This window comes from Ochotona curzoniae, unplaced genomic scaffold (genome assembly GCF_017591425.1).
Source record: "Ochotona curzoniae isolate NIBS_2020 unplaced genomic scaffold, NIBS_Ocur_1.0 scaffold_4937, whole genome shotgun sequence".
NCBI classification, from domain to species: domain Eukaryota; kingdom Metazoa; phylum Chordata; class Mammalia; order Lagomorpha; family Ochotonidae; genus Ochotona; species Ochotona curzoniae.
Window position 1 is genome coordinate 5,608,382 of NW_024467126.1, and position 135,274 is coordinate 5,743,655.

A 135,274-nucleotide genomic window follows, 5' to 3' on the forward strand; every position below is an offset into this window, starting at 1 on the left:
ATAAATTTGGGCCCAGCAAGGTGGCCTAGAGGCTGAAATTCTCACCTTGAATGCGCCACGATCCCATATTGGTACCAGTTCTAATCCCGACAGCTCCACTTCCCATCCAGCTCCCTGCCTGTGGCCTGGGAAAGCAGTCGAGGACGGCCCAAAGCCTTGGGATCTTGCACCCATGTGGGAGACCCGGAAGAAACTCCTGTCTCCTGGCTTCGGATTGGCTTAGCACCAGCTGTTGTGGTCACTTGGGGAGTGAATCATCAGATGGAAAATCTTCCTCTTTGTCTTTCCTCCTTTCTGTATATCTGACTTTGTAATAAAAATAAATAAATCTTTTTAAAAAGTCTATTTAAAAAGCATAATTTTATCTGGGAACCATGCTTACTTTTTCATAATATTCATTTTCTGTGTATTACAAAAATTTGTATCAAAAAAATTTAGCACCAAAATAAATTCACCTGGGATTGTGTGAACTGGGGTCAACACTGTGCCTTAGCGGGTACAGCTGCCACGCGGCACCAATAGCCCACAGGACACTGTTCCGAGTCCTGGCGGCTGCACTTCACCAGCTCTGCTGGTGCCAGGGGCATGCCATCTGCTTCTGCTTGAACTTTGCCAACACAGGGCTTGCAGGTCCCAAGGAGCCCCCATCAGGCCTGCTGGGCAGCAAGGGGCACCAGGGTGTGTAGATGCCAGCGGGAAGCAGGGTTCCCTCCCCTGTCCGGGCCCCAGGTGGTCTCCCTTGCGCCCGCAGGACACAGCCCTGGACAGCCTTGCAGCGTCCTTGCCTACTCCTGCAGCACCTGGAGCCCTGGCCTGGGACTCAGCGGCCATGCCATCGGTGCTGGTAGGCCTGGGAGCATGCAGCCAGGAACAGACGGGACAGTAGCCTGGATCAGAAGTGTGTGGGGTGCAGAAGTCCCCATAGGCAACAGGACAGTGGGTTCAGGGGTCACCTTGTTGACAGCAACCCAATGCCTGTGGCCTGCTGGGACCGAGCAGAGCACAGGACGGAAAACTCTCTCTGTAAGTCCGACTTTCATTAAGTCAATCATTAAAATTAATTAATTACAGTGAGAGCATTCATATATCACGGCTGGACAGAGAGTCCAGGGGCCCTAGCCCCTTCGCGGGCAGTAGACCCTTAGCAACCTGCAGCCACAATGGGAGGAAGGTCCAGCAGTGACAGCCTGGCAGAGCCAGTCCCTGCGGTCACCCCATGGTCAGGCTCACTGCTGATGGAGACGCAGCCCCTGCCAGCTCGGCTTGGGACAGCCGGAACCCCGGAGGCCACTGCGGCAGGCCCAGTGCTGGGCGCAGCCCCACGGCCTCCCCTCCAAGGACAGCCTGAGAGCTCGCTGTCCCCGGCCGAGGATGTGCAGTGAACTCCGGCTCTGGCAGGGTCTGCACCTGCCAGCTGTGTGTCACCTGCCAGGCAGGGATGTGTACACGCAGTGGAGCCACGGAGCCACGGGTGGACCCCCCACTTGTTCACATGCTGCGGCTCATTAATGTTGAGAGGTTTTGAAAGACAAATGTATGTGTTTGAAAGGCAGAGAAAGAGAGAGATCTTCCATCAGCTGGTTCACTCCCAGTGGCCACAATGGCTGCATAGGGCTACAGCCAGGAGCCAGGGGCACCGTTCAGGTCTCCCGTGTGGGTGCAGGGCCCAAAGAACTCGGGCCACTGCTTTCCCAGGCGCAGCAGGGAGATGGGTGGGAAGTGGAGCAGCCAGGACTTGGACCAGCGCCCATGTGGGATGCTGGCGCCACAGGCGGTTGCGTGCTCACTTGTATCTTAACCTTGTCTTCGTGGTTGCTGTTGGTGGCCCCCGCGAGCCCTGCAGGCAGTATTGCCTGTCAGCATCCATGGCTGGAAGGAATCAGGACACAAGGATGGCACCCACCCCTTACTGACAGTGACAGAGCTGTGGAGACCAGGAGACCAGGAAGGGGGCACAGGTCGGCCTGGGTGATGCCACGGTAACGGAGTGCACACTGCCACACAGGTGCCGAACCACACGGAGGTTCACGGACACAGAGCTCCCTGGTGCAGGCTGTGGGCTCGCGGGCAGGTGCTGGCCTGGCACGGCCACCTCCCACACCCCAGCACCTGCTTAGGGGTCCCGCTCCCCCACTTCCTGCCTGCTGGGGTGTGTCAAGAACTTGGGTTCCTGTGCCTCGCGTGGGAGACCCTGCTGCAGCTGCCAGCTTCACGCTAACCCTAACCCTAACCAGCAGCAGGAAGCTCTCTCTTAGTCTGCTATTCAAATACAATAAAAATAACTGAACCTTTAAAATATGCTAAGCTCGTGCTTTGGTTAATAAGAATGTATCAGGCATGGGTGTGGGCTCTGAAGTTGAGACATAGCGATAAAATGGCACCCACAATGCCAGCATCCCATTTGGGCACTGGTTCGAGTCTTGGCTGCCCAACCTCCCCACTCCCCGCTGATCTTCCTGGGACAGCAGCAAGGGGTGACAAGTACTGGGGCCCCTGCACCGTTGGGGGAGACCCTGATGGAGGTCCTGGCTCTGGACCAATCCAGTTCCAACCCTTATAGCCAATGAGTGAGTCAACTGGAGGGTAGAAGACCTTTTCTCTAATAATCTCTCTCTCTAACTCTTTCAAATAAATAAATGAGGCCCAGCGAGATAGCATAATGGTTAAGGTCCTTGCCTTGGACGAGTCCAGGCCCCGTATGGGCGCCACTTCTAATCCCGGCTGCTCCACTTCCCACCCAGCTCCCTGCTTGTGGCCTAGAAAAGCAGTCGAGGACGGCCCAAAGCCTTGGGACCCTGCGCCCGCATGGGAGACCTGGAACAAGTTCCTGGTTCCTGGCTTCAGATTGCTGCAGCACCGGCTGTTGCCCCTTGGGGAGTGAATCATCAGACGGAAGATCTTCCTCTCTGTCTCTTCTCCTCTCTGTACATCTGCCTTTCCAATAAAATAAATAAATCTTTAAAAAAAAAAAGGGGGGGGGCTCTAGCATGGTGGCACAGCAAGTTGAGCCTGCTCCCTGCCAATGGCCTGGGACAGTGGTGCGGTCTGCCAAGTGCTGAGGCCCCTGCAGCCACGGGGGCCGACCCCAACGTAGTGCCTGGTTTCAGCCCAGCCCAACCTTACCTCCACCCCTGGCCAGCTGTTGCAGCCATTTGGGGAGTGAACCAGCAGATGGAAGATCTCTCTTTCTCTCTCTCTCCTCTGTAAATCTGACTTTCAAATAAAACAACTCTTTTAAAAGGGGATTTATTTATTTGAAAGGCAGAATGACAGAGAAGGAGAGAGATAGTCCATGTGCTGGTTCACTCCCCAGATGGTTGCAGCAGCCGGAGCGGAGCCAGGCTGGAGCCAGCAGCTTCCTCGGGCTCTCTCATGTGGGTACGGGGGCCCAAGCACCCGGGCCGTCTGTGATGCTCTGCCAGAGGCCGGACCAGAGGTGGAGCAGGAGGCACTGGCTCGGGCACTGCATGGATGCTTGCATGGCAGGCAGAGGCTTAGCTCCCGAGCCAAAGCCAATGTCAGGGACGAGCCAGGGCTGTGGCATGGCAGCGCTGGGCTGCCCCTGGCCAGGACTTCTCCAGCAAGTGGCCGAGACCCACCCCCCACCCCGAGCCCATGTGTAATGTAGGTACCTGGGCTTCTCAGAGCACGGGGTTCAATGATGCCTCCCACCCCCCACCCAAGGTCCTGCTGCCTGGGACATGGCCTGGTCCACTCAGGCTCCTGGAATGCTGGCCGACGGCTGCCTCCACCTGGAAGGCCTCTGCCCCGCCAGCCCCTCCCCCCACCCTGCTCCTCTGGTCCCACGCGGCTGCCCCCTGCCCACCAGGCTCAGGCAGACACCAGAAATGACTAAGAAAGAGAGCAAGGAAGGCGGGCACAGCAGGCTCGCCCCCAAAGGCTCTCTGACATGCAATAACGTGGCTCCCACCCGCCACCCTGAGACTGTCCCGTGGTGACGTCCAGCTCCAGGCCTGACCCACTGAGATCCAGCAGGGGACAGAGCGACATGTGTGCCTAAACCCCCCACTCCAGGTGTCTCCAGCAAGAAACAAGCTGGCATCACCTGTACCCCATGTTGCCTTCAACCAAGCCAGCTGGCCCCAGGCCCCCGGAACGGGGGTGGGCAGCAGAGCTGGCCGTGGTGGCCTTGCCGCAGGGGTGTGTGGATCTGGAGGTCCCGCCCTCCTGGATTCTGTCACCTTCCACCCGCCCCCACCCAGCATCAGACAGGCACCCCAGGCTTGTGGCACCCGTGGCAGGAGGAGGACTCTGCTGGGCACGTGGGTGGACATGGGGCACTATTGGCCTCACTGCCCATTTGCTTTCAAGCCCAAGGCAGCTGGGTTGCCACTGTCGGTGAGGGGGTCAGAGAGCCTCTCGGAGCCTGGGCACATGTGTGGGGTGGGGGGCGGTGAGCTCCTGGCATCCTGGCAGGTCTACCCACCTTGCCAGTGACTGGCGTGGGCCGCAGAGGGCCGGTGAGCAACCCTGCCCTGGGCCAAGGTTCCAGGACCCCCCCAACTTCTGATCTTCGCTGCCCCCCGCCACCCTTTCTGTTGTAAACCACAATGCCCTGGGGTCTCTGGGCTTTTTTCTTTTTTCCTGAAACTCTGCTTTTTTGAATCGAAGGGAAAGTTTGAAGCCAGCAGGCTGTTGGGCCCAACCTATGGAGCCCGGGACACGTGGTGGAGGGCTCTGGGGACTTAGCCCCCAGTCTCCAACTGCTTTCCTGAGCTGGAGCCCCCTGCCCACCCAGGCCACCCCGCCCCTTTACGCCCACCCCGGGAGACTGGGACCCTTGCAGCAGTGGGGGAGGGTGCGGTGAACGTGGCAGCCTCCGTGAGGAGGGTGGGTGCAGGGTGCGAAGTGAGGGAATTAACACGCGGGACGCGGAGTTGCAGCATTTTCGGCCTCTTTTATTTAGAACCCGGCGGAGGAGCAGCCGGGGCAGTGGTACAGACGGCTCAGGAACCATTTTTTTTTTTTTTTTAACAAAACAGATTTGTCTTCAAGTTCAAAATCAAAATAATGCACAGACAGCGACAGCGCGGAGACTGCAAGCTTTAACTAGGACGGCGGTACGGCAGCTACCCTCAGCAACGACGCTCCCCAGAGCCCACTACAAAAATAGATGTGCTTTTCTCAATAACCGGATGCAGGTGGGATTCAGGCTTTGGCATAACCAATCACAGGGTGGCGTGGTGCAGCGTTTCCACGCCCGGACATAAATACAACATATAAGTTAGTATAGCTTTGTTTTTTTTTTTAATTTTTTGTACAAATATACATGGGTTAATTTTGATTTTTCTCTTTCGATGCACTGAGTCTCAGCAGAGGTTACACATTCCACATAAGTGACTCTTTAAAGCTTCACACCTTGGGAACCCGCGCACTTCTCGCACAGGACACGTGCAGGTAGGTTACGCGCGCCCGATCATTGCACAGTCTCCGGGGTGGACCGCGACACGCCCTGCGGCGGTCGCTGTCTGTCGCTGCTACATGTGCGGTCCCAGCCGAGGCCCCGTGCTCCTCCCGTCTGCTGCCCCCACCAATGCCCCTGGGCTCTTTGGGCTCCAAACTGCGGGGAAGAGGAGGGGGCAGTGAGCGCGGGGCGCCGCGGGGAGGGAACCCCGCAGGGGCGCGGGGCGCGGCGGGCGGGGACTCACCTAGCTCATCTCAGGCGCTTGCGCGGGGTCTGCTCGGGCGCGCCCAGGCCGGGCGCGGCGCTGGGAGCGGGGCAGCCGGCGGGGCCGTCGCCGGGCGCCTTGCTGTCGGGCGCGGAGCGTTTGCGCTTGGCGAAGAAGTCTGCGGGCGACAAGCGCGCGCGGCGAGTCAGGGCGTGGCGGCGGCGGCGCGGCCCGGGGGCCGCGGGAGGGGATCGGGGCGCCGTCCCCGCCCGCGCGAGGTCCGCGGCGGGTCAGCTTTGTTTACGTCGCCGCGCGAAGTGCTGTGTAAGCACTCGGCCCTGTCCCGCGGCCAAGCCCCCCGGGGACGCCGCCGCCGCCGCCGCCACCGCCACCGCCACCGCCACCGCCACCGCCGCCACCGCCGCTGCCGCCGCTGCCACCGCCGCGCTTAACCCCCTGCGCGCCGCACCCGGAGAGGGGGCTCCCGCGGCCCCGCGCGCCCCCCGCGCGCTCCCAGGAGGAGGAGAGCGCGAGGGGGACGCGCGGGGCCGCGGCGCGCGCCCCTCCCACCCCATCCCCGGCCCCCCCGCCCTCCCGAGCCCCTGGGGGAGCCACGTTGCGGGCGGACAGGGGCGGCGGGCGCAGCGGGCCCTTTAACGCCACGGGAGGAGGCGGGGACCGCGCGAGGCCCCCCGAGGGCTGGGGAGGCCGGCCGGCCGGACAAAGCGGGGCCGGGCCGGGCCGGGCCGGGGCGGGGCCGTGCGGGGCTCACCGGAGATGAGAGGCCCGGACAGCTTCTTGGTGGCCGCACCGTTGGCGCCCGCAGTAGCGGAGCCGGCCGCGGGGCGTCCAGACATCCCGGAGTTGAGCTGCTCCGCGAGGGCCTCCTGCGCCTCGATCGCGCCCTGCTCGGCGCCGTCTTGCGGTGCCTCGTCGGCATCCGGATCGGAGACCGGGTCCGGGTCCGGGACCGGGTCGGCTGCTGCGGCCGGGGCCGGCGGGGCCGGCGGAGCTGGGGCCGGCGGGGCCGGCGGCGGAGTGGCCGCCCGGGCCGGGGCCGGGTCGTTGGGCGGCTGCTCCGGCGGCTCCTCGAGGTCGTCGAGGAACTGGGCGTCCCGCGGTTCGGGAGGCGGGATGACAGCCACGGCGACCGGGGGGGCGGGTCGGGTCGCCACGAGCAGGCGACAGCGCCCCACCTGCACGGTCTCGCGGTAGAAGGCGGGCACCGACTCGCTGTCCACCTCCATCCACTGCAGACGTCCGGGACCACGCAGAGGCACATCCTGCTGGAAGTTGAAGTCCCAGCGGTTCTGGTCCTCGGCGCTCAGCTCGGCGAGGCGCATCCGCAGCTCGCGGCCCAGCTCCTCGTGGTCCACCGGCCCGAAGAGGCTGCGGCAGGCGCTGGTGCGCACCAGCATCGGGAAGGTTCCACGGGCCACCATGCGTTCCATGGCTAAAATGCTGCGGAGAGACACACGTCGGGCGTGACCCGGGGTGCGGACTTTGGTGTGTGTGTGTGTGTGTGTGTGTGTGTGTGTGTGTTGGGGGGGGACCCCGCAGCAGAAGGGCAGGCGCTGGGCGCCAGGGAGACCCCGGGCTAGGCAGGACCACGCGGGGACGTGGGCTACCTGTGGGTCGCGTCGCGCGCCGTTCCTGCGTCCAACTGGCTGGCTTCGTCCGAGTGGCAACCGCGCCCCCTCGGTGCTGGCTCGCTGGTTCGCTCGCTCGCTCGCCCAAGCCTGGCCTGCACCCTCAAGCACAGAGCTCTCGGCCTGTGGCTCGCGGGGGCCGCCCGCGCCCCCTTTATACGCGCCGGCCCCACCCCCGCGCGCGCGGGCCCCGCCGCGATTAGCATAATGTAGTATTTTCAGTGCCGACAACACCGTGCCCATTGGCCCTCGCCGCGGCCCGGCCCCCGCGCACCGCCCACTGGCCGCGCGCACACACCCACGGGGGGGCGGGAGTTAAAGGGCGCCGCGGGCGGTAACGCGACACCGCGGCGCCCCGCCCCCTCGCCCCATCCCCCCGCGCCCGCCCCCCGCCGGCTCCTTTGTCTGCAGGCGGGGGCTGCGCCGAGGCGGCGGGTGCCCCCCGCGGCCGGCCGGACCCGCGCGCCCGGCCCTGCCGCCCGGCCCTGCCAGCTGCCCGCGGCCGAGCGGCACGGGGGGCTCGTCGAAGTCCACGCGCACCTGCGGGGCCTCGGGCCCGCGGAGCGCCGGAGGGACGAGGGACCGCGCGCCATGTGGCCAGCTCCTCCGGGGCCAGCCCCGGACCCGCGATCTGGGGGCACCCACCCCGCGCGGTGCCCGCGATCCGCGCTGACCCGCTCGCGTCCCGGGCCAGGTGTCCAGCACCGCCTCGGACTGCCCACCCCTCCCGCTCCTGCTCCCGCCAACACGGGGTGACCCCGGCCGGACCCAAGCAGAGGACACTTCCTGGTGCTCTCTTTGGGCCCCAGTGCGCCCCCCCCCATCTCTCCCCACCCCCGCAAGAGCCGGGAGCCTCCGGGCACCTGTTGGAAGGTCCCCGAGCTCCCAGCCCCAAGGCGAGGCAGTCCGGTCCTGCCGCCCCCTCCCCTGCCCACACCGGGGTCAGGTGGTCTCTCGGTGTACATCAGCGAGGGTCTGCAGCCACTTGGTACCTTTGCCTACCTGCGCACAGATTCCCCAAGTCCCTGTGGTCAGGAGCCGCCCACAGCCTCCCAGGTCCCCCTCCCCCCAGCGCCCCTCTGAGCAGGGCTGGGGTCAGCCCCCTCCCCCCGCCAAGGCCACGGCAGCCTCCCCAGGGGCCGTGACCACTGGGCCGTGCCTCGGACCGACCCTGGGCTCAGCCGCGTGCACCCCTCCCCAGCCCCCAGGCCAGGCCAGGCCCCACCGTGCAGGGGAGACGGGCGGCAGGTGTGCATGGGGGAGGGGGGTCGCTGCCTGGCCCCCTCCCTGCCACGTGTCCACCTGGCCCAGCCTCACGGCAGGCAGTCCAGGTACCCCGCTGAGGTCCCCTGTCCCGGCTTGGTGGGGAGAAGGCGAGGAGCGGCGTTCTCTGGGTCCCCTCGGGCATGACAGCGGCTGGCCAAGGGCGCCCGTCGGGAAGGACACCCCTGGAGCGTGGGGGGCGCCCACCCTGCACCCCAGGGAGCCAGGGAACTCGCGGGGAACGTCTGTGTGCGTACAACAAGCAGACCTACTTTGTCACTAAAAGTGTGTTGGAGAGAGAAAAGCCTGCGAGGCAACAGTGTTTGCACGCGCGTCGTCCCCAGCTGCAGAGGGGCGCAGCCCTCCCCCAGCCCCGGGCCAGGGCCGCGGCGGATGTGCCCCCTGCCTGCCCGGGACGGGGCCCCGGGGTCCTCCGCGTGGACTGCAGGGGCTGAGCCTGGCCAGCGGGGCCAGGGCGAGCCTCCCCCCACTCCCCACGCACACAGGAAGGCTGCAGCCCCGGTCCACCCCGGCGAGGCCACGCGGCCGCTGCTCGGATGCCAGCGCGGCCGTCCGGCTGCTGGCCGGTCCTTCCGCGCCCTCTGCTGGCCACGGGCACCGGCCGCGGCCCCGGCGACGTGGGCGCGGGGGGCGAGAGCGGGGGGCGAGAGCGCGGGGCCGCGCGGAGGGCTGCCCCCCGCGCCCAGCCCGCCGGGGAGCCGCGCCCCTGCGCCCGGCCGCCGTGCGGGGCCCGCGCGCTCCTGCGGTGGGCGCCGGGCGCGGAGCCGACAGCCGGGGGTGGGGGGCCGGCGCCGCCCCCTCCCGCGCCCGAGGCCCCCCGGAGGCGGAGGAACCGGGGGCTCTGGCCTGGGGTGGGGGGGACGAGGCTGAGAACCGGCCCCTCCTCACTCCGTCCAGGGGTCCGAGCGAGTGTCCTCCAAGAAATCCAGGCCTTCCGGACTTATCCATGCAGCCACAGCCACGTGTCAGCGCTCCGTCAGGCCCCAGATTAAGGCGAGGCGCCCTTCCCGGAGCCCCCCGGGGCGGCCCAGGGCCGGCCGAGACCCCCGGCACCCCGGCGCCAGCTGCCTCCCGGCTGGCCCCTGCGCCCCCGCCCCGGGCAGCCCTCCCCACAGCCAGGGCCTTTCCGGGCTCCCTTCGCGTGGACGGGGCGCGGGCTGGGCCCACCCCCTGCTCCGCCAGCCTGCACCCAGCCCCCCGCTTCCAGGATCCCAGGCCGACCTCGCGACCGCCAAGGGGCCCCGCTCCCCCGGCACATCCCGCCCGCTGCCCGGCGCGATGCGGGGCGTGGGGGAGCCGCCCGCGGCCTGGGGAGCGCGGCGCCTCGCCCTTGGCGCGCGCCCAGCCCCGGCGCCGCGCGGAGACCCTCCCGCACCCGTTCCCGCGCTCGGCGCGCCCCGCCCCGGGCCCGGCTGCTCGCGGGGCGCCTGCCAGGTGCCGGCCTCCCTCCGGTGACGCGGCCGCGAGCCGCCCGGGCTCCGATTACAGGGGCTGCCTTGTGCTCGGCGGGCCGGGGGTCCTCGCTCCGCGCCCGGGGGCGGGCGGGGAGGGCGCGGGGGGCGGCGTGCCCCGCCTGCACCCAGGAATCCGGGACACTTCGGGGGGAGCCCCCTCCGGGCTGCGGAGGGGTCGCCCGGTCCCGGGCCGCCAGCAGCCCCCTCTCTGGCCAGCCGCAGTGGGGACCCCCGCCCAGGGCTCACCTTGCCCGGGAGTGGCAAGGGGAGGCGTCTGGGTGGGCAGGTGCCCCTCCCCCGTCCCCGAGGCCGCCGCGTCCCCACCCTGCTGGCCGTGGCGCCTGGCCAGAGCCTCGGGGAAGGCCACGGTCGGCCCCAAGGTCGGCGGGGCAGGGGCTGCAAGCCCCCCGCCCCAGCCCGCCAGGAACCCCTGGCCCGAAGCCCCCAGCCCTCCCGGGCAGGGGGCCCCCCGAGCCCGCCCTGGGGACTGCTGGCGCCTGCCACGTGGTGTGACGTGTCCTGTGCGTGTCCGTGCGGCGCACGAGGCGCAGGGAGGCCGGCAGGCTGCTCGCGGGGCCCCACACACGGGGAGGGGGCTGGGGCAGCGCAGCGGCTGCCAGGCCTGGACTGGAAGGGGGCCAGGGAGCTGGTCACGCTGGGGTCACCGGCCCCCTCCCCAGGAGGCGGCAGCGGCGGCAGGGCCCCAGCGCGGGCGGCGCCCCCCGTTCGCCCTCCCTAAGACCCCTTTCTGGGCCCCACGCTGCCCCAGTACGTGTCCGGCAGCTGGGGCTCCCCTCCCCCTTGCGCTGGGGCCCCGCTGGGGCCTGGGGGCTCCATCTAGCTGGGAGGGCTTCCAGCACCAAAGCTGGACGCTTGCTGCCCCCTGGTGTCCGCAGGCGGCGCGCACGGCTGCCCGCCACGTCCACCAGCTGCGGGCCGGGGGCCGGGGGGCTGGGGCCGGGGGGCCAGGCCTCACCCTCCTCAACACCCCTGGCTGCGCCCACTCGAGCGAGACGAGCGGCGCCCCTCTCTCCCCAGGGCAGGGGGAATGGGGACAGCGGGCCCCTTCCCGCACACCCCGCCCTCTCCCCTTCTGGGGTCCCTCGCCCTCCTCCCCTCCCTTCCCTCCAGCTCCCCAGTCTGGGCTGCTGTCCACAGCCCCAAGGCCGCAGCCGGCCCCGCCACGCTGCCTCTCCCGGGCCTCAAAGGCAGCCATGGTGCCGGCCGTGTCCGGGCCTGACCGCAGCCGACAGACGTGGCAGCCGGGCCGCTGGGGAGGGGGCTGGCTCTCCCCGACCCTGCTGCACGGCCTGCCTGCTGCCAGCAGCGAGGACCGAGGGCAGGGCACGGCCTGCACGCTCCAGCGGGGAGCTGGTGAGGCCTGGGCCCGTCCCCTCCCAGGCCTCGCCAGCCGGCTGGCAAGAACAGCCCTGGAGGCCGTGCCCACCTCTCTACACCGTGCCCAGCTCGCTCCTGATCGGGCTCGGGGGCCGCAGGTCACGGCCAGAAGCCCCTCCCCCCATATCACCAGGAAAGCCGGGCATCGGCCAGCTGGGCAGCTGAGAGTCCAGCAAGGCTGCCCTGCCCAGCTCTGCCGAGGGGGCGCCACCCATGTCCCGTCCCCACCTGTGCTATTATTAACAGGCAGGAGTCAGTGCCCTGCCCATTCCACAGATGGAAAAGCTGAGATCTGGGAGGGCAAGATCCTGCCAAGAGCAAGTGGTGTGGAGACGGCAGCTGGGGAGTGGCTCCCAGACCAGGGCCCCCGCCCAGCTCCAGCCACACTGCCCGCACGTGTGGCTCCTGGCCCGCCTCGAGGCAGCCGCAGGATCCACGCCTCAGTCCAGATCCCTCTGCTCCATAGCCAGGGTCCAGAGGCCGGGCTCCCACACAGCTGCCCCACCGGGTGAGGCTCCAGGGGAGCCCCGCTGGTCAGGGGCCCCCAAGAGCAGGGCCCCAGCTCCCCCTGGGGGCGCCCCTCGGCTGGGACTGTCGGAACCGCGTGCTGGGCTGCGCCCGGGGGTCCCTGGACTGCTCTGGGCCAGCAGAGCCTCCTCCAGACAGGACCACACTGTGACCCCCAGCTCTACCTGCACTCCAGGCAGCTGGCGCTGACCAGGGCCACCCCTGCCCGTCCGCCTCCAGACTCCCAGCCTGACTCCGACCCCAGGAACCCGAGCAATGTCCCAGAAGGTTCCTGAGCACCGGCCGGCTGGCCCGGACACGCGGGCAGCTCCTGTAGAGGTCCAGTGGACTGTGGGGGTGTCCAGCGGGAGGGAACAGAGCAGGCACACACACGCTGTGGCCGAGGGTGGGGCCATCAGTTCTGGGGTGGTTCCTGGCCCGACTGCCACAGAGGAACCCTTGAAGCTGAGTCCACATGGTGCCACCCGCCCATGCCGTGCCCCTGGCCCACACCGTGCCACCAGCCCACACCATGCCACCCACCCATGCTGTGCCCCTGGCCCATGCAGGGCCACCCACCCACGCCGTGCCCCTGGCCCACACCTTGCCCCCGGCCCATGCCATGCCACTCGCCCACACCATGCCCTTAGGCCACGCTGTGCCCCTGGACCACACTGTGCCCCCGGCCCATGCCGTGCTCCTGTCCACACCACCCGCCCCCGCCATGCCCCCAGCCCACGCCGTGGCCCCAGCCCACGCCGTGCCCCCAGTCCACGCCATGCCCCCAGTCCACGCCGTGCCCCCAGCTCTGCCAGCCCTGGGTCTGAGCGTTCTGTGAGCTCGGGGCGCCATCTGCTGACCAAGGCCTGAAACTGCAGCCACCTTGGCCAGGCCTGGTGGGCAAGGCCAGGGCGGTGGGCAAGGCCAGGGCAGTGGCCAGCAGAGGTCATGGTCATCGCTGGCCAGCGGAGGCAGGGTCGTGGAAAGGGGCTGGCAGGAAGGGGGCCCCCAGTGGGCCTGCAGCTGACTCCTGGGCGTCCGCAGTGAGGCTCCAGCGACTTGGGGAACTCTGGGGTGGTCACGGGGACCTGCGCCTCCAGTGTGACCCTCCGCAACCCAGGGGCCCCCACGGCCGGAGGCCTGGCCAGCTGTCCTCTCCCCTGTCGGAGCTCTCCACATCTCGAAATTGCCCACAGGTCCATCAGACACCTCCCAGCCAGAAGAGCCCGGTCACCCCAGCTTCCCTCAGCTGTCTCCCCCCTCCTCGCGTGACCTCACCCAGGACCAGCCCTGCAAGGACTGTCAGCAGGTCACGCACCCCGTGGGACCCCAGCCCCACAGCCCGCGGCCGGCTCAGTCAGGGCTGGAGAGAGTGTGCCCCAGGTGCCCGGTGCCAGCAGCCGCACCTGCACTATAACCCAAGCTTCCAAAGGGCATGGGCACCTGGCACGTCGCCCGCAGCACCGGGTGCCTCTCTGCTGACCTGTGTCCAGGTCCACCCGGTGGCCCTAGCGAGGAAGGGGGTGTCTCCTGTGTCTTCCTCCCCCCACCAGGCCTGGCCAGTGACCGTGGCCCACAGTCCCTGCAGTCCCAGGCCTCTCCTCCTGCCCCCACCTGCCCTCGAGGCCAGTTTCCCACACTGCCTCGGGACCAGGAAGCGTCCCTGGCAGCTGGGCGCCCAGGCTGGGCGTGACTGTCCCGCAGCCACAGGACGGGTGAGTACCGGCCCTCCCCACCAGGCCCCCCACCTGCTCCCCCATCCTGGCGTTCCAGGGCTCTCAGCCGTCTCCATTGAGAGGGGAGGAGGCTGCTGGGAGCCCCAGTTCCTGGCCAGACCTCCGCACTCCACCAGCCTGTCGCCTGGACACCCCGAGGGTGAGCTGCCCCATGGGGCATGCCGCCCAGGCGTGCTGGCTCCTGCCCGGGTCCCACATCTCCCCGAGGCCGGCCCTGTCGGGCGCGCCCTGGCTGGACCCGCCCCTGCTGGGCGGAGATGGGAGGGTTGCGCCCTCCAGGGCCGAGCTCTGGCCCTGCCCCTCGGGGTGATGGGGCGGGCCTGGGTCCCTCCGCTGCCCTGGACGGACAGTCGCGCGGCTCGGGGTCCGCGCTCCGGCCCCAGAGTCCCAGGCTGCACGCAGAGGAGGCTAGCGGGGCCAGGCCCGGCCCAGGAGCAGGCGGACGGCGGGGTGCGGGCGTCCCCGGACCGGGCGGGGCTGCGCCTGGGGCGGGGCGCGCCCGGGCCGTCCCTCACCCGGAGGTTGGTTCCCCGAGCCGCCTGCTGCCCTCGGGCCGCGCGGGCCACGCAAGGGCGCATTCGGCCCCAGCGCCTTCGCAGATCCGGGCCCTGCGCCTGCCCGGGCAGCGCAGCCCCCAGTGTCCCCAGGTGAGGCAGGAGCTGCTGCCACCCATGGCCCCTCCCACCTAGCCACCCAGGGCACCTGCCTCCCCTGGCACCTGCCCCAGGCCACGCGGTGGCCGGGGGAGCTGAGGGTGGGCTCCCCCGGCCCCTGCCGCGTGCACCTCCCCAGCCGGGCTCCAGCGGGCCACGCAGGGCAGGACCAAGCACCTGCGGGGGGTGACTCAGCCTGGCACCCAAACCGACAGGACTTTGCCCCCTGCTTGCTGCCGAATCCTGCGGCCTCCACGGCGCCCTCCCGGGACTCCCGGCCCCCAGCCCGCCGGTCCAGCATGTCGAGAGGCGCTCGGAGTGCGGGCCAGCCCCCGGGCAGGCCGGGCGTCATGCTGCTGACCTACCTGCTCACCACCCTGGACTTCACCTGCCTCTTCATGCAGTTCTCCATCTTGCCTGTGAGTACCCCTCCTTCGCCGCCATGGGGTCCCCCCGCCAGGGGTCCCTGCTTGCGCCTGAGCTGAAGGAGGCAGGGACCCCCGACGGCCCCGCCCCCTCCAGCTGTCCTGCACTCCTCGGGCCTGCGTGGAGGCCTTTGCCCTGCTTCTGGTCCGGGCGGGGTCCAGGTCAGCCCTGCAGAGGCCTGCCCCTTACCCGCCCGTCACATGCTCACTCCTGCCCCTCCGTGCCCACTGACCGCCCACACTGGGCATCTCGGGCCCCCACAGAACTGTGCGAGGTTGGGCATGCCACCCAACCTGGCCCTGGCCACGCAGGCTGCCCAGCACACAGCCATGCTTGCTGTGTGGTCTGGGCCAACCCGGGCTCCCAGAGGGTCCTGGGGTGGCCGACGGGAGCGGTTGGCCATGCGAGCCACTGTGCAGACGGGCTTCTTGTCTGGGGCGCTCGGCAGCACCAACACGGTGGCCCTTGGAGGCCAGGTGCTGCTGCCACACCGCAGGTCATCGGCTGGCCCGCATGTGCCCACCCCCAGGCTCAGCTGGCACCCGCTCTTGCCCTGCTCTGCCCTGCCTCCCAGCCTGGGCCTGGGGGTCGCAATGGCCATGGGTGGCACCTGGTGAGCCCTCCTCCCCGCCCACCAGGCACCCTATGCCCAGCTCTCAGCAGCCACTCCTCGTGGGCGGGGGCGTGGCCTGGCAGGTGCCTGGGCTGGCTGGTGGTAGAATGAACACACAGGCCCAGCAGCTGCAGCCGGGCACCAGCAAGGGTGCAGAGGCCGCTGGGTGCTCTCAGGGTGGCGCCAGGACACGCCAGTGACAGCCATGCCTGCCTTGTCCAGGAGCCTGCTCCATGCAGTGGAGCAAAATGGCTCCAGGCAGACCACTCTCTTGGGGGCACCGAGATCCGGCTGGAAGGCTGGCATAGGGTGGCTGTAGGCTGGACAGCGGCAGGAAGGGCCTAGCGGCAGGAGAGGGCACAGCCCCCAGTGCCCAGGGAGGTGGTGTCTGCGGGAGACGGGGGCTGTCCCCTGGGGCATGAAGGTGCAGGGTGAGGACAGACACAGCGCCCGCAGACACAGGAGTGGTGAGGGGGTTCAGGCAGCCCTGGGGGCCGGGGTGACCAGGGAGAAGCAGCGGAGGGGGCTGGGGCCGAGGCGGGGACTGCGAAGAGTTCGCAGCATGGGGCCACAGGGAGGCGAGGGACAGCCGAGGCTGGTGCTGGTGGCAGGTGGCAGCCGAGGGTCAGCAGTGGCCTGGGCAGGAGCCGGAGGGTGGTGGGAGTCCCGAGAAGTCAGGGGAGCATGGTTACAAAGGGGGTTGAGGGTTCTGGCCTCTGAGCCCCGGGGTATGGCTGAAGTGAGAGCAGCAGAATGGCGTCGAGCAAGAGAACCGTTGACCTTCTGTCCACCGGTCCACTGCAGGGACAGCCCAGCCCTCCCCCGTGGCTGCACAGGCCTGTGTTAGCCACAGCCCGCTGTGCTCCTAGGCGTGTCAGCCGGGAGCTGGACTGGCTGGGGGCAGCGGGGCAGGCCGGCACCCTGCTGTGGGATGCCCCAGCTGCTCTGTGAGGGGAAGGGGCCAGGTGAGTGCGAAGCAGGGGAAGGAGGCCCCAGACAGGGGTCTGAGAGAGGCTCAAGGCTGGCACGGCGGCACAGCGGGCCACCGGGGCCCCCAGCGTCCTGTTGAACTGGTTCAAGTCCCAGCTGCTCCACTTCTGATCCAGCTCCCTGCTCACCCACCTGGGAAGGTGGCGGAGGGGTGGGCCCAAGCAGCCTGGCCCAAGTCCCCAGGGTAGCAGGGGCCTGCCTGGTGCGTGTGACAACAGTTGGAACCCCCACACCCGTCTCTCCTGGGTCCGCTGGCAGGAGGGGGGGCTTTATGATGTTGAGTTGGTAAGGAGGGTCCTGTGGCCTTGCCAGCCCCGGGGTACCCACCTTGGCCCATGGCCACAAGGCTCCAGCCCCTGCCTCGGCTGTGTGCACGTGTGTGCTGTCACACATTGTGGTACCCCAGGGATTTGGGTCCAGCCTTCTCCCCTAAGCAAGACACAGCTGCTATTCGACCTGGGGCTCCCGGGCTGTCTGGAAGGCCCCATGCGCAGGCAGGCCACGTTCTGTGGTCACAGAAGGGAGTTGGGGTCCCCATCAGGACCTGCCTGGAGCAGACGGTCATTGGAGAAGGGCGGGGAGCTCTGGTGGGTGATGTTACAGGGGCCTGGAGCCCCCGGAACTCTGCCATTTTCCTGTGCCCTCCTGAGAGGCCCCCAGTGCCCTGTGCCACCACACTCAAGTGTGCAGATGCATGGGTGGGGCTGAGTTGCACCTTCCAGGTCCTGGGGGCCTCCCACACCCCAAGCTCACCCTCCTGCCTTGCAGTACGTCTCCCGGGGTCTGGGCCTTGACACCGTGGCCTTTGGGTACCTGCAGACCATCTTTGGGGTGATGCAGTTGCTGGGCGGACCCGTGTTCGGCAGGTACGTGAACCCACGTGTGGGTGAGGGAGGGACCTGGGCCAGCGCCGCTGACCACCCCCTGCTCCGCAGGTTCGCCGACCAGCGCGGGGCGCGCGCCGCCTTGTCGCTCTCCTTCCTGGCGGCCGCGGGGCTCTTCGCGCTGCTGGCCGCCGCCTGCAGCCCCGCGCTGCCCGGCGTCCTGCTGCTGTTCGCCTCGCGCCTGCCCGCGGCGCTCATGCACACCATGCCAGGTGGGCCGCGGCCATGTGGCGAGGTCGGGGTGCAGCGGCGTGGGCTGGGTGGGTCTGGCGGAGGGGCTGGGGGCGTGGGGAGCGGTCAGCCCGGCTCTCCGTGTCCGGCCCACAGCCGCCCAGATGGTCATCGCCGACCTGTCCCCACCCGAGAAGCGGCCCGAGGCCCTGGGCCGGCTGGGCCTCTGCTTGGGCGTGGGCATGATCCTGGGCTCCCTGCTCGGCGGGACCCTGAGCACCGCGTGCGGGTGAGTGGCCAGCAGAGGGCGCGATGCCCGCGCTCACTGCGCCTGGGCGTGGGCAGGGCTGGGGCACCTCAGTCCTCCGGGTCCCTCAGGCTGTTGGGAGACTTCAGCACAGGCCCTAGACTGTGGGCCGAGGGCAGGGAGTAGAGGATGGCCAGGCCAATGCTGGGCCGGGGCTGGACCCTACCAGCGGGGTGGCCTTGGCATGCACCGTCCCTTCCCAGAGCCACCAGAGGGGTCGGCTAGGACAGTGGCACGGGGTCCAGGGGAGGGGGGTGCAGGAGGCCCCGCCCAAGGCCAAGACCAGCTCAGGCTCCTGTGAGCAGGTGCGCCCCATTAAACGTCGGGTGCCCGTCCTCGGCCACCCCCCGACCAACGGGGTCCAGAACTCCACGCCATGGGGAGCAGGCCACCCTGTTGCAGCTAGGGGCTGCCCCAGGGTCCCCCTTCTGGCTCAGTCCTTTTCCACCCTCAGAGCCTCCCAGGCCCCACCATCTGTCATGTTAACAGGGAGCATACAGACCCTGAGAGCCTGGTCTGACACCGGCTGTGACCGGGGGGCAGCGGGGACATGGTGGGAGGCGACGGCGCAGCCAGCATGCCCCTACCCCCCTCTGCAGGCTGCAGTGTCCAGCCATTGCATGCCTCGCAGCCAGCCTGCTGGGGGTGGTCCTCAGCCTCACCTATATCCCGACCAGCACCAAAGGGGCCAGCTCCAACGTTCAGGCCACCCCACCAGGTACGGCCCCAGCAGGTACCCCCCGGGGTCCCTCTCCCAGCCTCCCCGCCAGGTACGGCCCAGGAGGTACCCCCCGGGGATCCTCTCCCAGCCTCCCCGCCAGGTACACCCCAGCAGGTACCCCCCGGGGTCCCTCTCCCAGCCTCCTTGCCAGGTACGCCCCAGCAGGTACCCCCCGGGGTCCCTCTCCCAGCCTCCCTGCCAGGTACACCCCAGCAGGTACCCCCCGGGGATCCTCTCCCAGCCTCCCCGCCAGGTACACCCCAGCAGGTACCCCCCGGGGATCCTCTCCCAGCCTCCCCGCCAGGTACACCCCAGCAGGTACCCCCCGGGGTCCCTCTCCCAGCCTCCTTGCCAGGTACGCCCCAGCAGGTACCCCCCCCCGGGGACCCTCTCCCAGCCTCCCCGCCAGGTACGTCCCAGCAGGTACCCCCCGGGGACCCTCTCCCAGCCTCCTTGCCAGGTACACCCCAACGGCCACTGTCCCAGGCCCAAGGTCATGGGGATGAGGGACTGGTGGTGGGTGGCTCCAGCCACGGGTCCCACGGCTCCCACACGCCCCACGGCTCCCACACGCCCCGTGGCTCCCACACGCCCCGTGGCTCCCATGGCGGCAGGGGCACCAGGGAGGGGCTTGGAGTCAAGGGCATCTCCAGCCTGAGTGTGTCCTGGTACCCCAGACGGCGCCCAGGCCAGTGTGTTTGACCTCAAGGCCATCGGCCGGCTGTTGCTGCTGCCCGGGGTCCTCCGAGTGTTCCTGGTCAGGGTGGTCTCCGGCTTCCCCTCAGGTGAGCTTGGGCCTGGGGTCACGGGGTGGCAGGTAGGTGTCAAGCACCCCCAACCCCGTGTTCTGGCTGACAGTGCCTGCAGAAACAGCCCAGACCCCGTGGCACCCAGGGCAGGTGCTCAACCCGGCTGCCCCTTCCGGCACCTCAGCGCTCACAGCCTCGAGCCCCGAGCCCCCAGCAGGGGGGGCTGGGAGCTCACAGTGCCCTTGCCCGCAGGGGTCTTCATGGTCATGTTCCCCATCATCTCCATGGACTTCTTCCAGCTGGATGCTGCGCAGGCCGGCTATCTCATGTCCTTCTCTGGGGTCCTGCAGATGGTGAGCAAGGGAGGGGTCCGGGGCCCGGCTGAGCTGAGGGTCCTGGGGTGGGTGGGGCTGCCTGCACAGGAGGGGCTGGGGGAACCCAGGGACTTGCTCTGGGGGGAAGTGGTCGGATGGCACCCAGTCGGCAGAACCGGTTTCCCCAGGCCAGACAGGAAGTGGGGAGAGGGGCTGGCCGAGTGCCAGGGGGCCCCAGCTGCCTCTGGGCTGCACTGACCCCCGGAGGGGCCTCAGCCAAGTCCAGCACTTCCTGCCTGGCAGTGCCTGGCATAGCAGCGAGATGGCCAGATAGGGAGGGCACCAGCCTGGGAGCTGCCCGAGGGCTGGACCTGACTGCCCAGGCTGTCCACTGTCATGGTGTCCCCAGAGCCCAGGGCATGGGCCCAGCGGGGTCCCTCTCCCCACCCCGGGAATTCTGCCCTGGCCGCCGCCCCGGGGCTGTGCATGGCAAAGGCCTGCTGGCAGAGGGGCCACACTTCACACCCTCCCATCTCGAGCAGCTGGTCCAGGGCGTGCTCATCGGGAGGCTGAGTCGGCACTTCTCGGAGGAAGCGCTGCTGCGGACCAGTGTGCTGGTCTTCATGCTGGTGGGCCTGGCCATGGTGAGCGTCCTCCCTGCCCGGCCCTGGGCCCTGCACCTGCCCACAGCGCCCCTCGGCGTCACGGGGGCGGGCAGCCCCCTCAGCCGCCGCCGTGTGCCCCTGCAGGCGTTCATGTCCACTGCGGTCCACTTCTGCCTGCTGATGCCCGGCTTCACCTTCAGTTTCTGCTTGCTCAGTGTGGTCACGGACAGCATGCTGACCAAGGCCGTGTCGCCCTCCGACACAGGTGGGCACCCTGCCTCCCAGCCCCGGGCCAGCCTCTGCTGAGCACTGCTGAGCCATGGCCATTGGCAGGGTTTCACTGCTGTACAAGGCAGCCGAGCAGCCACGAGGGAGGCAGTCTAGGGCTCCCTGGGCACTTTGGAGAGCGCTGTGTGACGTGGGCAGCATGGGCCTGGGTCACTTCTGGCAGGCACCGCCCCAGCGCGCAGGGCGCAGCCTGGGAACCGGACACAGAAGGCAGTAATTGTTCCTACTCTGGGGCGTGTGGGCAGTGGGAGAGGCCGCGGGCCAACTTGCCCACGCTGGGCCCGCCCCTGGGTGGGGCCCGGCTGGCCAGACTGCCCCAGACTGACCTGGGAGCTCAGCCCTCGGGGTGCCTGGGGCAGAGGGCGCCCCAGCTGTGGCCAGTGGCAGCTGGGGGAGCGTGGCCTTCCAGGCTGTGTGCTGGTTGACAACAGCCACCCATGGCGGGGGGAGTATATTTGGAGGGTGGCCGGGTCCCTGGGGAGAGCAGGGCTGGGGGACCCCTTGCGTGTTCCCTGAAGCCCTCGCCCTGGGAGTGCATCAGGGTGCCTTGGGGGCCGTCCCCACAGGCCCCTGGGATGTTGCTGTAGATGTGGGCGTGGGGAGCGGGAGGCTCCCCAGTGGCAGGCTCCCACATCCGGGCCCACCTGTGTGGCTTGCCGGCGGAAACTAGCAGCAGGTGGAACGGGTGGGCCCTTGGCAGAGGCCTGGTGTGCACTCCCACCCACCTGCCAACCCACAGGGACCATGCTGGGCCTGTGCGCGGCCGTGCACCCCCTGACCCGCACCCTGGGGCCCATGCTGGGCGGCCTGCTCTACCGCAGCTTGGGTGTCTCCGTCTTCGGCTACCTGCAGTTCACCGTCAACCTGCTGGTCCTCCTGCTGCTCTCACGGGCGCACGGGAAGGGGGACAAAGTCCACTGACTGCTGGCCCTGGGCGCGGCCAGGCAATAAAACTCCTGCCCACCCCCGCCTCGTTTCCGGCCTGATCTCTGGGCTCCACGTGTCTGCGCGCAAGCCGGGAGGGACGGGATGGAGAAGGGGGCTCCCAATGAGAGGGCGACAACTTTGGCCTGCTGCCAGGACTCCAGCGGCACCACCCACACAGGCCAGGCTCACTGGGGTCCTGCCAGAGGCTCCCGTGCCATGTCCCTCCCTGGCCTCCCCTCTTCAGAGGTGCCTGTGTGGGGTGGGAACTCTGAAGCCCTGCGGAGCAGCCCTCTGCCCGCCCGTGGCCTGCCCACTCACAGGTGGCCTCTGGCAAGTCTTTCCTCGCGCAAGCAGCGCCCACACCGAGGGCAGTGGCCTCGAGGGCTGCCGTGGCCAAGAACCAGCGACGGGGCAGGCAGCCAGCGGCCACAGCTTCCTTCGGGTCAGCTGCGGGACAGGTGGTGCGTGGGCGGAGGGGGCCGCTGGGCGGGACTCGCTTGGACCCCTGCTGAAGACGCACTCCTTCCCCACCCTGCCTTCCCGTGCCAACGTCAGGGCCAAGCGCTGGTAGAAAAGCCAAGTCCTTTATTCAGAGTGAGCACCCACCGATGCTACAAAACGACATCGGAACGCTCCGACTACAAACAACCGTGGAAATAAATACGCGGGTAATCCAATAAGTTAGTGCCCCGCACAGCGGGGCCTCGGGGTCCTGGGCCGCCGGGCCGGGAAGCGGCGGCCTCCTGGTCCTCGCGGCGGCCCTCGGGCGCCGGCCGGCAGGAGATGCTCGGGCTCCTGCCCGACGTGACCACTGCCGCCCGTCGGGCCTGACTCGTCCAGTGCGTGGCTCTGTGGGGGAGAGGGGTCGGTCAGGGAGCGCCGTGCGCGCGCGGCCCCGCACCCGCTCCCCGCCAGGGCTCGGGACTCACCGGCGCGGGCTCAGGGCGCGCGGGCCGTCCGGGCGTCGGGCTGCGCGGCGGGCGCGGCGCGCTCCTGCCGGCCGCGGAAGTCCTCGAGCGCGCGGCGGTTCTGGAAGTCGATGAGGGCCAGCGTGATGGCCGCGTTCCAGCAGCTCTCGCCGGCGCAGCGGAAGTCGATCTCCTTGCGGTCGGTGGTGACGATGGTGAAGTACACGTACTTGCCCGTGCGCTCCACGCAGTCCACCTTGAGGATGGAGTGAAAGCGCAGCTCCTTGGGGCGCGCGCCGGGGCCGGCGGGGAAGAGGCGGAGGCGGTCGGGGGTCAGCACGCCGCGCTTCTTCTTCCACAGCTGGAACAGGCTGTCGCTGCGCTTCTCCAGCTCGCCCTCGCGCAGCACCTCGCCGGGGGTCTTCATGGCGGCGGCGGCGGCGGCTCTGCGCCCCGCGGCCCCGGCGCGCCCTTTAGAGCGGTTCCGCCTGCGGCCCCGCCCCGCGAGGCCGCGCCCCTGGGCTCCCGGGGTCCCCCGGGCCGGCGCCCCGCCTGGCCACCCCGCCCGGCCACCCCGCCCGGCCCGCCGAGGAATGCGCTGCGGCCGGCGCCGCCCGCCGTGACTCATCCTCCGGGAAGCCCCGGGCGGCGAGACCCCGGAAGCCAGAACCCCCACCCGGCCCCGGGCGCGCGCGCCCCCAAATGCAGCCCAGGCCGCCCCGTCCCCGAGGGAGCTCGTCCTGAGAACCCACTCGGAGGCCGGCCTGGCCCCGGCGGATCCCCGGAGGCCCCCTCCCACAGCCCCGGCCTCGGTTTTCCCGTCTGTGCGAAGGATCCAGGAACTTGTGCTAGCGAGAGCGGGGTCCCCTTGGTGTCCCGAGCGGGGGTCGGAGCGGAGGGCGCGGCGCCCCCACGCCGGTCCAGGGGCTGCCCAAGGGCGGAGGGCAGCGGGCAGGTGACTCATCGCGGCCCTGGCAGGGCGGACGGGCGGCTTTCTTTGCTCCTCCTTGACGCAGCAGGCGGAGGCCAGGAGGCCGGGGCCAGCTCCTCCGGCTGCCAGGGCTGGGGGGTGAGGCTGAGGAGAGCGTGGGCCCGGGGACCCGGTGTTGCAGCAGCTCCTGGAGGTGACAGCCCAGCCAGACAGCAAGTCTCCCGGCCAGTCCACGGCAGCCGCAGGGCCAGACCCCGGGACCCGCTTCTAGAAAAAGCCGTCCAGATGGCAGCCACCAGTGGCCTGTGCCCGCAGGGTCCGAATTGGATGCCCGGAGGAGAAGACGGGACCCCATCTCAGCCTCGGCCAGGCAGGCTGCTGACCCGGGTCCTGGGGAGAGGCGGTGGGATGGGGGTGGGGGTGGGAGGGCAGGAAGCCTGGGGTGAGACAAGCCCCCCGCTCCAGTGTGCCTGTGAGTCCCCCAGGGACACAGTGGGTGCCCAAGGAGCAGGGGGGAGGCTGGTGAGGGTCAGGATGCGGCCCTGCCCCTGCATAGCCACTTGGGCGTCCCCACCCCCAGGGCATCCTGGGCTCCGGTGCCCTGGCAGCTTGGGAACAGGCGGGGGAGGGGCTGTGTCCAGGAGCCCCACGCCTGCATGGGCAGACGGGACGCCCCAGTGGACACTGCCTGGCCCCCATAGCCCACCACTGGGCCCAGCACTCCCGGTGTCCAGCCTCAGCCCTTCCCCAGTGGGAGCCGAATGCAGGGCATCCCGCCAGGACAGACCACCCCCCGGCAGCCATGGCCCTGCCAATGTGTCCACAGGGCCTGGGGGCTGCTGGTGAACTGGAGAGGGAAGTGCCCGGGCCAAAGTCGGGATGCCCTCAGCCCCGACTCCCAGGTCCTCCCCTCCCCCCACCAGCACAGGGAGGGCCTGGCTGTCAGCAGTGTGGGATTCCGGTGCCAGAGCCTAGCTGAGTGGAGGCAGAAGGCAGGCACCTGGCGATCCCAAATCCCCCAGGTGAGGTCACTTCCCCCTCAGGGCTCTGGCCCAGCCAGTCCAGCCAGCCAGGTAGGAAGTCAGTGTCACACCCTCTTCCTGTGGGTGGCACTGCCCAGGGACAGGCCCTAGGGTGCCCCACTCCCCTCCCTTCTTCCAGGCAGCCCTCCGATGGCTGGCCGAGTCTGGAGGAGCTAAGGGTCCCAGCCCCGAGGCCACCTGGCTGCAGCCTGGGTGAATGAATGAATGGACAGGTGCAGGGTGAGGCGCCAGGCCCTGCCCCGTGCACTTGGTCCCGCAGCCCCGCCTGCCCTGTACATGCCTCATTACACTCTGTCCCAGCTCAGCTTCTGCCCTGCCATCCAGGGGACCCCTGGACTGAGGGCCAGCCCCGTTCATGTGGCTGTGACGGTCTGGGAAGTGTGCCTGGGACGGCATGATACAGTCCCTCAGGCTCACGGTCCGCATCCCTCCGCATCCCTCCGAGTCAGCTCACTTCCCCTGCACTGTTAGAGCGGATACTGTAGCCACAGTCTCTCATTCTGTCATTCAACTGTAGCACTGACACTGTAAGTACAGCGGGACAAGGTCCAGCGTCCTGGGGTGTCTGAGCCTCACTGGGCGCACCTTCGACTTGAATGCTCCATTACAGATCCTCGACCTAAAACCGAAGAGAACATAGATTTGTCCTTTGGGGATTGGCTTATTTCACTGAGCAAAACTCTCTGGTTGGGACCGTTCTGTTGCAAAGCATGAATTTAATTCATTTGGATGCTAGGTCGCATTCCAGAGTAGACACGCGTCCGAGCTGTCCGAGCTGTCTCGTCTCTGCTGTAAACGCAGGACCGCAGGTCACTTTCTCACATGCAGACCAGTTCCTCTGGAAGTCTTCCAGATGGGAGAGCTGCGTCCTCGGAAGATCAACGTTCAATTTTGAGATTTCTTTTTCGGCCTCCGCTTCTTGAACTGAATCTAAACCATTTAATGATAAAAAAAATAATAGCCAATTATCCACTGAAAGGTGGGGGAAAACAGGAATGATTCGAAGCCGAGGGGACCTCCTCTGGGCGGGCGTGGCCCGTGACAGCGTGGCTCTGCGGGGCTCAGTGCTGGCGTCACGTGGGCACACTCCCCCCACCTCTCTCCCTCTGTGAAGGTGAGGGTTCCGTCGGCTGCTTCACTCCCGAAATGGCTGCAACGGCCAAGGCACAAGAGCCAGGAGCCTCCTCCAGGTCTCCCACGCAGGTGCAGGGTCCCAAGGCTTTGGGCCGTCCTCGACTGCCTTCCCAGGCCACAGGCAGGGAGCTGGATGGGAAGTGGGGCTGCCGGGATTAGAACCGGCGCCCATACAGGATCCCACCATTTGGAGGTGGAATAACCTGTTGAACCATGGTGCCAGCTCCATCTGTTGCTTCAAGTCAGTCACTATTCTTTTAAGAAACAAGCTGGGAGCCCATCGGGGTGGGGATGAGGCCCAGCCCTGCCCTGAGCGGGGCGTGATCCCACGGACTTCCTCTGCACCACTCTGCTCTCGCACATACACTGAAAACGGGGCCAGGCCTGCTCCTGCACGACACCCTGTGCCCACCCTGCAGCCCACTGCCCTGGGATGGACTTCCAGCTGCCCACACACCTGCCAAGCTGGCCGCAGGACTGGCCACATGGGCTGCGGCTGCTGGGTCCCTGCAGCGGCAGTGGGGAGAGGCTTCCAGGAACCCCTCCCCAGAGGCAGGCCAATCACACTTCTGTGTAGGCCAGCTTGGTGGAGCCTGTGGCCCTGGGAGGGGAGACCCTGGCTTGAGGCAGAAGGTGTGGCTTCCTGAAGGACACTCCCACACAAAAAGGGGACTGGCAGCCAGGTGAAGCGGGGTCACCTAGCCGCTACCTGTACAGGCAGGCCCTGCAGCTCCACTTCCCACCCCGCTGTCTGCCGACAGTGCTGGGAAGGCAGGGGAGGGGACCCCAGTGCCGAGCCCCTGCACCCACGCTCCTGGCTCCCGAGCCACCTGGTGAACCAGATGACACGTGCTCTGCAATTCTTTTAAATACAATCTTTTTTTAAAAAAAATAAATTTTATGTTTTTAAAGACTTATTTTTATTGGGAAGTCAGATATACAGAGGAGGAGGAGACAGAAAGATCTTCCATCCGATTGTTCACTTCCCAAGTGAGCGCATCGGCCGGTGCTGTGCCGATCCGAAGCCAGGAGCCAGGAACCTCTTCCAGCTCTCCCACACAGGTGCAGGGTCCCAAGGCTTTGGGCCGTCCTCGACTGCCTTTCCAGGCCACGAGCAGGGAGCTGGATGGGAAGTGGAGCTGCCAGGATTAGAACCAGCACCCATGTGGGATCCTGGTGCGATCAAGACGAGGACCTTAGCCACTAGGCCACGCCACCAGGTTCCAAAAAAATAAATTTTATTTTTAAATGATTACATGGTTGATTTGGGTGGGAAGGATTAGGATTGAGGATTAAGGAAAATTGGGTGAATTCATTGCTTCCAAATTTGCTGTTTCTTCTTGTTGTTCCTGGGGCAAAAAGGGAACCCTTTCCACACGTGGCAGCCCCCAGGGATGAGGAACCACCACCTCGAACCGACCCAGGGTCTCAGTGCACATACTGAGGGTTCTGTCCAAGCTGATGTCGCCGAACCCAGGGTGAGGTCACCCTGCCAATACTGTCTCACAAAAGAACAGCAAAACAGAAGTGCAGACAGACAGAGGCAGGGGCTGCCTGGGCAGGGCCCTCCCTCCCCCAGGGCCAGCTCATCTGGGAGCTGCCCACAGCAGCCATCTTCCTGAGGGCAGGAAGGGTTGTCCCGGTCCTGGGCCAGCACCCCTGTGACCCAGGGCACACATCCCCCATGTCCCAACTGGCTGCCCTACACACAGCCCATCTCCAGCCTGCTCACGACAGGACCCCCTCCTGCCTCCAGCCCCCCACCAGGTCACACTTGCACGGACCCTTCTGTCGGCTCCAGGACGTTGTTCGGCAGCCCTGCTCCCTAGCCATGCCCAGGGCCTGCCAGCAGGCAACCCTGGCATGGCCTGAGGCCAAGGGTCACTGTCCCTACCCTACCAAACCAGAAATGGCTGCAGGGGGGCCCGTGCCTGGGCTCCGGGGTGGGGGGAGGTGCCTGCATCCCACTGCAGTGTTGGCTTCTTTGGCAGGGCAGGCAGGGTGGGTGGGCCTGTTGCGTTGCCATGGGAAGGAACATCCGGCCACCACCCTTGGGAGTGGTGAGTCAGTGGGGGCTGGGCTGGCTGGTGGCTGGCAGAGGTGACAGCCTGGCAGGCAGGGCACTACTGGAACTCCACAGTGCCTTGGCCTCACCCTCCTGTCACCTCTGGCCTGCGCCCAGCAGCTCTGCTCCCGGATGTGTGGGTGGGAGGTGGTGGGGCCACCAGCGGAAGCAGCCCGAACTCACCTGCTCCCAGGGAGAGGCCAGAGGCCGAAGTCCACACGCGCAGGTGGCTGGCAGGCGCCCAGCTGTGCACTGCAGGGACTTGGCCCCCAGGCCTGCACTGACCCTAGAGGCACAGATGGGCACAGCCCACCCCCAGGGCCCTGAGTGGGGCGGGTCCAGGTCCTTAGGCCTAGCTGACTTAGGGGTCTTCCAGTGAGGCAATGCTTGGCTCTTCCTTGAACAGGGTTGGGGAGAGGGCCACTTTGGAGCCAGCCCCAAGCCAGGGGTGGGTCAGGGCACAGCTCTAAGGGTCTCTCCCATGCCCAGTGTGGGCTCATGCTCAAGGGGTCCCAGGTGGCCACCAGTGCAGTGGTCCAGGCTCCATGCAGACAGACTCCCGAGGGTCCCTGCATCCCTCTCAGGGCCACGGAACCCCACTCCACCCAGGAGCTATTCAGGGCCCACAGGGAGAGGTGGGGCCAAGGACACCTGGCCCGGGTTCCGGGTTGAGGTCTCAGGGCTGCTCCCGTGATGGGGAGAGGGCCAGAGAGGAAGCCAGCTGGGCACCCCGGAGTATAAATGCCTGTGACCCTGTGACTGTAGGCCCAGCTGCACCCCGGACAGGCTTGGGGCAGCCAGGGGTGGGCATGGAGCACCCCTCTCCACAGCCCTGGGGCCCTGAGCACAGGGTGTTCGGGCCACCATGCAGTGCCCTTGGCCTGTGGGACCTGGGGTCTGCAGGGGAGCTGGCACAAGGCCACACAGGAACTCCTATCTGAGGAGCCTTGTTTCCGGAGGCCACCAGGGCGGCTCTCTGCACCCTGCCCCCAGGGCCAAGGCCGAGGTTCCCACGGCCAGGAAGCGGATGAAACCGGATGAAGCCAGTCCAGTGCCTGCGGGCGTGGAGCGCCCTGATCAGCCAGGGCAGGCAGCTGGCCAGCAGGGTGCGAGGCTCAGCAGCGCCCCCCAAGGAAGTGAACAGAGCAGCACCAGCTTCAGGCTCCACAACTTTAATAGACTATTCTAACTGTTCTGTACAAACCGCACACACCATGGGCAGTTACAAACGTGGTTCAGGTAAGGCTGAGCTCCCCACAGAGCACAGAGCACCCACACAGACCTGCGCCCCGCAGCCACAGCCGTCCAGAGCAGGGCATTCTCCTGGAGACCCGAGCGCCCAGCCACCCAGGCCCACCAGTCCTGGAGAAGGCAAGGGCCCCAGCAGGGACGCAGAATAAATACGAGGCCAGCGCCAGGCTTCAGTGCAGAGCGCAAGGACTGCGGCCCCCGAGGGCGTCCAGGCCTCTCCCTCCCCAGCCCAGGGCTGCAACTAAACCTCCTACTTCTGAAATGCATTTCAGGTGCCACTGTACACGGGAAGCGAAATAATAAAGAGGAGTGGAAACCATGCACTTGAGAATGCGTTCGCCTTGCGGGGGCGGGGCGAGGCCCGCCCGCACCCATGGGCACCGGAGCTGTGGTCCTCACTGCTGCTTGCACTCTGCCGGCTGGCTGGGCTCCTTCTGTGAAAGAGAGAGGGGGTGCCTGGAGTGCAGTCGGAATCTCACACCGTGCCCACCAGCACTGACCACAGCACGTGGCATGCTGCACACCACAGGCCCTGAAGGGCATGGAGGCACACGGGGAACGGGGGAACAGGGGGACGGGGGACGGGGCCTGGCGCTGCAGACTCACAGCCAGCCCAGGTCTTGGCAGTATGTCTGTACCCAGGGGCTGAAGCGTGCAGGGGCTGTGCAGGGATGACGGGGCACACCACATGGCAGTGGGGGTGGTCCACCTGGCTGCCACCGAAGGTGCAGGGCTGGTGCAGAGAGCCCTCTGCGCGCGCGCATAAACACATACACACACACACACACACACACACTCCATCACAACTGTGGGCTCTGGTCTGGGCTCCTGCCGCCTAGGGCTAGCGTACAGTGCTGGGAAGAGGCCAGCCAAGGCTGCCCATAAAGGATCTGGCAGTGCCCGGCACAGGAGCCAGGGGTTGGGCGAGTACGGGGTGAGGCAGGTCAGGGAGCACAGGAAGCCAGGTGCTCCCCACACGGTGTACCCCATGGTACTGCCATCATCTGGTCAGCACCAGCAGGGCACCCAAGCAGGGCCGTGGGACATGCACCCCACCAGGCTGGGGGGCTTCTTGGCCTGGGGCCAGAGCTCTGGGAATCCAAAGGGAAAATCCACTCAGGCTAAACACAGTGCCCAGTGGACCCAGGTGGCCATGAGCACAGGCACCAGGACGCTGTCGGGGCAAGGTCCAGAGCCACCATGGGGGCCAGGCTGCCCCGTTAGAGGGCACAGCAACTAGGTCACCGGGCACTGGTTTGGGTCCCAGCTGCACCAGTTCTGACCAAGCTCCTGGCCCCTGGCCTGGGAAGTCGGCAGCAGATGGCCAAAGGCCGTGGACCCCTGCACCTGCGTGGGAAGCCTTGGCTGTCACGGCCCTTTGGCAAGTGAGCCAGTAGGAGACGCGCCCTTCTAACTGCCCTCCAGACACGCATGCAGGCATGAATGAATAAGCACATCATTTCTTTTCTAACCACATGGCCCCTCACCGGGACCAGCTCTGGAAACGCACTCAGCAATGTGTGTGAGCGGCTGCGTGAGCCCAGCTCTGCCGTCGCTCAGCCCGAGGAGGACCCAGGGGAGTCGGCAAGCCTTCAGGGCCCTGAGGACACAGCTGCCCGTGACTGGAGGGCACCCCGCTCTGTTCTCATGCCAGCTGCTGTCTGCGGCCCCTGGTCTGGGGGAGGCGTCAGAGGTTTTCCCTCCTGTGGTGGCACAGTGGACACAGCCAGGAGCCAGGCGTAGCTCCCACACATGCTGGGACAGGCCCACGCTGCATACAGCGGTGTGGACAGGCCGTGCGTCAACCCCACGAAGGCCCTGTGTCCTTGGACATGCCATGTCACACACAGACATCAGTGTGCAGTTACGCATGAAGGGAATGCCACCTTACCTAGAAATGCATGAATGATTAACAGACAAAAATTACACCTAAACGGGGAGAAAAATTGAAAGCAACTGTCAGCATGGAAGGAAACGAGGTGCATGACATCGCAGAAGTGGAACGGCCACCACGTGTCCGGGCAGCGAGCTGGGCAGCACTATTGCCCACCAGCAGGCCCGCAGCAGCCTGGCTCCCAGCCCAGCTGACAGGACCAGCCCATGCCAGGGCAACTCCTGCCCGGGCATTCTGGGAGACCAGGACGGGAGGACAGAAGGTCCCACCGGTCACAAGAGGAAGTGGGAGCAGAGTCCCTAACAACGGGATACGGAGAGGGGCCTGGCCCTCCAGCGCGGCCTGGGGGAGCTGCCCCCCACTCCCGGCCCCCTCGCAGCTCCGCATGCTTGTCACCGGGTGGAAGACCCCAGGTGGGTGTCCAGCACAGAGCCACCCACAATGGACAGCTTCAGGACAGGAGCCCGAGGCCCATCTCCCAAAGAACCGCCAGCACGTGCATCTGAGAGATGGCTGGGCGGTGGACACCAACAGCCTGGGCATACCCCACGCAGGTGCAATGCTGAGGCACGTGGAGACTGTGACAGGCTGGGGTGGCCAGTGAATCCAGCGAGAAAGGAACTGCTCGCTGGGCCCCCACTTCCTATCAGGAAGCCCCATGTCGGGCGTCTCTGGAGCCCACACATCTTCCCTGGGCGCCCAGTACTGGGCTCACTCAGCCCATCTCTGCAGCCAAGACAGCGGGGAGAGCAGCTGCCCGGATCCTGGAGGCCAGGGGAGCCGGCGAGGGCTGGGCGGCCCACGGAAGGGGTTCAGTTGGTCCTCAGAGAGCCCGGGCGGGGGATGGCAGACACTCAGGTTCGGGGGATGCCAAGAGAAACACACACTGCTCAAGTGACCTCGACAGGACCAACCTTCGGGGCGACGTCGGCATCGTCATCCTCTGCTCCCTCCTCGTCGCCTTCCAGCTCCTGCACGGGGACGAGGCACAATCAGCCCGCAAGCCACGAGCCACTCCGAGCTTACAGGAGCCGCTCAGGGGAGAACCCAGGTCACCAAGAACCCAGGGCAACCCAAGTAGGAAGCAAGCAGACGTTTCTAGAACAGACGTCCACAGGCCAATGGCAGGCCGGAGGCTGCAGCTGCACCGGGCACTCACGAGAAAGCCCCAGGGAGGCAGGGGCCATCTGAGCAGACAAGGCCACCACAGGGCAGCACCAGGCACGGGGCCACCTACCTCCTCTTCTGCTTCCTCATCTTCTTCAAACTGGAAGAGAGAGACAGAGGGTCAGTACCTATGGGGTCACAGGAGGTCAGGGTGGACGGCACGGGGCACAGTGGGACGAGCTGTCTCAAGAGTGAGTCAGCAAAGAAAGACCTCTTCCTGGCGGGCCCTGTCAGAGGGCGAGAACCGTGAAAGCCGCCCCCTGCACCCCACCTGCACCCTGCCCAGGAGCAGCTTGCTCAGGGGGCTTGCCTCTCAGCACGTGCTGGGGAGTGACACTTAAAAGCCACGGGGGGGGGAGGGGTGCAAAGCTACAGGACCCCTGGTGATCCACCTGCACCCAGCTTCCTGCTGCTTAGGGACTCGGATCCCAGCAGCATGACAGTGACGGCCAGCGGCCAGGCTGCTGCAGCCACATGGCAGTGGACTTCCGGACACCAGCCTCCCTAGCCCGGGGCACTCTGCCTGCCTGATTTGAACTCCTACATGCAGGCAGCATGGGCAGAACTGGGATGTGCACTGAGGCCCAAACACACAGCACAGCAGGCACTCACTGCCAGCTCCCACAGTGCCAACATGCATGCACTACCACACACACGGCGTGGAGTATCAAGCCCGTTGGCCAGAATGAGCAACGACCCACAGACCCCAGCCCCTGCTGAAAGGCTAGCCCACCACCCACAGACCCCAACCCCTGCTGTGGAGGGGTGGGTGCGGGCTGGGAGACGCCCCAGGGTTGGCTACTCCGCACTGGCACCTGCAGCACCAAGGGTGAGGTGAGCCTCAGTGCCGCCAGCCGCTCAGCTCAGCGACAGCCCAGTGGCAACCCGGCTGCCGAGCGGGCCTAGCCCAACGGGCTCGGGCGGCCACCCCTCGCCGACCAGCCCCAGGCACCTACGTTCTCATCGTCCTCTATGGCCTCCCCGGTGAAGTAGAGTACCGCTCGCGGCACGATGCGCTCCCGGAAGAAGTGTCCGATCTCAAAGTCAGAGGCCAGCGTGAACTCAGAGTCTTCATCCTGGGAGAGTCGAGAGGCCTGGGAGCGATGGTACAGACCCTCTGCCCAAGGGCCCCCTGCTCCTCAACTCTGACCCTCAACTCGGGCACTCCGGGCTCAGAGCCCCAGCCCCCGCACAGGGCTTCGCACTGGAGTCACTCGGCCTCGTGGGATGCAGGAAGCAAAGGCTCGCCCCGGAGCCCTTGTCACACATCAGGGCTGCTGGAAGCTCTGGAAGCTGCTGGAAAAACGAAGCTACAGCTTCCAAATTTCACAAACACCCCATTTGCCAAACGCTTCCGCCAACTGCCCTGGACATGCTCGTGCAGTGTTTTTAGGGTCGCCTGGCACTCCCTCAGGAAATGGAACAAGACAACTCACCAGGGACTCTCCGTCGCCGGATGCTGCAGGAAGAAAAGGTCCTTCGTCAGCCCAGGGCGCCCGGGGGCGCTGCGTGGGAGAGACCTGCACCTCCACCACCCAGCCTGCACGCTGCTGCCTGCCCGAGGGAGCCAAGGCCCGCACGGGATCTGTCTGCACGTGCAAGCACTCACCCCCCAAGTCACCCATGGGTGTCTGGCGACGTGTGCGGCCTGTGTCCCCTGGCAGTGGGATGGGGGCCGGCTGTTGGACCCCGGATGCCCTGCACTTGTCACGTGCCTGTCCTGTCAGCACAGCACTGACTTTCACAAACAGCTTTACACTAAAGTGCAAACGTCCTGACACACTTCTCAGTCGGGGCGCCTTCCGCACAGATCGAGCTGGGCCCGGCATGGTAGCCTAGCGGCTAAAGTCCCCACCTTACATGCCTGGGAGCCCACAGGGGCGCCAGTTCTAATCCCGGTGCCTCACTTCCCGTCCAGCTCCCAGCATATCCATGCCTGGGAAAGCAGCTGAGGACAGCCCAGAGCCTTGGGATCTTGCACCCAGAGGAAGGCTCCTGGCTTCAGATCAGCTCAGCTCTGGCCATGGCAGCCACTTGGGCAGTGAATCAGCGGACGGAAGATCTCCTCCTCTCTGTGTAAATCTGACTTTTAACAAAAATAAGCAAATCCTGACGATACGAGCCCCAGCAAGGTCTTAGCACACCAAATGCTGCCCCAACACGCTCACTTCCACATCCTGAAAACTGCACTGAGACCCAAAGCTCCCGGGGCTGCTGCCCGTCTCGGGGTGCTCCGCCTCAAACCAGCACCCCCCTGACCAGCCCAAGGCCGGGGCCCGTCCCCTGGGGGAGGCTCAGGGCGTCAGCTGGCCCTGCCCTGACTGTTGGTGTCACTTTGTCTTTGTCCCCCACGCTGGGATCTGGCAGTGTCTTCCAGTCCAACCAGAGCACACGGCCCGCGCCAGCGCCCCCTGCTGGCTGTGCACAGCTGCTGAAATGGCGTCTTGCACGGTGCTGGACACCTGTGGTCACGGCCACCTCAGCAGAGGACCAGCACACACAACAGCTCTCATCTTGCTCCCTGACTCTTTCAAATAAAGAAATCTGTAAAAAACCACCTCGGGGCTGGCGCGATAGCATAGTGATTAAAGTCCTCGCCTTGCATGCACCAGCATCCCATATGGGCGCCAGTTCTAATCCCGGCAGCCCAGCTTCCCACCCAGCTCCCTGCCTGTGGCCCGGGAAAGCAGTCGAGGACGGCCCAAAGCCTTGGGACCCTGCACCCGCGTGGGAGACCCGGAAGAGCTCCTGGCTTCGGAATGGCTCAGCACCAGCCATTGCGCTCACTTGGGGAGTGAACCATCAGAGAGATCTTCCTCTCTGTCTCTTTTCCTCTGTATACCAGCCTTTCCAATAATAAAAACAAATAAACCTTTTTAAAAAAAGTCTCTCTATATATATATGCATATGTAAAACCCCTGCTCAATCTTTACTAGCTTAAAAGCCCAATTTTATTTTTTCAAGATTTATTCTATTTTTATCAGAAAGCCAGACACACAGAGAGGAAGATCTTCCTCCCACTGATTTACTCCCCAAGAGGCCCCAACAACTGGAACTGCGCCGATGTGAAGAAAGAAGCCCAGAGCCTCTTCAGGGTGCCTCTTCAGGGCCGTCCTCGACGGGGATGGGAAGCAGTGCCGCTGGGATCAGGCAGCAGCCATATGGGATCCTGGCCATGCAAGGCGAGGACTTTAGTCGCTAGGCTTCCGCACAGGGTCCTAAAAGCCCAATCTTTAAGACTTTTAGTCTGTATGAATCTGATCTGCTTTCCCAATTAAAATATTATAATTATTTTAAATAAAACAGGCTCTAAACTGGTGGTTCTGCTCCAAGCCTTTCTAAACTGGAAAGGCAATTTCTCGCCTGTGCACAGCCCAGCCCCAACCTCCGGGCCCTGTCGATTGACACACGGGCACCAGGGCCGTGCACGCGTGCCCTCCTCCCTCCTGCCAGGCCGGCGAGCGGGGCACAGGCTGTGCGGCGGGCCTGCAGCGGCCGCACTCACCCTTCAGCGGGTTGAAGAAGTTGAAGAAGGACTCGTTGGGCACCTGCTTGGTGATGGTCCTCACGGTGCCGCGGCCCTTGTGTTTCTGCTTCTTCTTGATGGTCTTCACCGTGACGTTTTTGCCCTTCTTCCAGTCGATGGTGCACCTGCGGGGCAGGCGGTGTCAGCGGGCCAGTCGCGTGCTGGGCACCAAGCGGGCCATCCGCCCGCACAGTTCCTGCAGGAGGGAGCCCTCACCCGGCACATCTCCTGGGTGCCAGCCAGGCAAACAGCGCTGTCCACGCCGGTGCCCGCTGCCCAGCATCCAGGCTGGCACACGCAGCTGAAGGACAACCGCAGAACTCCAGCCCGCCGCCAGGGCCTGCGGCTGCGTCAACACCTGGCTGCCAACCTCCATCTCACCCACAGAGTCCAAGCCGCCCCCCGCTCCTGCCCAGGCCCTCACCCGTCACAGTCAACGATCTCAGGGCCCTCGAAGGAGAAGGGGTCAGCCTTGTCGGGCTCCGACTTCATCTTGTACGTCTTGGTCAGCACAGAGTTGGTGAAGTAGTCGTTGGGCTCGAAGTGGAACTCTAACACGAAAGACTGACAGCAGACGCCGAGTAAGTCCAGAGAGCGCTGCCCAGAGCCCGCAGCGCCCCGGCCCGAGCCCTGCTCCACACAGCACACCTGCGCACAGACCACGCTCTGGCCTCCGAGGAGATAAAAATCGCCAAAAGCCCAGCATGTCTATGTCCACAAGTAGCAAATACAGAGGACAAGGAGCTGCAGCCTCAGCAGGCAGGCGTCACTCCCAGCTCACCCCTCTCGCCAAGCACAGCCCTCTGCCCACATGGAGCAAGCTGCATTCAGGCAAAAGCTGGACTAGCAGTGGGCCTGGCAGGCTGGCCAGCCCCCATGGCGCTGCTGGGAGGCCAAGCTGCTTCACGTCCCAGCCAGCTCCCTGCCAGTGGGCCTGGCAAGGCAGTGGGAGACGGCCCAAGGCTTGCCCACACTCACACAGAGAGAACACTACCGCTTGCTGGGCGTCTCTGGCCGCAGGCAGCGGGGCGGCCATGTCGCATCTCGGCCCTACCACGAAGCTCTAGCCTGCTCCCCGCCCAGTGTCTGTCTCCAGGACCCCGGGCTGGAAACCACTGGGCAGCCAGCTGCGTGGCGTCAATGGTGATGCTATGGCACCAGAATGGAGCCCAACAGCCACAGCCAGGCTGCCAAGTCACGAGTAGTGCTGCCTCAGCCACCTTCAGCCGCCATAGCTGCCAGAGGGCCGCTTCCACGAGGCTCCTGTCACCCCCACAATTGCTCAAGTGGCCCGCCGTCCTGTGCGGAAGGCCTGTTGCGTCCCTGAGCCCACCGGCCGGGGATCCCAGCAGCCCCACGGCCCACAGCCTGCTTGGGGTAGCCAGGTAGTGGCACGGGGGACTTGGCCAGCACTTACCATAGGCTGTCCAGGGTCTGAAAACTTCACTTTAATGTCTTGCAGGTGTTTTAAGATTGGTTCATCATATTCCTAATTAAAAGAAAAAAAAAGTATAAAAAACTTTTAAAAAATGGCACATAGGGGCGGTGTCATTAGGGGCTAAAGACACTCCCCGTGGTGCCAGCATCCCATGTAGGCACCAGTTTGAGTCCTGGCTACTCCACCTCGATCCAGCCTCCTGCTAATGACCTGGTTGAGCAGTGGAGGACAGCCCGAGGGCCTGGGGCCAGCCCGCTGGGGCACTATCCAGCTCAGCCATGGTGGCTACCCGGGGTGCAAACCAAGGGCTTCCAAGAAATCAGTCTCACCACAGCAACACCTAGCTCCTCACTGCCACACTGGCTGGGGGCTGTCAGAAGCACCCCCAGTGAGGGAGCTGCCTTGGGCTGAGGGGCTGGCCTCCCTGGCCGGCTGGGGTGCAGCCAGCAGGTCCTGGGGAGGCCACAGCTCTCCCACACAAGTTCTTAAAGCCCAGCCCGGGAGAAACACGCAGTGAGAAACCACTGGAGTATCCTCGCCACGCAGGCCTTTCCTCGCGCCTGCCATCAGGGAGCTGGACCAAAGACCTCCTGGATCCCCAGGAAACAACACACTGGGTCCGACACCTGCTCCCTTGCTAACTGCCTCCTCCGGCCTCACACAACAAAGCCAAAGCAGGAACACCGAGGAGACACCGAGCTTGTCTACAGCTGCTGTGGCCCACTAGGCTAAGACACACAGCCCCGGAGTGCCAGCTTGGGAGTCCTGGCTGCCTACTTCCAGTCCAGCAGAGGGCAGCTGCAGGACTCGGAGCAGGCTGCTGGGGGACCGGCTCTCCCGGCCATCACAGTCATCTTGGCAGTGAGACTGTTACCTGGTCTTAAACAAGCACATAATTTGTAAAAAAAAAAAAAAAAAAAAAATGTTCCTGGGGCCAACGTGGTGGCACAGCATATAAAGCTACCAGCCTGCAGCAGCCACACACATGTGGGCATTGCTTCACGTTCAATCTAGCCCCAGCTCTGTGCTAATGGCCTGGGGAAGCAACGCCAGCAGCCCAGGGCGAGAGACCTGGACAGCTCCTGGCTGCAGTCTGGTAGATGGACACTGCAGCCATCTGGGGAGTGGCTCGCACAGGAAGACCTTTCTCTGTAACTGTCCGTCTTTTCCTTTTTCTTTCTAAGATTTATTTTACTTTTTATTGGAAAGGTGAATATAGACAGATCTTTTGTCCACTGGTTCCCTCCAAGTGGCTGCAAAGGCTGGAGCTGAGCCAATCTGAAGCCAGGAACCAGGAGCTCTTCCGGGTCTCCCACGCAGGTGCAGGGTCCCAAGGCTTTGGGCCGTCCTCGACTGCTTTCCCAGGCCACAGGCAGGGAGCTGGATGGGATGTGGGGCAGCCGGGACACAAACCAGTGCCCATATGGGATCCTGGTGTGTACAAAGCAAGGACTTTAGCCATAAGGTTATTGTGCTGGGCCCTAATCCTGTCTTTCACATGGGAAAATACATAGTTATTTTAATAAGCACAGGGAGGGCCCGGCACAGTGGCCTAACAGCAAAATCCTCGCCTTGAACGCACCAGGATCCAATATGGACACTGGTTCTAATCCCGGCATCCCCACTTTCTATCCAGCTACCTGTTTGTGGCCTGGGAAAGTGTTGCCAGCCGCATCTGTATGTACTGGCCACATGCCGTACCCAAAATGGCGCTGGCCGGAAAAGCCACACCTTGGTTCCTGGTGATGTAGCTTTCGTGGTACTGCACAGGCGCCTAGCGCATGCACAGTGAGCTGAGGCGTGGCTGGCGCATGAACACTGGGACTGACGAATCCAGTCGCCCAGGACCCTGCGTAATCATGACGCCGACCTATCATCGGCGGAGGCGGGGCCAGTCAGCACATAAGAGCAGACAGCCTGCCGGGGTCTGAGTCTTTTTCCCTCCTCATCTTGGTGCGCGCAATAAAGATTACCGCAGAAGACTTCACTCGCATCTGCCTCTTATCGCCGGACGATAAGAAACGTGGGCACGACAGGAAAGCAGTCGAGGACAGCCCAAACCCTTGGGACCCTGCACCCATGAGGGAGACCCTGAAGAGCTCCTGGCTCCTGGCTTTAGATTGGTGCAGCACCAACCGCTGTGGTCACTTGGGGAGTGAATCATCGGACAGAGGACCTTCCTCTCTGTATATCTGACTTAGCAATGGAAATAAAGAAATCTAAAAAAAAAAAAAGGCATGTGGAAACTGAGTGCAAAGATAAAAATAATAATAATGTTGCCTTTAAAATAAATAAATAAATAAATAGGACCCGGTGGTGTGGCCTAGCGGCTAAAGTCCTCACCTTGAATGCACCAGCATCCCATATGGGCGCCAGTTCTAATCCTGGCAGCCCAGCTTCCCATCCAGCTCCCTGCCTGTGGCCTGGGAAAGCAGTCGAGGACGGCCCAAGGACTTGGGACCCTGCACCCATGTGGGAGACCCGGAAGAAGCTCCCGTCTCCTGGCTTCGGATTGGCTCAGCACCAGCCATTGCGCTCACTTGGGGAGTGAACCATCAGAGAGATCTTCCTCTCTGTCTCTCCTCCTCTCTGTATATCTGACTTTCCAATAAATAAATAAATCTTTAAATAAATAAATAATTACAACCCCAACCGTCACTCTTCCACTTGTATGCTCACTTCCAAAAACACATGGACAGGCCCTGGCCCACACGCTCCCCGAGGACAGCACGGAGGCCCAGCGGGCCTTCTATGGCCCCTGGGTGCCCTCCCCCGAGTCCTGAGGGTCCACTGAGGCGGGGACGTCCCACCCACGCACAGACCGAGCGAGCCTTGCACTCACTTGTCTGTGTTGCCAGGCCACTGACGGGGGACTCGCAGGGCAGTAACCCGGAGCAGGCTACCCAGTCTTTGTGCACGTGGCCACAGGACTGTGGGCAGGAAAGGCAGGTCGCCCTGACGCCCCACCTGCACGGCTGCTCACCCGCACGAGCTCGCTTAGCATGTCCACGTTTCGGAAGATGGTGAACCAGAACTCGGGGATGCCTCTGGGGTTCGGCTCCTCGGCGGCAGCCTCCTCCTCCACAGCGAGCTTGTTCTTCATGTCCCCCTGAAACAGAGAGCCGGCATGAACAAAAGGCCCAGGAGAGAGGCCCTACGCAGGGAACCGCAAACGCTCTTGGGGACAGCACGGGAAGTACCGAGTTCCCTAAATTCACAGCCATCTCACACCAAGGGGGCGCAGGACCCCCAAGCTAGAGGGCTTGCCTCAACTCCTACAGAGACCAGGCCAATGCCCAAGACCCGCCGCTGCAGCATAGTGGGGGCAGCCCATGTCCAGTGCCACCTGGCATCCCAGCCTCTTGCTGATGTGCATACAAAGCACTGGAGGAGGTTCTGGCACCAACGCCCAAGAGATCAGATGGAGCCCTGGGCTCCTGCACAGACTGCTGTAGCCCTGGCTCCAGGGACAGTGAGCCGGCACTCGGCTCTCTCGCAGCCTCTCCTCACATGTAAGGGGAAATCACTTCCCTTCAACTAAGACCCTGAGCCTGGTTAAAATTCGGGAGATCAGAAGCCAGCAGACAGTTCAGGTTAACACAGTTCCTGAGAACAACCTATATACTGGCCACCAGACAGTGCGGTGTCCCCCGGCTGAGGGACACCTGCCCCTGCGGTGCTGGGAGAGCAAAGCCAGCAGCCCACAGGCCGAGTGGGCCTAAACTCCACATGTGCCCACTCGGGGCTGCGGGCAAGGTCTTCCTGTAGGGGTCAGGCTAACTAAGGCCTCTGGCCTGAGTGCTGAGGAATAGTCAACCTCAGGGCCCCCACAGCCCCAGGCCCCCACAGCCCCAGGACCCCCACAGCCCCAGGACCCCACAGCCTCCCAGACCTCCACAGCCTCAGGGCCCCCACAGCCCCAGGACCCCCACAGCCTCCCAGACCTCCACAGCCCCAGGACCCCCACAGCCCCAGGACCCCCACAGCCTCCCAGGCCCCACAATCTCCCAGGCCCCACAGCCTCAAGGTCCACATTCTAACAGATCTACCAACTCAGTTAAGCTGGGCACCCAGCACAGCACCCCTGTCTGCTAGTCCACCTCTGACACAGTCTCCTGAGAATGCACCGAGCTCCAGGGCCGCAGCCCTCGCCCCAGCCGATATGGGGCTGCAGGCCTCCTGTGTGAGCCTGGCCCAGCTCTGGCTGCTGCGGGCATGGGGCACCACCAGAGGACATGCACCATGCCCAGCCCAGCGGCTCCGCTTTCACACACATGAAATAACAATTGGTACGATCACGGCTGTCATCCCTACAGACATTTCAATTCTCCCCCCGCAGCCAAAGCTACAGGACACTGGCCACCTCCAGTCCCTTCTCCACCCCCCAGGCTGGCCGGGTAACCCACGGGTGCTGGGACTGCCCACAGCCCTGCACAGGACTACCCCCGGTGAGGCCCTATGTCCGCCATGAGGACTCAGCCCCACGCCCCCTTCCCTGTGAACCCCCGCCAGCGTCTGTGCCCACAAGCCTCCCTAACAGACTCACGGCCAGCTTGTCCTCCTCCTCACTGTCGCTGTGCCACTCCGACTCAGCGTCTGTTGGCTCAACATCACCAGTGATGAATTCTCTTCTCTACAAAGAACAAAACAAAACACACACACACAGTTAAGTTTATGTTATCCAGAAACGGAAGCATTTGCTAAATGGTATTTCTTGGAACTAAGCATTCTGAGAACCGTCGTGATGCAGCCACGCGCTGGGCAGCCACGCACGTCCTGCCTGCCACTCCCAAGGCCCCAGCCTCCGGCACGGGCCTACCTTGTCAAACAGGGGCTGGTACAAGGCCGCGTACTTTCTCTCCAGGTCGTGAACTTCTTCGTAGAACTTGGCCTCTATGTGAGCACACCTCACCTGCAGCTGCTTCAGCGCGTTGATCCTTCTCTTCACTGCCTTGGGTAACCTGGCCCGGGGCAGAGAAGGTGCCGTTACAGCACAAGGCAACGCAGCCTGCGCTCCCAGGAGCCACACGGCGGCCATGGGCATGGGGGCCTGGCTCCCACAACCAGGAAGCAGCCGCTGGTCTCAGCCAGGAACAGCCCTGACCGTCACAGCCACGTGGGACATGAGTCTGTGGATGGAAGATCTGTCTCTCCCTAACTCTGCCTTTCGTTTTGACCTTAAGATTTATTTCTTGGGCCCGGTGCGGTGGCACAGTGGTTAAGGTCCTCACCTTGCACGCCAGGGATCCCATATGGGCGCCGGTTCTAATCCCAGCAGCCCTGCTTCCCTTCCAGCTCCCTGCCTGTGGCCTGGGAAAGCAGTCCAGGACGGCCCAAAGCCTTGGGACCCTGCACCCGTGTGGGAGACCCGGAAGAGGCTCCTGGCTTTGGATTGGCTCAGCTCCAGCCGTTGAGGCCGCCTGGGAAGTGAATCATCGGAAGGAAGATATTCCTCTGTGTCTCCTCTCTTTATTGGAAAGGCAGATATACAAATAAAATAAATCTTTTAAAAAAATTTATTTCTTCATTTGAAAATCAGAATTACCGAGGGGGACAGAGTGTGAGATCAGAGAAACGCCACACCTAAGCACGGTCTCTCCCAGTCACCTTTCCCTCAGCGCAGTGCTGGATACGGTGGGACCAGAGGGCAAGGAGCTGCCGACTCACCTCTGAACGCCGGCCCCCTTCTGCCATCTGCGGCCCCGGCAGCAGCAGGCCAGGCCAGGCAGGCCTCTGATGGGAGCTGCAGCACTCCAGTGGCTTGAGCCACCACCTGCTGCCCCCTCCCCGGGCCCACAGTGTCAGGAGGCTGGGTCCGAAGGAGCCGGAATGCGACCCAGGTACTCGGCAGTGAGACGCACAAGTCCCAAGGAGTAGCCTACCTCAGGCCCCCACACTCACTCCCAACTCATTTGAACCTTGAAAAATCCTACTTTATTTACGTATCTATTGATATCGCAAAGGCAGATTCACAGAAACATCACCCATCCGCTGGTTCACTCCAAGTGGCTCAAACGGCCAGAGCTGAGCTGACAGGAACCAGGAGCTTCTTCCAGGTCTCCCACGCAGGTGCAGGGTCCCAAGGCTTTGGGCCGTCCTCCACTGCTTGCCCTGGCCACAAGCAGGGAGCTGGATGGGAAGTGGAGCAGTCGAAACACGAACTGGCCCCCATTCGGGGTCCCAGCACATGCAAGGTGAGGATTTAACTACTAGGCTATCATGCCAGGCCCAGTAATCCTACTTTTAAGAACTCATTCCGAGGCCAGTGCTGTGGCCCCACAAGTTAAGCCCCACATGTAATGTTATAACATGCCATATGGAGTCCAGGCTGCTCCACTTGCTAATGCATCCGGGAAAACAGCAGAGGAAGGATGCTCTGAGTCTCTCTCAATTTCTCTCTGCAGCTCTGCCTTTCAAATACATGAAAATGATAATAATAACCCTGACCGCACTGCTCTGCAAAAGCCAGATTCTAAAGGAGCAATGCAGCAGCGGCGCTGGCCAGTGGCCCAGACAAGGCGGCGGGCACGCCGGAGCCGCACAGCAGCCGAGAGCTCTGCTTCTCGAGCCGACACGCAGCTGCCCGCGCGTGCAGCCCCCACAGGAGCTGCGGCTGAGAGCCAGCTGCCCCGCTGCCCCTGGGAAGGCAGCCCGGAAGGCCCAGGGCCCGGACCCCCAGCACTGTGTAGAATGGCGCTCTGGCACCCCGGCTTCGCCCAGTCACAGGCATTTGGACAGCAAACCAGCGCAGGCAGATCGTCACTCTCTTTCAAATAGAAATTGAAAAGCGTCTTAGGTCACCAGGATGTGGGAGGAGGGCCCGGGTGAGGCCCGCCCCAGGCAGGGACGCAGCCCCGGCCTGAGCACCATCGGCCTCCACCAGCACTGAGCCCCAAGGAAGCGCAGGCCGCGGCCTGCAGAGCGTGAACTCAGCACAGAGCCCCGTGGAGGCTCAGCAGTGGCCACTCTCCCTTGGGAAGCTGCAGTCTTTGGCCCAAAGGCCCAATAGTGCCAAACATTTGGGGAGCGAACCCAAAGGAGCAGGTGCAAGGCAACTTGTGGGACAGATAGTCCCGTGTCTTCTTGTATCATATAAAGTGCTCATTTAGTGACTTCTAAAATGTATTTACTTCAGCATCTGGTGCAACAGCCTAGCAGCTAAAGTCCTTGCCTCACATGCACCGAGACCCCATAAGTGTGTCGGTTCGTGTCCTGGTTGTTCCACTTCCCATCCAGCTCCCTGCTTGTGACCTGGAAACAACTGAGGACAGCCCAAAGCCTTGGGACCCTGCACCCGCGTGGGAGACCTGGAGGAAGGTCCTGGGTTCAGATCGGCTCAGCTCTGATCATAACGGCCACTCGGACAGTGAATGTGCAGAGGGAAGATCTTTCTCTTTGTCTCTCCTCTCTGTAAACCTGACTTTCCAAAAAAAAGAAACAAATTTTTAAAATAAATTTACTTGAGAGGCTGAGAGGAAGACCAGGAGTCAGACAGACCTGCAAGCCTGGGCTGGGCACTGGCTGGGGCTCCCAGCGAGGGGTGCCAGGGTCTGCCCAGGCAGCAGCTGGCCTAGGGACTCAGGGTCATAGGACAAGTTCAGACATTTGCGCTGCTGTCTTACTGCTAAACCACGCAATTTTAAACTGGTGGTAACTTTCCGAGCTGGAGTTGAGAACAGGAGCTCTGGTGGCCCCCGATAAAGCACCGCCCCCGCAGGTGGGTAAGCAATACGCAGTGTTGGTCCAATTCTGCCCCAGGTGGCTCTGCTCGCCTCGGGGACCACCACCCTGCCTACCTACACACTTCACAAATGTACACAACACGCACAGAAGGGAGAGTAAGATGCCCCCCATGGGTGCACTCTCCCAAGAGCCCAGGCCTCCGAGGCCCATCAGCAGGAAGCTGGGCTGGAGACAGAAACGGGCCGAGACCCAGGCCGCGTGCAGACAGCAGCCGGGTCCACCCCAACTGCCTACCCCCACACCTAGAACCCAGCACGACCCCCTTCTCCCAGTCACCCCAGGCTGGGCAGGGTAGCTCAGCAGGTGAAGGCACCGCAGTGAGGACCACCTGCCTCTGGTGCTGGCTGCCCCCTTGCCACGGAGCTGTGGTCACCCACCTGCGAGGCAGAGGAGGCAGGCCCGAGCACTTGGGCGCCTGACCCACACGGACCACCAGACGGAGCTCCAGACCGCACTCTGGCCTTGTCCCCCTCCTCCACTGGTCATTCTGCCTTTTCAAAAACCAAGAACTTTACGCACTAAGTAATCCCCGGACACTCTAGCTGGGCAAGGCACAGCCCGAGGCCCCTTCTCGGAGACAACAGAAGTGGGCGGGGGGAGCTGTGAGCTTGGCCCGGGCAGGACGGCCAGGACAAGGGGGCTGGGGGTGTGTGCAGCAGGACCCCCCTGAGCCCGGGAGCCTCTGGGACACATTCGTCGAGCTAGCTCTCCTGCCTCGCCGGCCTCCACTGGTTGGGAAGTCCCCAAGCCACCCCACAGCAGGACAGTTCGCTTCGCCACAGCAGGCCATGCCCACTGTCAGGAGCACCACCCCCGTGGGCCCAGGACTTACGTCTCGATGTAGCTGGAAGGCGTGTGCGAGGCGCTGTCCAGGCGTTCCTGGAGAGCGGCCAGGACCTGTGGGTTCTGCATCACCTGGTCGCTGAGCTTCTCTGCAGGGGAGGAACAAGAGCAGATCTCAGATGCACTGTCGGAGCAGCCAGGAGCTGGAGCCACAGCACGCACTCCGGGCCTCTGCGCGCACGCCTGGCCTCTGCATGCAGCCGGCGCGTCTGAAAAACCCTGAACTCTGTGAGGCACTCGGATGCGGGGACCCCACTACCCAACAGGGGACATGCGCTGTGCCAGATGGGTCTCTCAACATACAGGGACACATGTCAAAGGGCTACATGTCAGCCTGAGGTCACGGACCAGAAGGGCGTGCACGCATACACGCAATGATGACCACAAACAGCCACTGAATAAATGACCCGACTTGGCCGAGGGGGACCTGCTCATGGTGTGAAGGGGGCAGGACGGTGCTGGACAGACACGGTGTGGCGGGGGACCTGCTCAGTTCTGACTGGCAGAGGTCACCCGGTGCCCTAGGGCAGCACCACTGTCATTACTGAGCAGGGAAGATCGGCAGCGGGCTGACCCACTGTGCGACACCTGCGGGCCTCCTTGGGGCTCCTGGGGAACTGGCTGGAGTTCCTGCCAGCGTCTCAGCTCTCTGCCAGGTGCCTGGCACTGCTATGTCCCTGCATCTCACCGAGGAAACTGCAGACCTGGGTGCCCTCTGCAAGCTGTCCCCAGAGCTCACCACCGTGAACCAGGACCAAATCCAGAACGTGGCCTTGACCGTCTGACCCAGGGGAGCCAGCTGCGCCCAGGGCCTCAACTAGGACCTGCAGCACTGTGCGCTGCCCGCAGGGGGTGCCTGGCACTGCTAAGTCCAGCTTGGCTTTTGGGAAATTCCACTAGAACGATGTTACCACCAGCTTCCCAACCACATGAAGGAGGGGTGTGGCCGAAAGACGCAGCAAGCCAGAGCAGGTGCAGGGAGGTGTGCATACAAGAGTCGGAACATCTTAAACCAGTGCCCCCCAAATCCCAGGTGACCGCTTTCTGGAACCACCACCATCTTAACAAACCGTGGCTTCCAGGAGCCTCCCCAACCCGGGCCCAGGGCCATTGGGGCCAGCTGTACTAACCTGGGCTGCCTGTGCTTTTAGCAGCATCCGCAGTTTCGGTGGAAACCCCATCTGAAAAACTAAAGTACCACATTCACACAGTTACTGCAGCACTGACAGGCAAAGCCTCCACCACAGCCAGGAGCTGTGCCCCTGTGCCCCTGCCCTCTCCCCTCCGCACCCCCTGCAGCCAGGAGCTGTGCCCCTGCCCTCTCCCCTCCGCACCCCCTGCAGCCAGGAGCTGTGCCCCTATGCCCCAGCCCTCTCCCCTCCGCACCCCCTGCAGCCAGGAGCTGTGCCCCTATGCCCCTGCCCTCTCCCCTCCCCACGCAGAAATGTTCCTCCCAACGGCACAGAACTGCTCCCAGACTGCAGGTGCCGCATGGCCGCCTCTCCAGGAGCGCAGCAGGTTGGGACAGAACCCCAGTAGCTTCAGAAGCAAAGCTGTACAGTCCAGAAACAGCTGGAAGCTTTGGAGAGACAGCCCCCAGCCCGTTCTCCCACAGCACAAGCACACACAGCCAGAGACCCAGTGAGGAGGCAGCCCGCCCCGGCCCTGGGTTCTGAAGGCGGGAGCGTTTGCCCAGGTTCCAGCGCTGACCGACGCAGTCTGCTCACCAACTGGACTTTCAACTCCAAAGAGTCCATCCCGGCTTACCTGTTCTCTGCCATCTGAATGCTTGTGTTCCCTACAAACAAGAAAGGCCGACAATTACACACACAGATAAAGCACTCGTGGGCAGGGGCCCCGGGCTGAGCACAGGACCCAGTCCTCAGCTGGGACTGGTGCACCCACTGCATGCAAGCCTTCCTCGCCACCAAGGCGTGTCCCGCTCAGCCCAGTCCACTGAGTGTGCCTGGCGAGGGCCAGTCTCAGGGCGGAGGGGGACCAGCTGGCTTCCACCACGAGCACAGGGACACAGCTGCGTGACCAAGGCAGTGGATCCGACTGCACTGGGTTTTCACTATTTCAAAACCCTGCAACCTGGGCATTCTGGGAATGCTGGTTCAAGTCCAGACTGCTCCCGTTCTGACGCAGCTTCCAGCTAATGTCCCTGGGAGAGCAGAGGGGATGGCTGAGTGCTTGCACCCCTGCACTCAGAGTTCTAGGCTCCCAGCCCTGGAGCTGTGCTCATGCAAACCAGAAACATAACGCACCATCTTTGCAGCTCTTCTAAGAAATGTAACAACAAGGTGGGGAAAAGACTTCATGGCTGGGCTGCCCTGGGACCTGGGGGAGGGGGATGGCTGCCCTGGGACCTAGGGGGAGGGGTACGGCTGCCCTGGGACCTGGGGGAGGGGGACGGCTGCCCTGGGACCTAGGGGGAGGGGTACGGCTGCCCTGGGACCTGGGGGAGGGGGATGGCTGCCCTGGGACCTGGGGGAGGGGGACGGCTGCCCTGGGACCTAGGGGGAGGGGGACGGCTGCCCTGGGACCTGGGGGTGGGGGACGGCTGCCCTGGGACCTGGGGGAGGGGTACGGCTGCCCTGGGACCTGGGGGAGGGGGATGGCTGCCCTGGGACCTGGGGGAGGGGTACGGCTGCCCTGGGACCTGAGGGTGGGGTACGGCTGCCCTGGTGCCTGGTTGGGGGGATGGGGGAGGACTGCCCTGGGGCATTATCATTGCCATTCGAGCTTAGTCTACCTCCTAAATAATTGTTTTTGAAAATTTATTTTTATTTGGAAAGCCAAAACTGCAGAGAGGTCTTCCAGCCACTGGCTTACTCCCTAAAGGACTGCAATGGCCAGGCCAAAGCTCTCTGAGCCGAGCTGTGCCGGGGTACATGGGCGTGAGCACGTGCCCATCCTCTGTGTCTTTGCCAGGCCTCCTGGGAGGTGGGCAGCCGCGTCTCCCCAGAGCCCACACGGGTGCCTGGGTGGCGGCTTCTGCTGCCCCTCCGGTGCCCACAGGCTGTCTCTGTTCTATCTCATCCTCTCACTCCTTGGTTGTGTTGAAGCAAACAGAAATGACCCCCCAAGTTTAAGGTCAGTTCTTCTCATGCTATACCTGCAGGCTGGCCTAGCAGCGAAACCACCTCCCCATAGATGGTGCCAGAGTGCCAATGCTGGCCTGGCTGGGCCCCAGCATCAGGCTCACACCCCGTGGGTGAGACAGGACGTGACGACTCCCCAGCAGCAGACACACCCCAATTCACTAACTACATGGGACAGGGCATGGGCTGTTTCTCTACACACTGCAGAGACCGTCGGAATCCACCTGCACGGCCAGGGACCCCGAGCTGGGCCAGGGACCCCAGCAGCCTGTGCACTGCCCACACCTGCACGGTGGCAGGACCTGGGGTCAGTCACAAACACCTGTAACTTGGCCCCTCGGCCCGGCTGTTCACGCCTCATGCTCACTCCCACAGGACACGCCATCAGGCTGGGGCTCAGGGAGGCGGCAGGGCTAACCTCGGCTTTCCCCACTTGAATGAACTGAACTATGCTGCCAGACACCCCACCCCCTGCCTGTGTGGAAACCCACACATGGAGGGTGGGAGTGACAAATCCTAAGCTTGCTCTGTTTATCAAGCCCGTCCCTGCTAAAACGCTCCACGTGGGCCACATGGCAGTGTGACGGACAGGGCTGCCACCTCGACACGGGCACCCACGCAGGGGCAGGTTTCTGTCCCAGCCGCTCCACTTCCCATCCAGCTCCCCACCTGTGGCCTGGATGCCTGCAGTCGTGGGCTTGGGCCAGGCCACAGCCAGGAGCTCTACCTGTGTGTCACATGTTCCCCGGGGCCCCCGGACCTGAGCCTGCACTGGCTGTCCCAGACGCCCACGATGAAGCTGGCCGGGGAGCAGCAGAGCCGGGCCCTCGCGCTCAGGGCAGTAGGCCGGCAGGTAAGCAGCCGGGCCATGGTTCCTGACCCCCCGGGCCACCCCTGTCAGGCCGCGCTGGCCAGCAGGCCCACTTGGGATCCAACTCCCTGCTAACACCAGTGGTTCCAGAGTAATCACTCAATCCTGAGAATGCAGGGGTTCAGGCTTCTCCCCTCAGTTCAGTGTTTAACGCACACCCCTTGGCCCCCCAAGACCCGGGGCAGCTGGAGAGGATGGTCAAGGCAGCCCAAGTGTCCAGGTGAGTAGTGTGTCGGCCCAGGCCAGAGGCCTCAAGCCCAAACACAGAACTCAGCAGACCAAGGCAAGCTCCCACCTACGGTGCCGGTTCGTCCGGCTGCTCCAGTGACCCAGCTCCCTACTCCCAGCCTGGGAAGGCAGTGCAGGACCCAAGGGCTCAGGTCACTGCTCCCATGTGAGAGACCTGAAGAGACTCTTGGCTCCCGATCAGATGAGCTCAGCTCCAGCTGTTATGGCCACTTGGGGAGTGAACCGGTGGGTCATCTTTTGTCACTCTCCTCCTCTCTGAAAGTCTGCCCTTTAAATAAAAATTTTAAAAATGAACAAACACGGGCCCAGTGGCATAGCCTAGCGGCTAAAGTCCTCGCCTTGAACGTGCCGGGATCCCATATAGGCGCCAGTTCTAATCCCAGCAGCTCCACTTCCCATCCAGCTCGCTGCTTGTGGCCTGGGAAAGCAGTTGAGGACAGCCCAAACCCTTGGGACCCTGCACCTGTGTGGGAGACCTGGAAGAAGTTCCTGGCTCCTGGCTTCGGATAGGCACAGCACCGGCCGTTGTGCTCACCTGGGGAGTGACTCATCGGACGGAAGATCTTCCTCTCTGTATATCTGACTTTCCAAAAAAAATAAATCTTGAAAAAAAAAATGAACAAACACACCAGGTAACTTATGTACATTTCCTAACTCAAGAAAATACTGCCAACCAACACACCCTTCATTTGTTCCTGTGATTTCAAACCAGCTAGAAACAGAGGGCCCTGAGCGGTAGCCCAGTGGCTTGGTCACTGCCTTGCACACACCAGGATGCCATAGGGATGCCCGTTCATATCCTGGACGCTCCACTTCCCATTGAGCTGTTTGAAGAAGCTCCTGACTCCTGGCCCCAGCCAAGGTAGCTGTGTGGGGAATGAACCAGTGGATGGAAGATCTTCCTCTCTCTCCTTCTCTCTGTAAATCTGGCTTTCCAGTAAAAATAAAAAATATATCAAGACAGGGACGGTGCAGTGGCCTCGCGGCTAAAGTCCTCGCCTTGAATCTATCAGGACCCCATATGGGCGCCGGTTCTAATCCCAACAGCCCCATTTCCCATCCAGCTCCCTGCTTGTGGCCTGGGAAAGCAGCAGGGTACGGTCCAAGGTCTTGGGACCCTGCACCCGTGTGGGAGACCCCGAAGAGGCTCCTGGCTTCGGATCGGCTCAGATCCAGCCATTGCTGCTGCTAGGGGAGTGAATCATCGGACAGAAGATCTTCCTGTCTCTTCTATGTCTGACTGCAACAAAAATAAATAAATCTTTAAAAAATATACATTATCAACTCCTATTTACATTTAATCTCATTTAAAAAGATCTAATTATTTTTATTTAAAAGGCACAGTTACAGCGAGAAAGGAGAAAAACAAATTTCAACCACTGGTTCACTCCCCATGGCTGCAACAGCCAGAGCTGGGCCAGGTTGGAGCCGGAAGTTCTCTCTGGGTCTCCCCCATGGTTGCGGGACACCTGGTCCATCCAGGGCCTTCCCTGGTGCATCAGCAGGTGCCCCTCTGTGGGGTGCCTGCCTCAGCTCCTGGCCCAGGCCTGGTGCCCCCACCCCGTCAGAGCCTGCAGTCCGGAGCTCCTGAACCTGGCTGCCCAGGCTCCCCGGGAGTGGACTGCACGGAAGGCTTCAGTCGTTTTCAAGGTAAAGGTTTGGAAGCCACATGATATAAACACTCGCGAACTGTCAGCTGCTTCAAGCTTCACACATGTTTACGATCCAGGAATGGCACGGACCCGTGCAGCGGGGGGACACACAGGCATCACCACTGCGGTCTGCAAAGTGTGCCATCTACCTCATTAGCCCAACACCACAACCACACCGCGCGGAGGAAGGGCGGGCCTCTGTCCCCGGAGCCCACTGTGGGGAGCTGGCAAGCAGGCACCACACACGCAGGGCCCTGCTCCCCACAGACTCGCGGGAAGCCAAGGCACCAACTTCTGAGAGCTTCCGGCCCTTAACCGAGCCCTGCAGGCTGGGCACTTCCGGTGCCCCATGCACACCTTCCTGGGAAATTGACCAGACACTTCATTCAAAGACGTGGCTACCAACACGGCCCCCCGGGCGCCAGCCTTGCAGGACAACGACAAAACACACCCATTCATGGACCCGCTGCCACAGTACCCACTGCCCTTTCCAGCTGCCAACTGGGGTCAGCAGCGGTCGTCCCAGGCACCCACAGCCCAGCCCGTGCCAGCACTCGCTCGCAGCCTGGCCAGGGAAGGCAGCGTGCACAGGCTGCCTGGGGCCGGATGAGGACGGCTTCCTGTGAGCCCCACACTAGGCCGCTGGACCTGGAGGCCAGCCCCACACTTCCTCTCGGGCCAGCACGCCCCCAGAACCCCCAGAGTGGGCCAGCATCCCAGGTGGACCCCCGGGCCTGCCTGTGGCCTGGGAGCCCCTGCACCTGCAGCAGGGTCCCGGCCCAGGCGTGTGAGGCAGCACAGGGAAGCGCCGACTCGCTAGGCCCTCCGACGACGACCCTGGACGCCGGGCCTGACCGGGGTCACGGGCTGCCCACCTTCCACGAGGAGGCCCACCCGCCACCCTCGCCCCAAGTTGGCTCCATCTCTGGAAACTTTTGTCTGCGCAGACGGCCGCCTCACCCCCAGGAAACCGGGAGATGCGTGTGCGAGCTGCCCCAGCCTGGAACCCGCTCCCTGCAGCGCACGGGGTGGGGTGGGGGCACGGACCACCAGGTACAGGCCAGGGGGCCGGGGCGCAGCCGGGGAGCCAGGCTGGGGCCAGGGCACGAGGGGGGCCAGGGCCGGGGGGCCAGGGCAGGGGGACGGGGAGACAGGGGAACGGGGACGGGGGTCGGGGGACCGGGGGTCGGGGGTCGGGGAGACAGGGGATGGGGGTCAGGGGACGAGGGGACAGGGCAGGGGGACGGGGAGACAGGGGAAGGGGGACAGGGGTCGGGGGCCAGGGCCGGGGGACAGGGGACGGGGGTCGGGGGGACAGGGTAGGGGGACGGGGAGACAGGGCCGGGGGCACAGAGCCGAGGACGCACCCCGGGACGCGGCGGGGCCCCCGGTCGCACCCCGGCCCGAGACGCTCCGCACCCACGCGGGGCCGTCCTCCCTCCCGCCGCCCGCCGTCCTCCCGCCGCCCGCCGTCCTCCCGCCATCCGCCCGTCCGCACCTCACGCCTCCTGCGGCAGTGGCGGCAGCGCGGCGGGCCTCGCTCGCTCCGGGGGCTGCGCCGCCGTGGCCCGCAACAACGCCGCCTCCCATTGGCCGAGCGCTTCGACCCTGCCCCCGCCTCCAGCAACGCGCACGGCGATTGGACGCCAGCTGCATACGTCAACGGGGCCTCCGCGCGGCGGGCGGCGGCCCGGCGGAGGGAGGTGTATGCAAATCAGGGTGTGTGACGTCAGAGGCGCCGCGAAGCGTATGCAAACGAGGGTGTGTGACGTCGCCGCGCAGGTCAGCCTCCTGAGCCGGCCTTGTTGCTGCATTCTTACTGTTCAGTGCAGTTTGGGAGCAGGGCCATCTGCAGGGGGCGCGGCTGTCCCCCACGGCTGGACGGAGGGCCCGGTGGAGGGCCTGGCCCCACGGGGCGCCCTTCCTGGGGGGCTGTCACCCCAGGGCTGGACGGAGGGCCTGGCCGGGTGCCCTTCCTGGGGGGCTGTCACCCCAGAGCCCGGACGGAGGGCCTGGCCCCACGGGGCAGCACCCACTGGCCTTTCCCAGGGTGCCCTTCCCCCTTCCTCTCCTGGGCCAGAAGAATCCTGGGATGCCCCCTCCCTGATCCCAGAGTGGAAGGCCAACGCAGACCCTGTGCCCTGAGAACACTAAGCTTCTAGCCCGCAGGCCTCCAACACCCAGAGTGGTGTCTACCTGCTTCCCATCCAGGGCCTGGTGCCGGGGTGGACAGTGTCCCCTGCCCTCGCTTTCCCACTGCGGCTCAGGAACAGGTGTCCTTGGCCAGGATGTGCCTTGCTGGCCCCCTCCCCGGGTGGCCGCCATGGCCAGGCTGGGCCACGCTGCAGCCAGTTTCATCCAGGCCCCCACGTGGCTGTAGGGTCCCAAGCACGGCTGCGGGTGCAGCTGCAGGGAGCTAGGTCAGAGATGGAGCAGCCGGGACTTGAACTAGCACCCCAGGGATGCCAACGTGACAGGCAGGTTAGCCTGCCGGCCCCTTTCCTTGCTCCAGCCAACACCAGTGACCTCATCCCGCCATGGCCACATCTGCCCAGTTCCCCAGTGTGGCACAGGTGGATACAAAAAAGCTAGTTGGAATACAGTTTTGGGGGGCCCTTTGCTCATCAGCAGGCTGTGTGCAGGTAGTGGGCCTTGCAGGGCAGGGAGTGCTGGGGTCCCCTATCTTTGCTCTACCCACCCAGCACCTCCTTGTGCCCCATCTGGACATTTGGGGTGCCCGCGACTCCTGCTGCCCTGGACAGGCAGCTGGCCCGACCAGTGTGTGCCCCTGCTGTCCAAGGGCTGCCCCAGACTGTGTGCCCCCCGGCCCCCAGCTACTGTCACACCTGCAACAGAGCACTGAGCCCCCTGCGTGCTGGCCTGGCCTGCTGGGTGCCGCCCAGAGGAAGCCCACCTTTCCACCCCACAGATGTCGTGGCTGAGCCCCCAGTCACTTCACCTTCCCTGTGGGCTTGTAGCAGGTTCCCCTGCTCTACAGCTCCACCCTCCCAGCCTCTCTCTGGGACCCCTCCAGTCCCTGCCCTATGCCCCCGGCACTGGGTGGCAGGCCACACCCAGTAAAGGTTATGACTCAGTGTCCATTTGGTCAGTAGGAGGTTTGGGCAAGTGCCCAGCTCAACCCAAGGACCCCCCCCCCCCCAGGGACCTGGCAGCCACTCCAGGCCTGGGCCTCTCCCAGGGAGCGAGAGCTGCTGAGCTGCTGGCATGCTCAGGCCTGGTGACAGTGAATGGGGGACTGGGCAGTTCCTTGCCCACCTTCGCGATACTGTCTTCATGCCCAGGGCGGCCCGGAGTGCTGAAGACCAAAGCCCCAGGCCCAGCACCCAAGCCAGCATCCTCCTGCCTTCCTGCTCCTGGGGATGAACGGCTGCTCTCGCATCCCTCCTGGAGCCCCTGCCCATGAGCTCGTCACCCACCACACCTGCCCAGATGCTCACAGCTGGGAAGGTGGGGGTCTGTCCTCTGGGAAGTGGCTCCCACCAGTCCTGGTCCGTGACCCCTGTCCCGCCCTCAAGCCCACAGTGCTCCTGGCCTGTGTGTGTGATGGGGCTGCCCCAACCAGGGACCCTGATCGTCCAGAAGGGTTCCTATGGGGACAAGGCGACTTAAGTCTGAGCCAGCACCCACACTTGAGTGCTGCCAACACGGGTCCCTATGGGCCCAGACCCTGCTGGTCTACCCAGCTGCCAGAGGCCTCGGCCCCCAGCATGATGCCAGCAGGGACAGAACCGGGATGTGGCCGAGAACCCCAGGGCGCTGCCACCCCACAGCTGGGTTCCATCTGTACCACCTGGCCCTGCCTTGGCACATCATGCCAGCATGGGTTAGGGCCTTGTGCCTTGCTCAGCAGCCCTTCACCGGCACACTCCCGCTCAGGGGTACCCTGGTTCCAGCCCCTCCATGAATGACTCCCAGGGGTGCATGTCCCTGGTCCCCAGCAGGCAGTGGGAACCAGGAACCCCTGGAGGGAAGGAGCGGGGGGGGGGGGCGGGACCCACATGGAGGTCCTCCCCCTTCTACCTCATGTTGGTGAGTCCCATCTCCCTGCATTTGTATACACTGGCTTTTTGTAACGGAAGTCATCTTTGGGAAAAACAGGAAGTGTTTTGGTTCTGCCTGTGATCTGCCAGCTCTCCCCCAGGACTCGGGACGGCCTCCCGAGTCACCCAGGGTGCTGCCTGTGGAGCTGTCCCAGCCGTTCCCGGGGGAGGAGCCCGCTGAGGGACAGGTGCCACGGGCAGCCCCGGCACTGCTGGAGTGTGTTCTAACTACTCCTGCATGTTCAAACTGCCCCACACTCGGCCAGGAGCCCTGTGGACCTTGCAATCTGCCATCTCTCCTGGGGGAGACCGGCCGCCCCAGCTTCAGGCCGGGCAATGCGCACCCATGTGCTGGGAGACCCCTCTGCAGCCACTCACCCCCATGATGGCCTCCGAGCAGGACTTGCCCAGTGCGCACCATGTCCGTGGCCCCAGCCCAAGGCCATGTCCTGGCCTATCAAGTCCCTGGACACGACTCAACAACTCTGCTGGAGTGGCCTACTTTGGCCCCGCTCCCTGAAACAGCGGCTTCCCTGCAGATCGATGGCATGGACAGCCTTGGCCTTGGGCATTCGTGGTCACCTTTTCTCTCCCAGCCCTGCCACAGGATACCCAGGACCAGGGTGGCACTGAGGGCTCAGGCCTTAGTCCCAGCAGCACATAGGGCACCTGGCCAGCCCCTGGCGCTGGCCCGGGCTGGGGGGAGCCTGGCCGGCCCCTGGCGTTGGCCCGGGCTGGGGGGAGCCTGGCTGGCCCCTGGGGCTGGCCCGGGCTGGTCCCAGCTATTGTAGGTGTTTGGGGAAGAGGAAGTACTCTGCTTCTCAAAAAACAAACAAAATATAAAACTAAATGACAATTTTTTAGAAATTTTTTTTTAATTGCAAAATCAGATATACAAGAGAAGAGAAGAAAGATCTTCCATCCACTGGCTCACTCCCCAAGTGACCACAGCCAGCCAGAGCTGTGCTGACCTGAAGCCAGGAGCCAGGAGCTCTTTCCAGGTCTCCCCCAAGGGTACAGGGCCCCAAGGCATTGGGCCATCCTCCACTGCTTTCCCAGTCCAGAGGCAGGGAGCTGGATGGGAAGCAGGGCAGCCGGGACACAAGCTAGCGCCCTATGGGATCCTGGTGCATACAAGGCGAGGATTTTTAGCTGCTAGGCTACCATGCCAGGCTCAATATTTTTTTTAATCAATATTTCCTTATCTGATAGAGGGACAAGAGGAAAGAGACCATCACCTGCTGGTTCATTCACCAAACATCAGGACAGTCGGCTGGGCCGGGGACATGGACCCCCGTGGGCCCATGGGTGCAGGGGCCCAGGCACTTGGCTCCCACGGGCTGCCCTCCCAGGCACCGGAAGTGGGGCAGCTGGGACTTGAACTTGTTCTGGAGAGGCTCTGCCAGCCCCCACCTGAGCGGTGGCACGCACCTAGCTTTGAGTGTCCATCTGGCCTCTAAGGCCGAGTCACTGACGTCGGCTTTCCTAGCGGCTCCACCTCGGGCAGAGCTGGGCAGCGGCTCTGCCCAGGGTTAGGGGCGGTCTCCTGGACCGGTTCTGGCCTCGGGATACACCCTGCCTTGGGGGTGGTGAGGCCAGCCAGCTGTCACCTTGGCCGAGGCTTGCAACTTCCAGTACCCTCAGGGCACCTGGGCAGCACTCTCCTGGCCTTCCTGTGGGAGCGGGTGTGAGCTGGGCCCGTCTGCTGCTCCCTCTCAGAGCACAGCCACATGCAGGGGTCCCAGGGCTCGGCCACCAGAGTGTGCCACCCAGGAGCTGCCTGCTGGCTGTACCATGCAGCTTGGCACTGGGCATGCTGGAACTCGGAGCAAAATGACAGGCATGAGCTGCTATCACCCGCATGGCCTTCGGTGTGTAAACACAGCAAAGTCAGAGGTTCTGCTCATATCTGGCCAGCCCTGGCCCCTGGCCTGCACGCAGTGACCACGCTGGCTCCCTGGTGGGACCCTGTGTCCACGACCAACTAAACACGTCGGCATGCATGGGTGCCAGGGCAACACAGGCCCTGGCCACTGCATACCCCGCTGGGCTCAGGCCCCAGGTCTCACCGCCAGCCACCGCCAGCGGCCATCCTGGGCAGCTGACCAGGGCCCAGTGGGCAGAGCTGCCCTGGGGTAAGCTGCCAGATGTGCTCAGATCCAGCAAGCCCGCTGGCGGGGCCTTTGTCTGGGGCTCAGTGGGAGGTGCTAGTCTGAGCTGGCCTCGGTCCCACTCCAATGCCCGGGAATGGGGCGGCACCCAGCGGTCAGCAACAGCCACCAGCAGGGAGACGTGCTTCAGCTGGCCGCAGCCACAGTGGAGCAAAGCCCCAAGTTGGGGCCTGCTGAGCCAGAGCCTGGCTGGCTGTGTGAGCCTGCAGGGGGCGCGGCAAGGGCCTCACTGGTCACCAGAATTTATTAACGCCTGGGGTTGGCGGGGACAGCATTCACACGATTTTCAACTTAGGACCGAGATGCCGGGTCCGGCCCCAGGGAGCCTCAGTCCGCAGTGGTCAGCCGCTCACCGTGCGCTGCGGGGACTGCGGGAACTTGCGCTGCGCTGCCCGCTCACTGTGCACCTCCGCTCTGCAGCATCTGCAGGTACTCACGGTGCAGCTTCTCCTGGGCCTCGAAGAGCTTCCGCAGCTTCTTGGCTTGGCCCCGGCTCAGCTCCTTGCCTTCCGCGTCGTGCGTGGGCAGACCCTGGGGGTGGAGTGGGGTGTCTGTGCCAGCCTGTTGCCTAGGGTCCCCGCACAGCCATCACCCCCTCGCCTGCCCGAGGTCTGGCACTCACGTTTTCATCAAACTTGGAGTACTTGTCGCTCTCAGAGAGGAACATCTCCCTGGGCGGGGTCTTCATCTTGGCCAGCTTAGCTGCCTGGAAGTGGGGTACACATACACGCTGCACACCTCCCGAGCAGGGAGCCCCAAAACAGCGGGCTGGGAGTGGGTGAGGTGCTGCCAGCGCCGGGGCCCTGGGGAAGCCCATCCTGTACGGTACCTCTTGTTCCTGCTTCTTCCTGGCGGCCTCCTCCTTCCTCCTTCTCTTCTCCTCTTCCAGCTGGGGGAGACAAGGAACAGGCACTCTACCCGAAGCCTGGGCTGCTCCCCGGTCACTGCCCCCAGCCCCGCCCTGCACACGGGGTCAGCAGAGGGCAACCCCTTGAGACCAAGGATGAAAGGAGCAGGATGAGGGCTCTGGGGCAGGGACATGGCACGGTGGCCAACAGCACTGGGAGTCAGGGACCCAGCGTTGGACATGGCACGGTGGCCAACAGCACTGGGAAGGTCAGGAACGCAGTGTTGGACATGGCACGGTGGCCAACAGCACTGGGAAGGTCAGGGACGCAGTGTTGGACATGGCACGGTGGCCAACAGCACTGGGAAGGTCAGGGACGCAGTGTTGGACATGGCACAGTGGCCAACAGCACTGGGAAGGTCAGGGACTCAATGTAGAGGACATGGCACGGTGGCCAACAGCACTGGGAAGGTCAGGAACGCAGTGTTGGACATGGCACGGTGGCCAACAGCACTGGGAAGGTCAGGAACGCAGTGTTGGACATGGCACGGTGGCCAACAGCACTGGGAAGGTCAGGGACGCAGTGTTGGACATGGCACGGTGGCCAACAGCACTGGGAAGGTCAGGGACGCAGTGTTGGACATGGCACGGTGGCCAACAGCACTGCGAAGGTCAGGGACCCAGCGTTGGACATGGCACGGTGGCCAACAGCACTGCGAAGGTCAGGGACCCAGCGTTGGACATGGCACGGTGGACAACAGCACTGGGAAGGTCAGAGACCCAGTGTTGGACATGGCACGGTGGCCAACAGCACTGGGAAGGTCAGGGACGCAGTGTTGGACATGGCACGGTGGCCAACAGCACTGCGAAGGTCAGGGACCCAGCGTTGGACATGGCACGGTGGACAACAGCACTGTGAGGGTCAGGGACCCAGTATAGGGGCAGGTGGAGATGCTGACCCGTGCACCCTGGCAGGCAGGTGCGGCCCTGGGCTTGGGCTCTGAGCGGAACAAGGAGGCCTGGTGTTGGAGCTAGGGACTGCCTGAGGGAGCCACTGCATGCACTGAGGAGTGGTTCAAAGGTTCGGACCATCCTGGCTTTCAGAGATTTCTCCGGGACCCCACGACAGACAGCGGACAGCTGCAGGACTAGGCGAGGCAAGCACACAGGTGCTGAGGGCAGCTCTGTAGGCCGCGCCTGCGTCCGAGGGGCTCCGGGTCCAGTGGCTTCACTGTCCTGGTGGGCACCAAGGGCTTAAAAGGCAGGGACTGTTGCCGATGCGGGGCCCCGGGCCAAGGCCTGCACAGGGTGTCAAGGGAGGGCCGTGGGAGCCGAGCCCAGCCGCAGGCTTGAAGGGCGTCCTCCCTGGAGGACCATCTCCCTCGCAGTCACACGTCCACGCGGCCACCACGCCCTGGAGCACAAACCCGCTGGAAAGGACCTGGAGCGATGCCAGGGCTGGGACCGAGGACTCACCCTTTTCTTCTCTTCTTTCTCCTTGAGCAATGTGGCCCTGTCCAGCAGCTTCACCACTGTCGGCAGCCCTGGAAGCACACACAGTGCGCGTGAGCGTCTCGCGGTCCACAGCGGCAGGCCCTACAGCTGGCCCCATGCGTCACCAGGCCCCAGCAAATCCTCGGCCGGGCGGCCAAGGGCTCATGGGAAAGCTAGGGTTGAGGCAGGACGGGGGCTGGGGAGGAAGAGGCACGGCGGGCTGAGGACGCAAACGCCGACCACACAGAATGCCAGTGCCCACGTCCTGCCCAGAGCACCCATGTCCCACCCGCAGTGCCCACATCCCGCCTGGAGTGCGGTCTGAGTGGCAGCTCCCATCCAGCTCCTGCCGATGGCCGGGGAAGGCAGTAGGCCCGTGCTTGGTTTGCAGGCTCCTGGCTTGGGCATTGCGGAGTGCGCCAGCAACGGGACGACTTCCTGGCACTCTGCTTTCCCAAGGAGGCCCAGGTGCACTGGGGAGCAGGCTCTCACTGGGATGCTTCAACAACACGCAGGGAACGTCCCGAGCCTGAGGCCGGCCCCCTCAAGTGCCGGCGACGCACCCACCTTCGTGGTCTTCCAGACGCACCCCAAGCTCAGGTAGGACCTCGTCCCGAAGGGCATCACAGAGCTGCAGAATCTCGGGCACTGGGGGCACAGGGCAGTGTGTCAGACAGACGAGGGAGGGTCCCCACAGGGCAGTGTGTCAGACAGACAGGGGAGGGTCCCCACAGGGCAGTGTGTCAGACGGGGGAGGGTCCCCACAGGGCAGTGTGTCAGACAGACGGGGGAGGGTCCCCACGGGGCAGTGTGTCAGACAGACGGGGGAGGGTCCCCACAGGGCAGTGTGTCAGACAGACAGGGGAGGGTCCCCACAGGGCAGTGTGTCAGACAGACGGGGGAGGGTCCCCACAGGGCAGTGTGTCAGACAGACAGGGGAGGGTCCCCACAGGGCAGTGTGTCAGACAGACGGGGGAGGGTCCCCACAGGGCAGTGTGTCAGACGGGGGAGGGTCCCCACAGGGCAGTGTGTCAGACAGACGGGGGAGGGTCCCCACGGGGCAGTGTGTCAGACAGACGGGGGAGGGTCCCCACAGGGCAGTGTGTCAGACGGGGGAGGGTCCCCACGGGGCAGTGTGTCAGACGGGGGAGGGTCCCCACAGGGCAGTGTGTCAGACAGACGGGGGAGGGTCCCTACGGGGCAGTGTGTCAGACAGACAGGGGGAGGGTCCCCACAGGGCAGTGTGTCAGACGGGGGAGGGTCCCCACGGGGCAGTGTGTCAGACAGACGGGGGAGGGTCCCCACAGGGCAGTGTGTCAGACAGACGGGGGAGGGTCCCTACGGGGCAGTGTGTCAGACAGACAGGGGGAGGGTCCCCACAGGGCAGTGTGTCAGACGGGGGAGGGTCCCCACAGGGCAGTGTGTCAGACAGGGGGAGGTCCCCACAGGGCAGTGTGTCAGACAGGGGGAGGGCCCCACAGGGCAGTGTGTCAGACAGACGGGGGAGGGTCCCCACGGGGCAGTGTGTCAGACAGACGGGGGAGGGTCCCCACAGGGCAGTGTGTCAGACAGACGGGGGAGGGTCCCCACAGGGCAGTGTGTCAGACGGGGGAGGGTCCCCACAGGGCAGTGTGTCAGACAGGGGGAGGTCCCCACAGGGCAGTGTGTCAGACAGGGGGAGGTCCCCACAGGGCAGTGTGTCAGACAGGGGGAGGGCCCCATAGGGCAGTGCGTCAGACAGACGGGGGAGGGTCCCCACAGGGCAGTGTGTCAGACGGGGGAGGGTCCCCACAGGGCAGTGTGTCAGACAGACGGGGGAGGGTCCCCACAGGGCAGTGTGTCAGACGGGGGAGGGTCCCCACAGGGCAGTGTGTCAGCGTAGCACGGCGGCCTCACCTTTCTGCTCCCGGGCAATCCTCCGCACACCCTCTCTGAACTCCGACAGCACCTGCAGGTAGGGCAGCACCGTGGCCTCCAGCTGCAGGAAGAGGGTTCCAGTACAGGGACCTGCGTGGCCTTGCCCTGATGTTCAGTACCCCACATGCACCAGGGCCACGGGACACTGCAGTACCCGGCTCATGGCTCAGACTGCAGCGGCTCCCTTCTGTGTCCAGTAGGGTGCATAGCCACTCGGTGCCACAGCACACCTGCCAAGTGACACATGTCTCTGCTTAATACTGCCCCCGCGTGGTCACTCATGGGCCGTCTTGAGGAGTGCATGCTAAACAGGGTACATCGGTGGTTGCACACATGCCCGCCTGAGTGGACACTGTGGCACAGTGGGTTAGACCACTGCCCCTCAAATATCTGGATCCCTGCCTTCCGGGTGTGAGACCCCAACGCAGCCCAGGGCTCGTCAGCTTAGCCGTCGCGTGGGGAGTGAATTGGTGGAGAGGGTCTCCCTCCCGGGCTGCGTCACTGTGCTTCTGGATTAATCAGCAAAGCCCATGACAGAGACAAGGCTGTGCGTGAACAACCCATTCCGCACACACAGCAACACTGACCCCCAGGCCGGAGCCCTCAGCGCCCCGGGCACGAGCAGCAGCCCAGCCTGAGCCCTCAGCGCCCCGGGCACGAGCAGCAGCCAGGCCAGAGCCCTCAGCGCCTGGGCACGAGCAGCAGCCCAGCCCGGAGCCTACCCGGGCACGTGGCCCTGTGGGGAAGTGGGTGACGGCTCTGCCTGCACCACAGCGGCACTGAACGTCCACACGAACCTGTTCTAGTTTTACAGTCCAAAGCAGACTGGCTTTAACTGAGCAGGCACATGTGTTTGCTTTTAAACAAAATAAACACCTCAGCATCCCTTAGACAAGAGAAAAAAGCTGAGTGAGCTGCCTGCTCAAAAGCGCCCAGGAGGGCTCCCCAGTGGTCGCCCCACGAGTTGCACCAACGGTTGGTCCTGGGCTGGCAGGGTTTGCTGTGTGGGGGTGCGTGAGGCTCCAGGCACCCGCTCTTGGGCAGTGGGTGCTGTGGACACACATGCCGGAGCAGAGGCCTGCCCACCCCGGCAGGACACAGTAGGGCTCCCGCTGGGCAGAGCTCTCAGTTTAACCCACCCACTCCCTGACCAGGTAGTGCCAGGGAGGCAGCAGCCCAGGCTGGCTGCCCACACCTGTCCACAGGCCCAGGAACAGCCAGCCGAGGAGGCCACACCACAGGCTCCCTCACCACACTGCCCCATGCCAGTCTGGGCAGCGACTGCCAGGGTTGGGGCACAGGGCAGGTACAGGTGCCCTGGTACCACACAACTGCGGTGTGCACCTGTGGGCTTAATCCACCACGCCACAGCGCCACCCCAGTAACGACACCTAAGAACAATCTACACCAGGCAGACTCCAGGCTCCAAAAATGTCGGTTTCTACAGCGACCTGAAGCTATTATGGTGGACCCAGGGGTCAAGAGCCCACATGACAGGGCTGCAGCACGCGCCCACAGCCCTCCCAGGAGGAGGACCTCCCACCCAGAGGCCTGGCCGCGGCAGGGCTCAGTGCCACCCGTGCACACAAGATGGCGAGGACAGAACCTTGCAGCAGCCGAGACAAGCACACAGCCAGGGGCTGGGCAGACCTGGGCCCCGCGAGCGCCTTCCACTTACGTCCAGGCTGCTCCCGGGCCCTCCAACCGGGAACCCCAGGGGACTGTCCTCCTCTATGGCTCCGAAGACCTAGGAGAGGAGATGGGCTTCACTGAGGCACACGCGGGGGTACGACCCCTCCTGTGGTGCCCACCACGGGAAATGGGACCCAGCGCAGCTCCGAAGAGCGGCCCCCTGCCCTGGATGTCCTGGAGGCTGTGGCCAGCAGCCATGTGTGTGGGGCCAGGCAGTGGCTGAGATCCCACAGGTCCGGGAGCCTGCCCTGACCTGGCAAACATCGGGCCACAACAAACCCACCCTGCACAGGATGCTGGCTGAGTGGCGGGGTAGAGCACCCTAGGTTCCATTCAAGCTGTGCCAAGCACTGCAAGAAGCCACGGGGTGGGGTGGGGTGGGGTGGGGTGGGGTGGGGTGGGGTGGGGTGGGGTGGGGTGGGGGGGGGGGGGGGGTGTGTGTGTGTGTGTGTGTGTGTGTGTGTGTGTGTGTGTGTGTGTGTGTTTTTCTGTGCCTGTGACCATGTGTGTGAATGCGTGTCAGGTTCCGCGTGTGTGTGTGTGGTTCCGTGCCTGTGACCGTGTGTGTGTGTGTGTGTGGTTCTGTGCCTGTGACCGTGTGTGTGTGTGTGTGTGTGTGTGTGTGTGTGGTTCCGTGCCTGTGACCGTGTGTGTGAATGCGTGTCAGGTTCCGTGTGTGGGTGTCTCCGGCTGCACGTGTGGGCGTGGGCACTCACCTTCAGCATGTGTGTCAGGTACTGCGCGATGCTCTGCAGCAGGCCCCGGTTGGGCCTCCTCCGGGCCGCCTTCCGGGTGCCCATGTACAGATTGCTCTGGCTGACCAGGGCCCGCATCTCCTCCATGGCGGTGCGCGTGTCCACATTATCACAGAGCGCCGCGTGCACGGCCGCCTTCCTGTCGCAGAAGCTGGCCAGACAGGAGCAGGGTGAGGGGCGGCCGGCCGTGCCCCCCAGGCACCTCGCGCGCCAGCTCACCTGCGGCTCAGGGCGGCCTCCTCCTCCTCCCACTTCTCAAACTGCCCGGTGACATCGACGGGGGCACGCAGCAGGTCCTTCACATTGAGGAAGAACTCCTGCAGAGAGAGAGGTGACAGCTGCAATCGCGCCCCAGGGAGCCTGCGGAGGCCCACCTGCCCCTGGGCGCCTGCGGAGGCCCACCTGCCCCAGGGAGCCTGCGGAGGCCCACCTGCCCCTGGGCGCCTGCGGAGGCCCACCTACCTACCTGCCCCTGGGCGCCTGCGGAGGCCCACCTGCCCACCTGCCCCTGGGTGCCTGCGGAGGCCCACCTGCCCACCTGCCCCCGGGAGCCTGCAGAGGCCCACCTGCCTGCGTGCCAGGGCAGCAGGCCGACTCCTGCCATCACCGGTGCACACGCCCACAGCGGCCTGAGAGTCCCGGCCAACTGGCAGAGCACAAGTCCAAGGGACACACTGCACACGCGAGCAGGCCACTGTGGCCTCCCCTAACAGCCACGCAGGCCGACAGCTCGACCAGCAGCCCCGGAGACTTGCCACCTGGCACGACAAAGCCGGGCTCCTGCCTCCTGCAGCGCTGGGGACTCACATTCAAGAACTTCTCGTACTGCAGCGCCGACTCCATTGTATTGCTGGAATAGTCCAGGGTGTCCTTCCAGGAGTGCAGGAGGAAGGCCAGCCGCAGCTGCCGGGCTGCAAGAGACCACCAGGGCTGCCTTTGCTGGCTGAGCCATCACCCCTGGGGGGCCCAGGCAGCACCCCCTCCCCGGGGCGGCGCGGGAGGCCCAGGCAGCACCCCCTCCCCGAGGGGCGGCGCGGGAGGCCCAGGCAGCACCCCCTCCCCGGGGCGGCGCGGGAGGCCCAGGCAGCACCCCTTCCCCGGGGCGGCGCGGGAGGCCCAGGCAGCCCGACCTGAGTGTTTTTTCAAGGCGTCTTTGATGGTGATGAAGTTTTTGAGGGACTTTGACATCTTACAGCCGGCAATCGTCAGGTGGCCCGTGTGCAGGAAGTACCTGACCCAGCAGTCACTATCAAAGTGCGCCTGCGGGAAGAGAGGAGAGGCGGAGGGGAGACAGGGGTACGGGACAGGGGCCTGCGGGCAGAGGGGGCATGGAGGCAGCCAAGACAGAGGGGAGACGGGTACGGGACAGGGGCCTGCGGGCAGAGGGGGCATGGAGGCAGCCGAGACGGAGGGGAGACACAGTGACAGGGTCTGTGGGGCAGGCTGAGGACACGGTGGTAGCCAACACTGCCTTGCTTATCTGTATGCCCTGGGGCAGGCCCCCATGCCAGCTCACGCCAGTCTGTCAGATACCAAGGCCAGGGTCACAAACAGGGTAACAGGACCAAATGGTCAGGGCTGATCCCGTCCGCCCGCCTACGGGCAGGTGTCGGCTCTTGCCTGGCACGATGGTTCGGATGCCCCGCTCTCGTCTCCTACCTCCGACTGTGCCAGCTCGTTGTCGTGGTGGGGAAACCGCAGGTCGAACCCTCCTCCGTGAATGTCCATCGACGCTCCCAGCACAGCGCTCGCCATGGCGGAGCACTCAATGTGCCACCCTGGGCGACCCTGCAGGGACCCGAGAGATCCTGCGGTGACTGCTGCTCCAGTGGACAACCCCGAACCCACAGAACGAGGGCGGGCATCCGGGCCCCCAAGCAGCAGCCAGGGCCTGTGCCTGGCTGGGGTCTTGCCACCAGGCTGTGCTCAGTGCACTGCTGTGGGCAGCTGGACTGTTGGCAGTGGGCAGAACTCTGCCTGGCAACTGCAGGAAGTGAAATCCCTGTGGGCTCCGTCGGAGCAGGCGTGACTTCACACACAGGAAGCCGTGGGGAGGACCAGTCGCTGCTGATGGCCTGGGAGGGCAGCAGAAGTCGGCCCAAGTGCCTGGACCCCTGCACTCCCATGGGAGACCAGGACAGGATTCCTGGTTCTGACCTAGTCCAGTCCCGGTCATCGTGACCATCTGGACAGCGATACAGTGGCTAGAAGGTCTCTATCTTGTGCCTTTTGGATAAACAAAACAAAATCCCAAGGGAGTGCCCTCTTAGGTTAAAACCCCCAGTGTGCGAGGCCCGGGCTGCCGGAGCCGTAAAGTGTGCGAGGCCTGGGCTGCCGGAGCCATAAAGTGTGCGAGGCCTGGGCTGCCGGAGCCATAAAGTGTGCGAGGCCCGGGCTGCCGGAGCTGGAGCTGTCCAGTGTGCGAGGCCCGGGCTGCCAGAGCCGGGGGCCAGAGTTCCAGCCCAGGCAACCCATTCTGAGGGCATGTCGGGAACCCCAGCTGCGGCCACATGCTCTGGGGTCACATCTGGAACCCCATTGCAGCCATGTGCTCCGGGGCACCTCCATCCAAGCCACTGGAGCTGAGGCCCAGCAGCCCCCACTCACCTTCCCCCATGGGCACGGCCAGGACGGCTCCCCTGGCTTGGAGGCCTTCCACAGGGCGAAGTCGTTGGCTGAGCGCTTCTCGCTCAAGCGGTCGGCCGAGACGCTCAGGTCACCTGTGATAGGGCAGCAAGCACTGACTTGGCCACCACTCCTGCCCCACCCATGTCCTGAGACCCATGCCAGATGTGGGTAGGTAGGTGTGGAGATGCAGGGGCCAGCCCTTCACAGTGATATCACCGCCTGGCATGCCAGCACCACACAGGCCACTCTGGGACTCCCAGCCGTGGCAGCTTGGGCCTCCTGGGGCAGGCCACAGCATGCTGGGCTATTGCTGGGACACCCGGCAGGAACTCTAGCTCAGGGAGAGGGTCCCTGTGTCCACAGCTTGTGCTGCAGGGGAACGGCCCCCCAGTGCCTTCCAGGAGCCCAGGAAGCAGGCAGAGAAGGTTGAAGGTGGCCTGGGAGCCCAGGACTGCCACCTGGACACGTCCCAGCTGCACAAAGCTGCCAGGCCCGTGTCTCCCAGGAGACCCCAGACAGAGCCAGCAGGCCCTGGCCCCATGTCTCCCTGGAGCGAGAAAGCCCCTCTGGACGTGACGGATGGGTAAGGAGGCGGTGCCTGCCCAGGCAGTGTCCTTGCACTGGTCTAACCTTCTACCCGCGTGCTGTCGCCCCCTGGTGGGCAGCCGGGAACAGCGGTGATCCGGGTTCACACCCCTTTAGGTGCCAACCAGAAAATAAGCAAGGGACCCAGGGAACCAGCCCAGAGGGGAGGACATCTCTTCCAGCCCCGAGCATCCCTGGCCACAGTGACTCCATCTCCCTGGGGGCGCTGTATCAGCACCCCACTTCCAGCTGCTTGCTTACTCCCCAGATGTCTCTAGGAGCCAGAGCCGGGCCAGGCCACACCGGGAGCTGCAGGCCAAGCCAGGACTCCGCCAACAGCCAAGGGGCACCTGTCCCCAACCTGCCAGCAGACCTGCTCGGGTCCTGCTTTCCAGGGGCTCCAGTCGGCTGCAATGTCTGCTTAACATGAGCTCTGATCTCTCTCCTGGGATACCTGCTGCTCCTTCCCTAGCTCCCTCGACCGGCCGGCCCCTGAGCACTGCCATGGCCGGGAGGGACAAGGCGCCGTGCAGCCTGCAGGCAGCCCTCAGAGTGGAGCCGTGGGGCTGTGGAGATGCAATGTGTCAGACGCCCCCTCAGAACGCGTCTCGCAGCCCAGAACGCTGGGAACCCGTGCCTGGGCCAGCGGCCTGCCCGCACGCCCTCCCCGGTGCAGCATCCAGCAAGCCTTCCTGGGTCGTGGGATGCCCAAGCATAGCTGTGAGGACTCGACCTGGGCTGCTGGGGCACGGCCTTGCTCCTGGGCCCAGCAGCGATGGTCTGGCCCGTGGCTCAGGCCTGGCCCAATCCTGGCTTTGGCAGGCACCTGGGCAGCGCAGCAGCAAACTGGAGCGTGCACTCTCTCTCTCCAGCCTTGCCTTTATCATAGAAATCTGATTCAGTGCCCAACAATGGCTCCCGAGGACGGCCCAGGACCCGCGGCTGGAAGCTCCCTGTCCTACCACTGCGCCTCAGCCTTTCCAGTGGGCAAGAACATGAAAACCAAATGAGTGAACGTGCGCCCCATGGTCCCTGTGTCAGAGACCTCTGATGCCGTCCACAGGGGCATACGCGGCCAGCCTCAGCCCCTCTCTCACCTTCTCCCTCCTGCAGAGCCTTCTGGTCCCCGACAGCCTCAGGCACCAGCTTTCCATAGGAGTGCTTCTCACTGGAGGCAAACTTGACCGTGTCGAAGTACACAGAGCCATTGGAGACGTACCTGGAGAACCAGGCTGCAGTCAGACGCCTCCCGGGGCCGCGGCATCCGGACAAGAGGTCTCTCAGGCCTGACCTAGGCAGGCGTGAGGCCGAGCAGGGCCCGTGCTGGGTCCCATGCCCACACGGCCTGCCCGGCCCTGGGCAAGGTGCACCCACCTCCCTCAGAGCCTGTCCCGAGCCAACTGGCCCGGCAGGCCACTTCTGCCCCAGCTGACCAGGCCTCAGCGGCTGCGGGGAAGAGGCAGCGACACGGCCAGTGCTGCCCTGGGCACGGGGCACGGGGGCGGGCTGCGGATACTGGGCCGCGGCGGGGGCTCACCCGTAGCCGTTGTCCACAATCCTCTGTACGAAGCCGATGATCTCGGGCACATACTCGCTCACCCGCGTCAAGACGTCGGGGGGCAGCACCTGCGCGCGACGAGAACCACGCCCCATGGATGTGTCAACGGCGTGGGAACCGGGGGCTGGCGAGGCGGTGCCCCGGCTAGGGCAGCAGGTGAGGCTGCCCCAGGGAGCAGCTCGGCCTCCATGAGCCCACAAGGCTGGCAGTCTTGGCCCAGCCTGCCCGCCAGGCCCAACCCTACCCCAGGCCACAGGAAGTCAGCCCTGCAGCCAGGACTGGCCGTCGTGCCGAGCGCGGTAACAAGACTGGACCATTTTAGTCAAAGCCCCCCTCGGACCGGGGCTGCTGACAAGCCACACAGTGGAGTCTGTGGCGGGAAGGGGCTGGTGGCCCCCCCACGCACACACGCAGGACAGCTGGCACCTACGTTCAAGGCCTCCATGTCCTTGTGGAACTCTTCTTCCCAAAACTTGGGCAGCTTGGAGAAGATGGAGTTGTCAGTGACCTCACTGCCAAACATGGAGTCCAGCCACTCGGAGAGCAGGTCCTTGGCCTCCTCCAGCAGAGCCTGAGCAGACAGGGCAGGACGCGCGCGTGTGTGTGTGAGACACGGCAGGACACGCGCGCGTGTGTGTGTGAGACAGGGCAGGACGTGTGTGTGTGAGAGACAGGGCAGGACACGTGCGTGTGTGTGTGAGACAGGGCACGTGTGTGTGTGAGACAGGGCAGGACACGTGCGTGTGTGTGTGAGACAGGGCACGTGTGTGTGTGAGACAGGGCAGGACACGCGCGTGTGTGTGTGAGACAGGGCAGGACACGTGTGTGTGTGTGACAGGGCAGGACACGCGCATGTGTGTGATACAGGGCAGGACACACGTGTGTGTGAGACAGGGCAGGACATGCACGTGTGTGTGAGACACGGCAGGACACGCGCGTGTGTGTGAGACAGGGCAGGACACATGTGTGTGTGTGAGACAGGGCACGTGTGTGTGAGAGACAGAGCAGGACACACGTGTGTGTGAGAGACAGGGCAGGACACGCGCGTGTGTGTGTGAGACAGGGCAGGACACGTGCGTGTGTGTGTGAGACAGGGCAGGACATGTGTGTGTGTGTGAGAGACAGGGCAGGACATGCACGTGTGTGTGAAAGACAGGGCAGGACACGCGCGTGTGTGTGAGAGACAGGGCAGGACACACGTGTGTGTGAGACAGGGCAGGACACGTGTGTGTGTGTGAGAGACAGGGCAGGACATGCACGTGTGTGTGAAAGACAGGGCAGGACACGCGCGTGTGTGTGAGAGACAGGGCAGGACACACGTGTGTGTGTGAGACAGGGCAGGACGTGTGTGTGTGTGTGTGTGAGACAGGGCAGGACACGCACATGTGTGTGTGAGACAGGGCAGGACACGTGTGTGTGTGTGAGACAGGGCAGGACGTGTGTGTGTGTGAGACAGGGCAGGACGTGTGTGTGTGTGTGTGAGACAGGGCAGGACACATTGTGTGTGTGTGAGACAGGGCAGGACACGCGCATGTGTGTGAGACAGGGCAGGACACGCGCATGTGTGTGAGACAGGGCAGGACATGCACGTGTGTGTGAGACACGGCAGGACATGCACGTGTGTGTGAGACACGGCAGGACACACGCGCATGTGTGTGTGAGACAGGGCAGGACACGCGCGTATGTGTGTGTGACAGGGCACGTGTGTGTGTGAGACAGGGCAGGACACGCGTGTGTGTGTGTGTGAGACAGGGCAGGACATGCACGTGTGTGTGAGACAGGGCAGGACACGCGCGTGTGTGTGAGACAGGGCAGGACACGTGTGTGTGTGAGACAGGGCAGGACACGCGTGTGTGTGTGAGACAGGGCACGTGTGTGTGTGAGACAGGGCAGGACACGCGTGTGTGTGTGACAGGGCAAGACACGTGTGTGTGAGACAGGGCAGGACACACGTGTGTGTGTGAGACAGGGCACGTGTGTGAGACAGGGCAGGACACATTGTGTGTGTGTGACAGGGCAGGACACGTGTGTGTGAGAGAGACAGGGCAGGACACGTGTGTGTGAGAGACAGGGCAGGACACGCGTGTGTGTGAGAGACAGGGCAGGACACGCATGTGTGAGAGACAGGGCAGGACACGCGTGTGTGAGACAGGGCAGGACACGTGTGTGTGAGACACGGCAGGACACGTGTGTGAGAGACAGGGCAGGACACGCGTGTGTGTGTGTGAGGAGACAGCAGGAGGACCAACGGTCAATGCCAGTACACCCAGGGGCTGAGCTCAGGACAGCCTGCAGCCCATGTGGCAGTGGGCGGAGCGCACCTGCACGCAGCCCTGGACCTTCTCTTCGGGGAGCTGGGCCTTCAGGGCGCTCTCGAGCGGCTCCGTGGCGAGTGTCACGGCGTGCTGCGTGCGCTCCAGCAGCTGCCTCTTGTCGGGGTCCACGGTCTCCTTCAGCTTCGCTGAGAACAGCTGCAACAGTAAGAAGGGGTCGGATCCAACACGGCCTGCACGCCACACAACATCCTGAGCCCGTGGATGGCGGCTCTCCCACTGCCCGTGGCCAGCCTGTGAGCCAGCCTGTGAGCCAGCCGGCCAAGCTCAGCTCACTGCTCGCCTCCCCTCAGGGCCCCGTATGTAACACGAGCGGCTGCAGCCCCAAGAAACGAGCAGCAGCTAACGACGATGGTGACTGACCCCACCAGGGGACTGTCCCACACACGTGTCCAGCCCGACACTTGTTCAGGACAAAGCAGAATCCTGAAGAGACCCTGATCTACACCACCGACCCAGACCATCTGCAAGACGGTGTTGTCAATAAGCAGCCTCAAGTTCATCCTTAGGCCTGATGTGATAGCTCAACTGGTTAATCCTCCCCTTGCAAGCGCCAGCACCCCATATGGGCATTAGTTCGTGTCCTGGCTGCTCCACTTCCCTTCCAGCTCCCTGCTGTGACCGGGGAAAACAGAGGCCGGCCCAAAGCCGGGGAATGCTGCACCCCCGGTGGGAGACCTGGAGGAGGCCCCAGCCACTGCAGCCATTTGGGGGAGTGAACCTTTCTGTCCCTCCTTCTCTCTGTAAATTGTTTAAAAAGATGTAGGGAGGGAGGGAGGAAAAGTGAGCAGCCTGCCCGGCTCTCTCCCTGGTGACCTGTGCACAGGCAGGGCCCACACCAACAGAATGTGGGTTCCCCGAAGCCTGGGCACCGGGCAGGCACACAGTCAAGGCCACACCACCCATGACAGCGACCTACAACGGGCCAGAGTCCGAAGCAGCTGGTGGGCCCACCTTCAGGGCAGCGTGGACGTCGGCCAGCACCTGCGGCGCCTGCGGCCTCTTCTCCAAGTACTGCTCCACCAGGTGGTTCTGCCGGGCCCTCCTGATGATCTGCAAGGAGAGGGGGCTCCGTGGGGGGAAGGCAAGGGAGAAGCTCCGTGTGCACGCAGCAGACCGTGCTCACGGCCTGCAGCTGAACAGGGTATGGAAGACAAAGCAGGGAAGCGGGGTCCAGGGGCAGGCAGCTCTCTCGTTCATGCCCTTCAACCCTGGGGGCCACCAGCACAAGGAGTCGTCACAACAGACACACGCCCTGCCCAACGCCAGGCACAGCGGCCAAGGTTGTCGCGGGCTTCCCGAGGCCTGAGGCAGCTTCCCTCCCAGGGCCACTGGGCAGGGCCACTCTATCAGAGACAGAGCGTGCAAGCAGCACTGCCACCTGGGGCGGAGGCCCGTGGGGGGATCAGAGGCCCATATATGGCTACGGCTCAGCAGCCCATGTGGGGGCACCCAGCAGCCCATGCGTGGCTGGGGCCCAGAGGCCCATATGGGGACGCTCAGAGGCCCGTGTGAGGGCGCCCAGCAGCCCACGCGTGGCTGGGGCTCAGAGGCCTGTGTGGGGGCGCCCAGCAGCCCACGCGTGGCTGGGGCCCAGAGGCCATGTGGGGCACCCAGCGACCAGCGTGCAGCCAGGGCTGAAGCCCGTGGGGTGCCCCCTCCCTCCAGGCCGCCAGCTCTGGTCCTGACCTTGTCATCAATGTCGGTGATATTCATGCAGTAGAAGACATCAAACTTGAAATAATCCCTCAGCACTCTCCTCAGGATGTCGAACGATATGTAGGACCTGGCCAAGACACGGATGGCGTCTCCGCACCAGCGCCAGGCGCCATCTGCTCACCCAGGACCGACTCCGTGGGCACGGCGAGCCAGGGAAAGCCACCCCGACAACATATGTCGGGTGCATGGAACGTCTCGGGGCCCTTTTCCTGAGGGCGGCCACTGTGTCACTGTGTATGGGGGATCTGCTGGAGCCCAACCCCCACTGATCCCTGGGGGAGGGAGAGCACCCCAACACCACCCTTCCTATGATCCCTGGGGGAGGGGAGAGCACCCCAACACCGCCCTTCCTATGATCCCTGGGGGAGGGGAGGGCACCCCAACACCGCCCTTCCTATGATCCCTGCGGGAGGGGAGGCCACCCCAACACCACCCTTCCTATGATCCCTGGGGGAGGGAGAGCACCCCAACACCGCCCTTCCTATGATCCCTGGGGGAGGGAGAGCACCCCAACACCACCCTTCCTATGATCCCTGGGGGAGGGGAGGGCACCCCAACACCGCCCTTCCTATGATCCCTGGGGGAGGGGAGGGTACCCCAACACCGCCCTTCCTAGCTCTCACCCTGAAGGGAGTAGGGGTCACTTAGAGAGCCTGAGCCTCCCCTTGGGAAGGAGAACAGCTCAGGGGTCCACGTCCTGGCCCACTCGGGCCCAGCTGCCCTCTGCGGCGCCCTACCTGGCGTGGCCCATGTGGGACGCGTCATAGACGGTGGGCCCGCAGCAGTACCACGACACCTTCTTTCCATCTTGAGGTATGAACACATCCTGTCAGAGCAGACGGAGAGCACTGCAGGTCACCAGCAGTGGGCCCCCGCGGCCTCCCTATCTCACCACACAGCCAGCTGGTCCAGGCGATGCCACTCCCCACCACTGTACCGCTCAGGTCCTCGGGGGCCCCTACCAGCCATGTGGCAAACTCGGGTGCATTCTAGGCTCCTGGCTTTGGCCTGGCCAGGCCCTGCTACTGTGGGCACTAAGAGGCGCCCGCCCGCTACACTCATTTCCAAAGTCCCAACAGCACTGCTGGAAGCCAGGAGGGACTGTCCACAGCGCCCCAGCGAGCTCAGGCCAGCTCCAGCCCGGGGGGGGGGGGACTGTCCACAGCGCCCCAGCGAGCTCGGGCCAGCTCCAGCCAGGGGGGGACTGTCCACAGCGCCCCAGCGAGCTCGGGCCAGCTCCAGCCGGGGGGGACTGTCCACAGCGCCCCAGCGAGCTCGGGCCAGCTCCAGCCAGGGGGGGACTGTCCACAGCGCCCCAGCGAGCTCGGGCCAGCTCCAGCCAGGGGGGGACTGTCCACAGCGCCCCAGCGAGCTCGGGCCAGCTCCAGCCAGGGGGGGACTGTCCACAGCGCCCCAGTGAGCTAAGGCCAGCTCCAGCCCAGGGGGGGGACTGTCCACAGCGCCCCAGCGAGCTCTGGCCAGCTCCTGGGACGAGGAAGACACACCTGCTACCCACCACATGCCTTACCTACCCCCACCCACCACAGGCCCCACCCACCACATGCCTTACCTACCCCCACCCACCACAGGCCCCACCCCCCACCCACCGGGGGCCACATTCCACACTAAGACTCTGGCTGAACACAGAGCAGGCGGCCAGGGCTCACATGGTGGGAGAAGCTGGCTAGGGACAATCTTCTGCCAGCCACTTAGGCACACGCCTTCCCTGGCACCCCACACTTGGACCCCTTCAGCAACACCACTCTTATCTGGCTCCGTAAGGTCAGGCCAGGCCATCCAACTGGGACACTGAGGCCAGCCCAACCCCACGCGGTGTGAGTGCTGAGTCCACGGGGACACTGAGGCCAGCCCGACCCCACGGGGACACTGAGGCCAGCCCGACCCCCTGGGCACAGTCCCTAAGTCTCTACACCCACAGAGCTCTCTAAGTCCCCTGAAACTAGCAGTCAGCCAGCCCAGCCCCTCTGGGACCCTGCAGGCTGGTGGGGGGCAGCCACACAGTCCCACTGAGGGGCACCGGCCTGCACAGGGACCCACCCCCCAGCAGGCCCCAGAGCCTGGTAGCCAGTGGGCTCCAGCTCGGTCCCCGGGGCCGGCTTCTTACCTTGCTGCGGGTGAGGCTGTTGTAAAGACGCAGCTTGCACGGCGGGGTCCCGGCGGGGGGAGACCACTGCGGCTGCACCCGGCGCCCTTTACCTGGGGCACAGAGAGGAGAGGCCTCGTCAGGGGCTGTGGGGGCACCTCTCGCCCCAGCCACCCACCGTCCACAGCGGAAAGGGCTGGGCCAGAAGCTGGGTGCTCAGGCCCGTCTCCCAGGAGGCCCACAGTAGCAGGGCGGGGCCGCCCAGGGGGACAAGGTCTGCCAGCTATGACTGGGTCCACCCAGGGCAGCTGGAAGGCCCTGCCCCAAAGCCAGCTCCTGCTGCCTCCAGGCTGTCCCCACCTCTTGTGGCTGTGAGCCCACCACTGGGGGTAACCTGCCCCCACCCCGCCACGTAGGGAGAGAACAGCTCTGTCCCTGGCAGAGTGCAGGGCCTGGCTCCCAGTGCAGGTCCTCTCACCCAGCGGGCACTGACCCATACCGTGCCCCTTGCCCCAGCGAGCATGCGGCACCCCTCGCTGGCGACCAGGGCCAAGGCCACCCCCACACACCTGCATGTCTGAGACCCCACTCAGGGCATGGCCCCAGTCTGCCCCAGGGCACTCTGCCAGCTCTGTGTGGGGTGTCGCAGGAGCACCCTCGCCCAGGTCGGCCCTGACAGCCACATGCCTCCAGCCCTGGCGTCTGACCCCATCTTGGCTATACACACGGAGTAGCTGCCCATGGTCCCACTGCCGCCCACCTCCTCCAGCAGATGTGTCATGCGGCTGCTCAATGGACACTCCCCTCCCATCCCCTAGGCCTCCTCCTTGCCAGGAGAGCCCGTCAACAAAACTGACTACTGGTCATTCTGCTTGCAAGGCCCTCATGGACACTAGTTCCTGTCCTGGCTGCTCCACTTCCCATCCAGCTCCCTGCTTGTGGCCAGGGAGAGCAGTGGAGGACGGTCCAAAGCCTTGGGACCCTGCGCCCGTGGGGAGACCCGGAAGAGGCTCCACAACAGCTCATCTATGGCCACTGCGGTCATTTTGGGGAGATCTAGGTATCTGAATTGGGAAGGCAAATTTGTGGAAAGAAACAGAAAAATTTCCCATCCGCTGATTCACTCCCCAAGTGGCACAACAGCCAGAGCCGAGCTCCAGTCTGAAGCCAGGAGCCTCTCCCAGGTCTCCCACGCAGGTGCAGGGTTCAAAGTTTTGGGTCTTCCTCTACTGCTTTCCCAGGAGACAGACGGGGAGCTGGATGGGAAATAAAACAGCCAGACACGAACTGGCACCCACATGAGACACGGGCACTTGCAAGGCGAGGATTTAGCCACTGGGCCTTCACAGCAGGTCTCACAAATACATAAATTTTAAAACAGAAAACCAGCCACGATGGAGGATAAGTTACAACTAAAATGCGAGGAGGGTAGGCAGCCACTTCCCGATTGGATGCAGGGCACACTGGCCAGCACTGAGCGGCAGCGGCCCAGCCTGGAGCTCCTGGCAGGTCTGGTGCAGCCATCTGGGGAGGGGGCCGTCCGGGAAGGTCTCCCTGCGTTCAAAGAAGCACCCTGCAGGACAGGCTCAGTGCTATGCTGGCCCTGACCTTATGCGAAGTGTCACTGTCCTGCCCTGTGACCTCGCCGGGACTCCCGCGGCCCTCGGGGCTTACCAGACGCACAAGCCCAGCTCCACCAGGGAGCACGAGCAGCTGCCACCTACCCCACACAGCCCCAGGAACCCTGCCAGGGCTGTCTGCACCCTGTACCCTACCCCCTCAGGGCTCCACTTGCACCCAGCTGTCCCCCACTGCAGTCCCACCTGGGCTGGGCACGTGACCCCAGAGAGCCACACACCAGCCACGCCTTGCAGGGAGCAGAGCCCCGCCCTCCCTGACGGAGGCAGGCTGCAGCCCCTCCGTATAGCCAGGGGGGGCGAGCAGAGCCCGAGCCCCCAGCAGTGAGCCCACGTCACAGGGCAGCCTGGCAGGCACACTGCGGGGTGGCAGCAGGAGCAGGCACTGCTTCCACTGCGCCCACGGGGAAGGGGGGCGCCCCCAGCAGCGGACGAGGGCAGTCCTGGATACCAGGCCCACTCTGCCTGCAGCCCCGCTCACAGAGGGCTGCCCCGCTGGACGTCCGCAGTTCCTGGGCACATGTGATCCTGGCCTGCGGCGGGGTGGGAGCCATGTGGGCAGGCCCCCTCACCCAGGAAAGGGTAACCTCCATCCCCAGCAGGGCGGTCCTGGGCTCTCCTCACGCCAGCCTTCACCAACTACAGGCCAAGTCAAGGCCTGAGCGAACAGGAGGGGGACAGCCCATGCGGCTCCCACCACGGAACACAGGGTGTTAGCTGTGGAATCATCCAGAAACAAAATCCTGAGCCCCAGGGACGGCACTCCATCTGTGCCCCATCCATGTGGGAGGCTGGTGGAGTACAGGGACATGCAGCATGGGGGCCTTGAAGCCACCTGCTCCCAGTAGGCCTGGGACATGCGACACAGCCCAGACACAGTGGCACTGGGGACAGCCACAGGCTCCACAGCCCCAGGTCACCACCAACCTGGGGGCCGTGGATGCTGTCATGTCAGCTTTCGCCCCAGAGCAGAGAACAACTTCTCGCTGCAGATCTGATGAATGGCACAGCCCCGACCCCGGGGAACGCCTACCGTCCTGTGGGCCAAGCCAGGAGGCCAGGTGAGGTGCCTGCCTGCACCCCTACCCCGGCTCCTCGGGCTCTACAAGCGGCAGGGCGCGCCCCGGGCGGGCAGCAGGCTGCTGTTACTCACTTGCTTGGGGCCCACAGGGCTGGCCTGTGTCCCGAGCGCCACCCAGGAGCGCTTCTATATGCCTGAACCACCGAGCCACGTGGAAAAGCCGCACGTCGGCGGGCGGGGCCGAGAGCTGCCTGAACAGGTCGACGTCCGCCTGGGACAGCGCGTGGCCCTGGACATAGCTACGCGTGCTCAGGTGCTCATTCAGGGCCCACGCCCTGGCTGCCTCGTCCCTAATGCCCAACAGGGACCTGTAGTCGAGAGCTGAAACGACAGAGGGACAGGTGTCAGGCAGAGGGAGCACAGCCAGGACCTCCAGCAGGACAAGCACAGCACCCTCAAAACCACTCCACACCAAGCCGGACTCCTGCCCCGCAGCGCGCGAGGCCATTCACGCCCCAGCATGGCTCCTCCCCGGACTCATGGCCCTGACCACAGACCTGTCCCCCGCACACGGCACCTTCCTCCTGGGCCAGCTCATCTCCCTCTGCACCTGTCGGGGCGGCATGCGTCCCTCCCGCACCTTCGGGAACCTCTGGTGCTGGGCACAGGAGACGCGGTGGCTCCGTGCCCCGCACATGGGGCTGTGCGCAGGGGCTGCTGACACACACACAGCCACAGGCACACGCCCCTTGCAGAGGGGCGACCCCACGCAGTCATGGCACCTGTCTGGAGACCCAGGCAGGGCAGAGGCACACAGACCCTGCGCGGCCCTCGGACCTCGCAGCGGCAGCCCCACGTCACGCTCACTGACATGTGGGAAGGTGGCGCAGTTCCAGCCCACAGCCGGCAGGCGCCAACACTGCAGGCTCCGAGACGGCGGCACGGCCTTGGTGTCCAATCTACGACACATGGGGGCTACCCACTCCGGTGGGTACCTGGTGCCAGGTCCTGAGGGGCGGGGCTGCGCCTGACCCACTTCACACTCACTCCCCCAGAGGCATGGGCTATTTTTACCACACAACACGTAAAAGGTCTGATGACCAGGCTGGCTTCAAAGCAGCAGGAAGTAGCCGGGACCCCACAGGCTCTGCTGGGGCGTCCCGCATTCCTTGGCGTGAACCTGCTCGTAAAGCAGGCAGCACCCACGGCTGGCCCCGTAAACGGCCGGCCCCAGCGCACTGGCTGGCCCGTCAGCAGGCCCACAGGAGGCACTGACTCGGGAAATGAAGCAGCAGCATTTACGAGTGCCTAGAGGAAACCAATAAAAACAAGGCCCACTTTCAAGTGGCCACCGGCTCGGCCTGATGGAGGCTAGGGGAGAGCTCGCTCAAGCTGCGCCTGGCGTGGCCCTCCCTCCTGGTGGAGCTGCAAGACGCGCTGTGCCTGCCCAGGGGAACCGTCCACCGCCCAACGCCCAGCAGCGCAGGGCATGCATGCCAAGGGCAGACGCTCGTGGGGATGCTGGCGAGGCTGCCCGGGCTGCCACCAAGCCCTGCTGAAGGCAGGTCACGTCGTCAGGCCCCTCTGGTTCCCGGAACCCCGTCTCCTTATTCTTTAAATGTCAAGCGACAGAACAACAACAACAACAAAATAAAAACTTAATTAAAAAAAAAAATAGGTCGAGTGACAGAGATCCGTCAAACTCCTGAGACAAGTCAAACCTGAGATGGGCGTCCCGCAGGGCTTCCCAATCAGTGGCAGCGCCTGCTGCCTCCTCCTTTGTCCTAACCGCGCCCCGCCCCAGGACAGGACGTGGGGCCCACAGCGGCAGCACAGGCCCTGCACCTGCCCCCAGGACAGGACGTGGGGCCCACAGTGGCAGCACAGGCCCTGCTCCCCAGGACAGGACGTGGGGCCCACAGCGGCAGCACAGGCCCTGCACCTGCCCCCAGGACAGGACGTGGGGCCCACAGTGGCAGCACAGGCCCTGCTCCCCAGGACAGGACGTGGGGCCCACAGCGGCAGCACAGGCCCTGCTCCCCAGGACAGGACATGGAGCCCACAGTGGCAGCACAGGCCCTGCACCTGCCCCCAGGACAGGACGTGGGGCCCACAGTGGCAGCACAGGCCCTGCTCCCCAGGACAGGACGTGGGGCCCACAGCGGCAGCACAGGCCCTGCACCCCAGGACAGGACATGGAGCCCACAGTGGCAGCACAGGCCCTGCTACCCAGGACAGGACGTGGGGCCCACAGTGGCAGCACAGGCCCTGCTCCCCAGGACAGGACATGGAGCCCACAGTGGCAGCACAGGCCCTGCACCTGCCCCCAGGACAGGACGTGGGGCCCACAGCGGCAGCACAGGCCCTGCTACCCAGGACAGGACGTGGGGCCCACAGCGGCAGCACAGGCCCTGCTACCCAGGACAGGACGTGGGGCCCACAGTGGCAGCACAGGCCCTGCACCTGCCCCCAGGACAGGACGTGGGGCCCACAGCAGCAGTACAGGCCCTGCACCCCAGGACAGGACATGGAGCCCACAGCGGCAGCACAGCCCCTGCACCCCAGGACGGGACGTGGGGCCCACAGCGGCAGCGCAGCCCCTGCACCTGCCCACCCTGGCCCCCCAGCAGCACCGCATCCCCTGCACCTGGCCGCCCAGCACCAGGCTGGCCTTTGGAGGGCTCCCCCAGTGCGGCTCCTGCGGGCTCTGCAGCCGCGGAAGCTGCGGCGCAACCCACCGCCCTGGAGTCCTGGGGTTCCAGCTGCACCGGGGCCTCCCCAGCCCCAGCGGGTGCGCGCAGGGACGTCCTCGCACCCCTCGGCCCCGCAGACGGCCCCGCACGGGGACACCCCGTTCCCGCTGCCCGCGCCCTCGCCTCCCGGACCCGTGCGTGTGAGGGCGTGCAGGCGAGCCTGCCAGGGGGTGACCGCTGCCGCCCCAGGCCCCCGCCCGGCTCGGCTCCGCGCCCCCCAGCCCCGGCAGCGTCCTCCGGGGGCCCCGGGCGCGGGGTCCACACACTCACCCTGCTCCCCGCTGGAACCCGCCATGGCCACACACCCGAACGCCGCCGCTGCCCGGAAAGCTGATGCAACCACCGCCCCGGAAGTTCCGCCCGCACGCCGCGCACGCCTTCCGGGACACCGCCGGTCGCTAGGCAACCGCCGCGGCGCGGACGCCGCCGACCCGAGGAATGCTGGGAGAACCTGACGGCCGCGCGGCTGCAATTCCCGCCCCCGCGCCGTGCCTGCTTTCCGCAACACCGCCGGTCGCTAGCCAACCGCCGCGGGCACGGACGCCGCCGGCCATTACTGGGAAGGTGTGTCAGCGGAAGTCCCGCCCCCGCCCCGCGCGTGTCTTCCGGGACACTGTCGGTCGCTAGGCAACCTCCGCCGGCCGGGGCTGGAAGGGCCTGTGGGCTACGGGTCGGACGAGGACAGGGACGAGGGCCGGGTCGAGGACAAGGGAGGCGACAGGGACGAGGACAGGGACGAGGGCCGGGTCGAGGACAAGGGAGGCGACAGGGACGAGGACAGGGACGAGGGCCGGGTCGAGGACAAGGGAGGCGGCAGGGACGAGGACAGGGACGAGGACAGGGACGAGGGCCGGGTCGAGGACAAGGGAGGCGACAGGGACGAGGACAGGGACGAGGGCCGGGTCGAGGACAAGGGAGGCGACAGGGACGAGGACAGGGACGAGGGCAGGGACGAGCCCGGGCCGGCGACCCCCGACGGATAGCCTGGCCGGGGGTGGAGCTGCAAGGGGCTGCTGACAACTCCCCTTGCGACCGGAGAAATAAAACGTCTATGAAAGTATGTAACTTTTTTCCTGAGAAAACATCTTTGGAACTTCGTAAAGTTTGTGTTTTGTCCTGAGTGGAATTCGTGTACTTTTTTAAAGGTTTGTTTGAAAGGGTTTGCTGGGACCCCCACGTTCTCCGTGCATGGAACCCCGGCTCCCGCGGCTGCAGCGCCCTGCCTGTCCTGCCTCCCGCACGACCTGCTGGGCCGGGAGGCAGCTGCGTGCGTTGGAATGCCAAGGCAAGAAGTGAGGGCAGCTAGTTCCGTGAAGCCACTCTGGGTTCCGAGAGCCTGCAAGCCCCTGAGCCAGGCAGGCAGCAGCTCCTGGACACAGGTGGGTGGAAGGGCCCCGGGGCCGCGCGTACAGGGGCCCAGGGGCCCAGGGGTCGTACAGGGGCCCAGGGGACGTACAAGGGTGCAGGGGCCACGCATACAGGGGCCCAGGGGTCGTACAGGGATGCAGGGGCGGTACAGGGGCGCACGGGCCGGGTGCACAGGGCTGCAGGGGCCTACAGGAGCGCAGGGTCTGTGGGGCGGGACTACCAGGGGAGAACAATCCGGCTGAGGAAGGACCTCCAGGCCACTTTGCTTGCAGGTAAACGAGGCGGTTCATTGGGCGGTTTGGAGAAGGGAAACTGGAGGACCTTTTGGGGTCAGACCACTGTATCCACCCACAGGGGAGGCCTGAGCTGGGCCTGTTGGCATCAACAGCCACATACCAGCAGCCACCGAAGTTAGGGCTGTGTGGCCTATGGCCTGCACGGACTAGACCGCAGTACCCGGCACCAAGTGTTGGGCAAGGGGGTGGGCATATGAAGCCCAGTCCTGCCCGACAGACCAGATAACAGCAGAGGACCAAAGGTGGGTGACACTGCAGCAGGCTCCTCAGGGCCCTCCGGGTCTCTCGGGGTGGTGCCAGGTTTGCTTCCCCAGCCCCGACTCTCCTGGCCTGCATTGGACACTGATGGAGCCAGCCTAGACATGTCACTGATGGTTACCATGGTTACAGGAAGTGAGTGGACAGCACAGTGACCTCAGCCAGAGATCTGGTACACCCCGAAGGCAGCGAAGGGCACGAACAGGCCCGTGATGGACAAGGGCCAGCATTCCCTGCCTATCAGGACCCAAGCAGGGCTGACGCCAGCGCCCATGGCAGAGGGGGTATAAACCTTTGTCTCCACTACCCAGCTTGTCTTTCCCACTTGCCGTCCTCTCCTCTCCTGTACCTTCCTCTGCGCCGAATGGGAAAGGTCCAGGAACAGACTTCTCTGCATAATAAAGGCCTGTTTGAACTTGGCCGGTGTTTTCCCTCACGGATGGTCGGTGAATCTAACACGTGGGTTAAGAGGCATCACCCACGGGGCCCGGCATGGTAGCCGAGTGGCTGAAGTCCTCACCTTGCACACACCTGGATCTCACATGGGTACCGGTTCATATCTACCTGCCCCACTTCCCTTCCAGCTCCTTACCTGTGGTCTGGGAAAGCAGATGAGGACCCAGCACCCGCATGGGAGACCCAAAAGAAGCTCCAGGGTGCTGGCTTCGGATTGGCTTGACTCTGACTGTTAGCGACCACTTGGGGAGTGAACCAGCAGACAGGAGGTCTTTGTATCTTCTCTTTGTATATCTGCCTTTCCAATAAAAATAAATAAATCTTGGGCCCAGTATGGTAACCTAGTAGCTGAAGTCCTTACCTTGCATGCCCAGGAGCCCATATAGGCACCAGTTCTAATCTCAGCAGCCCAGCTTCCCATCCAGCTCCCCGCTTGTGGCCTGGGAAAGCAGTCGAGGACGGCCCAAGGCCTTGGGACCCTGCACCTTGTGGAAGACCTGGAAGAGCTCCTGCTCCTGGTTTGGGATCGGCTTAGCTCTGGCCGTCGTGGCCGCTTGGCAAGTGAACCAGTGGATGGAAGATCTACACTTGTGCCGAGTGTGATCTCTCTGGCCAGGGAGGCCTGTGGTGCCAGCCCTTTGGGCCCTCAGACCCAGCGTGTGCTAGCCTGGGCTCCCACACACACTGGCACAAGGGCAGCCTGCCCAGGGAGGCCTGTGGTGCCAGCCCTTTGGGCCCTCAGACCCAGCGTGTGCTAGCCTGGGCTCCCACACACACTGGCACATGGGCAGCCTGCCCAGGGAGGCCTGTGGTACTGGCTCTGTCTGCATGAGAAGTCCCCGGTGTCCGCAGCTGCAAGCGATGGCCTAGGCTGCCTTGTACCCAGGCCAGTGTCACACTGCTGGGAGAGAAGCAGCCGGTAGCTGGCAGGCATCCTGGGCCTGCGTAATGCCAAATCTGTGTTAACTGTACCAGTGGCCAGCACAGTTGCCTGCTCTAATTTTTTTAAAGGTATCTGGGGGGCAGATGCTGGCACGCCAACAGACAGGATCTGGAGACCTGTGCCTGAGTGTGCGTGGGCCCTGGGTAGGCAGACAGAGTCCCAGGCTGGCACAGCACACCGGAGGATCTGGACACGGGGGACTGTGGGTCGCTCAGGGAAGTGAGTGGAGATGTGTGAGAAGGCGGACGGCTGCGGGAGGGCCTGCGGGTGAGCAGTGACTTCTGGTGGAACCCACCAGTCTGGCTATTGCACAGCAGGTAAATGAGGGGCGAGACCACATGGTTTAGTTGTGTGCTGCTGAAGTGAGCACAAGACACCCCGTGGTTTAAAGGAGGAAACTGGAGGACCTTTCACACACCCACTCACGTGTGGAACCTAAGCTGAATTGTTGGTATCAACCATCACCTACTGGCACGTGCAAAAGCCGTGGCTAGGATCTGCCTGGCAAGGCTCAACCACAGTACTTGTCAGTGAGCACTGGGGCAAGGAGTGGGCCATGACACTAACCAGCTCATGAAAGAACTGTGCCTGGGAGCAGATTCTGCGAGGAATTGTAGACTCAACCTGTGGGACTGCCATACCAGCTGGTTTGCTCAAGGGCTGAGATAGGCATGACAATAGAACTCAACAACATTCATGATTACTTGGGTTGGGAACAGGATGGGCTAGTCCAGGCTGTAGCACCTGCAGGCATACACAAGAACTGGGTGTGGGCCACGCTGCAACGCTCACCACAACAACAAGGCCAAGAATAGGAGACCTATGTCAGGTAAAGGCCTAGTACCCACAGGCACAAATCAGATCTGGGTCTGTGAGTGAGCCTGGGGAGCAACTTGGGGAACTCCCCTGGTGGGCCACTGTTCCCATTGCTGAGCACATGAGATCTTTGTCTGGGAGTGAGCCTGTGGAGCAACTTGGGAAACTCCCCTGGTGAGCCACTTCTCCCATTGCTGAGCACATGAGATCTTTGTCTGGGAGTGAGCCTGTGGAGCAACTTGGGAAACTCCCCTGGTCGGCCACTTCTCCCATTGCTGAGCACATGAGATCTTTGTCTGGGAGTGAGCCTGGGGAGCAACTTGGGAAACTCCCCTGGTGGCCACTGTTCCCATTGCTGAGCACATGAGATCTTTGTCTGGGAGTGAGCCTGTGGAGCAACTTGGGAAACTCCCCTGGTGGGCCACTTCTCCCATTGCTGAGCACATGAGATCTTTGTCTGGGAGTGAGCCTGTGGAGCAACTTGGGAAACTCCCCTGGTGGGCCACTGTTCCCATTGCTGAGCACATGAGATCTGGGTCTGGGAGTGAGCCTGTGGAGCAACTTGGGAAACTCCCCTGGTCGGCCACTTCTCCCATTGCTGAGCACATGAGATCTGGGTCTGGGAGTGAGCCTGTGGAGCAACTTAGGAAACTCCCCTGGTGGCCACTGTTCCCATTGCTGAGCACATGAGATCTGAGTCTGGGAGTGAGCCTGTGGAGCAACTTGGGAAACTCCCCTGGTGGGCCACTGTTCCCATTGCTGAGCACATGAGATCTGGGTCTGGGAGTGAGCCTGTGGAGCAACTTGGGAAACTCCCCTGGTGGGCCACTGTTCCCATTGCTGAGCACATGAGATCTGAGTCTGGGAGTGAGCCTGTGGAGCAACTTGGGAAACTCCCCTGGTGGCCACCGCTCCCATTGCTGAGCACATGAATGAGGGCTGGGTGATGCTGAGGCTGAGCAGGGCCACTCCACTTGTCAACAGGTATGAAATTTGGTCCAGGGAGTAGCGAGCAGGAAGGACCAAGCACACAGGAACCAGGATGGGGCCTGCTGAGCTAGCAGTCTGTGTGAAAGCCAGGGGTGGGGGCAGGCTGTGCAGGGCTAGGCTGGAGCAGCCACCAGAGACAGTTGGGACTTGTGGTGGACCACAGCATGCTGCAGCATCTGAGGGCAAAGGCCAAGCTGGCTGAGGGGCTATGCTGGGCTGGGTTGGAACAACCCCTGGCATGAATCTGTGGTTGTGAGTGAGCTTGGTCAGAGCTAAAAGGACATCCATGCTGGGCTATGTTTCCCACTGGTGTGTGAGAGCTGGAACAGGGGCAGTGAACTGGCTGTAGCATTGCTCATCATGGGTGTGGATGAGTCTGGGGGATACCAGAATGGGCTAGGCTCCAGCATACACTGGGGCCTGCAGGAGCCAGGGTAGTTCAGGCTGGACTAGCTCTCTGCACCTGCTGAACCACATGAGAGCCGTGTCTAGGGCCTGAGGCAGACCAGTATGGAAGGACCGTAAGGACCATGACAGTCATTGGCCTGCATGTGAACTGGGCTGAGGGAGAGCCAGGCTGGCTAAGCGGCTGTCCCCACTGGTGCTGGCACTGGCCAGAGTAAGTGCAAACTGGCCGCAGCATCAGTTGGCAAGTGCTGGTGGCCGAGTCCAGCTCCAGCCGAGTTTGGAATTCGAGAAGGGTGCATGGAGCAGGCATAGAGAAAAGACGGACCGCTACGATTTCAGGACCATACTGGAAAGCTGTCTGTTTATTTATTTATTACTTTCTAGTTTTTGTTAAACAGAGTGTCACATTCATACATATTGTTCCCTGACAGCCTGTTACAGAACAGTGAGTACAGCATCATGGGAGTCCAACGAGGGAGACAGGGCAGCTGTTGAAACGCTCCTCAGTTGGGGCCAGTGCAGTGGCTCAGCGGGCAGTGATTCTAGTCCTGTCACCTAGAGCCTCAGAGTTGCCACAGTTGACTCCTGTCAAAAAGCAACAGCCTTTTACCAGAAGCAGGCAGCCTGGTCTCGGGGGTGGAAAACAGACTTACTGCTGATGAAAATAGGCGCCTTCCTCATTCACACTTCAGCACAGAACAGAAACGGCCAGGGAAAACGTCAAGGCCAGGAAGCTAAAGGAACCTTCACTCTTTTTTTTTCATATTTTATTATTATTGCTATCATTTTACAATACAGTTCCATATTCCCCTATCCCCTCCCCAATTCCCTCCCCCTCAGTTCCTTTATATCATTACTAACATATAGTTCTTCATACTCAGTCATATGTTCATCATTGCGGGCATGGACAATGGCAGAGAGTCCAGAATCCTATTGTCAAAATATAATATAAACAGTTTCACTGTAAGACCATCTTTGTCTGGAAACAGAGATGCCAACCACACTGCATCCTCACATCTGGTTGATAGTCTCCATTACATAACTACTGTACATTCCCTTAAATGAAAAGTCATGATACAAAATCAATAGAAAGAAAAATAGAAATTTACAATGCCATGAAGTTAAATGACATGTTACTAGATATGACAGCCTCCATTGCACAACTACTATACCTTCCCTTAAATGAAGAGCCACAAAACAAAATCAACTTCCAGGAGAAAAAATAAATTAACAACACCAAGAAGTTAAACAACATGCTATTAAATGTCTAACGTGTAGCTGAAGAAGTGAAAATCAAGAACCTTCTTGAAGAAATGAAGCCACTGCATGATCTACGAGTCATTGAATGATTTAATCAGGAGAAAGTGTTTTGAAGAGATGAAACCAACAGAAAACAACAAAACCCATGTGATAAAGTTTCTGCTGATCTTTGTTAGAGTGTGTCTCCTCCCGACAATAAACAGATGAGTTTTGTTTCTTAATCCAGTCTACTAATCTATGATGTTTGATTGAGCTTAAGCAATTTACATTCAGAGTTTAATATACATAGGCGGTACTTTGGTCCTGTAATTTTAGGAATGGGTTGTTCATTGGTTTAGTCTTCGGTTGTTATTTTACTGGGATGTTCTTCCCGTTTGCCTTTGGTTTTGGTAGGTGCTATTCTTCTCTGTCAAGAGAACATCTTGAAGTATAATTTGTAGAGCAGGTTTGGAAGAGGCAAATTCTTTTAGCTTTTCTTTACTGTGCAAGAATTTTATTTCATTTTCAAAGATGAAAGAAAGCTTTGCAGGGTATGTTATCCTAGGCCGACAATTTTTTTCTTTTCGAATCTGGAATGTCACTCCATTCTCTTCTTGCCTGTAGAGTTTCCTGTGAGAGGTCTCCTGTGAGCTTAACTGGCCTTCCTTTATATGTCAATTGATGTTTTTCACGTGCACATTTAAGGATCTTTTCCTTATGTTCAATTGAAGAGAGCTTGATAATCATATGTCTTGGTGAAGATCGCTTTTGATCAAGCCTGTTGGGAGTTCTGTGCCCCTCCTGGATCTTGTTTCCCAATTCTTTCTCCAGATTAGGGAAATTTTCCTTGATTATTTCATTAAATACATTTGCAAACTCAGCTTCTCTTTCTGCACCTTCTGGGACTCCCATAACTCTTATATTTGTTCTCTTAATAGTGTCTTTCAATTCTTGAATACTTTTTTTTGGCCTGATCCAGCTCTGCTTCCAGCTTTTTGTTTGCTTCCCCCTGGTGACAGGAGATATCTGCCAATTCTGAGATTTTTTTCTTCTGCTTGCTTCATTCTATTTTGGAGACTCTCCACTGTACTTGTAATTTGCTCTACTGTGTTCTTAATTTCTGGTATACCAGCCTTGATTTCCTTTACTGTTTCCTTAAATTCTTTGAACTCTTGCATTAACTTCTCATTTTTTACCAGAATCTTTAAAATGAGCCTTATGGATTCTGTGTCCCCCATTTTCTCAATGTCTTCCTCAGTTAACTCTGAGGTTGGCATAGGGTTTTGCTCCTTTGCAGGGGAGTGCTCAGTAATATTCATTGTGCCTTTGTCTCTTCTTTTGCTCTTGATCATTGTACTTCTGGTTAGCAGAGTCTTCTCCTTTGGACAGGTTTCTAAGCTGTGTCACCCACAGGTCTACAATGCGATTTTATTTATTGCAGTTGGCACACAACTTTTTGCTTGCAGCCACTTGTGCCACAACCTCCAGCGAGTTCCAGGTCTGGCTTCTTATGTCAGATATCCACCATGGTCTCCACAGCCCCAGCTCCTGGCTCACCACTCTCCACCTCCTGTGATACCGTGCTGAGGCTGCACTGTTGTCTCTGCAACCTTTCTCCCTCTTCTGGTCAGAGTGGGTTCCAGGATTAAAGAGACACCAGGTGTCCTATCTAGTTAGGTTGTTGGTGGCACTAATCTTGTTGGAACTTGTTGGGCGCTAGGTCTGGGTGCCACACGGACCTGTTTTGACCGGTACAATGCCACAGTCAGTATTATTTTCCTGCGGGACCTCAGCGAGTTCTCGCGAGCTCAGCACATGTGCAGTTCACTGTTGTCCCCTGCAGTCCCAAAGCTTTTGCCACAGTGCGCAAAATGGCACCCAATGTGCTACCACAACAGTTCTTGATCTGCTGGCTGTCAGATCCGAGGGTTACCCAGACGTGGCCTGGATGGAACCCGTAGAATGCCACATCGGTGCAGTTCACCAAGTCAGAAATGAGCTCACTCCCTCTCAGAGCATGCTCAGTCCTTTCCCTTGCCCTTTCCTCCTTAGGCAAAATGGCGAACAATTCAGCTCTAGGGGCTGACTGGGCTATGAAATCCTCGCTGTTCTCGCACTGCCTGCCTGGGACCTGCTGCTCTGTCTCTGCTCCTGGTCAAATCAAACGGACCAGCAGGACAGACAGTTCCCCGTCTGGGTTCACCTCCCAAGCTCCCAGTCAAAGTCCCTTCCCACCTGGTTGCTGGTGGAGTTCCGGCTGCTGGTGGAGTTCAGATCGCCGTGCTGGAGTATCAGTCACTGCAACATCACACTGCTGTGCCCGCTGCTTCCTGTGTCTGTCAGTCTCCAGGTACCCCTCTGCTGTTGTTCTGTCCTTTCGAATTTCCTGAAATATGTCCTCTCTGCTTCATTCTGGTTAAATGCTTCTCCGTCCGTTTAAACGTGTCCTTACCCTATTCCGCCATCCTGATTCTCCTCTCGAACCTTCACTCTTGTGCCTAAGACTGCAGGATCACCTTTAAAGGGGCCCTACTATTCAGTGGAAGACAGTTCCTTAGCATGCATAGTCACCATGGTAACGTGTTGCTCAATTATTTCCCTTCCACATGTGCAGCTAAGAAACCAAAGATGTCACCAGGACAGGTGACACCATCGTCCTGGGGCCTCCACAAGCCTGTGTCGGAATCTCAGGGATGTCACCAAACTGTCAATCCGAGTCCAGGTCATGGGGACCGTCATAGCCAGACTCCTTCTGCACATCCAGAGGGTACTGGTTCCACATGGGCCGGCCACTGCTGCCTCTTTGCTCCTCGCTGCAGCTGGATCCGTCAGAGCCTCTGGAATCCTCATCACTGCTCGCCCCCTCTGGGTACTCATTTCACCAATTATTTTCCCTGTTATCATCATCTTCATCTTCGTAAATGTCTGCTGGTTGGTTGTTCAGCATTCACCAGCTCACACTCCTGGCTGTAGGCTGCACAGAGAGGGTGTTCTCAGTCCAGCCTGGTGTTGCTGTTTGCAGGTAGTGAATGTCACACACGTAGTCTGCTTGCTTTTGTTCCTCCTGCTGCCTACCTGCCGGTCCAGCCTCAGACAGGGTCAGTCGCTCCCGGATCAACTCTACAGAATTGCAGAGGATCACATCCTGGTCAGATGTTCGGCAGGAGTCCGCCGCAGCCTTCGCTTCCCCCTCCTCGTGGACCAGGTCGAGGAGCTGGAAGCCTGCGTCCGGTGCGGCCTCGGGCTCTGCGCCGGCGGCGCCCCCCAAGGCTCGGTGGCTGCAGACCACCCGGTAGTGGCCTTCTCCGTGGACCTCCCGAATGGATGCGCTGGACCGGCTGCTCCTGCGAGCGCGCAGTGGCCACCAACTGGAAGACATTCTTCTCGGCCGCTCTCTGCACCTTCCCGTCCCTCCGAGGCAGCCGGTTCGACCACGCCGCCGCGGAGACGCTTGCACGCGAGGACAAGGGCCTCGGTGGGCTCCGAGGTGCGCTTCCGCTTAATGCACAGCACCGCCATCCTCCCGGCCTCCACAGCGGCGTGGCGCGGAGCCTGTTTTATTTATACAGAAGCCGTCACAGCGGCTGGCACAGACTTCACACCTGTCAAGCGGGCATTCCTAAGGATAGTCCTGCCAGTTGTTTCCCCTTGAGGCAGGATATCAGCCGTCCTAACCCTGTGGTCAGGAAGTTCTCAGTGGACGGCATATGTCAATCAGTAACACATTCCTGCTACAATCCTCATTCCACAACTTAGTCTTGGATCAGTTAAGGGAGGAAGTGCGTCACAGGAGGAGGGAACTAAGGAGCAAGGATGGCCAATGGGAGCAGCAGAGACGGGGACAGAGACAGCATGAATAGTAAAAGGCCCTTTGGCTAAAACGGTATCGGCAACATCCACTTCCAAGCTCTCGTTGGTAGTAAAGACCAACTCCACAGAGGCAGACAATGCCTAAACACATTACAGAAGTCTCAGCGGGGTGGTCCGGTGTCCATGCAAAGGGAGGTGGCCACCAGGGTACGGGGTGGGCTTAGTGCAGTTTTGGGGGGGGGTCACTCCTACTAGGCTATAGTTCCTGCTGCTGTACTTGAGGGGCTTATCTCCCCATCCCTGAGTACTGATGAGGTTGGGGTGCTGGGAGCAGCCCTCCCCTTATCTCCCCATCCCTGAGCACTGATGAGGTTGGAGTGCTGGGAGCAGCCCCTTCCCCTTTTCCTCTTTTTTAGATACCAGAAGCAGAAAGGAGATTGGAGGCAGTTATCTTGTCCACTCTCCCCTATCCCTGGACCCTGCCCACCCTATCAGCGGTCCACATGGGTGTGCATCCCTCTCAATATATAACCATCATTAAAAATAAAATAAACTGGGCCCAGCGCAGTAGCCTAGTGTCTAAAGTCCTCGCCTCGCACGCCCAGGATCCCATATGGGCACCAGTTTGTGTCCTGGAAAAGCAGAAAAGGACGGCTCAGAGCCTTGGGACCCTGCACCTGCGTGGGAGGCTCAGCTCCAGTGTTCCTCCCCCCCCTCCCCGTCCACGTATGTCAACACTCGGCTTGCAGTGGGGTGAGCGCCGCGGGGCGTAGCGGTCCGAGGGCAGCGTCCACTGGTGTCCGCGGCATCTCGGGCCCTGGGTCGTCGCGTGGGGCTGTGGCCGGCTGGTCGGCGCGCTTCAGCAGGACCTCCTCGTTGACCAGCTTGTTGATGAAGTTCTCCAGGGCCATGTCCAGCCTCATCCTGTAGAGGGCGGCCATGAGGCGGAACACCGTGGCCTTGCTGCCCAGCCTCTGTCGCCAGGTGATCAGCATCTTCATGTGCTGCTCCCTCACGTTGCCAGAGTTCTCCATCTCGCAGGTGGTAATGTCATTTTCCTCCAGTCCAATGCAGCGCATCAGCATGTTCCAATCTTTCGGGTCCACTTCCTCTTCAAAGCAGTTATGGATCTTAAAGTTGGCTGAAAAGCACAAATGGAAGGTGTGTTCAGAACCTCGCCCGGGGCGGGTCTGTGCAGGACCCTGCCAGCTCACGGCCAGGGGGCTGCCTCTGCACCCCTGCACCCCCTGCGCCCCCGTCGCTCCCTGCACCCCCCCCCCCCCGCGCCCTCCACCCGTCGCTCCCTGCGCCCCCTTCGCTCCCTGTCCACCGCTCACACCTTAATCAGACAGGGACACCCCAGCTCCAAAGGGGTGGACGCTGATGGCAGCTGGGCTCCTGCAGGACCCAGTGGCGGGCTGGGTGCTCCCCCTCTGCGTGCTGGCTCCCTCCCTCAGGCCCGACTTGCAGGGCTGTCCTCTTGGACTTGAACTTTGAACTATGAGCCACACACCCCTCCTCTTGTTAGAAAGCTTTTTGCTTTCTGAAGGAGCACGTCACTGTGCCAGCCCTTCTGGAAGGGGCACCCTGCGCCCAGGAGTCACCAGCCACTCAGCTTGCACCATGCTCCCCAGCTCCCAGAGGCCTTGGGTCGGCCACCCCGTGTGGGCTCGGGGCCTGGGTCTGGTCCGTAGCCTCAGATTTCTGGTTTATCCTTCCACCCACCACGTAGTAGTGGCATCCCCCAGGGACCTCTGTCCTGGCCTTGCCTCTCCTGGGCCCAGGACATCTGCTCTGCACAGACACGGCCACATTCCCAATGCTCCCTTGGTTTCAGAGTAGACCCAGTCACTCTTCCGAGAAAGAAAAAGAAAACATAGGAGAAACGTGGCCCCTTGCCACTGTTCCCCTGCAGACACAGAGTTCCAGGACAGCTTGCCACTTTCCTCCTGACTTTTTTTTTTCTTCCTTTTCTTACATTCCCTTTCATTCAATTTCATTAACTTAAAAAAACGCTTGAATGTGGGGGCTGCTGCTGCAGACAAGTAAGCAGCAGCCACGTGGTGCCAGGTCGAGTCCCAGCCGTTCAGGTGCAGCTCCCTGCTTGTGGCCTGGGAAAGCAGTAGAGGGTGGCCCAATGCCTTGGGACCTGCACCCATGGGAGACCCCGAAGAGGATCTGGGCTCCTGGCTTCAGACCAGCTCAGCCCTGGACACTGCGGCCACTGGGGGAGTGAGCCAGCAGGTGGAAGGTCTCATGGTGTAAAATCAGACTAGCAACAACAACAAAAAGATTTAAAAATATATCCCATGTTCTCAAAAATGGTAAGGCAGAAGGCAACAGTGTGGCAGCCCACACACACCACAGGACCTGCACTGGGTCACGGCCCACACACCACAGGACCTGCACTGGGTCATGGCCCACACACCACAGGACCTGCACTGGGTCATGGCCCACACACCACAGGACCTGCACTGGGTCATGGCCCACACACCACAGGACCTGCACTGGGTCATGGCCCACACACCACAGGACCTGCACTGGGTCATGGCCCACACACCACAGGACCTGCACTGGGTCATGGCCCACACACCACAGGACCTGCACTGGGTCACGGCCCACATACCACAGGACCTGCACTGGGTCATGGCCCACACACCACAGGACCTGCACTGGGTCACGGCCCACACACCACAGGACCTGCACTGGGTCACGGCCCACATACCACAGGACCTGCACTGGGTCATGGCCAGGTCCAGAGGCAGCAGCCCAGGGCACCTGGCACTGACCTGCTCTCGCAGGCTGCCTCGTCCTTGTTCTAGAGCCTCCTAACTTCCCTTGTAACATCCCCCCCTCCTCCCTCATGCCCCCTCCTCCCTCCTCCCTCATCCCCCTCCTCCCTCATCCCCCTCCTCCCTCATGCCCCCTTCCCTGTCTCCTCCAGCACGTCTTTGTATATGTGAGCCCTCTGAACAGTCTAGAACAGTTTCCTCCAAAACCGTGGGTAACATACTGTAAGCCTGGGTCCCTTCAGTCGTGGTTGGCCCCATGCCCCTCGACCCACCACCACAATTGGGGGCCCAAAGATGGTCCCCTGACCTTGCTGCCCACAAGTACTGACCATTCTCTTGCCCTGGCTTCATGATGTATTTCTCGGCAAATTCCTGAGGAGAGAAGAGAGTAAAGGCGCCGTGGGGGAGGCGTCCCGCCCTCGGGATTCCCCGCAGCCGGACTAGAGCAGCGCGTCTCCCAGTCGTGGTTTCAGTGCCCGTGAGAATAAGATCTGTGGCTCACTGCCCACGTGCCTGCCACACCTGCCACATCAGGCAAAGCTGTGAACTCCACCCCGGTGTCCTGTGTACCCAGTCCACCTGCTCTGGGCCTGATGCCCGTGCCAGTCTGTGTCCTGTGGGCACGAAGGGAGCCTGGGTCTGCCCAGGGCACTCCCTCCAGGACACTGCTGGGGCCCGGGGCCTGTGCCTCTGCCTGGCCTGGGTCACTGCTCCGGACAACTGTCCCTACCGAGGTCACCTCACCCAGGACTATCTGGCCACAGCCCTGCCCACCTCGGTGCTTCCGCACAGCCAGTGAAGACACCGCTGTGGTGCCAGCATCCCGTATGAGCACGTGCTGGAGTCCCAGCTCCTCGGGGACGTGCCGGGAAGGCAATGGAAGGTGGATAGAGGGCCTGGGCCCCCATGCCCACGGGGGCAAGCCAGACAGTGCTCCCGACTTCAGTGTGGCTCGGCCTCGGCCAGTGTGGCCATCTGGGAAGTGAACTAGCTGACTTTTCTGCCTCTCCCTGCAATTTACTCCCTTACTTTATTTGAAAAAAAAAAATTCTCTATCTCAGGAGAAATCAGGGTTTTGGCAGATGATCAGGTTATAACAAGACCAGGAAGTCCCTGAGTGCCGTCGCTGGCACCTGGGCATGGTGGCACATGGGCACAGTGGCACCTGGACACAGTGGGAGGGCATGTGGGGGGCACAGGCAGAGATGGGATGAGGCTGCCTGAGCCAGAGAGGCTGGCAACCTGCCAGGACGGCCCCAGGACCCTCAGCAGCCCCCTCCATGTCCCCGGGGCCCTCAGCAGCCACCTCCATGTCCCCAGGACCCTCAGCAGCCACCTCCATGTCCCCAGGACCCTCAGCAGCCACCTCCATGTCCCCAGGACCCTCAGCAGCCACCTCCATGTCCCCAGGACCCTCAGCAGCCACCTCGGTGTCCACGGGGCCCTCAGCACGCCACCTCCATGTCCCCAGGACCCTCAGCAGCCACCTCCATGTCCCCAGGACCCTCAGCAGCCACCTCCATGTCCCCGGGACCCTCAGCAGCCACCTCCATGTCCCCGGGGCCCTCAGCACGCCACCTCCATGTCCCCAGGACCCTCAGCACGCCACCTCCATGTCCCCAGGACCCTCAGCACGCCACCTCGGTGTCCACGGAGCCCTCAGCAGCCACCTCCGCATCCCCAGGACCCTCAGCAGCCACCTCCATGTCCCCAGGACCCTCAGCAGCCCCCTCCGCATCCCCGGGGCCCTCAGCAGCCACCTTGGTGTCCATGGGGCCCTCAGCAGCCACCTCCATGTCCCCGGGGCCCTCAGCACGCCACCTCCATATCCCCAGGGCCCTCAGCACGCCTCCATGTCCCCAGGGCTCTCAGCACGCCACCTCGGTGTCCACGGGGCCCTCAGCAGCCACCTCCATGTCCCCAGGGCCCTCAGCACGCCACCTCGGTGTCCACGGAGCCCTCAGCACGCCACCTTGCATCCCCGGGGTCCTCAGCACATCACCTCCATGTCCCCGGGGCCCTCAGCACGCCACCTCGGTGTCCACGGGGCCCTCAGCAGCCACCTCCATGTCCCCGGGGCCCTCAGCACGCCACCTCCATGTCCCCAGGACCCTCAGCACGCCACCTCCATGTCCCCGGGGCCCTCAGCACGCCACCTCGGTGTCCACGGAGCCCTCAGCATGCCACCTTGCATCCCCGGGGTCCTCAGCAGCCACCTCCATGTCCCCGGGACCCTCAGCAGCCACCTCCATGTCCCCGGGGTCCTCAGCAGCCACCTCCATGTCCCCGGGGCCCTCAGCAGCCACCTCCATGTCCCCGGGGCCCTCAGCACGCCACCTTGCATCCCCGGGGTCCTCAGCAGCCACCTCCATGTCCCCGGGACCCTCAGCAGCCACCTCCATGTCCCCGGGGCCCTCAGCAGCCACCTCCATGTCACCAGGACCCTTAGCAGCCCCCTCCCTGTCTCCTTGCCTGCTCCAGCTGCTCCAAGGAGGCTGCTGTCCTGCTCTGGTCCACGCATTCCCCGAGAGCAGCCTGGGGCTGAGGGGCCTGCTCAAGTGACATGGTCTGGGGCACAGGGCTGGTCTCAGAGTCGGCAGACCCAGGACGGGCCACGGCAGCCGGTGTCAAGGTCAAGGACTCCTCCATCGACACTTGGTCCACTCCCAGGACTGGCTCGTGGCCCTCCGTCTTCACGGACAGCAGTGCCTCGCTGGACTCCAGGCCACTGGACACCTAGAAGGAGAAATCGCCCATGAGTTCCCAGGGGACGGCCCAGTCCATGCCTGTGCCCTGCCCACCTCCTGCTCCTGCCCTGCCTAGCCCTGCCCACACCCTGCTTGCACCCTGCCTGGCCCTACCCAGGCTGTGCCCTCGCCCTGCCTAGCTCTGCTTGGCCCTACCTTGTCTGGACCTGCCCATGCACTGCCCACACCCTGCCAGCCCTACCTGCACACAGTGGGCCTTGCCTGGCCCACACCCTGCCAGCCCTGCCTGCACACAGTGGGCCTTGCCTGGTTCTGCCCACACCCTGCCAGCCCTGCTCAGCCTTGCCTGGCCCACACCCTGCCAGCCTTGTCTGGCTTTGCCCACATCCTGTCAGCCCTGCTCAGCTTTGCCTGGCCCTGTCCAGCCTTGTCTGGCTTGGCCCACACCCTGTCTGGCCCTGCTCAGCCTTGCCTGGCCCACATCCTGCCAGCCCTGCTCAGCCTTGCCTGGCCCACACCCTGCCAGCCCTGCTCAGCCTTGCCTGGCCCTGTCCAGCCTTGTCTGGCTTGGCCCACACCCTGCTAGCCCTGCCTGGCCTGGCCCACACCCTGCCAGCCCTGCTCAGCCTTGCCTGGCCCACACCCTGCCAGCCCTGCTCAGCCTTGCCTGGCCCTGTCCAGCCTTGCCTGGCCTGGCCACACCCTGCCAGCCCTGCTCAGCCTTGCCTGGCCCTGTCCAGCCTTGTCTGGCTTTGCCCACACTCTGTCTGGCCCTGCTCAGCCTTGCCTGGCCCACACCCTGCCAGCCCTGCCTGGCCTGGCCCACACCCTGCCAGCCCTGCTCAGCCTTGCCTGGCCCACACCCTGTCAGCCCTGCTCAGCCTTGCCTGGCCCTGTCCAGACTTGTCTGGCTTTGTCCACACCCTGCTAGCCCTGCCTGTGTCCAGCCTAGTCCTGCCTGGCCTGGCCTGCACCCTGCTGGCCCTGCCCACACCCTGCCAACCCTATCTGTGCCCTGTTCCTGAGGTTAGCTGGGCAGGGCCTGATGCACTGTCATTTCTCCCAGTCCTGGGACAGCCAGGGGGTGCTCCACAGCCCCAGGGGCATGTCCCATGCTGACCCCTGCACACACTAGGGTGGGGCCCAATCCCAGTGACTGGAGCTTTATTAGGGAGATTCAGAGGAAGCCAAGAAGATACGGCTGAGCCTGTGCCGATGGGGCCGCCAGCCACAGGAGAACGAGGCTGCCAGCAGGCACAGAAGGTCCCCTGGTTGCCCACTGTGAGAGCCACCTGCCGCCCTGCACCTGGCCCTCTGGGGCTGTCCTTCATACAGGCAGCTGGGGATCCAGGTGCTGTGTCCATGCCTGTGGGAGACAAGGCCTGTGGCTGCCCTTGTCCACCCGTGGGAGCTTCTGGACCCTAAGCTCCAGGCCAGAATCCCAGCCCGCTGGGGTCACCTCGCAGGGGCATGCCCAAACCCAGCTGGCACTCACGGAGCTTCTGGGGTCTTGTGATTTTCCTGAAAATAAAGAAACAGAGTGAGCACATGACCATGACTTCTGGGGGGGCAGCAGCACCCTGAACCCTAACAAAGACAACCTACATACTTTTGAGCAACTCAGTCAAGTTCCCGAGGCCACCTGGGGGAACACAGAGGTGGGCAAGTCAGCCCAGTGGGAACCACCATCGCCTCAGCACCCCTCCGCATGCCACCACGGGGACCCCGAAACAGGGGCAGACTGCTGCACCGCTGCCCCTTCCTGCACTCCACCCCACCCCACCCAGCCCTGAGGCAGCCAAGCTTACCTCTTTTTAAGCAGAAAGCCAGGGCCACAAACACGCCCAGCACAATCAGCACGCCCAGCACGCCCAGCATGGAGATCCACCATTGTGATCCTGCAGGAGGCACAGAGGCACCATGAGGCTGAGCCCAGAACGGCCATCCACATCACCGTGCCACTTCAGCAGGTGCCCGTTAGCACAGCCCCAGGCTCAGGTCCTCAAGAGGGTGCAGAGCAGGGGTCCCATGAGAGGGGGTCCCCAGGATCTGTAGCTCAGCACATCCCCTCCCAGCCACAGCACCATCGGGGTGTAGTGGCCTGGCCCAGCGCTGTGGTGTGGAGGGCAGTGTCCACCTGCAAAGCTGGCATCCCTCGAGGCCATTGCTTCGTGTCCCGGCTGCTCCACTTTCAATCCAGTTCCCTGCTCCCGGCCTGGGGAAGCAGCCGAGCGTCCGTCTGAGCAGAAGTGACTCCATGAGGAGTGCCCAAGTGGACAGCTGGCCAGACGCTGCCTTGCCCAGAGCCGACTCCCGCCCTGGAGCATCCAGAACACCAAACACTCTGACCTCTCTGCATCTGGAGGCTGACACTGAGCAGGGTGAGGGTACCATCACTCGGCATGCCAACACACACCAACCAAGCGGGGAGCTGCAGCCTCATGCACCCCAAGCCCTGCACCTGCAGTGTGTAACCCCCCAGTGCTGCGCACGTGCTCACGGACCACGCCTCCCGCGAGGGAGCAGCCGTTAACCTTTCTGGACAGTAAAGCCCTTTGCTGGACCAACAGCCTCCCTCCCGTGCCCCTCTCTAAGCGGCTCCAAGTACCTTTATTCACCTCCGAACTGGCCGGATCTTGGGTGTCGTTGGCACACTTGGTATCGTTGGTGGGCGTGCATTCTTGGAGCACCTGGTTGTTCTTACACCTGAGGGCACATCAGCATCACTCCCCTGCCCGCCCTGCTGTGCCCCATGTCAGCACGCTGAGGGCACACCGGCATCACTCCCCTGCCCGCCCTGCTGTGCCCCATGTCAGTACGCTGAGGGCACACCGGCATCACTCCCCTGCCCGCCCTGCTGCGCCCCATGTCAGTACGCTGAGGGCACACCGGCATCACTCCCCTGCCCGCCCTGCTGTGCCCCATGTCAGCACGCTGAGGGCACACCGGCATCACTCCCCTGCCCGCCCTGCTGCGCCCCATGTCAGTACGCTGAGGGCACACCGGCATCACTCCCCTGCCCGCCCTGGAGATGGGAATGGGTCTGCTGTACCTCCTGCATGCCCTGAGGCCGCATCTTGCGGGGCAAAGCCACAGAGGGAGGCAGATGCCACCGAGTCCAGAATGCTGGCCGCAACAGGCCCAGCGGTCACTCCCTCGGAGCCCATCAGGCTTAAAGGCCTCTCCCTCTAAGCCTGCCGTGATGTGTGCCTGCAGGCTGGCAGGGCCTGCAGCAGCTACGCCAGCCCTCCCACACACGGCTACCTTTCCTGGGCTTGACCGCAGCCACGGCTTCCATCAGGGCCTGCACTGTGGCTCAGCAGCTCAAGGCGCTCACTGCCTGAAGTGCTGACACCACACGTGGGCACGGATATCCCATTTGAGAACATTTGCTTAAAAGATTTATTTACTTTTATTGGAAAGGCAGATTTACAGAGAGGAGAGACAAAGACAAAGATCTTCCATCTGCTGGTTCACTCCCCAAGTGGCTGCAACAGCCAGAGCTGGGCCAAAGCCAGGAGCCAGGAGCCAGGAGCCGCCTCTGGGTCCCCCACACAGGTGCAGGGTCCCAAGGCTTTGGGCCGTCCTCGACTGCTTCCCCAGGCCACAAGCACAGAGCTGGATGAGAAGCAGGCAGCCAGGACACAAAGCAGCCGGATGCCGGTGTGTGCAAGGCGAGGATTTAGCCATTGGGCTGTTGCGTTTGGGCCCATGAGTGCGGCTCCTCCACCTGCCCCAGCTCCGCGCTGCTGCGCCTGGGAGAGCAGCTGAGCTCCGCCGTGCCCAGGGCAGACCCAGGCGCCTCAGCCTGGCCGCTGCAGCCGCTTGGGAGGAAACAGCCAATGGCAAAGCCCCCTTCCTTGGTGTGTCTCTGTCTCCCACAGAAATCAGTCAGTGAAAGACAAAACCTCCCTCTGGATGCCCCATTCCTGCCCAGCCAGCGCCTGAGGTGTGCCCCAGCTGGGCAGCCTTTGCCTGGGTGCTTCTGTGGGACCATCAGGGTGGGCTGGGCTGGGGTACTAACCTGCTCCCTGCTGTTCCCTGCGCAGAGAGGACAGGCCGCTGAGAGGAGAGGACAGGAGGAGAGGAGAGAGGCCGCTGAGGACGGAGGTGGAGAGGAGAGAGGCCGCTGAGGACGGAGGTGGAGAGGACAGGAGACAGCTGAGGACGGAGGAGGCTGGAACTGAGAGCTGAGGTGCCAAGGCGCACCGCTGTTGCAGTAGCTATGAGGTGCAGAAGTGCCCCCAGGGCCTCCGGAGGGGTGTGCCTGGCTTCCGTGCCTAGATCGTGAACAGGGTCCGGCTGACCGCCAGGGGCGTGCGGGGACAGTGGCCCTTCCCCCTAGCCCTGCACTGCCTTTCTCTGCCCAGCGCTCTCCCACAGCTGCCTCTGCTCCAGGGGTCCCCGGGCGGGCTTCCTGAGTGCCCACTGCTATGCATGGGCCACCAGCTGGCCTCCCACCGTGGCAACCTGCCTGATGGGCCCCAGGCCTGCAGGCCTTGGCCAAGCTCAGGGCTCACATGTTGCAAGAATGAGTGACTGTCTCTCCTCTCTGTATATCTGACTTCCCAATAAGAAAAAAAAGAATGAATGAGTGAAAGAATGAATGGCACCTGGCTGACGCCCCCCCGGCCCAGCCCCGCGGGCACCTGCTGCAGTGGAGGCAGTTCTCGGGTTCATCTGGCGAGGCGTAGGAGTCCTTCTTGCACTGGCACTGCCGGTTGACAGTCGGAGAGCAATCTCTCACCATTTCCTGGTCTGCGACGAGAGAAGGCTGCGGGTCAGACACTGGGCATGGGGTGCTCTGCCATGGCCTGCTCCCGGCCCCAGGACGGGGTCGGCTACAGAGACCAGGAAGAGGCGACAAGCAGGGGCGTTGGTGGAGAGGCTAACAGAGCAGCACTCAGGAGCCTCAGGAGAAGCCCTAGCCGGAGCTCTGCAGAAGCCTGCTACTCACACCTCGTCCAGTCCTGCCCCGCTCTGCCCTGCCACCCCGTCCAGCCCTGGCCAGCTCGGCCCTGCCCTGCCGCCCCACCCTGTCCAGCCTGGGCTGCCTGCAGAGCGCCCACAGGCCAGTAACCCTGCCCAGCCGTGCCAGCTTGCTGCCCACTGGTATGGCCCCTTCTGCATGGAAAAGAGACTACCCTACTGGGCTGGCCATGCCTATCCCAAGCTCCACCCCATTCTAGAAAGCTGTTGCCAATCCGCCCCATGACCCCTGCCCTCCCCTGCTGCTCAGGTGCCCAGGGACACTTGGCAGGGACAGTTGCTTTCATTTCTATAAAGGGCAGAGGAACAGAGAGCTTCCATCCGCTGGTCCGCTCCCCAAATGCCCACAGCAGCTGGGGCTGGGCCTGGCACCTGACCTCACTCTCCGTCCTGGGAGGACAAACCTGAGCCCTGGAGCCATCGCTGCAGCCTCCTGGGGTGCCCGTCAGCAGGCAGCAAGCTGCACTCCACATCAGACCGGGGTGCAGGTACCCGCCCCCCAGCATCCAGAGCTCTGCCGCTCACAGGTGCTCCCAGGCTGGCGTAGTGTGCCAGGCTTAAACCAGCGCGAGCAGCAGCAGGCCGGGGAAGACAGCAGAGGGTGGCAGGACGCTGTGCCCACGCGGGAGACCCGGAAGAGGTCGCCTTGGCGTGAGACCCCCTGCTGGGGCCAGAGCTGTTGCGAACGGACAGGATGTCGCCCACCATGCTCGCGCCCCATACCAGCTCCTTCGTTCCAGCACAGCTGGGAGCAGCTGACGACAGCTCGAGTCCCAGGCTCCCCCAGCTGTGTGGGAGGTCAGGGGCAGCTCCTGCCTGTGCTGCGGCAGCTGGGCAGTGGGTGGAAGAGCCCTCGCTTTCTCCAAGCACGCAGTCGTCGTCCCTGCACGCTGGCCAGCGCGCACTTACCTTCGCGGCATGTCTGACACGGCAAGCAGGCAAACAGCCCACCAGAGTGGGTCATGTGTGTTCCTGGTGGGCACCGCTCACACTGGCCTTGGGTGTGGTTCTTCTCACACGCACGGAGGACAAAGGAGCCTGCATGACAAAGGGTGGTGGTGAGCTGGGCTGCCCCCCAATGGCATGGGACAGTGGCCAGTGTGTGTCCAGAGTGCTTCATGTCCTAGGGCAAAAACAGCTGGTCCAGTAGCCACCTGCTCAGGGCACCAACGACCCACCCAGGGCCGGAGGGAACCCAGACGCAGGCCCCACAGGGCAGTTCTCGCATCCCAACCCGTGAGTCGCAAGGCCTGGGTCCGGGCAGACTGTGCCCCGGGGAACCATCGGCCAGGTGTGCACTGAGACAACCAGTGTCGGATCGTCAACATGTGGGACCAAAGCAATGTGTCATTCACATGTGTGACCTCTGAACATTCCTTCATGGGTACATGTGTGTGCATGTGTGTCACGGATACATGGATTTCATGGGTGCACGTGTGTGACACATGTACACAGGTGTCACAGTACATGTGTGTGCAAGGGGGTCATGGTACATGTGCGTGCACAGATGTCACGGGTAATGCGTGTGCAGGCGTCACGGGCACACGTGTGTCTTTGCTCCCCTGGGGGCATGGCTGCATCCATAGCCTGGGAGAGCCTGTGTTCGCTGGGGGATGGAGTGATTGGCGACAGGTATAGCCCGTGTGAATGGGTTGTGCATTCAAGCAAACACTTGTGTGTGGTGCTGTCCTGGCCTCCCGAATGGGCACCAGTTCAAGTCCCAGCTTTGCAGCTCTGATCCAGCTCCGTGCCAACAGCCTAAGTGTTTGGCGCTCCCTGCACGTGGGAGACGCGCCACCAGCCCCCGACTCCACCTTCCCCAGGCCCACTTCACTCTCTCTCTGCCTTTGCTTTTTTTTTTTTTTTTAAGATTTATTTATCTTCATTGGAAAGTCAAATACACAGAGAAGAGGAGAGACGGAGAGGAAGATCTTCTGTCCGATGATTCACTCCCCAAGTGGCCTCAATGGCTGGAGCTGAGCCAATCCGAAGCCAGGAGACAGGAACCTCTTCCGGGTCTCCCATGTGGGTGCAGGGTCCCAAGGCTTTGGGCCGTCCTTGACTGCTTTCCCAGGCCAGCAGGGAGCTGGATGGGAAGTGGAGCTTCCGGGATTAGAACTGGCGCACATATGGGATGCTGGCGCGTTCAAGGCGAGGACTTTAGCCGCTAGGCTACCAGGCTGGGCCCTCTCCCCCCTTAATTCTTTCACATACATAAACCTGTTGTATTACACACATCTGTGAAGACAGTTTCCACAGTAAGGTGCTGAGTGCATGTCTACAGCTTTGTGCAGGTGTGAACAGGTGGGTGAGTGCATACAGGTGTGTACAGGTGAGTGTGCACGTGTGTGGGCAGCGAGCTGTGCAGGCCCTGGCCTCTGAGCTCCCCGGGGAGGCACCTGCTGACAGGGTGACTGGCCATCAGGAATGCAAAGCCCTCACCCACTCTTGAGGTTGAACCCCAATTTGGGAACCTGCACCCGCGTGGGGGAACCCCAATTTCAAAGCGCCTACAAGGCAGTCACGTCAAGCCCCCTCCTGACTCGGGGTCCCCCGGGGTCCGGGCTCCTCTCTCCTGCCCTCGCGGGCCACACGCTGCGCCACAGAGCAGGGGCTGGCGGAAGCGTGCTTCCTAGGGTTCACGCGGGGTGCGCAGGGGCTGCGGGCGAGGCCCACGCAGGCCGCCTCAGGCGCGATGCCTTCCCAGGGTGACCCCAGCTGGCCAAGGGCCCGCAGCCCGCCTGGCCGCGCCATGGACTCACCTGCAGGGCAGTTCCGGCAGCAGAGGTTGCCACTCGCATATTCGTCCTTGTTACAGGAGGGCATGCCACTCGCCACAGCCACCTTCAGTCAGAAAGGGGAGTCAGGTCCCCCAGGTGCCGGAGCCCAGGAGGCTCAGCGCGGGCGAGCGGGCGCGCACGGCTGCTCCGCCGGCTTCCGCACACCTGCCCAGCGGGCCCCTCCCTGTCCAGCAAGGCCCGGGCTGCAGCCTGCAGGCCAGACCCTGTGGATCCAGGGGACCCGGCCCACGGCACGGCCTGCGGGCTTGGTGAGCACTGCGCACTGCTTGGCACGGCTGAGGGAACACACGGTGTGCACAGTGCTCAGCAGCACCAACCCCCACTAGGATCTCACTGCCTGCCTGACTGGAAGGGCAGGTCCACGAGAACTGACCACGTGTACTAAGCACAGCACCACCACACGCGCGTACTAAGCACAGCACCACCACACGCGTGTACTAAGCACAGCACCTCTGAGAGGACCAACCACATGTGTACTAAGTACAGCACCACCACACTCATTTACTAACTACAGCACCACCACACGCATATATTAAGTACAGCACCATTGTGAGGACAGATCATGCACGTGTACTAAGTACAGCACCACTGTGAGGACCGACCACATGTGTACTAAGCACAGCACCACCACACTCATTTACTAACTACAGCACCTCTGAGAGGACCCACCACATGTGTACTAAGCACAGCACCACCACACGCATTTACTAACTACAGCACCACCACACGCATATATTAAGTACAGCACCACTGTGAGGACAGATCATGCACGTGTACTAAGTACAGCACCACTGTGAGGACCGACCACATGTGTACTAAGCATAGCACCACCACACGTGTGTACTAAGTACAGCACCACTGTGAGGATCAACCATGAGTGTACTAAGTACAGCAGCACCACACACATGTACTAAGCACAGCACCTCTGAGAGGACCGACCACATGTGTACTAAGCACAGCACCACCGTGAGGACTGATCATGCATGTGTACTAAGTACAGCACCTCTGAAAGGACTAACCACATGCATGTACTAAGTACAGCACCACTGCACGCATTTACTAAGTACAGCACCACCCACGCATATATTAAATACAGCACCACTGTGAGGACCGACCACATGTGTACTAAGTACAGCACCACCACATGCATATATTAAGTACAGCACCACTGTGAGGACCGATCATGCACGTGTACTAAGTACAGCACCGCTGTGAGGACTGACCACATGTGTACTAAGCACAGCACCGCTGTGAGGACCATGTGTGTACTAAGTACAGCAGCACCACACACGTTTACTAAGTACAGCACCACCACACACGTGTACTAAGCACAGCACCTCTGAGAGGACCGACCACATGTGTACTAAGCACAGCACCACCGTGAGGACTGATCATGCATGTGTACTAAGTACAGCACCTCTGAAAGGACTAACCACATGCATGTACTAAGTACAGCACTACCACACGTGTACTAAGTACAGCACCACTGTGAGGACTGACCATGTGTGTGTACTAAGCACAGCACCACCACATGCATGTACTAAGTACAACAGCACTGTGAGGATCGACCATGAGTGTACTAAGCACAGCACCACCGTGAGGACTGATCATGCATGTGTACTAAGTACAGCACCTCTGAAAGGACCAACCACATGCATGTACTAAGTACAGCACTACCACACATGTGTACTAAGTACAGCACCTCTGAGAGGACCGACCATGTGCCTGTACTAAGTACAGCACTGCTTTGGCCATCCACAACTGGCAGTGCCTGCCGGGTCACCTGCAGAGTGCCCCCTGCAGCCTCAGCTCTCAGTCCAAGAAGAGGATCCTTTTCAGAAACAAAACTGAGCTCCCCCCGTTTGTTTCCGCTGCGACTCCTCTAATTCTCGCTTCACCAACATGTCCAGGGATGGCCACTTGACACTGAGTGAGAACGCTGGGTCAGAGGCACACGACACTCCCGCCCAAGAGATGGTGAGGGCTCGGGGCTTGCTCAGCCAGTGGCAACCCAATGTTCACGAGAAACAAAGAACTCAGGATGGCTGCCTGCCCTCCCGCGGGCCTGGCCCTCCTGGCCCTCCTGTCCCCTCAGCCCGGCTGGGCACCTGCCCTCCTGGCCCTCCTGTCCCCTCAGCCCGGCTGGGCACCTGCCCTCCTGGCCCTCCTGTCCCCTCAGCCCGGCTGGGCACCTGCCCTCCTGGCCCTCCTGTCCCCTCAGCCCGGCTGGGCACCTGCCCTCCTGGCCCTCCTGTCCCCTCAGCCCGGCTGGGCGCCTGCCCTCCTGGCCCTCCTGTCCCCTCGGCCGGCCCGGGTGCCTGCCCTTGTGGCCTGCCTCTCCTCCCACTGGCCTTAACTCTGACCCTCTTCTCTGACGGTGGGAAGCCCCCGGTGCTGTGTCTGAGAGGACAGTGGCTCCCGCACCTGTGCCCTGTCCATTCGTCAAGCTGAGCTGCCTCCTGGCAGGGGAGTGCCCCACAGCTCACTGTCCTGGACATTATGGCCCAGGAGCCCACCCTTGGGTGCACAGCAGAGCTCTGCTCTGGCCCATCTTATGTGTGCTTTCACATTCTTTTTTTCCTACACTTTGAATTTGTTTTCATTTTATTGGAAGGGTCACTCCCCAGATGCCTCCAGCAGCAGGGTGAGGGGAGCCGAGCGGGTCCCCAGCCAGAAGCCAGGAGTGTCTCTGAGCACCCCTGACCCTGCCCGGGGCTGACCCTGACTTGGTCTGCCCTCAGCTGCTCCCCCAGTCTCCAGGAGCAGCGGGGACGCAGCAGGCCAGGCAACGCTACACCACAGCACCCAGGGGCTGGTTTCACTTTGGGTTTCTGAAACCTACAACAAGTAAACCCACGTGGGTCCATGTCTGCCTGCCTGCAGCAGCCCCAGGAATCTAACTTCCTACAAAAGGCCGAAAACATTTCCACAACTTGCAACAATTTTACAGAACGTTTTTTCAACACCCACCCGGATTTTAGAACATTTTATGTGTGATTCACAAACTTGCCCGGGCTTGCCCAACTCCCCCTTCCCCTCTGCTCCCCAAGGCTGCCGGGGACCCTAGACCCGCATCGGGCTCCGTGGACCTCGCCGCCCCACCTCGGCCCACCCGTGCCCCAAGTCCTGGGGTCCTCACCGCCTCCCCGCCCGCCCAGACCCGCGCCCCAAGTATTCCCACACCTTCCTGAACGCCCCCCACTGCCGCTCAGCCCCGCGGAGTCCTGCGCCCCAAGTCCCCAGGTCCTGGCTGGCCGCACCCCCACCGGCTCGCCACCCCGCGGAGACCTGCGCCCCAAGTCCTCCTGGCCTCGGGCCTCGCTGACCGCACCCCCCCGACCGCACCCCCACCGCCTCTCCGTCCCGCTTCTGGTCGCCCCATTGCCTCCCCAACCCGTGGAAACCCGCACCCTAAGTCCCCAGGTCCTGGCTGGCCGCACCCCCACTGCCTTCCGCCCCGCGGAGACCTGCGCCCCAAGTCCTCCGGGCCTCGGGCCTCGCTGACCGCACTCCCACCTGACTGCACCGCCTCCCCGTCCCGCTTCTGGTCGCCCCATTACCGCCTCAACCCGCTAAGTCCCCAGGTCCTGGCTGGCCGCACCCCCCACTGCCTTCCGCCCCACGGGGACCTGCGCCCCAAGTCCTCCGGGCCTCGGGCCTCGCTGACCGCACCCCCCCCGACCGCACCCCCAGCCCCACCGCCTCCCCGTCCCGCTTCTGGTCGCCCCATTGCCTCCCCAACCCGCTAAGTCCCCAGGTCCTGGCTGGCCGCACCCCCACCGGCTCCCCGCCCGTCCCAGACCCGCGCCCCAAGTCCTCCGGGCCTCGCTGACCGCACCCCATCGCCTCCGGGGGCCTCAGCCGGCGGCCCCGATCCCCCAAGGAGCCGGGGAGACTCACCAGAACTTGGAGGAGCAACAGGCGCCAAAGCGCATCGGCCATGGCGCCCGGCGAGAGCGCCGCTGGACCGGGATCCCAGGGCGCGCGCCCCGGCGCTTCCTTCCGCCTCCAGGCAGCGCAGGCGCCCGGCTCCCGCTGCGTCCCGCGCTCCCAACTTCGGCTGGCACGTGGGCGGACTCCAGCCTCAGGCTCTGCCCCTGACTGAGTCACTTTTTTTTTTTTTTTAACAGAAGCAGCTTCAGAAAAAAAAAATCTCAGTTTGCAGAATCACTTGGCTCCGAGGGAACAGGTCTGTGGCCGATCATTTATTTATTTAATTTCAGGATTGATTTCTTTATTTTCAATATTGATTTATTTATTGCAAAGGCAGAGTTACAGAGAAATCTGCCACGTGCTAGCTCAGCCCTCAGAGGGCCACCGTGGCTAGAGCTGGACAGGTCTGAGCGCCAGCCTCCTCCAGGTCAGCCCTGTGGGTGCAGGGGCCCAAGCACTTGGTCTGTCTTCCGTGCTCTCCCAGGCCCCAAGCAGGGAGCTGCGTGGCAGGTGGAGCAGCTGGAGCTTACTGGGGCCATGGAGCCGCACTGGGGTGGGCCGGGCTGGTGCTGAGAGCTGTCTCCATGAATTTTTTACTATTATTATTATTATTATTATCATTAATGATACAGTTCCATAGGGGCTGGAATTTCCCACACCCCCTCCCCAGTTCCCTCACCCCTCACTGAGTTCCCCCATATTACTATATTGTAGTTCTTCATGCACAGTCATATGTCCATCATTGCGGGCATGGACAGTGGCAGAGTTCAGCATCCTATTGTCAATATACAGTAAACAGTTTCATCGGGAGTCCATCTTGGTCTGGAAGTGGAGATGCATACTGCATTGCACCCTCACATCTGGATAGGATAGTCTCCATGACACAGTTACTATACATCCCCTTCAATGAAAAGCCACAAAACAAAACCAACATCAGGAAGTTAAATAACATGCTACTGAATGACTACTGTGTCGTTGAGGAATGAAAATCAAGAATCGTCTTACAGAAAGTGATACTACTGTGGGATGTGAGTTTAATCAGAAGACAGTGTTTTGAAGATATGAAACTAACACACAAAAATGAAAGCCCCTGAGATACAGTTTCCACTGGTCTTTGTTAGTGAGACCTGTCTCCCCTAGACAACAAATAGATGCGTTTTGTTTTTTTAATCCAGTCTACTAATCTGTGCTGTTTGATTCATGAGTTTAAGCCATTGACATTCAGGGTTAATATGAATGGGTGGTAATTTAGTCCTGTCATTTTAGGAATGGGTTGTTCATTGGTTTAGCCTTCTGTTGTCATTTCACTGGGATGTTCTTCACATTTGCCTGTGGTTTTGGTAGGTGCTATTCCTCTTCTCTGTCAAGAGAACATCTGTAAGTATTATTAATAGGGCAGATTTGGAAGAGGCATATTCTTTTAACTTTTCTTTACTGTGCAAGCATTTTATTTCATTTTCAAAGACAAAGGAAAGCTTTGCTGGGTATGTTATCCTGGGCCGACAATTTTTTGCTTTTAGAACCTGGAAAATGTCGCTCCATTCTCTTCTGGCCTGTAGAATTCCCTGTGAGAGGTCTCCTGTGAGTTTAATTGGCATTCCTTTGTATGTCAGTTGATTTTTTTTCATGTGCACATTTAAGGATCTTTTCCTTATGTTCAATTGAAGAGAGCTTGATTATTATATGTCGTGGTGAAGATCGCTTTTGGTCAAGCCTGTCGGGAGTTCTGTGCCCCTCCTGGATGTTGTTTCCCAATTCTTTCTCTAGATAGGGAAATTTTCCCTTATTATTTGTTCAAATACATTTTTTAACGCAGCTTCTCTTTCTGTACCTTCTGGGACTCCCAATACTCTCAGTTCTTGAATTTTTTTTTTCTTTTTTTTAGCTTGATCCAGCTCTGCTTCCAGCTTTTGGTTTGTTTCCCCCTGGTGACAGGAAATATCTCCTAATTTTATAAGATTTATTTTTTTTTATTGGAAAGTCAGATATATAGAGAGAAGGAGGGACAGAGAAGATCTTCCGCCTGTTGATTCACTACCCAAAGTGACCGCCACGGCCATAACTGTGCCGATCTAAAGCCAGGAGCCAGGAGCCTCTCCCAGGTCTCCCACGTGGTACAGGGTCCCAAGGCTTTGGCCGTCCTCGACTGCTCTCCCAGGCCACAGGCAGGGAGCTGGATGGGAAGTGGGGCCACCGGGACTAGAACCTGTACCCATATGGGATCCTGGCATGTACAAGGTGAGGGATTTAGCCGTTGAGCTGCCATGCTGGGCCCGTAATTTTAATTCTTTCTTCTGCCTCCTTCATTCTGTGTTGGAGACTCTCCACTGGACTTTTAGTTTGCCTCACCGTATTCTTCATTTCTGACACATCAGCTTTCATTGGATTCACTGCTGTTATTTGCTGTGTGACAGATTCCTTGAATTCCTTGAACTCCTGCTTTATGTACTTCTCGTTGTTGATAAGAAGCTTTATAACAAGGGTTTTGAATTCTGTGTCCCCCATCTTCTTGATGTCTTCCTCAGTTAACTCTGGGGTTGGCAAAGGCTTGTGCTCCTTTGCAGGGGAGTCTTCAGCAATATTCATCGTGCCTTTGTCTCTTCTTTTGCTCTTGGTCATGGTACTTCTGGTTAGCAGAGTCTTCTGCTTGGGGCAGGTTTCTAAGCTCTTTCACCCACAAATCTACAGTTAGATTTTATTTATTGCAGTTGGTATATTAATTTATTTTTAAATGAAGCCTGTGGGCACTGGTGCCATGGTTCAACAGGCTAACCAGCCACCTGCAGTGGCAGCATCCCACAAGGACACTGCTTCATGTCCCAGCTGCTCCATTTCCCATCCAGCTCCCTGCTTGTGGCCTGGGGAAGCAGTCGAGGATGGCCTAGGGCTTGGGACCCTGCACCACGTGGGAGTCCCAGAAGTTGTTCCTGGCTCCTGGCTTCGGATTGGCTCAGTTCCAGCTGTTGCAGTCACTTGGGGAGTGAATCATCGGTCAGAAGATCTTCCTCTCTGTCTCTCCTCCTCTGTGTATCTGCTTTTCCAATAAAAATAAATAAATCTTTTTAAAAAAAATAAGTTTATTTTCATCGGAAAGGCATATCAGATTTACAAAGAGGAGTGACAGAAGAACATCTTCCATCTGCTGGTTCACTCCCCAACTGGCTGCAACAGCCCGAGCTGTGCCAATACAAAGCCAGGAACCAGGAGCCTCTTCCAGGTCTCCCACACAGGTGCAGGGTCCCAAGGGTTTGGGCCATCCTTGACTGCTTTCCCAGGCCACAGGCAGGGAGCTGGATGGGAAGTGGAGCAGCCGGGACTTGAACTGGCACACACACAAGGCAAGGATCTAGCCAGTAGGTTGTCATGTTAGACCTGACACAGGGATACACCATCCAGCCCAGGCAGGGAGCTGCAGATTGCCTGGGGAGTGGTTTCTAGAGTGTTCCACAGGCTGGGCCACTGCATTCCCAGGTAGGAGAGGGAGCTAAGACGGAGTGGTTTAGAGGGGGTAAATGGGGGGATGTGTCTGGCACCTACCCACATGGGAGACCTGGGCTGGCTAAATCGCATCAGCCACAGCCTAGCCCAGCCTGGTGGGTGCTTTGGGGGGTCACCCTAAGTAGGACGTGGCATGCACTGGCATGCATGAGGACCAGGTCTCCTCACAATGGCAAAGGCTTTTAACAACAGAACATTGCAGCTCACAGCAGCTTTTGCACACTAGAATTTGGGTATTTTGAGTTAAGCGAAGCCCCAGGATGCAGTGAGCTTGAAAGTGGGAACCCAGGGCCCCACTGTGGAGCACAGGCTAAGCGTTCCACGTGGGTGCTGGTTCAAGCCCCGGCTGCTCCACTTCCCACGCTGCTCCCTGCTTGTGGCCTAGGAAAGCAGTGGAGGATAGACCAGAGGCTCGGGCCCCTGCACGTGGGAGACCTGGAAGAAGCTCCTGGCTCCTAGCTTCGGCCTACCCCTGCCCAAACTGCTGCCATTTGCGCAGTAAAAAAGTGGATGGAAGATCTCTCTCTTTGGAAATGTACCTTTCAAATAAATAAACCTTAAAAAAAATTTGGACCCTTTTGGGTCACATACTGAGGTCGATCTAGAGTAGAAAAAGAAAAGCTAAGAGGAATCTAGAAAAGATGGCTTTGCAGGGTGGGCTTGTCACGTGCACGGGGAAGGCCAGTTTGAGGCAAGACAGAGGATAGACAGCAGGCACACGTGGGGGTCCTGCTGGTCTCACACGGCTACAACGGCCAGGGCTGGTCCACGCCAGGGGCCTGGAGCTCCATCCAGGTCTCCCCGGGGAGTGGCGGGGCCAAGAACTTGGACTGTCCTGGCTGCTGTTCCCGGAGACCTCAGCCGGCAGCAAGGAGTGGAAGCGTGCACCGATGTGGGATGCCAGCATTGCCGCAGTGCCTGAGTTCACTGCCCAGCCCCTTGACCCTGGGCTTTAAGCACTGTGTGACCACGGAGCACAGCGGGTGAGCAACCCAGCTCCTTTGTTAGCTCTGGGCGCCAGCTGGCAGCTGACCGGCCTCGGGGACAGGAAGCCTAGGGGAAGACAGAGCAGATGCCAGGGGAGCCGCTAATCCACATCCTGCATTTACTGATCCATTTCAGCATTGACCCGGGGCCCTGGTGGGGCGCTGCAGCCACCCGGCAGTGGGCAGCCCCACCCAGGCCAGGCTTCCTTGGGGAGCCGCCCCCTCCACACGGCTCGCTCCACTCACCCCATACAAACTGGCCTCATTTCCTGAAAGATCACAAGACCTTAGAGGGAAAGTGGTCACAGCAGGACCCGGAGGCTGCGGGGCGTGACCCAAGAGGGCTGGAGCACCACGTCCTTTGGGGCCAGCACCACCCCTCACCCCTGCCCAGGGATCCTCAGAATCCCAGGTGCTGGGGACCCCGGGAGCTGAGCTCAGGGGCGGATGGCCAAGCAAAGTGGCAAATGGTGAAGTAGGGACCGTCCCCTGCACTTCCCCTTACGGCTGTGACTGCCCAGGCAACCAGCTGCAAACCCCACATCCCTCAGGTGGCAGGGTCGGGGACAGGGAGGGAACAGGGTGACACCATGCCCGCGGCTGCGTGCCCAGCAAGGCAGGGGGAGCTTTGCCAACTCCCAGACGTGGTGTGTGACTCCAGGGCTGGGGGGGGTGGGTGGGAGTCGGTCCTGGGCCCTCCCTGGGCTGGGCTGCTGGTGTGGGGGCGCCTCACTTCCCACTGTGGTTACTTACTTCCTCCATGCCAGCCAGGGAGTGAGAGTGCCAGGTCCCCAGAGGTCCAGGCCAATGAGAAGGCCCCTACCCCGAACCCCGCTGAGCCCCAGACTCACTGGGAAAGGAGACAGTGGGGCCCATGGGTGGGGGTGGGATACAATTTTTGTCACTCACAGGTGAAGGGGGACAATGGGCTGCACCCCAGACCTGACCTGAGGGCCCCCTGCTGCGGGTAGCTGTATGTTGGAGTCCCCAGGGGAATTTACTACCCCAAACATGGAGCTCAGAGAGCACCCGCAGAGCCGACTGCGTCTCCTTCCTCCACGCGTCTGTGTGCAAGCCAGGCCGTAGCAAAGACTTAGCTAGCCTGGTCCGCGGCGTTCTGGAGGGTTCTGTGGAGGCATTTGAGGTGTGGGAGGGAGCTGGTGCCACCATCCCATCCAGCTCCTCTTTCTCTCTCTGTAACTCTCTCAAAAAACCCACGTTAGCAAAGGGAGACAGGGCCCAGGAAACGCACCTGCCAAGGCCAGCTGTGGGCGTGCGGGTGGAGGGCGCCTCCTAGGCCAGTGCCCCTCCCCAGCCCCGGGCAGTGAGGAAGAGGAGGGAGCGAGGCTGCTGTGTCCTCCGCCTCTGATAGGGTCAGAGAGTGGCGTGTGGCCAGAGTCACTTCCTCCTCCCAGCGGGCAGCCTGCCCCACCCGCAGCCTCTCCGCCAAGGTCATGGTGCTCAGGGCCTCGGGCCGCTGTGGGCAGGAATCCGCCAAGGGGTCATTTCTCTCTTTGCCTTTCAAGTAAATTGTAAATTAGAAGCACAGCAGTAATGATGGGGCCGGCGCCATGCCTCCACTTGCTGGTCTGGCTACTCCACCTGCCAGCCTTGGCATCCCACATGGGCACCAGTTAGGATCCCGGCAGCTCCACATCCCTTCCAGCTCCCTGTCTGTGCCCCGGGAAAGCAGTCGAGGATGGCCCAAAGCCTTGAGACCCCGTGCCCGCGTGGGAGACCTGGGAGAAACTCCTGGCTCCTGGTTTTAGATCAGCTCAGCTCAGCTGCTGCATCTGCTTGGGGAGTGAATCATCAGATGGAAGATTTTCCTCTCTCTCTGCTCCATTAAAAAATGGGGGAAAACAGTAAAAGAAGAAACACCCCACCCCTAATCTGTCCCCACAAGAAAGGGACACAGGTCTGTGCCCACTGCCCCACTCGTGGGCGGCCCCCTGCCCTGTGAGCAAACCTGTGCCTGCTGCCCCGCCCATGCCCGGGGCCCAGGGGCTGCGGCTTCACCAGAGCGAGCTGTGCCCGGGCACCCAGACTCGTCCCTGAAGATTGGCATGTCTCAAACATCCGACATTGGCCTTCTTCTTTTAATGAGTCATAATACTTTTTAATTTTGTTGTGATTTTATATGTATATACATTTTTGTAAATTTTATTTTTCAATAAATATTATGTGTTTGATCAGAGTGGAAAGGATCGAAGTTTAGGGCAAATAGTGTGAATTCATTGCTCCCAAATTTGGTATTTCTTGTTGTTCCGGCGCAAGGGGAGGGACGGGGGACCCACTGCCGACCTGGCTTTCTTCTGTTAATCTTACGGTTTATCTGTTTTCTTCGAAAGGCAGAATCACAGACAGAGGAGAATCTTTCCCAGTTGATGGTTCGTGAATGCCCGCAACAGCTGAGGCTGCAGCCAGGAGCCAGGAGCGCCCTCCATCCAAACGCTTGACCGTGCTTTCCCAGGGAGCTGGACCAGAGTGAAGCAGCCGGACTTGAACTGGTGCCCGTACGGGATGCTGGTGCCACAGCGGGACACTTAGCCCCATGGCTCCAGAGAGGAAAGGAGCAATGGACATGCTTTATCTCCCCCTTCCCTGGGCAGGCTTGAAGGGAGCTGTTCTGGTACAGCTGCCGCCATGGCCCAGAATGGCCTCGGCGGGACGCCCAGTCACTCAGGATGGGCTCACCCTGCCACCATGGCCCAGGATGGCCTTGGCGGGATGCCCAGTCACTCAGGACGGGCTCACCCTGCCACCATGGCCCAGGATGGCCTTGGTGGGATGCCCAGTCACCTGGGGGGCTCACCCTGCCACCATGGCCCAGGATGGCCTCCGCGGGATGCCCAGTCACCTGGGGGCTCACCCTGCCACCATGGCCCAGGACGGCTTTGGCGGGATGCCCAGTCACCTGGGGGCTCACCCTGCCACCATGGCCCAGGACGGCCTTGGCGGGATGCCCAGTCACCTGGGGGCTCACCCTGCCACCATGGCCCAGGACGGCCTCGGCGGGATGCCCAGTCACCTGGGGGCTCATCCTGGCAGTGGAAGTGTAGGGCTGCAAGTCACCTTCTCCCACCCCCTCGGGCCCCGGCCAGGCGTGGGAGCTCCACCAACAGAGGACAAAGGCACTTCGGACACGGCCCCTGGCCCACGAGGAGGCAGCAGGCAGACCACAGCAGGCTGCAGAGGGCAGGGGCTCGGGTGTAAGCGTGGCTCCGGGTGGTCAGCCCGGGCTGGCCTCGTGTCACGGGGAGCTGCAGTACAGCTGCCCGCAAAGGCCACAGGGGTGGTCCAAGTCCTCGGGCACCTGCGTGGGAGACCCAGTGGAGCTCCTGGCTTTGGACCTGCCCGGCCTCACAGCCATTTGAGGAGAAAACCAGCGGGTGGAAGATCTTTCTGTTTCTCTTTGTAACTCTGACTTTTAAATAAATAAATACATTTTTAGAAAGAAAGAAAAAGGACATTGTGGAGTAAAGCAAGCCAGTGTTGAAGGGACAGGAGTGGGACCCACTTGGGGCTCTCAGAGCAGGCAAATCCGGGGGGCCTGGGCAGTGCTGGGGGAGCCGCACTGAGCAAGTGGTCAGGTCTGCTGTCCCTACAAGCCCAGCTGGCGCAGCTGCGGTCACCATGGTCCGGCAGGAGGCAGCCGGGGACACGGATCAGACCCGGAAGGAGAGTCTTCCTTCTGCTACGTCACTCTGTCACCCGAGCTGGGGCACGGTCATAGTCCAGGTCGCCCGAGCAGGTGCCAGGAAGTTGGCTCCTTGAGCCATCCCTTGGTCTGCTGTGACAGACCCTGACGTCAAGAGCCAGTGGTGTGGTGCGGTGGGGAGGTGGCCAGGTCAGGCAGCCGCACCACGGAAGGTAGACGGGACGAGATGGGCTGGCCCCGCTCCCGGCTGGCTGCGACCCGGCCAGGAGCCCCGGGGACTTCACTGTGGCTCTGACAAGTGACGAATGGCCCAGAGAGGCAGGTGCTGCCGTGGGAAGTCAGGCTTAGGCCCGTGCTTGCGCGAACTTTGAGCCCAGAGTAACTCACGCACACGTAGACCTTGAGCCTGGCCACAGTCCACACCTTGCTCAGGGCGCTTGGAGCTGGGGGTGTGTTGTTGCCTACACGCACACACTGGGTTTACAGATTTATTTATTCAAAAGGCAAAGTTACAGGGAGATAAAGGAGACAGAGCTCTTCCACCACTGGTTCCCTCCCCAAGTGGTCACAACCGCTGGAGCTGCGCCGATCTGAAGCCAGGAGCCAGGAACTCCTTCCCGGTCTCCCATGCGGATGCAAGGTCTCAAGGCTTTGGGCCGTCCTCGACTGCTTTCCCAGGCCACAGGCAGGGAGCTAGATGGGAAGTGGGGCAGCCGGGACCAGAGCCAGTGTGCACTGTATTTGAGGCAGCCACGCCAGCCCAGTGCTTCCTTGCTGTTACCTGGGCGTGAGCAGCCCCGATGCCTTGGGGCGCACTTCCCTGGCCAACACTCAGATTTAGCTTCCCCATGCCCCTCACAGGCCCCTCCCTGGGCTCTCCCCGTTCCCACCCCCAGCCACCAGGTCCTGGGGAGCTTGGCAGCCATGCTGGGCGGTTGGCAGAAGGAAGACTCTCCCTCCTGTCCACCTTGAGGACAGACATGTGGGCCTGCCGCGGTCAGTCCCGGGAGCCCGGCCCTCTGCCTGGGCAGCTTGCGAGGACCTTGCCTGCCCCAGGCCAAAGGGGCGATCTCACGCCCAGGAGCCCCAGGAAGGAGGAGGGTGGGGCCCCCACCCCTGCCCCAGCGTGCTCTGGGACACCTCCCCTCGCCTCGCGTACCCCACTCCCATCCCCCAACCCCAGTCATCATGTGGCTCAGAAGTCTTTAACCTGCCAATTCTGCCCTTAACAGAAGCTCCCAGCAAACTTCTCCCCAGAATAAACCCCTCCGCCCCGTTGGGTGGTTGAGGGCTGGGAGGGGAGGTCTGTGTCTCCCCCAGTGCAGGGAGGCCCCCACCCCACCCGGATGGAAGGCATGTGATTGGCCCAACAGGATACCCGCAGCCCCAGCCCTGGCCGGCTGGTTGCCTGGTCTCCCCTGCCCCTAGGGACATACATGTGCATCCTGGCTTCACCCTTCCCTGCTGGGGCCCCAGTGTGCCCACCTGTACCAGGGCAGCTGTGGCATTCTGACGGACTGAGCCCCTCTAGGCAGCTAGAATGCCCTCACCCACTGACCACGCAGTCAGCCGGCCCCATCCCTATCTGCCGACCACATGGTCAGCTGGTCTGTGGTTCCCATCCCCACCACACCGTCAGCTGGCCCCTGTCCCCATCCGCCAACCATGTGGTCAACTGGCTCCCATCCCCACCTGCCAACCACATGATCAGCCGGTCCCCATTTCCACCTACTGACCACGTGGTCAGCTGGCCCCATCCCCACCCACCGACCACATGGTCAGCCGGCCCCGGTCTCCACCTGCCGACCGTGTGGTCAGCCAGCCCCAGTCCCCACCTGCCGACCATGTGGTCAGCCAGCCCCAGTCCCCACCCGCCAACCACACGGTCAGCCGGCCCCCTCCAGGTCTGTACATGGGCCAGCCCCTCACCACACCCGGTCACTCGTAGGGGGCTTCTGCAACCCCGACGGCCCCCTGGTGTTGCCAGCTCCCCTGGGCAAGGGGGCCCATGACGGGCATGTCTCTATCCCCGCATTGAGCACAGACGGACACGGCGACCAGCTGCAGTTGGGGTGGACCACCACATAGTAGATTAAGGCTCTGCATGGGTACACAGCTGTAGCCGCACACGTGGGCCCGGGACACTGTAATGGAGCCCGCCACAATGTGGGAAATGGAAGACTGGTCAGGCAGGGCACAGTGGCACGCTGCAGTCCCCCAGACCACCCCAGCGGGCACCGCTGCTGGGCGCACCTGGCCTGTGCCCCCTCGCTGGCAGCACATCTACACGTGGGCAGCTGCTCTCTGCTGGGCTTCTGTCCGCACAGCCCAGAGGTGGACTTGGGACCCGGGATGCCCATTTCTCCCCTGGAATCCACCCAGGGTCCCTCCTGGGTGACCCCAGTGTCGTGCGTGAGTGGGGCAGCTCTTGCTGGTGACAGAGGACAGTTCTGGGGCTCCTGGTTGCTCCCACTCGCTGCTGCTGGAGTGACTGCCCTAAATCCACTGAGCTGCACGGCAAGTGGGGGTCGGCCCGGGAATGAGGGCGCGTGTGGCCAAGGACGCGGCATACGAGGAGCTGCATTTGGCTGTAGCATTAAGGCTGGTGCTGGGCAGGGCTGTGCGGGTTGGCCGTCCCCCTGTGCGCAGACCCTCCGTCCTGAGGGGCCGTGCTGGCCACTCCTGCCCCCGATGGGGCCGTGTAAAGTGCTGGATGCCCAGGGCCAGGCCACCCCAAGGCTCTATTTCAGAACATACGTAACCAAGAGCTGACATGCCAGGCACACGCACAGCAGGAGCCAGCAGCGCGGGCTCTGCAGCAGGCCCAGCGGCGCCGCGGGCCTGGGCTGCACCAGGACACTCACTGTGGCCGACAGGTACCTGCAAAGCAGGAGGTGGAGCTGTGCTGGAGCCAGCCCTGCGGCCTGGATGCCTGAAGCCACCCAGAGGGCTCCGGTGTGACACTGAGTGATGCCCACCCAGGCGGCAGTGCTGGGCAGGATGCCCACGTGCCCTGTAACCCCATGGCTGCAGTTCTGGCTTCGCAGGGTCTGAGGCCTCAGGGCTTGGCCAGAGCTGCCTAAGAACCCCATCCAAGGGAGTCCCATTGCATCCTCAGGGGCTGGACACCCCCTCCCCTGTCCCTCCCTCCCACGCACCCTCGTCACACCCTGGTGGACCGGGCACCTCCCTGTCCCTCCCCACGCACCCGTCTCTGGGACATACCTGTAGAGCTCCTGCTGTGCTCCCTGGAGGGCCAGCACGGCCTCCCGCAGGGCCTGCAGCTGCTGGGCTGCCTTGCGGCACCCGGGACACGGACCTGTGCTGCCTGGGTCCCAGCAGAGACAGCGGAGAGAGCCGTGAGGCCAGGCTCAAGCCTCACCCCTGCCCTGGAAAGCCTTCAGAGCACACTGGGGTCTCTCCCTGGGAGACTGCTGACAAGCCCTGGGGTCCAGCTGTCGTCAGAGACCAGGCTGGAGGGACACCCCTCCCATGCGAGGACACAGGCAGCCCCCTGATGACCCTGTGGGCTGGCGGGGGGAAGCTCACCGGCCGTTAGGTCCTCCTCCTGCTCCCCGTCTGAAAACTCGGGGCACGACTCAGGCGTGGAGCCGCTGCTCTCTGTGGCCTGGCTGTGGCCGGAGGGTTGGTCACTGGCCTTGCGCAGGCGCCTCTGTGGACAGAGGGGAGCTGCTGGACCGCCCACACCCTCCCCGGCCTGGGAGTGGCCACCACCCCACGATGGGCCTTAGGGGTCTCCTGCCAGGCAGCCCAGCCGCCGCCCATAGGGCTGTACTCAGTGTGGGTGGTCCAGTGTCCCTGTAGGACACCCCGGGGGAGCTAAGGGTCCCTCCTGCCCTCGGAGTGCTGGCTCCCCAGCCCAGGGGCACTGCTCACCTCAGGCCTGTGCCGCGGGCTGCCCGACAGCCTCGTATCCTGCACCAGGACCTCCCGCCGCAGCGTGAGCAGGACCCCATCGTGTTCATACTGGGCCACGTCCTTCGCGGGGTCCCAGGGGCTGCGGCTGCAGGGCAGAGCCCGCGTGAGGGCTGGCCCTGTAGGCGGGCGCCACCCGGCCACTCCCATGCCCCACCCTGGGGCACTCACTCCTCGTGGCGGTAGTGCCACTCCCGCGTGAGCGGGTCCTGCTGGAAGAGCCGGGGCGCCCAGGCCGTGGGGCTCAGCTGGTGCTCCCGGACGCGCTGCCGCTGCGCCTCCTCCAACGCCCACTTCTCGCGCGAGGCCCCGTGCTGGTCGCCCTGGCGGATGGCCTTGGTGACCGGTTGCCACAGCCTGCAGGCCACACAGCCGCCTGAGCAGCGGCCTCGGCGGCGCTCGGGCAGGCCCGCCCAGCCTCCCCTGCCCGCCGGCCTCACCGCTCCGACTCCAGCTCGCCCTGCTCGGCCAGCAGCACCGTGCGCCTCCGCAGCCGCTGCGCGCCGACCTGCCCGGGGGACCACAGGAGCTCGGGGCCGCCGCTCCCTGCCTCCTGGATGAACACATCCCGGTCCTGCCCAGGCCGGTGCCGTCAGAGGCCCAGGCTGCAAGCCGCGCGCCCAGGGCCCCTCGCCCCGGCCACCTTCCAGAGCCCCACGCCCGGCCACCCTCCCTCCAGGGCCCCTCGCCCTGCCGCCCTCCAGGGCCCCTCACCCTGCACCCTCCCTCCAGGGCCCCTCGCCCTGCCGCCCTCCAGGGCCCCTCACCCTGCACCCTCCCTCCAGAGCCCCTCGCCCGGCCCCAGGGTCGCCCCATCTTCACGCTGGCACCCGCCCGGGGTCCCCCGTACCCAGTGTCCACTGAGCGTGGCCAGGACTTCATCCCCACGCCTGATGGAGCCCGAGATCTGGTTGATGCTGGTGCTACCCGCGAAGAGTGGCTGCAGGGACGGGTGGACGCCTGTGAGGTCCTGGCTGGGGCCAGGGGTGCTTCTTGGGGCAGAGCCCCCTGGCACCCTGGCTCGGGGTCCCGGCTGTGGGAAAGGAGGTCCTCCCCGCCATGCCACAGCAGGGCTCCCGGGTCTCCCAGCCCCCCTCCACCGGGCCAGGCTACCTTGAGCTTGAACTCCAGGTCCACCTGCAGGTTGCTCTGGGCGCACTTGATGGCCACCTGGCCGCCCAGCTCCATGGTCAGGCTGCCGTATACAATGCCTGGGAAGAAGTTGCTGATGGGCAAGGGGCCTGGCCGAGGACCCCCGTGCCTGGTGCTGGCTTCACGCCCCGCCTCTCCGCTTCCCACCCAGCCTGGGCGTGCGGCTCAGGCTGGCCCCAGTGCTGGGAATGGCCTGGCCAGCCTCACCCTGTATGCCTTAGGCAGTGAGGACCGGGAGCCCTCCCACCTCCTTCCCCTCTCTGTCACTATGCTTTTTAAACAAATATAGCTTTATTGTTATTATTATTATTTATTTTTTTTAGATTTTCTTAAAGTCTCAGAAACTTGACTCAAAATCAAACAACATTAAAAGCAATGAGGCTGGGGCGGTGAAGCCACAAGGGAGCAGGTTGGCCACAAGTAGTGAGAGGGAGAGGGCAGGGCGCGGGCGCCTCAGGAGAGCCCTCACCTCTGTAATGGGCATAGGGCATGGTGAGCGTGTAGTCCTCCGCCCGCTTCAGGAAGGTCAGCGTGGCCTTGCCGTCCAACAGAGCCGAGAGCGAGTTGCCTGCAGAGGGGACAGGACCCGGGTTGCTGGCCAAGGCGGGCCTGTGCACCTCCCTCCCACCATGTGGCTCAGAGCCCTGTGTGTGGCACCACCGTCCCCAGACGCTGGTCACTTGGCACGGACTAGGGGTTCCGGACACGGGCAGTGGGGGGGACTGCAGGCATTCTTATCTAATCCATTAAACAGGCAGTGGGCCACTGGCCACTGGCCCACACAGCTCAGCCCAGCTGGGTGTGCCTGCCTTGGGGTGAGATGTGAGGGGCCAGGGGCAAGGGGCTGGGGCCAGGTGCAAGGGGCCAGGAGTCAGGGTCCAGGGGCAAAAGGCCAGGGGCAAAGGGCCAGGGTCCAGGAGCAAAGGGCCAGGGGCAAGGGGCCAGGAGTCAGGGTCCAGGGGCAAAGGGCCAGGGGGCCAGGGGCAAAGGGCCAGGGGCCAGGGCCAGGTGCAAGGGTCCGGGGGTCAGGACAAGGGGCAAAGGGCCAGGGGCAAAGCTCTGGCGGTCAGGACGAGGGGCGAATGGCGAGGGGCCCTGCTCCTAGGTCTGACAGTGTTCCTGCAACCTGACCCCTCCCAGGCCGCTTCCACGTAAAATTTGGGCAATGAGAGACAGGGCCACTCCTGCAGCCTGGCCATGCCCCTCGCATGACCCCGCCCCTCTCCCTGGCCACGCCCACAAGGCCCCTCGCCCGCGTCCGCGTCCCGTCCACCAGGCCCCGCCCCATCCGTGACCCTCGCCCCATCCGTGGCCCCGCCCCCATGACCCTGCCCGCCCAGGTGCCGCCCCTCACCATGACACTACCCACCCAGGCCCTGCCCCTCTCCCAGGCCCCGCCCCTCGCCATGACACTACCCACCCAGGCCCTGCCCCTCTCCCAGGCCCCGCCCCCGCCATGACACTACCCACCCAGGCCCTGCCCCTCTCCCAGGCCCCGCCCCTCGCCATGACACTACCCACCCAGGCCCTGCCCCTCTCCCAGGCCCCGCCCCTCGCCATGACACTAACCACCCAGGCCCTGCCCCTCTCCCAGGCCCCGCCCCTCGCCATGACACTACCCACCCAGGCCCTGCCCCTCTCCCAGGCCCCGCCCCCGCCATGACACTACCCACCCAGGCCCTGCCCCTCTCCCAGGCCCCGCCCCTCGCCATGACACTACCCACCTAGGCCCTGCCCCTCTCCTGGGCCGGGCCCCGCCCCTCTCCTGGGCCCAGCCCATCTCCTTGACCACGCCCCTGGCCCCGCCCCTCCCAGGCCCCGCCCCTCACCGTAGAACCGGGATCTGGCTGTGACGCTGCCGCTGATGCAGAAGCCGTCCTTGCGGTTGCTGACGTGGAAGGCGGACACGGGCGGGTGGTGCGACACCTGCGGGCGCACGGGGCAGCTCTGGAAGCGGGGCGCGCCCTCCTGCCACGCCCAGCAGCGGGGTGCTGGGGGGACCCCCAAGAAACCTGCCCAGGCCTGCAGGGAGGAACAGATCCCCCCACCCGAGGGAAATGGGGGCCCTGTGCCCCGACAGGGCCACGAGGCCCAGATCTGGGAGTCCCAGGCCTTGCAGTGGCAGGGAGGAGGCTCGCGAAGGCCGTACTGGGGTCAGGCACAGCACCCCCAAAACAGAGCACCCAGAGGGCCCACTCACAGCACCCAGGACCCGCCCACAGCACCCAGGGCCCGCCCACAGCATCCAGGACTCCTCCCACAGCACCTTGGGTCCACTCACAGCATCCAGGATCCACCCACAGCACCCAAGGACCCGCCCACAACACCTAGGGCCCACCCACAGCACCCAGGGCCGTCCACTGCACCCAGGGCCTGCCCAGAGCACCTAGGGCCTGCCACAGCACCCAGGGCCCAATCACAGCACCCAGGGCCTGCCCACAGAACCTAGGGCCCAATCACAGCACCCAGGGCTGCCCACAGCACCTAGGGCCTGCCACAGCACCTAGGGCTTGCCCACAGCACCCAGAGGGCCCGCCCACAGCATCCAGGACTCCTCCCACAGCACCTTGGGTCCACTCACAGCATCCAGGATCCACCCACAGCACCCAAGGACCCGCCCACAACACTTAGGGCCCACTCACTGCACCCAGGACCGCCCACTGCACCCAGGGCCCGCCCACAGCACCTAGGCCCACTCACAGCATCCAGGACTGCCCACTGCACCCAGGACCGCCCACAGCACCCAGGACCCACCCACAGCACCCATAACTCTGCCCACAGCACCCAGGGCTTGCCCACAGCACCCAGTGCCCACTCACAGCACCCAGGACTCCTCCCACAGCGCCCAGGGTCCACTCACAGCATCCAGGATCCACCCACAGCGCCCAGGGTCCACTCACAGCAATCAGGGCCCGCCCACAGCACCTAGGCCCCACTCACAGCACCCAGGGCCCGCCCACAGCACCCAGGGCCCACTCACAGCACCCAGGGCCGCCCACAGCACCTAGGGCCGCCCACAGCACCCAGCCTCCCTGCAGCCAACGCTCTTGCCTGCTCGGCCAGATAGAAGGTGTGGCTGTCGCTGTGTGGGTGGCACCAGCAGCAGCGGAACGTCTCCCCTAGGACCGGGTTGTAGGGCTTCTTGACTCCCTGTGGAATGGACAGTCACCTTCAGGGATCTACGGAAGAGGCCCACGCAGGGCCGACCCCAAGCTGGGCAGCTGGGTGCGGGTGAGGCGCTGCCTGCCGCCCTGGCCGCTGGGAGGGAGCCTAGTCTATCAGAGCACCGGCGTCTGACTTGAAGGACCGCCTCCTGGCCGTGGGTGCATCTTGGGCGGCCACGCTGTCCACTGTTGGCCCACGGATGACAAGGGCCCGTCCAGCGTGGGTGCAGCCCGCTCCAGCCCAGGGCTGCAGGCTCTGAGAGTAGGAGGAGGGCCATGGCCTTGACCCCTGTGGGAGTCTTCCCCACCCTGAGCCTTACTGCCTCGCACAACCAACAGGTGGCCAGGCCAGGGCAGTGGGCAGACCTGCAGCGGCTCCCCTCAGCCCACCCCAGCACGTCCTCTAAGCACTGAGCATGGGCGTCCAAAGGGAATCCCTGAGCACACAACAGCAGGCCCAGGTGCATGGGCCCCTGAGCACGTGGCTGGGGTCGGGGTCACGGCTCTGGTGTGCATGGCTGGGGTCGGGGTCACGGCTCTGGTGTGCGTGGCTGGAGTCACTATCCCTGGTGTGCGTAGCTGGGGTTGGGGTCACGGCCCTGGTGTGCATGGCTGGGGTCACGGCCCTGGTATGCGTGGCTGGGGTCACGGCCCTGGTGTGCGTGGCTGGGGTCACTGTCCCTGGTGTGCGTGGCTGGGGTCACGGCCCTGGTGTGGGTGGCTGGGGTCACGGCCCTGGTGTGGGTGGCTGGGGTCACGGCCCTGGTGTGGGTGGCTGGGGTCACGGCCCTGGTTTACCTGACTCGAGGCTGTTTCCTTCATGGTGGGCAAAGGGTCCAGCCCGGCCCCTTCCTGGAACTGGGGTCCCCATAGGAGTATCAGAGGTCAGGGTCTTATCCCCCAGCCGGGAGGCCCCGAAGGGCTGGTGGGTGAGCGGGACCCAGGCCTTGAGGACCAGGGCCAGTGGAGGGGCCGCTCACCTTGGGCTTCCTGGACAAGCCAGACAGGTACCACTGCAGCACGAGGCGGATGCGGCCGTAGGCGTTGTCCTCCAGCGCCGCCCTGCGGGGTGGCCTTGGCTCTGACAGGCCCTCAGGCCGCTGGACGCGCCCCTCCATGCCTCCAGCTGGCCACGGGCTACCTCTGCCCGACGGGGCTCCATCCCAGGGGTCCCCAGGGCCCAGCGCCCCGCCCCAGGAAGGCCCCGGCCGGTGTGCGGCCCCTCCTGCCCCGCGGCCCACCCTGTCCATCCCAGGACCCACCAGGGGTTCTGGTCCTCCTGGCCCTCCCTCCATGCCAGCCGTGGGAGCCGCGCAGTGGGCGGGCCTCGGGCGGTGGGTGGCACCTGCGCACCTGGACAGCAGGTGGGCGTGACTGTAGCAGTCGGAGAGCTTGTCCAGAAAGGAGCGCGGCTCCAGCACGCAGCTGGGCAGCACCACGCGGGACAGGTCCATGCTCGGCCGCAGCTGCCGCAGCAGCAGCCACATCAGGCTCTTGTTCTCCCACGACGCTGTGTCCACCTGTGACACATCGCCCAGTTGGGCCGGGGACACCCGTCAGGCCCCAGGGCACACCTGAGCTGGCAGCACCACGCCAGGCTCTCCTGCCCCGCTGGCGCTGCAGTGCGTGCTGGGCGCCTGGACGAGCCTCCCAGCTGCCCCTGCGGACTTCACCGTCCAGGGGCAGAGAGCTGTAGGTACTCAGTGCCCATGCTGGCCGGCCCCTCAGACCTAAGCTCCCTCGGACAGGTGCCCTGGGGTCTGGCCACAGCAAGGCACAGGAGGGCAGAGGAACTTCAGACAGTCCCAGCGTGGGCCTGGCATGACCAAGGGGGAGGCCTGGGTGACCACAGGATGGAGCCGGCTGGGGCAGAGGGAACGGGGCACTCTCCCAGTCCCCCAACCCTGGGGCTGGATGGGACCCTCACCTCCCCCAGTTCCTCGTGGTCCTGCTCCAGGTAGGTGGTTCCCCTGAGTGCCGGGCCCCCGGGGGGCTCGGAGCCATCGCTCCCGCTGTCCGTCTGGCAGCTGTGGGCCTGGACCTCGGCATCGGACTCCCTGCTGTCCTCTGCCTGCCACTTGTCTGAGGAGGCGTCATTCTTCAGGGGGGTCCCCAAGGAGGGGCCGTTCAGCCTGAGAGAGGGGGCACCTGTGGGTCCCGGCACAGCCCCGCGAGGGGACCCTGCTGCGTGTGGGACTGCCCGCCTCCGAGCTGACTCACGGGAACAGGTGATGGTCTTGGGGCAGGGCAGCCGAGGCGGGCAGTCCATCAGGCGAGGAGCTGGGGTCCGTGTCACGGCCCTGCTTACGCGTGCTCCGCTGCAGGAGGCTGCAGCTGCTCAGGGCCAGCTCGAGGGCGTCCAGCCAGCAGCGGCCTGTGGGGCGAGGCAGGGTACTGCTCCCCATCGGGAGCCCAGCAGCCCCCCAACATCTATTCACCAGGGAGCCCCTTGCTGCCCCACCAGCAAGACCTGGGCCTAGGCTGAGTGCTGTTGGGGCGAGGCTGCCGGGGCAGCCCTTAGGCGTAGCTGGGAGGTGGCAGTGGACGGCCCTGCACCTGCCGCCCCAGGATGCGCTGGCAGCGAGGGGCCCAGGGCGAGGTGGAGCAGCTGCAGTTACCGGGGCAGCCACTGGAGGGTGATGCGGGCAGGACACGCCCCTCCAGGGAGACCAGGGTGGTTGGTTGGTGTGCAGGCCAGGCAAGTGCCTGGGCTCCAGCGCCCTCATTGTTGGCTCTCAGGATGCCTGGTCTGGTGTTTGGGTTCCCTCCACCCTGGGGTGACAAGCCCTGTTCTGCCCCTGGGCGATCCCAGGCTCAGAAGGGGGCGAGCTGGGAGTGTCTCCAACTTCAGGCCATGTCCTCGATGGCAGTGGAGCGGCCGGTCCTGCGGCCACCTGCTCCGGCCAGGGCTGTGTCCCACCCCTCGGGGCGGCTGGCAGGGCACTCACCGTCCGACTCAGAGGCCGCCCGGAAGATGAGGTAGCTGCTGGGGAGGGGCTGTGTGATGGAGCCCACACTCTCGCCCTTGGGACCCTGCGGGGGCAGAGGCCGGGTCAGCAGCGGGCCCTGAGCCCTGCTGGACACCCCTTGGCGTGGCAGTGAACAAGGGAGAGGGAGGCACGGTGCCCCCAGGCCCGGCTTCCCGACTTCACACACCTCATCCCCTGCACCCCGTGGGACCAGCAGGCATGGTGCCCCCAGGCCTGGCTTCCTGACTCCACACACCTCGTCCCCTGCACCCCGTGGGACCAGCAGGCACGGTGCCCCCAGGCCTGACTTCCCGACTTCACACACCTCGTCCCCTGCACCCCGTGGGACCAGCAGGCACGGTGCCCCCAGGCCTGGCTTCCAGACTTCACGCACCTCGTCCCCTGCACCCTGTGGGACCAGCAGGCATGGTGCCCCAGGCCCAGCTTCCTGACTCCACACGCACCTCGTCCCCAGCACCCCGTGGGACCAGGAGGCCCTGGGCTCTCAGGGTGATGCCTGCATGGCTGCCTGGCTCTCCCTCTGTGGGGCAGCAGGTAGGGCTGCCACCTGCAGTGCCATCATCCGACATGAGCGCCACCTGGCAGCTCCACTTCCCATCCAGCTCCCTGTTAAAGTGCCTGGGAGGGCAGTGGCGATGGCCCTCGTGCCTGGGCCCCTGCACCCACGTGGAGAAGCTCCTGGCTTCAGCCTGGCCCAGCCCTGGCCGTTGTGGCCATCTAAGGAGTGAAATAGCCATGAAGATCTCTCTCCCTCGCTCATTTTCTGTAACTCTGCCTTTCAAATACATGAAATGTCAAAAAGAAAAAAACTGACTCGTGAATTTGGCAGCTCTGGGCGCCCAGATGTGCCCACCATCCCTGGCTGTGCACGGCCCTACCCCAAGGGCCCGGAGCCCTTCCTCTCCCGTCCCCTGTGCCCGGAGCCCCTCCCTCCCGTCCCCTGTGCCCAGAGCCCCTCCCTCCCGTCCCCTGTGCCCAGAGCCCCCTCCCTCCCGTCCCCTGTGCCCAGAGCCCCTCCCTCCCGTCCCCTGTGCCCGGAGCCCCCTCCCTCCCATTCCACCTTCACGGCCCGGAGCCCCTTCCCTCCCGTCCCACCTTCACGGCCCGGAGCCCCTCCCTCCCGTCCCACCTTCACGGCCCACAGGGACTGGTCGAGCGGGTGGAAGAGCTTGAAGCAGAAGCCGTCCTTCTTGGAGGGCCGCTCGATGAGCCGGCAGCAGGGCAGCAGCACCGTGCCCACCCACTGACCCACCGGCGGCGTCTTGTAGATGAGTAGGGCGCCCGGCTTGAGCACACACCACAGCCTCGTCCAGCTCTTTAGCGTACCACGGATCTAGGGACCCACAGGTCAGCGCCCGGGGCTCCCCTCCCCGACACGCCCCACCTCCGTGTGCTCAGCTGGGCAGTAGGCGGCTGCACAGGGCAACATGGGACAGGGTGCTGGTGGGTTCCAGGCCACACTGCGGCTGGGGCCACTGGGACTGCTATTCCCACAGTTCTGAGTTTCAGGGGAGCTAGACTGGCCTGGGAGCAGCCCCCCAGGGCCCCCCAGGTGTGGGGGTCCAGGCCCCTCATTGGAGGCGGTCTCTGGATGCACCCAGCTGTGCTGGGGCAGTGGACAATGGTAGAGACACACCTAAGGGGCGCTGGGAGCAGATGCAGGATTGGGGACCCCGCCACCCCGTGAGGCTGAGTGATAGGATGGAGGCTCCGCCTGCAGGCTGGAGTCCTAGGGGCCAGTGTGGGGCTCCGAGTGTAGGGTCACCCACCTACCTTCAGACTGTCGGCCATGATGACCACGCTGGGGTCCATGAGGGCGCTCAGCAGCTGCCTGCTGGCTCGCTTCTTCTGCTGCCGGTAGTTCTCCTTCTGGGCCTGGCCGGCACTGGGCGTCATGACTAAGCCAAGCACCCCCAGCCCAGGCCCATCTCCCCAGCCCCAGCCACCCTGCGGCCCCCGTTCCCCTGCCCGGGGCCCACCTTCAGAGTCTCCTTCTTGGTGACCCTGGCTGTTGGGAACACACAGTCCTTGTCAGAGCCATTACACAGCCTGGAGTCTGCCTGCGGGAGACAGGGGCTGGGTATAGGGGCAGGCGGGACTGCCCAGGCTGGGGGGTATCCACCACCCCAAGGGGCCCCCTCCTCCTTGTCGTCCCTCCCCTGACACTGCCCCCAGGGACCCTCCCCTCCCCCCCGTGACACTGACCGTCCCCAAGGACCCTGCCTCCCTGACACTCCCCGGGGAGTGCCCACGGGGGCAGAGGCTGCTCCACTTCCTGTCCTGCCAGGGGCATGGACGAGCAGGCAGGGGCCCTGGAAGCTCTCCCCACACCGTGGGCACGCAGGTCTCTGTAGGGGGCACTTCCTGCCCACCAAGTGTCCAGGCTGCACCCTGTGCCGCAGCTGACACTGGGACTGCCCGGGATGACCGGTGTGCTTGGGGCCACCCCACTGCACCGGGCCCCCGGCCCCTAGGCCTCCGACAGCCAGTCTCTTACCGGTGACACCCTGGTAGCAGAGCCTGGGGACGGGGGCCCTTCATCTCCTGGCAGGGACGGGCCGTTGGCTTCTGAGACCTTCCCTGCAAACAGCGGTAAGGCTGAGTCCGGGGCAGTGCCACTCAGTCAGGCCTGGGGCCTGGCGGGGGCTTGCCAGCATTCTGAGGCTTGGCTGGTAGCCATCAGCAGTCACCTCACCAGGGACCTACCATATCAGGGGCAGGACCGGGACAGGGCGCGGCCGCTGCAGGCTCCCCTCCAGCAGGCCACCCCACAGGCCGCTCTGCTCTGCCCCTGTGGCCCAAATCCTGCACTGCCCTAAGGACAGACAGCCCCAGGGACCCTCCCTCCTTCCCCTGACCCTAACTGCCCCCAGGGACCCTCCCTGACCCTGACAGCCCCCAGGGACCCTCCCTGACCTTCCCTCCCTGACCCTGACAGCCCCCAGGGACCCTCCCTCCCTGACCCTGACAGCCCCCAGGGACGCTCTCTCCCTGACCCTGACAGCCCCCAGGGACCCTCCCTGACCTTCCCTCCCTGACCCTGACAGCCCACAGCCACCCCTTCCCGCCCAGGGACTGGGAGCGCTCTGGTGACAGCTCTCTCACAGGGTAGGGAGGGGGCCGGGAGTCAGGCCGGGCGTGAGCGAGAAGGCGAGGAAGGCCTGGAGCCCACGCAGGGGTGAATATCACCCCAGGCATTCTCCATGTACCCCAGAGGCCTGGGCCAGCTGCCCTCTCAGAGCCCTGGACCCTATGGAGCAGGTCCTGAAGTAAGCCCATTGCACACATGGGTAAACAGGTCACAGCCGTGAAGGTCTGGGATCCAGGTTTCCAGGGGCAGAGGCTGCCCTGTGGGGCCAGTTCACCCCCTCAGCCCAGCAGGCACACCTGGCCCCCTAGGCTGGCCACGAGACCACCCTGCCTGGTGCTCAGCCTGCTGTCCATTAAAATCTCAGAACCGAGGGTCCACCCAGCAGGTGCCTCTCAGGCCGAGCCTGGCCGCACCCACCCCAGGGTCACGTTCAGGCCGCACCCACCTGGGCCCAGCAGGCAGAGCTCGGCGCTGAGCGGCAGGCTCCGGCTGAGCTTCTGGGCGCCTGCCTTCTGCGGGGGTGAGGCCGGCGGGCAGAAAGTAAAGCGGCGCCTCAGCAGAGCCTCCTCCTTCATGGCGTGGCCGCCAGCGGGCTTCTGCAGAGCATCGGCAGGGCAGAAAGGTCAGGCTCCATGCTGAGGCACCACAAGGGCCCCAAAACAGCAGCCCAGGTCCTGCCACCAGGAGCGGCCACTAGGGGGCACAGTCCGCCGCACCATGGGCCCGTAGGTGCTGCTGGCACAGGCTGGCCGTGGACAGGGGCTGCAGGCTGTGGACAGGGCCCTTGCTGGCCATGTCCTGTCCACCCCTGACCCTGCCACCCACGGAGGCTGATACCCTGGGGGAGGGGCTCCTAGCCCAGGGTCCCCAGCCCAAGCCTGTGGCCACCTGTACTTGAGCTGTCATAGGCTCTACAGCCCGGCTCCTGGTCCCCTGGCTCCGCTGGCGTCCAGCAGAGCTGGTACTCGACAGAGAGGGTCAGCTCGTGCTCACGGGAGTCAGAGACCAGGTCCAGCCCCCTGGCATGTCTCAGGCCATCCAGCCAGGGCTGTGAAGCACCCAGGCTGCCCTGGGCATGGGGGCCAGGGAGGCCGAGAGGAGAGCCGGATGCTGAGGGCACGGGCATCCACCCCACCTGCCTCCCCGTCTCATCTCGATCCCCCCCTGCCTTCCTACTGTCCCGCAGCCAGAGGTCCACTTGCTGGAGGGAACGCAGGCCTCGAGTCCCAACCCAACACAGGAATGAACCGAACCGTCGTTGGCAGCCCAGGGGTTGCCCTGCCGAGCCTCGGCCTGCTGGGCATGGGGGAGCAGTCCCTGCCCGCAGGCTTTCCAAGCCCTGGGTCACAGGTGCCTCGTGGGGTGGGGGAGAGGGGCTTCTGTGTCCGGAATTGTCCAGGTCACAGCTCGTGGTCCTCAGCCTCCACTTCCTCACCCCTGCCTCCCTGGTGGTCCACAGTGTCTGGGCCCCCGACACCCACCCTCTCACCCACTCTGCTCTGCCTACCCTTGTCCTGAGACCTCTGCATGGCCCTCACGCAGCCGGAACACCCCTTGCCCACAGCTCCATAGGCCAGCCCCTCCTCACAGTGTCTGGCACTGCAGGGTACCCGTTCACCACACAGCACGGCCAATGAGCCACTCTCCGTGTCCCGTTACACCTCGTCTTCCACAGAGGGTCGACTTTCTGGGCCAACCTGGGACCCTCACAGGGCCCTGGCTTCTGCTGGTGCAGGTGCCATGGGCCCTGGGACCCTGGGGGCTGTGGGTGCCCTGGCTGTGGCTAACTCATTCCCCAGTCCCAGTCCCTGGTGGCTGGCCTGGACGGCTAGTCCTCACCCATACCCTTCTGCTGACCTTCACACGTTCAGCTGTGGCCTCACTGGCCCTTGTGACCCTGGGGACAAGTACAGAAGGGGATGCTGCAGTGGGGGACCACCACGCCCACACCAACGTGGGGACCACCACGCCACACCAACGTGGGGACGGCCACGCCCACACGAGGGCCGGTCACGCCCACATGTCAACATGGCCACACCGCACAACAGCATGCCACGCCCACACCAGGGGCGGCCACGCCCACACGACTGCACGGCCATGCCCACACCCCGGCATGGCCACTCCCCCGCACACCAACAGGCCACGCCCACACAGCACACCTGCACCCGCCCAGAGCAGGTGGGTGATGGCACAGGCTGCGCTCCCACCCCAGCAGCCCTGCCCTCCGGGCACCCTGCAGGCGGCTGGGAGGCACCCCAGGCCTGGAGAGCAGGTGCCCCTGCTGCCCTCCCTGCCCCAGCTGCCTTCCACCCACCCGCCCTTGCCCTTGGCTGCCATCTCCATTCCCAGACTCCCGTGACCTTCAGGCGGCACAACGCCACCCTTGTGTGGAAAGGTCCCTGGCGCCGCTGCAGCCCTGTACGGATGGCCGTACCTCCTCCTCGGGAACCGAGTCCTGCTCACTCGCCCCACGAGTGTGGGAGCACAGCAGCCAGCGCCCGGGGCTCCTCTCAGTGCCCCTTCAGAGCACCCTGGTTTGGGAGCTGGGGCACAGGATTGTCCTGTGCACCTGCTGTCCTGATGGACCCTCGGAGCCCAGGCCCTGCCATTCACCCTGCCCCAAGCAGGAAGCTCACAGGTGGGGGCCTGACCTCCACTGGGGTACTCTGCCCCCACTGCCCGAGGAGACGCTTGCCTGTGTCCCAGGGCCCTCAGCACACTGGGGACCCCAGCATGAACACTCCTGGCTGTGGGCTACTGTGGGTTTCAGTGGGGTCCTGGGAAGGACGGACCCCCAGGAAATGAACCCCATTGCCGGCTGGGGCAGACTATAGCAACTAGTGGGGAGCTAGGTGGTCTTGAATCTGGCTGCAGAGCTCCAGCACCAGCCCTGCTTGCCCAGTGATTGGTCAGGTGGGGCAGCGGCTAGGCATGGCTGGCAAGAGGGATGGATACAGGCCCCGCCCCTGGACCCTTCCCATGGCTGCTGTGCAGCGTGGGCACCAAAGCCCACTGCTAAGTTCACCGGGGAACCAGGCGCCCTGCCCCCATGCCTGCTGCCCACCTGGCCTGGCCCTGGACCCACCTCCCTGGCCTGACCAGCCCCAGGTTAGGGCGCCCCCTTAGTGGAGGGAGGAGCGCAGAGGCCCTGGAGACCATGGGGTTGGGCACCCCAGGATGCGGGGTTGCTGGGGCTGGGCCTGGGGTTGTCCACTGTGTGGCAATGCACCTGTCTTCTGCTGCCGGCCATGGCTGCGAGGACAGCAGTGGCCTCATGTCCATGGTCTGGGTCCCTTGTGAGAGACCTGCCCTTTGGCTTCAGTGTCCCCAGGGGTGCTCTGGGTAGGGGTGGGGGCTCCGGGCAGGGGTGGGGACTCTGGGCAGGGGTGGGGTGCTCTGGGCAGGGGTGGGGGCTCCAGGCAGGGGTGGGGACTCCGGGCAGGGGGTGGGGACTCTGGGCAGGGGTGGGGTGCTCTGGGCAGGGGTGGGGGCTCCAGGCAGGGGTGGGGACTCTGGGCAGGGGGTGGGGGCTCCAGGCAGGGGTGGGGACTCTGGGCAGGGGTGGGGGCTCCAGGCAGGGGTGGGGACTCTGGGCAGGGGGTGGGGTGCTCTGGGCAGGGGTGGGGGCTCCGGGCAGGGGTGGGGACTCTGGGCTGGGGGTGGGGACTCTGGGCAGGGGTGGGGTGCTCTGGGCAGGGGTGGGGGCTCCGGGCAGGGGGTGGGGACTCTGGGCAGGGGTGGGGACTCCAGGCAGGGGTGGGGTGCACAGACAGGGCTGCTCAGCTGCTGGCCAGGGGCACCCTGGACAGGCCGTGCACTGCACCCCACGTGTGCAGGCAGAGACCACACCCTGGGTGCATGGTCATTCATGAGGGCAGGTCCCACAGGGGCCAGGCCCAACACGGGCACAGTGTGAACAATGCATGAATGCGGGCACCCGGCTGTACTGGCCACACAATGTCCTCAGTCCTGCGGGACCACAGGTCGCCTGGTCGCCACCAGGAACCCGCGTCAGGGCTGCCAGGCTGCCGGGGCCTGCAGGAAGGCAGGGGTGGAAGGGAAGCTTAGAAATGACACTCTCCCCTTACCCCTGCATACAGCCTGAGGCTTCCAGACCCCAAACAGCTCATGGAGCAGGGGCGGGTGCTGGCCGGGGCGAGAGTCCTCCAGAGGGGCCCTGCGTGTCTAGCATCCCTCATGGCAGGACAAGGACCCTCCCACGCTTGGAGCAGCGTGGCCCCTGAAGCCACAGAGCACGGGCCCTAGGCTCACAGCTGTGCTGCCCACCGTGCAGGCCGCTCCCATGACATAGTGTCTCACTGTGGCCCTGGGGCCCCCCGTACTCCCACCAGGGCACCCCACCACACAGGTGGGGGACATGCAGCTCAGGGACCTAGGTCTGGCTGCTTCCAGTCGGGGGTCTCTGCCCTCAGAGGGGACAGCCCAGGACAGCCTGGGTGAGATGCCACGTCCAAGACCTCGGTCCCCCGTCTCCAGGTGGCACAGACGGATGGCACACATCTCTGTGTGGCCTGCCAATGGGAGGGTGACCAGCTGGGGCTGGGCCTGGCGGGAAGTGGGGCCCTGCT

At 63.3% G+C, this 135,274-nt stretch overlaps 7 protein-coding genes, 1 non-coding gene and 1 pseudogene across 13 annotated transcripts; 1 reads left to right on the forward strand and 8 right to left on the reverse strand.

The window, feature by feature from the left end:
• Positions 1 to 4,898: 4,898 nt before the first annotated feature.
• Positions 4,899 to 7,340, reverse strand: CDKN1C (cyclin dependent kinase inhibitor 1C). Its single transcript, XM_040970827.1, has 4 exons — positions 7,259 to 7,340; positions 6,310 to 7,091; positions 5,670 to 5,808; positions 4,899 to 5,581 (listed from the first exon to the last, which is right to left on the reverse strand). The coding sequence occupies exons 2-3, from the start codon at positions 7,079 to 7,081 to the stop codon at positions 5,675 to 5,677; spliced, it is 906 nt and encodes a 301-aa protein (XP_040826761.1). The 5' UTR covers positions 7,082 to 7,091; positions 7,259 to 7,340; the 3' UTR covers positions 4,899 to 5,581; positions 5,670 to 5,674.
• A 6,575-nt stretch (positions 7,341 to 13,915) lies between these two features.
• On the forward strand, positions 13,916 to 21,300 carry SLC22A18 (solute carrier family 22 member 18). Its single transcript, XM_040970828.1, has 11 exons — positions 13,916 to 14,305; positions 14,527 to 14,730; positions 17,109 to 17,206; positions 17,276 to 17,436; positions 17,552 to 17,684; positions 18,302 to 18,420; positions 19,101 to 19,208; positions 19,425 to 19,525; positions 20,029 to 20,130; positions 20,236 to 20,356; positions 21,119 to 21,300. Exons 1-11 carry the CDS (start codon positions 13,916 to 13,918, stop codon positions 21,298 to 21,300), a joined length of 1,719 nt encoding a protein of 572 aa, XP_040826762.1.
• Positions 21,301 to 21,876: 576 nt separating this feature from the next.
• PHLDA2 (pleckstrin homology like domain family A member 2) lies at positions 21,877 to 22,641 on the reverse strand. Its single transcript, XM_040970988.1, has 2 exons — positions 22,236 to 22,641; positions 21,877 to 22,155 (listed from the first exon to the last, which is right to left on the reverse strand). Exon 1 carries the CDS (start codon positions 22,639 to 22,641, stop codon positions 22,246 to 22,248), a length of 396 nt encoding a protein of 131 aa, XP_040826922.1. The 3' UTR covers positions 21,877 to 22,155; positions 22,236 to 22,245.
• Positions 22,642 to 28,543: 5,902 nt separating this feature from the next.
• On the reverse strand, positions 28,544 to 52,688 carry NAP1L4 (nucleosome assembly protein 1 like 4). 3 transcript variants are annotated; one of them, XM_040970883.1, is made up of 16 exons: positions 52,624 to 52,688; positions 47,017 to 47,047; positions 46,380 to 46,438; positions 45,239 to 45,338; positions 41,483 to 41,624; positions 41,210 to 41,296; positions 39,647 to 39,772; positions 36,643 to 36,714; positions 35,650 to 35,789; positions 35,205 to 35,350; positions 33,136 to 33,158; positions 32,656 to 32,775; positions 31,770 to 31,799; positions 31,447 to 31,503; positions 30,530 to 30,567; positions 28,544 to 29,072 (listed from the first exon to the last, which is right to left on the reverse strand). In XM_040970883.1, exons 2-15 carry the CDS (start codon positions 47,028 to 47,030, stop codon positions 30,562 to 30,564), a joined length of 1,122 nt encoding a protein of 373 aa, XP_040826817.1. In that variant the 5' UTR covers positions 47,031 to 47,047; positions 52,624 to 52,688; the 3' UTR covers positions 28,544 to 29,072; positions 30,530 to 30,561. The 3 variants fall into 3 exon arrangements, with proteins under 3 accessions (XP_040826817.1, XP_040826814.1, XP_040826816.1); XM_040970880.1 differs by lacking the exon at positions 30,530 to 30,567; XM_040970882.1 differs by lacking the exons at positions 30,530 to 30,567; positions 52,624 to 52,688 and adding an exon at positions 51,154 to 51,171.
• LOC121150334 lies at positions 36,310 to 36,435 on the reverse strand. The gene has a single exon (XR_005882953.1). It is a non-coding gene; the product is annotated as a small nucleolar RNA SNORA54 (small nucleolar RNA).
• A 4,897-nt stretch (positions 52,689 to 57,585) lies between the features above and the next one.
• Positions 57,586 to 80,734, reverse strand: CARS1 (cysteinyl-tRNA synthetase 1). Of its 2 annotated transcripts, XM_040970946.1 has the most exons (23): positions 80,671 to 80,734; positions 77,780 to 78,028; positions 75,011 to 75,102; positions 73,623 to 73,711; positions 72,856 to 72,952; positions 72,121 to 72,219; positions 71,155 to 71,304; positions 69,264 to 69,404; positions 68,813 to 68,901; positions 68,373 to 68,494; positions 66,670 to 66,782; positions 65,722 to 65,850; positions 65,193 to 65,322; positions 64,870 to 64,973; positions 64,282 to 64,379; positions 64,024 to 64,213; positions 63,294 to 63,362; positions 61,595 to 61,676; positions 60,266 to 60,346; positions 59,681 to 59,748; positions 58,187 to 58,246; positions 57,980 to 58,063; positions 57,586 to 57,888 (listed from the first exon to the last, which is right to left on the reverse strand). In XM_040970946.1, exons 1-23 carry the CDS (start codon positions 80,693 to 80,695, stop codon positions 57,754 to 57,756), a joined length of 2,496 nt encoding a protein of 831 aa, XP_040826880.1. In that variant the 5' UTR covers positions 80,696 to 80,734; the 3' UTR covers positions 57,586 to 57,753. The 2 variants fall into 2 exon arrangements, with proteins under 2 accessions (XP_040826880.1, XP_040826881.1); XM_040970947.1 differs by lacking the exon at positions 77,780 to 78,028 and having other exon boundaries at positions 80,671 to 80,731.
• A 9,047-nt stretch (positions 80,735 to 89,781) lies between these two features.
• Positions 89,782 to 91,489, reverse strand: LOC121150151 (annotated as a pseudogene).
• Positions 91,490 to 91,698: 209 nt separating this feature from the next.
• Positions 91,699 to 108,224, reverse strand: LOC121150152 (tumor necrosis factor receptor superfamily member 10A-like). The gene is made up of 11 exons (XM_040970829.1): positions 108,175 to 108,224; positions 104,236 to 104,317; positions 102,383 to 102,511; positions 101,134 to 101,242; positions 99,093 to 99,190; positions 98,293 to 98,382; positions 98,094 to 98,126; positions 97,980 to 98,005; positions 96,249 to 96,512; positions 94,106 to 94,148; positions 91,699 to 92,125 (listed from the first exon to the last, which is right to left on the reverse strand). Exons 1-11 carry the CDS (start codon positions 108,214 to 108,216, stop codon positions 91,716 to 91,718), a joined length of 1,326 nt encoding a protein of 441 aa, XP_040826763.1. The 5' UTR covers positions 108,217 to 108,224; the 3' UTR covers positions 91,699 to 91,715.
• Positions 108,225 to 118,481: 10,257 nt separating this feature from the next.
• On the reverse strand, positions 118,482 to 131,260 carry OSBPL5 (oxysterol binding protein like 5). Of its 3 annotated transcripts, none has more exons than XM_040970842.1 (21): positions 131,131 to 131,260; positions 130,092 to 130,174; positions 129,574 to 129,654; positions 129,368 to 129,469; positions 128,724 to 128,927; positions 127,553 to 127,637; positions 126,825 to 126,978; positions 126,534 to 126,736; positions 125,958 to 126,144; positions 125,585 to 125,666; positions 124,492 to 124,590; positions 123,270 to 123,366; positions 121,910 to 122,008; positions 121,402 to 121,499; positions 121,139 to 121,228; positions 120,729 to 120,862; positions 120,460 to 120,645; positions 120,243 to 120,376; positions 119,902 to 120,042; positions 119,578 to 119,680; positions 118,482 to 119,232 (listed from the first exon to the last, which is right to left on the reverse strand). In XM_040970842.1, the coding sequence occupies exons 1-21, from the start codon at positions 131,258 to 131,260 to the stop codon at positions 119,094 to 119,096; spliced, it is 2,631 nt and encodes an 876-aa protein (XP_040826776.1). In that variant the 3' UTR covers positions 118,482 to 119,093. The 3 variants fall into 3 exon arrangements, with proteins under 3 accessions (XP_040826776.1, XP_040826777.1, XP_040826778.1); XM_040970843.1 differs by having other exon boundaries at positions 119,902 to 120,025; positions 120,241 to 120,376; XM_040970844.1 differs by lacking the exon at positions 128,724 to 128,927.
• Positions 131,261 to 135,274: the final 4,014 nt, after the last annotated feature.

Excerpts from the sequence above, each read along its gene's own strand:
- CDKN1C (XM_040970827.1), bottom strand. The coding sequence starts at position 7,081 with ATGGAACGCATGGTGGCCCGTGGAACCTTCCCGATGCTGGTGCGCACC. Across the intron at positions 5,809-6,309 it reads CCCTCGGGGGGCCTCGCGCG|ACTTCTTCGCCAAGCGCAAA; the intron begins GTCCCCGCCTCC and ends TGTCGCCCGCAG.
- SLC22A18 (XM_040970828.1), top strand. The coding sequence starts at position 13,916 with ATGGGAGGGTTGCGCCCTCCAGGGCCGAGCTCTGGCCCTGCCCCTCGG. Across the intron at positions 19,526-20,028 it reads TCTCTGGGGTCCTGCAGATG|CTGGTCCAGGGCGTGCTCAT; the intron begins GTGAGCAAGGGA and ends CATCTCGAGCAG. Across the intron at positions 20,357-21,118 it reads CGTGTCGCCCTCCGACACAG|GGACCATGCTGGGCCTGTGC; the intron begins GTGGGCACCCTG and ends GCCAACCCACAG.
- PHLDA2 (XM_040970988.1), bottom strand. The coding sequence starts at position 22,641 with ATGAAGACCCCCGGCGAGGTGCTGCGCGAGGGCGAGCTGGAGAAGCGC.
- NAP1L4 (XM_040970880.1), bottom strand. Across the intron at positions 45,339-46,379 it reads TAAAAGCACAGGCAGCCCAG|AGAAGCTCAGCGACCAGGTG; the intron begins GTTAGTACAGCT and ends CCTCCCCTGCAG. Across the intron at positions 31,504-31,769 it reads ATGAGGAAGCAGAAGAGGAG|GAGCTGGAAGGCGACGAGGA; the intron begins GTAGGTGGCCCC and ends GTCCCCGTGCAG.
- CARS1 (XM_040970946.1), bottom strand. The coding sequence starts at position 80,695 with ATGGCGGGTTCCAGCGGGGAGCAGG. Across the intron at positions 65,323-65,721 it reads ACGAGCTGGCACAGTCGGAG|GCGCACTTTGATAGTGACTG; the intron begins GTAGGAGACGAG and ends CTCTTCCCGCAG. Across the intron at positions 63,363-64,023 it reads ACCTGACACACATGCTGAAG|GTCTTCGGAGCCATAGAGGA; the intron begins GTGAGTGCCCAC and ends CTCCTCTCCTAG.
- LOC121150152 (XM_040970829.1), bottom strand. The coding sequence starts at position 108,216 with ATGGCCGATGCGCTTTGGCGCCTGTTGCTCCTCCAAGTTCTG. Across the intron at positions 101,243-102,382 it reads GTGTCAGACATGCCGCGAAG|ACCAGGAAATGGTGAGAGAT; the intron begins GTAAGTGCGCGC and ends CTCTCGTCGCAG. Across the intron at positions 92,126-94,105 it reads GAAGCCAGGGCAAGAGAATG|CCAACTTTAAGATCCATAAC; the intron begins GTCAGTACTTGT and ends TGTGCTTTTCAG.
- OSBPL5 (XM_040970842.1), bottom strand. The coding sequence starts at position 131,260 with ATGAAGGAGGAGGCTCTGCTGAGGCGCCGCTTTACTTTCTGCCCGCCG. Across the intron at positions 130,175-131,130 it reads GCTCTGCCTGCTGGGCCCAG|GGAAGGTCTCAGAAGCCAAC; the intron begins GTGGGTGCGGCC and ends CGCTGTTTGCAG. Across the intron at positions 123,367-124,491 it reads CCTTCTATCTGGCCGAGCAG|GTGTCGCACCACCCGCCCGT; the intron begins GCAAGAGCGTTG and ends GTGCGCCCGCAG.